Raw genomic sequence first — 121,896 nt, 5'->3', positions numbered from 1 at the left:
AGACATGCCATGGAGACAACAGCTCTTCATCAATACTATAAAAAGTTCCCAACTGCACTGCCAGCACTCAAGGCATGGGCCAAGAAAGACAAGCACAGGTAAAGTGTGTGACAAGAATGCCAATGCACAGGTAATTAATACTCATTTCACTAGGCTGGTGTCAATTTTATTTATGTACCCTCTTAGCAGCTTCTGCAGCAAGGCTAAAAATTAACACTTTGAAATTGCCAGACTCAGCTTAGCTGAGGATTCCAAGAGCAACAGTGGCAAATTCGCAGATGCCTAAAGTGTTCTGAGCCAAATGATCACCATAACTGATGCATCTATCCACCTAGCTCTGGCAGTAAAAACCTCTAATCCAGAGAAGTGCTCCCTGCAGCCCAGGGACAGACAACAATAGATTGAGGGCACAAGACAGTACAGAAGCTGTATTCCAACTCTGTTCTAGCTGTGGGCTCAATGGTCAATCACTCCAGCATAATATCCAACTTCAATATCAAAAATTTGCATCCCATTTCCCTATTCAGGATGTGAAAGTTTCCTTAACTAACTGAAAACAGCAATATTATGCATAAACAGCCCATAGGCAGAAGCCAGCACAAACATACAGAGACTGCTCTTGCCAATGTCATGTACATTAATTCCTTGCTTTTACTTTAATAGGTGGTGTTATAATATACAGTAACATGGTTCATTGTACTACTTTAACACTTTACCATAACCAGTCATTACCTGGGGACGGGTATTATGAAACAGGACATATACTATATGACTAACACAACAGTAAGAAAATATGAAAAAGTTTTAGCTAGTAACTGCCTATGCTTCTGTTAAGAATTGGCATTGGGAACAGTTTTGTTCTGGAACAAAATTGAATGCTTGCAGAACTATGCTTCCATAGACTTCAAATATTTCTCAGAAACGTGTTGTGATTTCCATTTCAGTGCTAATACATACCTAAGCTATTATCCCACTATTGAAGTAAAAGATATGCACTGTTTCCTTTGTAAATTCATCTCATTTTTCTCCAGAGCAAAGACGCTCACCTATGTGCAGGGTCAGAAGTGTCTCAGACAGAAACCCTCACAAAAGCTAATACATGTTTTATTTATTATTGAAATTTAATTTTCTTCTTTACTTGTTGGAGGGAAACGTTAAACAGACATGTATCTCAATTATCTCTGTTCCATTCTGCCCTGTGCTTGATTTGTGAATGGAATCTTTTCTGTTCAGGCTCATTTATTTAGAGTCAAACTGCATTCACCTTACCAAGCCAGCTAGGACTGGGACACTGAAGAGTAAAACACATATTAGGCTCCCATAAGACAGACACCTCCCCACCCCAATAAATGTCTTGAAAATTGACAACTCTTTTTTTTTAAACAGACATTTAAACGTTTCTTATTAAGAATACATGTCCACATGGTTGCCAGCAATAAACAAATAGTAGTATGGAACTATTTTGACCATATTCTTCCTCAACAGCATTTATAATAATGAAAACTGAATAAAGGCATAACTCAACTTTTTTTAAAAATCGCCCTTTAACTACCACAAAGATGAGTATCAGAGGGGTAGCCGTGTTAGTCTGAATCTGTAAAAAGCAACAGAGGGTCCTGTGGCACCTTTAAGACTAACAGAAGTATTGGGAGCATAAGCTTTTGTGGGTAAGAACCTCACTTCTTCAGATGCAAGAAGTGAGGTTCTTACCCACGAAAGCTTATGCTCCCAATACTTCTGTTAGTCTTAAAGGTGCCACAGGACCCTCTGTCACAAAGATGAGGAAAATCCTAGGGAGAGTTACATCTAACAATAGGAAAACAAACCTAATAACTGAACCCATGTTTTATTTCACCACCGTAATGCTCAACCACAGCAATCACTGAGCTGACAGATGTACTAAGAAACTTTTCAAACAAAAAATAAAAATGGAGGCAAATACAGCACCATTTGCAAATCTAACCTACACACAGATAATGTGCAATTAAAAATATGGTTGTTCTGCAGCGCTCCAGAAAAAATGTTACAGCTGATGCCTCTTTACAGACTGACGGAGAGTGAGTGAGTGAGTTAGTGAGGAGAGAGAGAGAGAGAGGAAAAAAGGGTTGCTGGTGCTTTTCTAGGAAAAGACTACAGTGAACATAGCATAAAATTCTTTCCCAAGAAGGAAATAGCTTTAAAGGGAAACTGTCAATCTGTATTTATTTCTGAAACTCCATGTTTCCTGACAAAACATCCCTTACAATTTTTTAAAAGTCAAACCATGTAAACCATGCAGCTGAAGAAAGTGGGTTTTTTACCCACAAAAGCTTATGCCCAAATAAATCTGTTAGTCTTTAAGGTGCACCGGACTCCTTGTTTTTGTGGATACAGACTAATGTGGTTACCCCTCTGATGCTTGCAACCATGTCAAGTTTTTGTAAGTGTTTTCTGCCTCCCCGCTATTTGTTTCTAAGGGTCTTAAGAGAGCACCCAGCATGCTCAGCCCTACCTTTCTTTCCCCTCCCCTATTCTCTGTGCACATGCCTGCTAGGGTGACCAGAGAGCAAGTGTGAAAAATCGGGACGGGGGGTGTGTGTGTGGGGGGAAGGGAATACGAACCTATATAAGAAAAAGACCCAAAAATCGGGACATCTGCTCACCCTACTTCCTGCTGCCATTTTTTTCTGGTAAGCCTCCTCAGGAGCAATGCATGAGAGTTATGTAATCATTCTAATCATGAGCAAGGAAGTGCAACTATATCATAACTGACTATACACAAGAGTGGGGTTTTTTGCTTTTTATTGTAGCCATTTTAAATATTACTTGCTGTATAGTATACCCAAACTTTTTAGAGTTGAATGTGCCCCTTTAAAGAAGTTAATCTGCTGCAAAAACATCTAAATACAAAGTAACAAGGGAGGAGGAAAACAGGGAAAATTGGTTAGATAATTTCACTACTGTTAGGTGTGCAACTGTCTTGAACAACTTACTTCTGATTGGATAACTGCCTAGAGAAATTACTGGCTACATATCAGAACAAGAGTATCACTGTACTGTGCATTTGCAAAACGATGTAGCAGTACAGTGGTCTACATCAACTGTCAAGTTAGCTGTTTACAAACCCTTAATATAAGATAATAAATCCAGTAACATACTCTACATATTAATTATATGAAACAGCAGTAGACAGCAATGTTATTCCATTACACTTGAACAGAAACAGAACAAAATATTGATACAGAAGTGTCATTTCAGAAAACAGAAAAATAAACAGTAGCAAACCCAATATTGTTTTCAGCAGTTTCATTTTACTTCCAGTAAAATCCTAGGTAAGGTTTAATACTCACATTTTTGAGAGAGAGAGATTTGGTATTGATTTTAAACTTTCATTTTATAGCACAAGTACAAAGTGGTGCAAGCGCTGCTGAAGTTTTCCTTCATACTATTGGAGTAATGCAATCCTAGTCATACTAATTTGTTATTCTGGTAGTGGACATCTTACTTTCCCATTTCAGCAGATTACACAATTTATATACAGATTGTAAAAACCAAATGATATTTTTATACAGAGCAGCCTTCCTGCATGTTTACCTGACCTTTAAAAAAAATCCCTATCTTGTTTAAAACTATTCTGAGCAAACATCCAGGAAACAGTATTTTTATTCTATGACCTTGTGTTAATACAATAAATATACAAAACTTGTGAACTACTCAGACATGCAACATCAGAGGGACAGAATGAGTGTGTTTCTACAGAACCATGACATTCACTAGGATGGCAGAGCATTGTTAGTAATTTACAAAATATACAAACATCCCTCGGATAAATAAATCCAAATCCTAAATTACAGATCACTGACTATTGACATTCCAGTGTTTAAACTTCATACTTTCAACCAAATTTGCCACAATACAACAAAATGACAATGTAAGTGGGTGCATATTGTGTTAACTGATAAGAGACCAATACCTCTGTTAGTAAAGTAATAATATTTTAACAAACATCAGCCTTCAGTTCTCAAATCTAAAATGAGAATATTTTTTCTCTGGATCACAAATATTCATATATATTAATTTTGTACCGTCATGTATTTTTGAGTGCAGAGGTAAACATGCAAGAATCATAGAATCATAAAATATCAGGGTTGGAAGGGACCTCAGGAGATCATCTAGTCCAACCCCCTGCTTAAAGCAGGACTGTAAGTAGACATGTGCCTGTCAGTTTCAAGTTGTTTTTTAATAGTATCACATGCTGGTAATCTACTATTCTACAGTATAACAATAAATCTAACTGTGAGGATTGTGTCCCTCATACCCCATGAGAAAAAGAAAAATGCTTGATTCAGGCTTAAGATCCATCCTTAAAGGAAGTCCTCAGTACAATTTTCATACTTGGTTAAGATGACTCTCAAAAGTAGGACTTAGATCTAGAGAGGCCTGAAAGGTGCTAGCAGATGACAACACAAACTGTAAAATAAAAATTCAGATAGAACATTAAAGATTAAACAAATTTGAAAGAGAACTAAAACCTCCTCTACGGACTTTAAAAAAGTACTGGGGAAAAGTTTTAGAGAGAGTCCCGGTTACTGTTATTTCAATTGCATTGTTTAATTCATAGTGAAGAGAATTCTATCCGGAGACAATACAATTATGAACAACAACTTCAGAATAGATCATATTATAATGCTTTCTTACCATATTTATCTTTACTACTAAAACTGGATTTCGAGAAGTTAAATTACGAATTTAAGTTGTACTTGTAATTTATACAGGGATTTATGTATGCAAGTGCTACGCTGCTCCAGGTATTAAGCTGTTGAAGGGTATTTTTAAAAATGGTCTTATTTTACAATATGCATAAAAATTGAAGTGAGAAGATTATTCCTCCAATCCACATTCAGGACATGGGGCCTCTCTGGGCTGGTCTAAAAGCACTTAAAATGCTGCAGCTGCACTGCTTCAGGAGACACACTACCTACCCCAACAGGAGAGGTTCTCCTGTCAGCACAGGCATTCCATCTCTCCAAGCGGCAGTAGTTAGGTTGACAGGAGAATTCGCCCATTGACCTAGCACTGTCTATACTAGGAAATTAGGTCCATTTCACTGCATCACTCAGAGAGGTCCTAGTATACACCAGGCCTTTATAATGTTAAGGTTTAAACTTGCAAACCCTTATTCATATGAGCAGTCATACTGATTTCAGCGAAAGCATTTATGTAATATTTGGGGGTCAAGTCCTTAATGATCTCACTTTCTGAAACTGGCATTTTATGATTTTAAACTTAGTCCAAAGTACTACATATATTATCATCCAATAAACCAACCTACCAGGAATCTCAAATGGCCTTAAATAGACAGTGACATGATTTTGAAGCAAGAGCTGATTAGGATTTGGAAAATTACTTAAGTACCATCACAGCATCAGTTTAATCTATTAGACAGATATCCATTTCAACAATGTGAATGTAATTAATTTTATTCTCTCTTAATGGAGATAAAAAATATTTCACTTTTCCAACTCAAAATAGTTAAGAATCTTCATTATTCAGCTTGAATCAAATCACACATGAAGGCTGAGGTGCGTTAAAAGGAATTCAAGTATGTATTAAATGCCACAGTTTAAAAAGTTTGATTAGAGAAAATATTCCTGTAAAAAAATTAAATACTGTATATTCAGATTTTTGGAAAAGCAGTAAATAAAGTGACTGACCAAGCTATAGATTTAGTACCACTGGTAAACACAAATTGACACTGAAAAAAACACCCCCTCCCTCCCACACACACACACACACCACACAAAAATTTCACTGCATTTAAAAGGGGGCAAACAACTGGTTATGGAAGTGTTCTAAAGGTTGGTAATTTTTCCTCTAATATAATGTGTTTTCCTAAGACATGAAAACAAATTAAAAATAGCAAATATAATCATTTAGCTCTTTGATCAAAACCATCAGTTAACTTCTCTTAACTGTACATCACATTACACATTCTGGCAGCAAGAATGTCTATGCAATAGCCATTTCTGATTTAGAAAAAAGTATGCCATGAAAATGGATACAAACCAACACTATAATCATAAGTGGTACAGATAAATCCTGGACCAAAACACTAATTCAGCATGGCCAAATATCTCAACAATATTCATGCAAACTTGTAGATTTATATTAAAAAACCTACTGCCCCCCCCCAAAATTTACATGATCTACCATACTTGTATCTGTCCATCAGCTGCTGAAACTGCCACAGCAGCAGCCAAATCTAGAGTCTCAAACTGTCAGTCTACTTCTTACAGTAGAAATAGGGAAACAGGCTCTCAGGAACAAAAATAACTGCTCCAAAATGCTTTCCTTAAGTTAAAACAAAAGATTCCAGAGTGAAATACTAAAAAAAACCCCTCTAAATACATTTAACTGATCACAGAAAGTACCATATCAATTTCAGAGCCATTGCTGAAGTTTCCACCAAAATATTGTTCCTCCAGAAAATAGGGAGAATTATATATCTAGAATGTATATAATGTTTTAAAGAGGGCAAAGGAGGTTGGCTGTGGGTTTTTTTGTTTTGATAAATAAATGTATAAAGGAATAAAACAAGAATTTGTTTCCTGTTTTAGCCCATGCACAGCTGAAGGAGAGACATACATGCTGTGTGTATTTTGAACGCAAGTCTTTAGGAATAGAATTAATAAAATGGAAAATAAAGTACAGTCAAAGAACTGTAGTGATTTTCGTATTTCACTAAATTTGGTTACCCTTGAAAGCATTTTGAGCTGCACTAGTTGCTGCTGTAGATGCTGCATTTGCTGCAGCTGTTTGTACAGTTTTGTTGGCCATCACACCAGTTGCAAACTCTTGCTGGGCTTTCTCAAAACTAGCACCGGTTGTGCGGTATAGGCCGTGCACCTAAGACAGAAAGGGAGGGTGAAAGGGGAAGGGAGAGGAGAGAAACAAGAGTTAAAAAGTGTTATGATCATTGCATTATCTATATTTGTAGATGCTACACCAAAAGTCAGACAAATTAAATGAATAGAGTGATGGGGAAATTTGATTCTGTTGCCTGCTTGCAGCTGTATGGAGGATAATCAAACAGGTGAACTTTAGTCCCCAGCATCAACAGCAAATATTTGTTGATGTTTTAGACTTATGTGCCTTTTAATTGGCATTCAAATGGTAAAATCCTAAACAATTAAAAAATGGAAATATAGCAAGTATAGAAAACCACCTAGTGCAACATATTTTACATTAAGTGACACTCAAAATTAAACAGTTCTTAATGCATTAAAACGTTAAAAGAAAAAAGAAGAAACAATGCTCTTTATAGAAAGTATAGTTTAATCTGCTGTGGTAGCACATTTGGCAGGGTGAGGCAAATTGCTTAGGTGGGTTAAGATGACTTCATACTGACTGTTTGAAGGAAAGGAGCTTTTGACAGGTCAGAGGAATGCTTCCCAAGAGATGCAGTAAGAGCAATGGGGAAAAATTTATCCCAAGCTGCCCCAGGTAGTAGTCGCAAAATGCTTTTTCCTACTGCTCAGAAACCAGCTATCTATAAAAAAAGGACCTGGCTCTAGCCCATGTTTCTAGCCTGGAGTTGCTTACGGAATCAGTCTCATCCATGCTCTGACCTTGTCAACACCTTCCCTCCAATCCACATTTGCAGCTGCTCACCCTAAATCAGTTAAAAGAACAGGAGTACTTCTGGCACCTTACAGACTAACAAATTTATTAGAGCATAAGCTTTCGTGGACTACAGCCCACTTCTTTGGATGCATATAGAATGGAACATATATTGAGGAGATATATATATACACACATACAGAGAGCATAAACAGGTCCCTCCAGACCCATGAATATGATACAGTTCTGCGGTGACCTAGAATCCTACTTTCGACGTCTCCGACTCAAAGAATATTTCCAACATACCTCTGAACAGCATACTAACCCACAGAATCCTCCCTACCAGCACTACAAAAAAAAGGATTCTGCGTGGACTCCTCCGGACGGTCGAAACAACAGACTGGATTTCTACATAGATTGCTTCCGTCAACGTGCAAAGGCTGAAATTGTGGAAAAGCAACATCACTTGCCACATAACCTCAGCCATGCTGAGCACAATGCCATCTACAGCCTCAGAAACAACCCTGACATCATAATCAAAAAGGCTGACAAAGGAGGTGCTGTCGTCATCATGAATAAATTGGAATATGACCAAGAGGCTGCTAGACAGCTCTCTAACACCACATTCTACAGGCCATTATCCTCTGATCCCACTGAGGATTACCTAAAGAAACTACACCATCTGCTAAAAATACTCCCTGACAAAGCACAGGAACAAATCTGTACAGACACATGCCTAGAACCCCGACCAGGGGTATTCTATTTGCTACCCAAGATCCATAAACCTGGATATCCTGGACGCCCCATCATCTCAGGCATTGGCACCCTAACATCAGGCTTGTCTGGTTATGTGGACTCTCTCCTCAGACCCTACGCTACCAGCACTCCCAGCTATCTTCGAGACACCACTGACTTCCTGAGGAAACTACAATCCATCGGTGATCTTCCAGAAAACACCATCCTGGCCACTATGGACGTAGAAGCCCTCTACACCAATATTCCACACAAAGATGGACTACAAGCTATCAGGAACAGTATCCCTGATAATGTCACAGCTAACCTGGTGGCTGAACTTTGTGATTTTGTCCTCACCCACAACTATTTCACATTTGGGGACAATATATACCTTCAAGTGAGCGGCACTGCTATGGGTACCCGCATGGCCCCACAATATGCCAACATTTTTATGGCTGACTTAACGCCCCTACTCTACTTGCGCTACATTGATGACATCTTCATCATCTGGACCCATGGAAAAGAAGCCCTTGAGGAATTTCACCATGATTTCAATAATTTCCATCCCACCATCAACCTCAGCCTATATCAATCCACACAAGCGGTCCATTTCCTGGACACTACTGTGCTAATAAGCGATGGTCACATAAATACCACCCTATACCGGAAACCTACTGACCGCTACACTTACCTACATGCCTCCAGCTTCCATCCAGGACACACCACACGATCCATTGTCTACAGCCAAGCTCTAAGATATAACCGCATTTGCTCCAATCCCTCAGATAGAGACAAGCACCTACAAGATCTCTATCAAGCATTCTTAAAACTACAATACCCACCTGCTGAAGTGAAAAAACAGATTGACAGAGCCAGACGAGTACCCAGAAGTCACCTCCTACAAGACAGGCCCAACAAAGAAAATAACAGAACACCACTAGCTGTCACCTTCAGCCCCCAACTAAAACCTCTCCAGCGCATCATCAGAGATCTACAACCTATCCTGAAAGATGATCCTTTACTCTCACAGATCTTGGGAGACAGACCTGTCCTCGCTTACAGACAACCCCCCAACCTAAAGCAAATACTCACCAGCAACCACACATCACTGAACAAAACCACTGACCCAGGAACCTATCCTTGTAACAAACCCCGATGCCAACTCTGTCCACATATCTATTCAAGTGACATCATCATAGGACCTAATCACATCAGCCATACCATCAGGGGCTCGTTCACCTGCACATCTACCAATGTGATATATGCCATCATGTGCCAGCAATGCCCCTCTGCCATGTACATTGGCCAAACCAGTCAGTCTCTACGCAAAAGAATTAATGGACACAAATCTGACATCAGGAATCATAATACTCAAAAACCAGTGGGAGAACACTTTAACCTGTCTGGCCATTCAATGACAGACCTGCGGGTGGCTATATTACAACAGAAAAACTTCAAAAACAGACTCCAACGAGAGACTGCTGAGCTGGAATTGATATGCAAACTAGACACAATCAACTCAAGATTAAATAAGGACTGGGAATGGCTGAGCCATTACAAACATTGAATCTATCTCCCCTTGTAAGTATTCTCACACTTCTTATCAAACTGTCTGTACTGGGCTATCTTGATTATCACTCCAAAAGTTTTTTTTCTCTTACTTAATTGGCCTCTCAGAGTTGGTAAGACAACTCCCACCTGTTTATGCTCTCTGTATGTGTGTATATATATCTCCTCAATATATGTTCCATTCTATATGCATCCGAAGAAGTGGGCTGTAGTCCACGAAAGCTTATGCTCTAATAAATTTGTTAGTCTCCAAGGTGCCACAAGTACTCCTGTTCTTTTTGCGGATACAGACTAACATGGCTGCTACTCTGAAATAAATCAGTTAAGTACTCCTCCAGTAACACCATCCCTCCTCCTGTTGCTTCCCTAAGATAGTTCCTTAGATATGAAGACAGAGGTAACATCATCTTTCCTTCAGTGAAGCTTATGAAGGTTTAAGTTCCATCTTATTTGGCTTCTCTCATAAATGTTATTCCATATCAATAAAGACGTAAATAGCTCATGTCCAGATAATCATGTATTCTTGAGGAACCCAACTGTGTCTGGGAGACAACTGAGTGTGACAGATCAGTGCCATGAGGAACAGCAGGATAGGAGAAAGGGAAACTCATTTTAAAAAGTTATAGCACAGGAACGGGTTATGCTCTTGGAGGGAAAGAAGATAACCATTGGATCTCTCTCTCCGCCATGCCACCTCTGAACCTCTTCCGAAATACCAGCAGGACAGAATCCTTTAGGGATGGTTGAAATCCCCAAAAGATGACAGTCCCTTAAAGATAAGGTAGGAAAACTAGAACAACAACAACAGAGAGGCTACCCCTGTATGCATTTGAACAACACACATCTTATTTGGGTATTTTGTGTCTCTAAGTTTATGCCTTCTGGATAGAAGGCAAACAAGAAGGAACTGAGTTCTACATACTATATCCTGATCTAGGAAATATTTCTACAGTGCTGTCAAGTCCAGGACATCTTTCTTAGGGATTTTTATAGCACTTATCACTAGAGTATCTGAGAATGCAATTTTTCAAATGTGGATGCCTAAAGCTAGGACGCTAAATACAAATGGCCTGGTTTTCAAGGGTGCAGAGCACCAGCAGCTCCTACTGACTTCCAAAGGGAGATGGCTCCAAGAACAGATGAAAATTACTCAACACCTCTGAAAATCAGGCCACTTATTTAATAGCCTGATTAGTCCCCCATGTTGCAAAAATTACAACCAGAGTGCCTGGCACCTCAGTGCAGTGTGTCCTGTCCTTCCACTGGGGCAGGTTTTGTCACATTCTCTCTCTCTCCCCACCACTTACTGTCTTTACTATCCCCACACTCAAATCCTCCACTGACAATTTCAGTTTGCACAGACTAAATAGTATCATTGTTTTACAAAACACACACACAAAATGGCAGTGTCTTCTGTCTCTGTGGAAACACAAGCAAAAAGGTATTACAGAAATGCAGTCAGTACAGGTAAAGCAAAGCAGGAAGAGGACCTATAGGAATATCAATTAACCCTATCAATTGTGAAGATGCAGGAGAGGACTTCCCTAAAGCAGAAAATTAGATCAGGGGACAGTGGAGTAAGTGGTAGTCTGAAATAGTAGAAACAAAGCAACTTACCTTTTTAAACATAACTAGTGAGATGACAGCAGATGCTGTGAAAAGTGCTGTTATGATTATCATCATAATGCCAACAGGAATACTCTCGTTAAGCCCAGTCAGAGATGAAATCCATCCACTAAAGAAAAAAATGACAAACTTTATTACAGTGGTGCACTACATATTTCCTTTTAAAGAAACCTTTGTAACCTTCTGGTTCTGTTCTGACTTGACAAAAGTAATGAAAATTATAAAATGTAAACAGTCAGTTTTATAAAGTACTTCTAGAAGTTCAGTTCCTAAATTATGTAGTCTTAAAGTTAGGGCACATCTACACTACAAACTTTTGCCAATGTAAGTTACATCTGCATAAAGCTGCCACAGTCAGTATATTGCTTGTGTGCATGCATACTTGGCTCCTTGCATCAGCACCGCGCACACTCACCAGGAGTGCTTGTGTCGATACGCAGTGTGGAGCAGCACGGGTAGGTATCCCAGTGTGCAACTCACCACTGTCCAGCACAATGTCTTTTGGGAAGTTTTGGCAATGCATAGGGAGGACAGAAGAGAGTCATGCAGGACTGAATGGGACTGTGGGATCAAGTTCCCATCATGCACGTTTCTCCACCCCATAATACCATTTCTATCACATAATTTTCATGCCTACTTTGAAAATCCCACAAACCCACGTGGAACTTGTCACTGTCTACCACCACCTACAAGAGCATGGAGCCTGCATAGCTCTACACTACTGGCACGAGCACTACAAACTACAGGATGCACGATCCTCTGGTATTTACAGAGCCGCAAGAGGAGCTGTGGGGAACATGACTATTTTCTGGAAGACAGACTGCTGTGGGACATAGAGCAAACCAATTCAATATTGTTAGTGGCATGCACAGAACAGATACAAACGATAAAGCGCCACTTCTGGGCCTGAGAAATGGGCACTCACTGGCAACACTGTAAAAAAAACTTGCAGGTTTCCTGGTTAAGAAAATATATACACCTTTACCCCAATATAACGCTGTCCTCGGGAGCCAAAAAATCTTACCGTGTTATAGCGAACTTGCTTTGATCCACCAGAGTGCGCAGCCCCGCTCCCCCCCGGAGCACTGCTTTACTGCTTTATATTCGAATTCGTGTTATATCGGGTCGCGTTATATCACGGTAGAGGTGTATATGAGATGACCAAATCCATTCTGTCAGAGACACGCTGCTAAAAGAACCTCAATGGCAAACAAAAAAGTAACATACTATGTATACAAGTTGTTATAAATGCTTACACTTCCAAAGGGGGAAAAAACCCAGCCTCAAATATACGAACAGTAGGAAATGGATTAATCTCACACGAACACTGGCAAACAGAGAAGAATTAACCATTGTCACACAAACATCCTTGAGTAGCGCTGATCTGCTAGGAAAACATATGCATTTGAGAGTGTCTGGACATATGTGTATGTAAGGTATGTGTCTTTGCTCTGTCTTTTTTGCAGTACTGAGTTTGGCATTATTGTCTCTTAACTGGTTTTCACAAAGTTGATTTTGATCTATATTAAAAGTGGTGCAGGTACTGACACTATTTTTTGGAAACTTCAGCAAACTATATTCAATCTTAATTTCAGCATTTCCTAACTCTGAAGTGGTCGACTTTGAAACATTAACATTCTTTCAGAGTAGTTTTTAAATTGATACAATGTATATTTACAGTGCCCAGCATGTTTTGGGTGATGTATACAGTCAACGATTTTTTTTTTTTTTTTTTTTTTTAACAAAAATGAAAATTTCCCGCAATAGAGCATGCCAGCTAAATATGGTACTACCCAAACTTTATTTCCCCTTCTCTAACTATCCTATATTTACAGGAATATCACTCTTGGAAAATAAGTGGCTTAGGAATCTCTCATAATAACAATGATTAAACACTGCAACACTGTACAAAAGTAGACCAATGTCCAGAACACAGAAAGGTGAAAGTGGAGGGTTAAATTAAGTGGGGAGGGGTGGAGAAGAGAGGGAAAGGTAAGGGGTATAAAATACATCCACAGAAAAAGATAAGGAAAAAACTACATCAACCAACAGAACCTCAAGAATGTTTCCTCAAAACAAACAAAACTCTCAAGCGATATCTTAAAAGAAAACAAACCTCAGATTCTGTAGCACAAAGAATAAGGATTTCTCCCTATAATCTAAATGTAAGCAAACAGTGTTTTGTCTGCCTTGAGATTTGCACCAGAAACTGCTTTGCTTGAATAAGTAGGAGCAGTGATGTGAACTAACTGAAGATCTGCCAGATCATAGCTATAAGAAATGCAATCAGATAGCCATTTAAATATGGCCCTTTTCATAAATGCAGTGTCAAAAGAATTGAACATTTGTACTTAGTTTACAATTAAATAACCGATTTAATGCCCTTTTAATGTAGAGTTTGTGGAGATATGCAGGAATAGGAAAATTATTAATATGACAGTAAATGCAATTAGGTCAAAATGTTTTAGCATCTGTGCAAAGGAATCAATGCTAATTCCAGAAAACCACCTAACCCTTGTAAAAACTTGTCTAAAGGTAAATCAATTACCAGAACCTTAAGCTCAGAAACAACAAAACCTACACACATTGCAAATGAAGCTTACAGGTGGCTCAAAAGGAGCTTTTATTGGCTTTGTCAGAACCACATAACTATCCCATGGCAGAGGGTGAATTTTTAACTAGAGGTCTCAAAAGTATCATGGCTCCCCATGAACATGACAACAGGTGGCTGCAGAGGTCCCTGGTCTACATTCAGCTAGCTCATTGTGAATTAAAACACATGATAAACATAAATGGACTTGATCTTTGATCCTGATTCAAAAGGTAGAAGGACAGTCAAGTAGTTTAAGGGAGGCATTTAAAGGATCCATGTAGACCTGATTGCACCAAATCACAAATAGACATGGGAATTCTCCAAAAAGGGACATCTTTATGGAGTTTAATGTACCCATCCTACACACACCCACATTATACATCATTGCAAGCTTTTTTTATGTACATTTAGATGAGGTATGATGGGGAGCTGCCAAGTGGTGCCGTAAGCCAGCAGACAAGATGAAACAACGGTACTAAAGAGAGTGTCATTTTTTGCACAGTTCCAGAAACACAACATGATAATGACTAGTTTTTACTGTTAATTTCAACACCTTAATGTGGCATTTATTGATCAAAGCTACCAAATGACAATGTATTTTTATTGGTTTTGCATGGGCAATTATTTTTTCTATAAATGATTAAGCTGTTTAGCATGTGACAAAAATCAACATTTTGCAATACGCTAACATGAAATATTTTCACATCGCATATATAATTGTCAAAGTGTTAATTTTCTATACTTTCAATTGAAATTTGCTGAGCAGATCAATCACATCTCACACTGAAGGTTGTGCAGCAGTAGACTGAGTGCCCATAGGTTGTAATGCATCATGAGTAGATATAAATTCATGTGAATCCCTAACCTAATGCTTCTCCATTTGTAAGCTTTGAACATACAATGCACAGTCTCATATGCTTAGTAGAATGTTTTAATTTGTAATTCTCTATCCATACACTACCCTTTGAAATACTCTCGAAACTAGCTTTTTAATTCAGCGAGACTTATGCATAGGTAGGTATTAACATTAGAGATGACAACATATTATGAACATTACTCCTGGGGGAATTCTGCACCAAAAAACAAAAATTCTGCACACAATATTTTAAAATTCTGCAAATTTTGTCAAAACAACACTACATAATCATGGCAGTTTCAATTATTTTGGTAATTTATATCAAATTACCTGTCAGCAAGTATGTCTGTAACAATACAGACTCACAAAAATTCCCCCAGGAGTAGAGAGTTAAAGAAAACCCTCTTCCTGATTCTCTGCCGCCTCACTTCCCCAGAGCCCAACCGGGAGGGTGGGGACACAGACACCAGCTCCCCTCCCTCCCAGAACCCAGCTGTGCCCCCCCAGCCTCCCTTTGAGAATCCAGCCATGCCCGCCTAGCCCAATCCCCCTCCCTCTCTCCCAGAACCCAGCCACAGGCCCCACCCAGCCCAGCCCCCTCCCTTTCTTCCAGAACCCAGCTGTGCCCCCCCTGCTCCGACATCCTCCCCTCCCTCCCCCCAAAAAATGTAGATGATGAACTGGTTCCGGTACTCCTCAAGGGCCCAATGGCACCTGAGTTTCTACAAGTCCTTATTTGTGCTTGTACCAATAGGAGTTGCTACTCAAATCAACTCTGGTTTTAGTCAGAACAATCTTCCCTGCACAGAACTGCATATATACCAAGGCAATGAACAGTGTGGTAACCCACACACTCTCAGAGATCATAATAACAAACAAGACGATGATGATGACTAGAAACATCACCAGCCCTATTACATTTCAATAATTCCTGAACAAGTTTATAATTAGATTTTGTTTTACCCTTTAGATTGTTGTTGTGAAGTCCAATTTCAGGTCTTGAAATAATACATAAAGTCACTAAACCAACAAATGAATGCAAATATTTCAAAGTGATCATTTGAACATGTTGATGGTGCCATTGCTAATCCCTGTTTCTATGGTGACAGCGCATCATACCTCATCTTAAAGTAAACATAAAAAGCTTTCAAATTACGTGTGCTCTTAGAGAGGGTTCATTAGGTCTACTAAATTGATCATGTCTGCCACTCGCCTAAAATCGTTTCCACTTTTCGATATGTACTTTGGATACTTTTGGGGATCCTACTAATTGGAGCTTGCCTCTGGATTACCTCCAGACTAGCAAAGCTCAATGGTTCTGTTATACTGATGTAAAGTGATGGTTCTTGTGATGTTTGCCTCCACTGGGGATATCAGGGTCCACTGAAGTTGATTTACATGAAGACTTGCCATGGCTATTATGAATACAGCCAAAGCCCTGCCTGCCAGCATTTGTAGCCTGGTCCAGGTTGACACATACTAGTTCCAACATTTGCGGTGTCAGACTTTAACATCCTCAATCCTGCCGAGGCAGGAAGATCTCAAGTTGAGCTCTGTCTAGCAAAGTTCCTATGTATTCCAACTGTTTATGGGAGACAAGCAAGGGGTTGCTTTGTGTAGTTTATCATGACTTCTAATCACTCCAGTGCTTTGGTGGGGACATGTAGTGATTGTTAGCCAACTTCTTTAGTGGTGTCCTTGGTGAGGCAAACATTCCAACAGGAGAAAATATGTAATCCCATTCCTGTACATACAGTCCTTACTATAGTCAAACATTTCATGAAAACATGTGGTGCTGAAGCCAGCCCATAAATCAATACACAAAAATAATCCTATTCCTCTATGAAGATGACCTCAGTCAAATGTCTGGGAGTCTCAGGATGCTACTGTGGGAGCAGAGATTTCAGGTAATTCCCACTAAACCTGATGGTTATCTGGGTGATCCTCTCCAAACAAGCCTTGTAAATCATGCTTGTCATATTTGACTCCAAGATTTAAAATCCATCTACCTTGATCTTCTATGAGAGAAACCTTCCTGGTACAGTCACATTTCTTGAAGCCACTGAGCTGCCTGCCTTCCTCCTTTGCAGGTGAGGAGGACATCATACCAAAATAGATAAAACTAAAACCTGTGCTCAGTGCTCAAAATATGCTGATGCACTCTTAAAAGTGCTGATGGCTCACAAGCCGAGTACTGATTAACCAAAACTCTAAAAAGAATTCATCCAAAAGCTGCTCAATGTAAAACTTTGATTTGGGCCTCAAAGTATCAAGTACTAACAGATGATTCAATGAGCACTTGGTTCTATGGGCAAAGCCTCGACATATCAGAGCCTCAACACAAATGCGCCAAGACAATGATTCTGCATAAATCAAAAACTTTCCAAAGAAAACAAAACCAGTGAGAAAGGGGGTACTGACCCTAAGAGACCAGCAGATTAGACAGTATGATTCAAAGGCTTGACAGCATTCAGTGCTCTGGGGCCATGCAGCCTGAAGCATCAACAAACTGGAAGGAAGTCACATATCAGAAAAGGATACTATCTTGATAAAAGACAGAATATACAATTCCCTTGTCTGCCGGCTTTCCAAAAGGAACCTACTGGAAGTTTTAAACAATGGCAACTGATGGTGCACCACAGACCAATAAAAGGGAAGAATCTTGCATGCTATCATCCAGTACTGCAGATAGCCAAAATGTTTACAATTGGTGAGGTCAACCCTGTCTTGTGTTGCAAACACAAGACCCAAAAGCAAGACCTCACCAGTCTTGTCTGAAAATGGATACTGACCGTCAAAAGGTAAGTCCTCAATAGACTGCTGAATGTCCAGAGCTATCCCAAAATCACATAACCAGGATGCCCTTCTCATAATAACTGCGCAGGCCAGGGGTTGGCAACCTTTCAGAAGTGGTGTGCCAAGTCTTCATTTATTCACTCTAATTTAAGGTTTCACGTGCCAGTCATACATTTTAACCTTTTCAGAAGGTCTCTTTCTATAAGTGTATAATATATAAATTAAACTATTGTTATATGTAAGGTTTTTTAAATGTTTAAGAAGCTTCATTTAAAATTAAATTAAAATGCAGAGCCCCCCAGACTGGTGGCCTGGCCCGGGCAGTGTGAGTGCCACTGAAAATCAGCTCGCATGCCGCCTTCGGCACGTGTGCCATAGGTTGCCTACCCCTGGTGTAGGCCATAGTCCTCGAGAAAGCATATGCAGCTTCTAGAGCAGACGAATTAAGTCTGTGCCACCACCTGTTTCTCAGTTAATAAGGTCCTGAATGACTCCTTTGTATCATCCAGCAATTTGTCTGACAATTTTGACATCACCGCCCCATTAAGAAAATCATATTTTCCAAGAAGGGCTTGCTGTCCTCATCTGGAGCAAAGTAGTAGAATAAATCTCTCTCCTTAATGCATTCAGTCTCCTCACCATTTTTTCTTTTGGGGTAGACTTGAATTTCCCCTGCCACAATCTCTCATTAGCGGCTGTGACAATTAGGGAGTTTGGTGCTTGGTGGAAGTAAAAATAACCACAAACTCCTGAGATGGGACATGGTACTGTTTATTAGTATGTTTGGCTACTGGAGTAGTGTGAGCCAGGTTTTCACCAGTTGCAGAAAGGCATCATTAATCAGGATGGCTACACCCTTCCTGGCATAGATTCTTGGAAGATATTCAGTAACTTGTGGGTATTTTCCTATACCAGTTCAGGTTCAATACCTAGGACGGTAGCCATTTTCCTAAGTCTTGGTAGGATTTAAAATCCTCCAGGACTGGAGAAGACAGTCAGCAGTGTTGAATTGTCTGGAGAGGACGAAGACAGGGCCAATGGTTCTTCGAGGCAAAAGCTGATTGTCTGGCAAGGGCTTCCCCTCAAGAAGAGGGACAGATATTGTGCCTTTTCTTAATGTGCTCCTCACCAAGACCCAATAAGCCGCATGTATGCAGTTCACTATTAGGAGTGGAGACCTCACACCACAGGCAGCGCTTAAAACCCAGAAAACATTACATAACTCACTAAAACTAACACTACACTATTACAAGTACTAACTATTTACATTACAAGGATTCAGCAAGTAGATATGATGCAGAAAATAAACCGTGAGGAGAGAACTGCACAGGGAGCTCTAACATAGGCCAGTGGCAATAAGAAGGAACGGGGAGGTGGAGGGGGGGGGGTCAGGGCAGTGTCTTTATATAGCCTTGTGAGGGACCACGAGGCGGCGCAGGGCACATGAGCTTCCACAACAGGTACTGCTGCAGGGGAAAAGGTTTTGGGCTCTGAGCATCCTCCAGATCATCCGCAAAACTACAGTAACTACTCACTTAAAATTGTCCCAGTTAACGCTGTTTCATTGCTGATCAATTAGAGAACTTAAAGTTGCACCATGCTCCCTTATAACATTGTTTGGGAGCTGCCTGCTTTGTCCACTGCTCGCAGAAAGAGCAGCCCATTGGAGCTAGCTGGTGGGGGCTTGGAACCAGAGTGGACTGGCAGCCCCCCAATCCCCTAAGATCCCTGTGCAGCAGCCACCCAGCAAGCTATCAATTGCCGGGCAGTTCAGCTGTTCCTCCACCCAACGCCCTGTGCTGCTCCTGCCCTCTACCTTGGAGCTGCTCCTGGGAGCCTCCTGCTTGTTGTGTGGTGGGAGGGGAAATGGGGTGCTAATGTCAGGGTGTCCCGCTCCCCACACTCCTTTACCCCATCTTCACAGAAGAAGGGGGGGATGGGACACTACAGGGCTCAGGATGGAGGAGCTTGCTGGCAGCAGCTGCTGCCTCAACTTGCTGATCTACTTAAAAAGGCAGTGTACTTAAGAGTGGGATCAGCGTACTTAAAGGGGCAATGCGCGTCTCTCTCTCTCTCTCTCTCTCTCTCTCTCACATGGTGTGTGTGTCTATCTCTCTCTGCCATGCTGTCTCCCCTCCCTCCATTCCTGCTGCCTTGTAGGTGTGAAGCTACATTAACGTGTTAACCCTTGAGGGCTCAGCTGAGTGCTAGTTAATCATTTAGCAATAAGGCATTCCCTGGGAAATATCCCACCCCTGTCTACCCTCTGACTTCACCACCTCAACCAAGCTTCACAATCATCATTGCTGTCTACAGTATTAAACTGTTTGTTTAAAACTTATATTGTGTCTTTTATAGTCTTTTGTCTGGCAAAAAAAAGTTTCCCTGGAACCTAACCCTCCTCCCCCTTTACATTAATTCTTATGGGGAAACTGGATTTGCTTAACAACATTTTGCTTAAAGTAGCATTTTTCAGGAACATAACTACAGCGTTAAGCGAGGAGTTACTGTACTTCAATTTACTGTCAAATGTGAATCAAGGCTGGAATAAGTACACATACTCTCACCAATTCAGAACACTTAACTTCCTTGTATCATGCCCATTTGCTTCTAAATCCTTTAAAAGTAAGCAGCCAGGATGCACGCCATTGGTTAGCAAGGTATCCCCAACATAATATTTTTGTTTTCACATTCCAATATGTTAATATAAACTGAAGTTGTTACAGAAGTCTGCTTGATTGAAATGTTAGTTATTGCAAGTGAAGCATAACTGAAAATTACATTAGTGATCACATTACATCTCGTTCTGTATGTTATTACCACCCAAGTTATTTTTAAGATTTCTTTTCTTAGTTTTATTCTAAATATAGGGCAAATCACATACATAAACACAGTCAATGTGATGTCTGAGCAGAGTTGATATGAAACTGGGACAGTTAGGGGCTTAAGGTGAAAGATAACATTCTGGTCACCCTAATATCTGGAATACCTGCCTCTCCAGATATCTTTGGGATAGATTTTTCCTACAATAAGAAGCACTCTACAATATCTTGCCCCCTCATCACCAAAACGCCAAATGAAAAATATTACCTACTAAATTATTTCTCTGCATACACCTATTGTCTTTTACACTGAGATTTTTAAAACACCAGTTTTATTGTTTGATATGTAACTCAAAATTGAATAAAGCTAATCACTCACCAGTTACCCCATCCTTGAAATCCCGCAGCCTGGAGTACATGTACAGCAAATTGACAGATATATACAAAGAAGAACACAAAGAATCTGAAAGAACTGTCACTCCTGAAAGAGAAAACAAAGAAGCTGGTCAGGAAGTTAAAATCATATTCAAATACACAACTACATTACCCAAGTAACTTTTTCCAACCATACAAATTACTGGAGAACAGATTTTATAGACTGATTTAGACTATATTTAAATACCAAATGGTAGCTCTTTGTATTTACATGAGCTTCTACTCTGAAAAGTGATGACATTTTTACATAATCTTCTTAATTCTGCTTCTCTATATTTAGAATCATAGAAGTGGTAGGACTGGAAGGGACTTCAAGTCATCCTCAAGTCCAACCCCCTGCATTGAGGCAGGACCAAGCAATTCTAGACCATCCCTGACAGGTGTTTGTCTAATCTGTTCTTAAAAACTTCCAATGATGGTGATTCCACAATCTCCCTTGGAAGCGTATTCCAGTGCTTAACTATCCTTATAGCTAGTTTTCCCTAATATCTATCCTAAATCTCCCTTGCTACAGTTTAAGCTGATTACTTCTAGTCCTATCTTCAGAGGACAAGGAGAACAACTGATCACCATCCTTTTATAACAGTCATTAACATATTTGAAGATTATCAGGCCCCCCACCTCAGTTTTTTTTTCTATAACCAAACATGGCCAGGTTTTTTTAAACCTTTTCTCATAGTTCAGGTTTTCTAAGCCTTTTATCATTTTTGTTGCTCTCCTCCTGACCCTCTCCAGCTTGTCCACATCTTTCCTAAAGTGTGGAGTCCAGAACTGGACACAGTACTCCAGCTAAGACCTCGCCAATGCTAAGTAAAGCGGGACAATGACTGCCTGTGTCTTACATACAACACTCCCGTTAATACATATCAGAATAAGAGTCTTTTCGTAATTGCATCACATTCTTGACTCTCATTCAATATGTGATCCTCTATAACCCCCAGATCCTTTTCAGCAGTATTAACGCCTAGCCAATTATTCTCCATTTGGTAGTTGTGCATTTGATTTTTCCTTCCTAGAAGTAGTACTTTTTGCACTTGTCTTTACTGAATTTCATCTTGTTGATTTCAGACCAATTCTCCAAATAACAAGGTTGTTTTTTATTCTAATCTTATCCTCCAAAGTGCTAGCAACCTCTCCCAGAGTGGTGTCATCAGCCAATTTTACAAGCATACTGTCCACTCCATTATCCAAGTCACTAATGAAAATATTGAATAGCACCAGACCCAGGTCAGAGACTGCTCTGGGACCCCACTAAATACATCCCCCCGGGTTGATAGAGAACCACTGATAACTACTCTTTGTGTAAAATCTTTCAACGAGTTGTGCACCCACCTTATAGTAATTTCATCTAGCTAGACCACATTTCCATAGTTTGCTTAGGAGAATGTCATATTGGGCTGTGTCAAAGACCTTATTAAAATCAAGACATATCACACCTACAGAGTTTCCCGCCAATCCGCTAGGTCAGTATCCCTCTCAAAGAAGAAAATCAGGTTAATTTGGCATGATTTGTTCTTGACAAATCCATGTTGGCTGTTCCTTATAACTCTATCACCATCTGGGTGCTTTCAAATTGATTGTTTAATAATTTGCTCCAGTATCTTTCCAGGTATCAAGTCAGGCTGACTAGTCTACAGTTCTTCTTTGCTCCCCCTTCTAAAGACTAGTATTATGTTTGCCCCTCTCCAGTCCTCTGGGACCTCATGCATCCTCCATGAATGCTCAAAGATAATAGTTAATGGTCCTGGGATTGCTTCAGCTAGTTCCAAAAGTACCCTAGGATGAATTTCATCAGGCCCTGCCAACTTGAATATATCAAATTTAAATGTTCATTAACTGTTCTTTCCCTATTTTGGATTGCATTTCTTCCCCCTTGTTGGTAATACTGTGTTGAGTATCAGGTCACCTAAAATATTTATAGAACCTTTTTTATTACCTTTTATGTCTCTTTCTAGGTATAAGTCATTTTGTGCCTATATGCTTGTGCTACACTTTTGTACTCATCCCTGGTAACTTGTTAACGTTGCCGCTTTTTGTAGGATCCCTTTTTGATTTTTAGGTCATTGAAAAGCTCCTGATGGAGTTATAGTGGCCTCTTACTATTCTTCCTGTCTTTCCTTTGTACTGGGATAATTTGTCATTATGCCTTTAATATTGTCTACTTTAGAAACTGCCAGCTCTCCTAAACTCCTGTATCCCTTAGATCTTCTTCTCATAGGACCATACCTACCAGTTCTCTGCATTCGTTAAAGTCTGTTTTTTTTTTTTAAATCCATTGTCCTTGTTCTGCTGCTCTCGCTCTTTCCTTTCATGATCATTTTCACCCAAAATTGCCTTCAACCTTCAGATTGCCTTCAATCTTTAGGACTTGTATACACTTGTGGCAGCGTGTAGGGTACATATAACTACATGCCACAGTAAAAAGCAGGCTACGTCCAGACTGTGTTGTTTATCTACACATGGCAGTGAAAGGCTCTGGCAGGTTGGAGACAGAGGAGAAAGGTTCCAGCAACAGGGAGGCAGCAGGACACGACACTACTAAAAATAGCAGTGTAGACATAGGAAACTCTGCTTGGCATCTAGTGAGCCATGAATGGTATATACCCTAGGCTTCTGGCATGTCTGTATTCTACTTGCCTAAACCGTGCCTCATCGTCTACACTGCTATATACACACCCATTCTAGCTGGGTGTGCAGTATCTGTACTCTACACACTGCCATAAGTATAAACCTACCCTTAGATTAATTTTGTATCTGCTTACAGTGACAAAGACAAGCCTTTGCTGGTTTTGCCTCCATAGTTATTGAACAGCCAACAAAGCTCAGAGAGGGAACTAGAGTCTATTCCTTCTTGTGCATCTTCAACAGAATTGTACACCAAGTTCCTTTCAATTACACCTGTACAAACTCACAGAATGTAGTGGGGCTGCACAGGTGTCTCTGAGGGAATAATTTTGGGGATAACGCATAAGAAAGAGAACTCTGGTTAACGCTCAGATTGGAGTTCGCAGGCCTGGTAGGGGAAAAAATCCACACCTTTTATTTGCAAGCTGAGAACATCTGATACAGAATATACACAGACATAATATACACAGAACCACAATATGTCATTTCTAGTGTTACATTTTCAACTACACTACTGGAACCATTTAGCAACAAAAAAATTCTCATACACCTCATACTACCAGTTTATATACTCACTAACTAGAAAGGAGGACTAAAAACAGGACCAAAAGAAGCAGATCTGGTTCTGAAAAACTGCATAAGTGATGTTCTTCTGACAGAACTATCAAAAGGCTGTGGAAGTTGGAAGAATTTATATTGCCACACAAGACAGAGATGGGGAAAAACAAAAACAAAAAATTCCCTCTCCGTACCAAAAAAATAATTGATAACCACTACACATTTTCTCCAGTCTAGTTTTAAAAGGTGCAAGCAATGAGTTTTCCACTGCCTCCCTGCAAAAACTATTCCACAGCCAAGTATGTGTGTCTGGGAGTGTTTTCCTTTGTGAAACTTCCTTCCCACTTCTTAGTTATGCCCTTATGTACCATAATAAATAATTCTCCATCCTTGGTGTGTTTACGCCCTTCATTAGGCAAACAATATACATGTTTAGCTCTTTTCATCTTTCCTCATAAGTCAATTTCTTCAGCCTCCTGATCATTTCTATTGCTTCCTTATGAATTCCTTTCGTGCTCTATATGTCAACACCACTCCAATTAATCTTATTTACCTCTTCTTTTCCTACTTCTTTCCTTGTATGTTAAAGAGGAAAAGATGCATGCCCACCCTGGCAACCTCTTCTGACTTCTTCACACTGCATAACACAAAACATTCACTGGCATAGAGTACAAGGCAGAGAAGGAAGGAGACTGAATGCAGAAGAATCAGCAGGGGATGCTCAGCAGCAGAAGTGTAACTTCCTTTCCTCAAAACAGCAGAGGTGAGGCAAACACCAGTGTCTATTCTTGGTCTGCATGCAGCCCTCCTACTTAAGCAGGAAAAAGACAGGCACTAATATCTATACTAGGAACTCTACAATGGCATAGCTGCAGATGAGTTTCTGTAGTGTAGACTCTACAGTGGCGGAAGGGGTTCTTCCATCGCTGCACTAGGCTTAACTACATCGCACAGGCATTACCTTTTTCACAGCCCTGAATAATGTAGTTAAGCCGACCTAACTCTGTAACATAGATTAGCCCTAAGTAATAAAAGGTGCCTAGATACAATCTGCAAAAAAAAAAAAAAAAGGGGGGGGGGGGAAGAACCGTTTTAAAAAAAACAAACATTTCAACTTTTTTTGTGCTGAGGTAGGGGAAAAAGTGGAGAGGAATGTGAAACATATCACTGGGTGCTCACAGTGAGATCTCCTGTCTAGAGCCAAGAATTTTAAAACCTAAAAGAAAGAAGTTTGTTCTTGGCTCTGCTGGGTGGGAAGCAGGTCTGTAGCTATGAAGCCCGGAGTAGTGTACACATTTGGGAGGAAGGTGAGAAGCCTGATACCATCCACCATTCTCTCCATATCCGCCTCCTGTATAGCCCAGATTAACCTCCATAAACCTTATCCTGGACAGCGTGGGCAGGCCGGCTCAGAAGCAGGAATTTCCAGCCCCAGCGCCAAATCATACTGATTTTCCAATCACCAGGTGGTCTCAAGCCCTTGGGAACTTTGACCCTATGTATGTAGGCTTCCCAGCACTCCCTATTCTCTACAGACGACTATATACATATAATGGGTTCACTGTTAATCAATCTAAGTTTCCAGCTAAATTTGCTTTTTAGTTAACCACATCATCCCCTGATCATCATCTATGGAAAGCTATGCTGTTGGTTAAAAGGAAAATATACAGAACACAGCAGCTGCCTAAGTTATTGAAATATAGGACTGAAAGAAATAATTTTAAAGTTTAAGTCAGTAAAAATATAATGCTTCATTATGATATGAATAGGGTAAGCACTAAAGAATTTCAGAATAAGTGCCCACTCGCACAAAACAAACTGTGAATTAAAACCAATGTAGTTATTTCAATGTAAGTTTGTGTGCATACCAGGCCTTAAATCAAGGTGTATTTGCTGAGAACAAGGCTTAAGTTGGTGCTTGTTGGAAAGGGACCACTGAAAAAAATTTAATCGTGAACATTCAGAGTTAGAATGCAACTGTGATAGTAACTGCTCCTTAATTCATGTACGTGGTGGGGGAGGGGGGAACTATGTATGAGCGCTATGAAGGATATTTAAAACTTTATATTTTTCCTTTGGCCACTTCACTGTTTTGTAGAAAAATAAAAATAAAATCCCACAGACCATTTGAGCCTCCAAGATATCAAAACCTTTACCCAATTCACAATTATTTGCTATAGCATTTCTTTTTTGTATTAGGATTTAACACACTATTGATCAAAGTTCAAATTAAATCCATTGATAAGCTCTCAAGAGTAATCAAAACTCAAAAAAATTTATTTCACACACAAACACACAGTTTAGATGTATATAGACAGGGGTGGCTCTCTCCCCACATATATAGACAGGGGTGGCTCTATGTTTTTTGCCGCCTCAAGCACAGCAGTCAGGCGGCCTTCGGTGGCACACCTGTGGGCGATCAGCTGGTCACGCGGATTCGGCAGCATGTCTGCGGGTGATCTGCTGGTCCCACGTCTTCGGCGTGCCCGCCACCGAATAACCGCTGAAGTCGCGGGACTGGCGGCCCTCCCGCAGGCATGCCGCCGAAGGCTGCCCTCACAGTGACGGGCAGACCGCCCCCTCCCCAGCTTGCCGCCCCAGGCACGCGCTTGCTGCGCTGGTGCCGCCCCGTATAGAGAGCTCTAAAATATTTAGCTGTGAAACTACTTTTTGAAAGTCATGACTCAGTTTGATTATTAATTTGCTATATCACATTAGAGTTCTGGATTTCTTAAAATAAAAGAAAATCTTACTCCCCAATTTAATTTGATTAATGTACATCAATCATGTATATGGATTTGCAGACTGAGGTATTCTTTTTGTCAATTAACCACAACAAATAAGAGTTACCAGTGTAATTCTAATATCATCAAGTGATATTCACTGAATGTGCTTACTGAGAAGATAGCTCAACTGCTTTTTACAATCAATATATTAGGATGAAAATAAAAAAAGAAAGTACGTTGTACTTAATATTTTTAGTAACATCTCACGTTGCTGCAGACGTAGAATGGCAGTTCACTTGCCAGGTCTGATTACTTAAATCTATTTTATGAAGCTCATTTAGAAACTTCATATTTAGTCAGCACTTTACATTTTTAAATTTTAAATATTATACTTATTCAGAACTGGTGGTGATTTTAGAGGTGATAAGATAGAAGCTTGGTAAGAATTTTCCTGATATTTGAAGTCCGGCTAACACAATACCATGACATCCATTCCCTACCAATATCAGTTCTATATCAGTAGTTATATACATTTTTTAAAATGCCATTCCTAATTATTAGCTTCCTAAGCTAGCCTTTCATTATCTGTTTATGCTTTGGATGCAGCAAGTGGGTTAATATGACTTGCCTCTTCAAATAATAATTAATAATAATTCAGGTTAATATGGCAAACTAAGTTGAGTAAAGTTCTACTTAAAGATGAATACATTTCAAAATGCATAATGTGCATTAAAAACATTCAAAACCAGATTGGCGTTACCTGAAGGCTCCATAAAGTGGTCTGTACCAGCAGACAAATGAACAAGGAGTAAAAAGCAAGAACCAGAGGATACTCAATCCAAAATCAACCCCTCGTGCAGGTTCAACACAAAACCAGGCCAAACATCCAAAGATATTTAGAAACAGTGTCACTGCATGGACTGTAGAACAAAAAAATAGTTTGTATTAACCTGAGTTTATGCAATAAATATTTCAATTGTTGAAGTATTACCTAAATAAATGTAAAAGCTTAAACAAAATATATCCACATCACTCTTATATCAACATTCTATCTCTGTAATAGACTAGTCTGCTAGTTTCATACACCTGTCTGAAGTAATGATGAAGTTCCCAGTGTAGTTAAGTACTGAGCAAGTAAATTCAAGATTTTTAGAAAAAATAATATGTAGTATAGAGTTGGGGGGAGGGGGAGATAAATCAAGATTTCATGAAAATAAAACATATTAACCTGCGGCACTGTACATCAGGATTTCCAGCAAGTAGTGATTTATAGCATTAAAGAGTTAAATAGATAAATAAAGCTCTCTCAGCTGCAGTTGCTGACACTTCTGCTACAGTAATTACTGGATACAAATCTTTGCAAATACCTTCTTATATACTGTTTAATTATTTTCTCAAAGTCAGACCAGTAAATATGTACAAGAACATGATGCTAGACCATTATTAGATATACAGAAGGCCTGTACTGTTCATGTCTTTTTAAAAAGCTTCTTAAAGTATACAAAGTAGTCTGTATTTAGCAAGTGAAATTCTCATTTGAAAAGAAAAGTATTACAAATCATAAATCCTTCTAACGCAAATGTTATGCTATCTCTCAAATGAAATAGAGCAAAATTAGTATCCTAACACAAAAGTATTTCACACTGAAACAAAACTATGAGAACTAATTCTATAAAAGCATAAATTCATATTGTATGTTCTAATAGTTCTTATAACAACAACAAGAAGAAATATCTGTCACCTTTACTAATACTCAGAACTATAGTTCTCGGCCTCCTATTTTAGTTAATACGTGCCAATGGCCTATCAGGTATGAGATATCAAAACAGCTATTAGAGGTTAGCTTTTTTCTAAGGTTTGTTAAAGAATTTAAACCAACATTATAACCCAAGAATTAATGAAAATGCATTTAGATTCTTCAGGGCAGAGAAGAAACAGCAGAAGCAAGAGACACTGGAACTCTTACTCTCCAGGTTGTCTAAGGATAAGAACATTACAGTCTGTGATATGAGCCTCCAGAGGCTAGATGAAGACATGTCCATGCCTCTCTCTTCAGCACTCCCCGGTGGCCAAATCAGGAACAATTTTGCCAACACAAGGGAGACACTGGCCTTGGGGACACAGGGCAAAGTGCAGTAATTATGACTGCCTGACGTCTCTCCCATCTCACACAATCTATCTCTGGCAGCTAAATTAGGGTAACTGGTAAATTTAAACTCTGGATAACAGTTTTAAGCACCTTTCACCCTATTTACTCCTTCAAATCCAGAGCTGGTAAGCAGCTACCGAAAGATCACCACCACCTTCCAAAGCAACATAATCTAACCCTCCCACCCCCCAAAAGGCACTCTTATTCCCAAGTAAGAGCATCTACAGTGAGAGTTATATCAATACAACTATTGCAGTTAAAACTCAGAGTTTAGTTCACACTGGTATAACTTTTCCATGCAGATATGCTCTTACTGATCCTAGTCTAGTTCTTAGCAGACATGCATACCCTGAGCTCCCTCTCAAACACTGAGGCCCATTGGTAGGAAAACTTGCACTGCTGCTGCCTGTGCTACACCTACTTTGTGGATAAACAGATGGTTTCATTTTGCAAAACTACCCATCTGATATCTTTGATTAAAATAAATTCATCTACAGCAAAAAGAACAGGAGTACTTGTGGCACCTTAGAGACTAACAAATTTATTAGAGCATAAGTATTCTCACACTTCTTATCAAGCTGTCTATACTGAGCTAGCTTGATTATCTGTAGCCCACGAAAGCTTATGCTCTAATAAATCTGTTAGTCTCTAAGGTGCCACAAGTACTCCTGTTCTTTTTGCGGATACAGACTAACACGGCTGCTACTCTGAAACCTGTCATCTACAGCAATTTCTGTAATAACCTCTGCTTGAACAGTCTAAAATTTACCATTATTATTCTAGAGAAAGAAGGGCCATTGCCAGAGTACACTATACAAAAAATAAGATTTTTTCCTTTCTCACTCAGCCCAATAGGACAGTTTACATCTGTTGTTAGTAGTACATAAAGAATAGTGCTCAGTGCCTCTCACTCCTGAAATCACTCTTTAAAATGAGGACTCCTCACTTATACCAAAATCTTAATCTGTTTTGTTTTTTAAATGCATTTAAATTTACCTTGAAAGAGAACCCAAAACCTACCAGTTCAAGGCAGAGGCATAAAATGTCCTTGAAAGTGAAGATGGAATGACTGCCTGCTACCTAATTCAGCAAGTGGCAGGGCCCATGAGGGCTGTCCGAGGAGATGAAAAATGTGGGGAAGAAGTTTTCAGATCTTAGAGAGCAGATTTCTTTCCAGGAATTGTTTGTCTTGGTGTCCTCTTTTCCTATTCTACAACAGTGGATTAAGGAAGAGACACTGAACTCAGCAAACAATATCCCGCATGAGGAGAAGCTATTTTATTGTGCCACTAGCAGGAAATTGGGAAGTAGATAACCCCAGCTGATAGTGATATATAGAAAAAGCAGAGAGCCTACCGGGTTGCCCCCCTGGAAATGAATGCTTAAGTATTCACTGCCCATAGACAAGCTTAGGCCAAAGCTAAGGAAGCCTGTTCACACACTGAGAACACAGCCTTGGACTCACATAGCAGCTTCAGCTGTTGCCCCCAGTTCTTTTGGCCTTCGAAACTCTTCAGAACAAGACTGAGAAACTTAACATCAACAGATGAAGCCTCTTGGCATGGGGCAGAATGGATTCATTCTGAGAAGAATGGATTACTTCAGGTAGAATTCAGTATTCACCTTGTAAATTAATCCTGGAAAATGCTGAAAAACCATCTTTCCACAAAGATGTGCAGGTACGGCAGATTACAAATGTTTACGCTCACCCACTCTCCTGACTGAGCCCACTGCAAGAAGGAAGGCCCTCTTAATAAAGGGAGCAAACCGGAAGGCTGTTCTTAGGGCAGAATCTGAATCTACAGGATGAAGTGCTGGTCGTCTTGAATCCTGTCAGGAAGAAGTTTGAAACATCCTGGAGCCAGCAAGACAGGGCAACACCACCCCTGATGCGACACCAGGCCATGAAAATCATCCAGAACATACAATGCTCTCCAGACACATGTAACCTCAGCAAAGAAACCATGCTTGAAGAAACGGTGCTGTTCAATTCACATGCAGCCAGCCTCAGATTAAAGGTAGTTGGAAGAGCAAAAGCCCTTGAGACAGTAGGTGCTGGGTCTCAACCAGTGTCCACAGAGATGGGGGGAGGGGGGGGAAGGACAGAAGGGTTTATTAGGAAGATCATCAGGTTTAAAAACAGGGGCCATCACGGAGCACGCAAAAATAAGGTTTGTCCTACCTGCCATTCCTCAAACTCCTAGGCAGAAGAGGGAAACAGCATCCCAATTCCCCACTCCAACTTTATATAAAGCATCATAAAAGGAGGATACAGGAGTTGAACATCCAGGAACACAAACATGGAAGCTTGGCAAACACCATCAAGATAATCAACCCAAAGGAGCGTGCCTCAGACTCTGGTAAACAACCTTGAAAACAAAGATCAAGGCTCCCTTCTCCCAACCTAGTTTGTGACTGAGCCAATCTGCAAGGTTGTTATTGTGGCCCATCAAATATGGGCCCTCAGGAAGCCAAGACAGACTTCCACCCAAATTCTCAGGAAGCATGGCCTCTGACAAATGGGGGAGTGCTAAGAAAATTCCCCTGGTGGTTGACAGAAGCCACCACTATTCTATTATTTTAACTTATAAGAACATGGGAGTTCAGGAAAAGAAAAGCCCTCTAGTTTAGCGAGGCACAACCCAACAGATGAACATAACAGAGACCGCTAAATGGAAAGGGAGGATTGCAAAGGCTAGAGATACATTCATGCCCATGGAACTAAATCCACACAGGCTGTTAAGTGTACTAGTATCTTTGGACTGCTCCTTTCAGGGTAGGGGCAGAGGTTCTGTACTAACAGATAGGCACTGAAGCTACAGAAGCATCTGCAAACAGGTATTCAGGACCACACCCAAACAGGGAAGTTTCTTGTAAGGAGTAAAGTAGGACTAGGTCCAGTTTAATCAGGAAACCAAACTGAGACAGATACCAGAGGACCCTGTCCTGCATACTAGCAGTTGGGAGGACTGAGGGTCCCTGAACAAAGATGTCATTGAGTTAGAGATAAAGATGGAGGTTGGTAACCAAGTCAATTAACATCTTCAGAAAACAGCCTGTCACTGAGGAAACAGCAAGGGTCAAGGTGTTAAACTGAAAGCATGTGTTACTCAGTACAACATGCAGACAATGACGTGGAAAGGTGTGTCTCTAAAATCTATCAAACAGAAACAGACACCTAAAAACGGACTGGAGGACTATTCTGGCCTTAAAAGCTGCCATGGAGCTGAACTTATCAGAACTGGGACTGGCTGCCATTATGTCCAGGGGCCCCTGGACCTTGTGGAGGCAGAGAAGTTTCTGAAGAGCTGGGTAAGCTGTGAAAAAGCACTGCAAGCTGAGGAAGGATGATAAATACCAAACAAGCAGGCAGGCAGCTTCCTAAGGCAATGAATATCCCCAGAGGGGGAGCCTCATCACTCTCGTGGAGACCAAACCACCTAGGCATTCTCCTAAGTAGTATGTGTCACAGAGTCTAATCAAATGGCCAGCCTCAGTTGAGACCCACCACATGGGGTGGGGAGCACTGAGAGATCAGGTTTCCACCCATTTTCCCTGTCCTTAAGCAGATTCCTCAGGTTCCCAGCTTTTGGCCTTACTCTTTGCTCTCCTTTCTTTTTCTCATCCCCTCTTTCTTCCATAGTGTGCCTGCAAGACAAAGAAAAGGAATGAGAGGCCAAACTAAGGAAAACACAAGAAAGCCAAGTTAAAGCTTCCATCTTCCAAGGTGAAGAGAGAGGAGGTGTGGTTGAAATTAAAATAATCAGGGGCAGGCCTTCAGAACTCTGTCTCCTTGCTTCCAGTTATTGACATTATAATGCTGTCTGTTCCTTAATCCACTGTTGTAGGATGGGAGGCGAGAGAGAGAAAAATACGTTATTATAATTCCCATTTTGTTTTCCCCACCTTCCCTAAGCTTGATGTTTGACATTTTTAGAAATCAACCTCATAAATGGCTGGAGTTAGAAACTAATGCTGATACCATTTGAAATACTGAATTCCAAGCTTTCAGACTGGATATGGATTTAAAGCTATATCGTATTTATTAGTGAGTGACTAGTTTTGCATTTTACAGTGATTTTTTTTTTTTTTTAAAGAGTGGTGATCCAATAATGAATATAACAAATTGTGGACATCAAACTAGAGTAATTTTCATGGGTAATACTGAAAGTTGACTACTTCTGATTCATACATGGAGTTCAAGTTAAAAAAAGATTACCAAGTAAAGGTGCCCAGATTTGCTCAAACTGTAACCCTATTGGAAAAGTGAGAGGAGCCTGAAACCCACATCTGTGTCCAACAAGGAAAATGCCAATACACGAACACTACAGTTGTGGTGTAAACATACCGTATCCAAGCAGCCACAAGCAACTGGAGAAGATAACATTGATCACAGCACAAAGTACATTAAGATCTTGTATTACATTTTCCCACTGGTTGCCGGCAAGCTGCTATGATCAAGACGGAGCACTGTATTTTGAAATGGTGCAGACTAAGCACAAAGCCTGCAGAGACTATGCCCTGAGTACCTCTGGTGTAGACAGGATAGTTTAATGTGGACTATATTCTTTTGTTTATTTACACTATACTATTTATCTTTTTAAAGAGACTAAATCAACATTTAATTGTAGGCAAATTATTGTACAAGTATAATGTGAACAATCACAAGGCTATAAATTCTAAATGTGGCTGAGTGGCTAGAGCACTAAACTGGGTCTCAGTACGTCTGAGTTCTACTCCTGGCTCTGCTACTGGCCTGCTGGTTGACTGGGGACAAACCACTTCACCACCCTCAGTTTCCCCATCTGTAAAATGGGAATAATGACACTTAGATCCCAATAGATAAAAGGAGGTATTGATAAAAATCACAGCAAAAGAGCTAGGTATTATTACTATATTTAATTTGAAATTTTAGGAAAACCTTTTTTTTTTAGTTAAACTTCCACTTATGTATAAAAACGCAATTAGAATTAAGGCAGTCAACATTTGGAGATTAGTTTGATTAGTCTTAATACTGAAGCCATCCCTAGCCATAAAAATATATTATTTTATTTCAACATCTCACTTTACATTGGCATTAGGTCAAAATAACAAAATGTACAGACTGTTAGGGTTCAGTAATTTTTTACTTACACATCCACAGGTAGTACATAATCTTTACTGTCTTCTGGAATTCTACAGGAATGTCCACAGAAAAATCCTGGTAGAAACAAGGACCCACTGGAAAATTCCCAGGCAGAGGAGGCCAATTATTTTTCCTGCCTGCAAGTAAAAAAAAAAAAAATTAAAAAATATAGTTTAATACAATTTTATTATTTTCTTCTCTGCATATTAGAAAGAGATTTGCCTATTAAATTTGAACTGCTTTGTTCTCAAATTGTCTTATACATAGGATTCCTGCAGACCTATTAATAACTTGAACTAAAAAAACAGTCTAACAATCCACTCTATGAAGATGACAAACAGCAGAGCTAACTGATAATGGAATGCAGCTGGACCAAGGAAAGAACAGGGTCTTCACTGGTCTGTGCAGGTGACAGATGGATCTCATGAAACTACAAGAAAACAGAAAAGTTCCCCAACTACTTCAGGTAAAAGAAGCAGGAGCAAACAGAACAGAAGCCCTCAAAATTCCCTGGAGCTACAACTTAAGTGTACATGCCCCCTCCTGTGGTCCATACTCAGCAGGGTCCTGTAGAAGGTTGGCAAATGAAGAGCATCATAGCATCAGATCGACTGAGATGGCTGATCTGGTAAACAAGTCCCTGTCTCTTTCTCTCAGACTCCCATTAATTCTAGATCTGTGAACGAAAGGCCCAGTACTTCATGTGGATCTAGCACAGTTTGTGGTCTTAACTTTGCTGAATAAAGCAGCGTGGATGAAAATCAATAATTTGCTATTTTTATTTTAAAAGATTTATTAAATTTAAAACATTTTATTTCAATTATATACATTTTTCTTTTTAAAAATAAAATTATTTAAAATTAAATTTGAAATTATGATAGCCTATCCAGTTTACTATAATCTATTAAAACATTTAAATTAAATAAAAAATAATATTCAAGCAATACATGTTTGCTGTCAAGGTTTTAGAGACAGTAAAACCACTGAACTGGTAGAAGTCACTGACTGGCTAAGTACATGAACCAAATTTCTGTTTATGTGCTAAACCAGCTTTTGACAGCAACAATCCCTTCTGTGGGTTCAGAGAGAATATTTTCTTCTTTTCAGCAAACTCAACTAGTTCCATCCAATGACTAGTTCATTAAAACTGGGAGTTGGAAAGCTTGTTTTCCCTTTTCAATCTATGAATAAAAATGAGGTATGAGAGGATGAGACCTACTAGTTTTAAAAACTTGAATTACATGGTGACCAGAAACAATCATGTCAATCCTTCCTTTTTTACTTATGTATACGGAATATTTAAGGTAGTCTTATTTAACCATTAAAAAGTATTTTAAAATACTGTTTTTGTGGATTTTTCATTAAATTCCAATTTCCGTCCAAATGCAGCTTGACAAAAACGTCACACGTAAAACATTAATCATGTAGTAAATAGGAAATGCATCATTCACCATTTTCTAACACAAAAATGTAAAAATTAAGAATCTGAATAAGTATGTTAAGCTACGTAACTGCTTAAATAAATATGTTTAGAATAGATATAGTGTATCTTCCTGGTTAGGAAAAAAGTACCACCAAATTTAGTGTAGAGGCTACAGTTAGTTGTAAATTAACATATTTTAATGATTATACCAACCAATAGCAATCCATCTTTCTTTAGGGAAATAACTAAAAAATGCAAAACAAGATTAAAATCAATGCTTCAGATCAAAGATTCATGTTAGCTGATTTAAATCATGATTCAAATTAATCCACTCGCTAAGTGCGCAAGCCTGAAGAAGAGGGGCTCATCAAGTAAAGTGATCTCTTCTGTGGTGCAGTCAAGAAAGCAATACACATCAAAGGCCTACCACTCTAAGGTTTGGAGAACCTTTGTGAACTTGTGTGACAAAATGAGGATACTGCTCATCTAAGACATGGCACCAGTCATCCTAGATTTCCTGCAAGCTGATCTAGTCATGGGCTAGAGCAGCATTTCTCACATGTGGCCACCAATGGATTTTTTTGTGGCTTTGACAGCCTCCCAAGCATGAGAGGAGATGTGGGGGCAGGGAGGGGAGGAGAAGCTGTAGCCCCTCCCTGTAGCTCCCAGCTGTTGCTCCTGAAGAGCTGTTACCAGGGGCAGTGAAATGCACCACCTTGGTGTTTGTGCTGGCACTGGCAGCAGGGATAGGCACCCTGCATCACACAGCCTCCTCGGGGGCTCCAGGCAGCACCTCTGGAGACATGAGGCCGGTGTGCGCAGTGCCGGAGACAGCTCTGATCACTGGAGGTGGCTGTGGTGTTTGGCTGCTTGGGTGCTCCCCTGGCAGTTCCCTTCCACCCTCCCAGTCAGGGTACAGGGAGCCTGGGACTCTGCAGTTGGCCGCTGAATGCCCGACCCACCTTCTCCCGGGTGGGCTCTTGCTGAAGGGCCATGGGAGGCAGGGACGGAGAAAGGGGTCAGCGCTTCCCCCTCCTGGGGCCGCATTCCCTGTTTACAGTTGCTGTAGCTACTGGAGCAGCTCAATGGCTTCCGGCTGCTGCAGGGCTTGGCAGCTCCACAGCACAGTGAGGGACTCCTGCTCCATGACATGCTCCTAGCGCAAGAATAGGAGCAAAGTCAGGGTAGAATTGTTGTACATACATCCACCTTTTGCCAAAAAACAAAAGAAACAACAACAAAAAAAGATAACATGCAAAGCACCTTATTTGTGTTACTGTTGTGTTTGGGTCCAGTAAAGAATTGAGACAACTGTACATTATTTTTATTATTGAGTCTTGCAAAAAAAACCCTACATAAATAAATTACCACGGCTCTCAATTAATCGCAGTTAACTCACATGATTAACTCAAAAAATGTAACGTGATTAATCGCACTGTTAAACAATAGAATACCAATTGAAATGTATTAAATATTTTTGGATGTTTTCTACATTTTCAAATATATTGATTTCAATTACAACACAGAATACAACGTGTACAGTGCTCACTTTGTATTTATTTTTGATTACAAATATTTGCACTGTAAAAAACAAAAGAAATAGTATTTTTCAATTCACCTAATACAAGTACTGTAGTGCAATCTCTTTATCATGAAAGTTGAACTTAGAAATGTACAATTATGTACAAAAAAATAACTATATTCAAAAATAAAACAAAGTCCACTCAACCCTACTTCAGCCAATCGCTCAGACAAACAAGTTTGGTTAAAATTTGCAGAAGATAATGCTGCTCACATCTTGTTTACAATATCACCTGAAAGTGAGAATAGGTGTTTGCATGGCACCTTTGTAGCCAGCATTGCAAGGTATTTGTGTGTCAGATATGCTAAACATTCTTATGCCCCTTCATTCTTTGGCTACCATTCCAGAGGACATGCTTCCATGCTGATGATGCTCGTTAAAAAAATAATGCATTAATTACATTTGTGACTGAACTCCTTGGGGGAGAACTGTATGTCTCCTGTTCTGTTTTACCTGCATTCTGCAATATATTTCATGACATAGCAGTCTCAGATGATCACCAAGCAAATGTTTGTTTTAAGAATATTTTCACAGCAGATTTGACAAAACGCAAAAAAAGGTACCAATGTGAGATTTCTAAAAATAGCTACAGCACTCGACTTAAGGTTTAAGAATTTGAAGTGCCTTCCAAAATCTGAGAGGGATGAGGTGTGGAGCATGCTTTCAGATGACTTAAAGGAGCAACACTCAAACAGAAACTACAGAACTCAAACCACCAAAAAAGAAAATCAACCTTCTGGCTGGTGGCATCTGACTCAAATGATGAAAATGAACATGTGTCGGTCTGCTCTGCTTTGGATCATTATCGAGCAGAACCCGACATCAGCATGGACGCATGTATTCTGGAATGGTGGTTGAACCATGAAGGGACAAATGAATCTTTAGCGCATCTGGCACATAAATATCTTGCAGCGCCGGCTACAATAGTGCCATGTGAATGCCTGTTCTCACTTTCAGGTAACATGGTAAACAAGAAGTGGGCAGCATTATCTCCTGCAAATTGTAACCAAACTTGTTTGTCTGAGCGATTGGCTGAAGTAGGACTGAGTGGACATACAGGCTCTGAAATTTTACATTGTTTTATTTTCTAATGCAGTTTGTTGTTTTTTTACATTATTCTACATTTCTAAGTTCAACTTTCATGATAAAGAGATTGCACTACAGTACTTGTATTAGGTGAACTGAAAAATACTATTTCTTTTTTTTTTTTTACAATGCAAATACTTGTCATCAAAATAAATATAAAGTGAGCACTGTACACTTTGTATTGTGTTGTAATTGAAATCAATATAATTGAAAAATGTACAAAACATCCAAAAATATTTAAATAAATGGTATTCTATTATTGTTTAATCGCTTGACAGCCCTATAGATTATAATGCTTTGCATGAGTATATGTTCATATTTATATGTTTTTCCTAAAGTAATTAAGTATTTTATGAAAAATTGTCAGAGCAGCAGCGCCAGCAAGAGCTGGTGGCCACACATTGAGGCCACCAAAAAAATTTGTTGAGAACACCCCAGGGCTAGAGTCTCAGTTCTATTAGAGTTCAGGCTGTAGCAGTTCTTGTGCTCAGAGGTTCAACAAACAGTTTCAGTAGCATGTTACCCTAACCAGAGGCGCCAACTTTCTAATGTGCCAGGGGGTGCTTCCCATGGCTTGCCCCCACTCCAGCCCTTCCCCTAAGGCCCCACCCCGCCTCTTCCTGCCCGTGCCCCCTCCCCAGAGCATGCCCTACTCTTGCTCCTCCCCTTCCCCCCCCCCCCCAGGGCGTCCTACACACCGAGAAAAGCTGATCCTGGCAGACAGGAGGCACTGGGGGGTAGGGGCTCATCAGTGAGGCCGCCAGCGGGTGGGAAGTGCTGGGGGGGGATGGGGAGGAGCGAATCGAGCAAGGGCTGCCGACGGGTGCTCAGCACCCACCATTCCTCCCCCACCCCCCCACAATTGCATGCTCCAGCCCCGGAGCACCCGCAGAATCAGAGCCTATGACCCTAGATTCCTGAAGGCTATAGATAAGCGGAGACTGGCAAATAGTTACCCGATTTCCACAGGGACTTGAAACGTTATCATTAGTTATCATTTGTATTACTATGGCATCTAGGAGGCCTAGTCATGGACTAGGACCCAACTGTGCTTGGTGCAGTACGAAACGGGGGGAAAAAAGATAGTCCCTGCCCCAAGGAGCTTTCTTTTGTCGCATACATAAATTGTAAAACAGATTGATACAGACAAATGGATGGAGTACAAGGATACAATGAGACTGTAGTGGTGAGCATAACAGGCAAGCCAACAGCCTAACCATTTTCAAGTTTTTTGTAGGCGTCACAGCAAAAGGAGAGTTTTGCGGAGAGATATGAAGGACGATAATGAGGTAGCTCAGGGACTGCCTCCTAAGTACACGAGGAAGCAAGAGAGCAAACAAAAAGGTGCTTGTTTTAAAATGTAATAAGTGGGCAACGGAGTTTGGCCTCCTGGTATGCATCGACCCCTCAGTACAAATTAGAGATGATAGGCAGAGTGGAGATTGACCGTGTATGCACTCTATACCTCCAAGCAGCACCCTAAAACCCCCATATTCACCACTGTCATACAATTATGGTATGTTTTATACAAAGTATGCCTTGTGAGGTATCATTTTAAAGTCTTGATTTGTTGAACATTAATATCCTGTTGGATTGTCTGTGCTATCATCATATGTGCAGTTATCAAGTTTTGCTATGTGCATATTACTGAAATATGTTGTGAGTTTGGGAACACCCCAAACCAGCAGGGATTAGCCAGACATGCATGGCCCATTAAAGGGGAATCCACTTGCCCAGCAGTCATCCCAGAAGAATTCTCAAAGAGAGAGCACATAGAAAATGGAGACTGCTTGATCAATGGGGTTGGACTCCCATGTCACAAGCAAGACATCTTTCCAGGAAGCTGGAAGAAATTATAAAGAGGGAAAGTGACATCATGACTTGGCCTCACTCCCCCCCACACTCAGCACCAGGAAGAAACGTCTGGAGGACAATGACTTTGAACTGAAGAGAGTGGTCCTGGGTTGGAAGAGAGTCCAAGCTTGTGTATTGCGGAAGTATACCATCTGTCAGGATGAGACAGATTCAAATCCTGCTGGATTCAAATCCTGTTCTGTTTATAGAATTTAGACTGCGAATTTGTTTTATTTCTTAGGTAATCAGCTTTGATCTCTATGCCTGCTACTTATAAATCACTTAAAATTTATTTCTGTAGTTAATAAATGTGTTTTATATTTTACTTAAAACTGTGTGTTTTGGTGGAAGTGCTTGGGAAACCTCAGTTTACAAAGGCTAGTGTGTGACCCCTCTACATCGAGGGAAGCACAGACTGGATAATGAACTTACACTGGTCAGGCTTCTGATCAGGGCAAGACAGTACAGTTCTGGGGTGCAAGGCTGGGTAGCTGGGGGGAATTGGCTGGACCCTCTCTATTGTTGGTCCATGAGTGGCTGGCAAAGCATTCATTTAATCAGTTGGGTGTTACTCCTGAGGGAATTCTGCGCCCTCGGGGGGTGGGGGTGGGGGCACAGAGTTCATACTGTCCACAGATTTCTTGGCTCCCCCACAGAAAAATGGGGGAGCAAAGAAATCTGTGAGGAACATACGCCCCTTCCGCAGCAGCCCGGGCGCATCTGCTGGAAGCCGCTGGCAGTAGAGAGCAGATCACCATGCAGGGGGAGTCTGGGTGTGCATCGATCAGTGGAGAGATGGTATGGGGGTGGTGGGGCTGCGGGCCTGCCTGTGTGAAAATGAGTGAGAGACTCCTTCTGTCCCTCTCCTAGCTGTTGCTGCATCCTGGGTTCAGAGGCGTAGAGCTGTGAAGCAGGCTCTGCCCCTGAGGCAGAGCAGAAATGTAACAACTAAACAGACAAGCTGCTAATGTTCCCATTGTTAGTTAATTGAGGCTCTTTTACCTTGCCAGAATGGTGTAAAGGAGCCTCATTGTAAGTGACAGTAACAGAATCCTCAGATAGGAAGGTCAATGTGGTTTCTCACTTTTTTTTTTCCTGTGTCAGAGAGTCACAATGCGGTTAGATTACAGCTCAGGATCTATTTTTCTTATCCATTTAAAAAAAACAATGCAGGACAATGATTAGCAAAACTGTATGACTTTCATGTGTGAAAGTCTGAGCAATTTAAAGTGACAGTCTACTTTAGAGAACACCAAACACCAAAATAAAAGTAATGTAATTTAAATGAAAATCCAGGATTATGACTGGAATGCAGGGTTTTGGTTACCAAGTATTTGTAACTTAACTTTCATGTATTTAGGAAATGCTGAACAGTTATTGTGGGGTTTTTTTCTGTATGGTAGTTTAAATAAATTACCAAATAAGTGAAACTGGTGTGATTATATTGCATTATTTTGACAAATAAAAATGCAACATTTTGCAGAATTTTGGATTTTTTGGCACAGAATTGCCCCAGAAGTAGGGTGTGGAGATCTGTGTAAGTACAGTATCTGCCAAAGGTTTGTGGCTTAGCAATAGCATCACACTGTAAGAGGCAACCCAGGCTGGTGGGTAAGAAGGGTTCTGCAGTCCCACAATCCAGGCTGCACCCCGGGAACCCATCACACCATGTTGATAGGGCCTTGAAAGTGAATCCAAACAGCTTACGTTTGATACACTAGGAATGGAGAGCTAGTGAGGGATTCAAAGAGAGATGAGATAAGTCAAAGCTACAGGTTAGGAAAATGGATCTTTGCGTCAACATTCTGAACTGATATGAGTGGGGAAAAATGCATTTGTCAAGGCCACAAAGGATTATAGTAACTGAGGTGCAAGACGATGAGAGCTTAGATGATCGTTTTACCTGTGTGCATTCATAAGAAAAGCTGTATCTTAGAGATATTATGCAGAAAGAATCAGCAAGATTTTGATATAGCCTAAATGCGAGGACCGAAAGAGACATCCAAGTCAAAGATGACGCAGAGATTGCAAGCCAGAGTAACAGGTAGAATGGTAGCATCATCCACAGTGATCAAAAAAGGAGATAGTAGTGAGGGCTTGGGGTATGGGAGAAGATTAGGAGCTCTGTTTTAGCCAAGTTTAGCTTGAGCTGTCAACTAGACATCCCCAAGGAGACGTCAGAGAGACAGACCGAGACTTTAATTTGGATAAAAAGAGAGCTAGACTTGAGAGTAGTTAGCACAGAGATCATAGTTAAATTTGTGTTTGTGCACTTTCTGAGGCTGCCCAGAGATCAGGCACAGAGGAAAAAGAGAAGGTGACCAAGGACAGAGTTCTGTGGAAGGAACCCTCACAGAAAGTTGGTGGGCAGATGAGAAGAATCCTCCGAAGGACAATTAGAGAGGTAAGGAAAAGAACCAAGAAAGGAAAGAATCACAGAAACCAAGGTACGACAAGATTTCAAGAAGAAGAGCATGATTGACTGTATTGAAGGCAACTGACAGGTCAAAGAGGATGGAGAGGAGTACTGGTTCTGAACGTTAGCTAAGAGGAGGTCATTAGAGACTTTGGTGAGAGTGGTTTCAGTGCAATGCAAGGGGCAGAGGCTGGATTGGAAAGGGTCTAGAATAGAATTGGAGAAGGCAGTGATTGTAAAGAGTGCATTCAACATGCTTAGGGATGAAAGCAAGCAGGGAGATGGGGGGGTTAGTTGGAAGTGCAAATGGGGTTAAAGAGTTAAATGGCTCCTCCTCCTTTTTAACTGCAAGGCTTTACCTGGGATTTCTATCCTTAAATTCTGTCTTTACTAGCAGTATATTTAGTGCAGGGGCGGGCAAACTTTGGCCCGCGGGCCGGATCCGGCCCCTCAGGGCTTTGGATCCGGCCCGCGGCGCCGCTAGCACCACGTCCCTGCGGCCCCCGGGCGGGGGGGCAGAGGGCTCCATGCGTTGCTCCTGCGTGCAGGCACTGCCCCCCACAGCTCCCACTGTCTGGGAACAGGGAACCGTGGCCAATGGGAGCTTCGGGAGAGACACCTGGAGGCGCAGCACACACAGAGTCCTCCCCCCGCCCCAGGGCCGCAGTGCTTCCTGGAGCGGCGCAGCACAGGGCCGGGGCCGGTGTGCTGGGAGCCCGGCCTGGCCCCAGTACGCGCCGCTGCCACCCCGGAGCCGCTTGAGGTAAGCGGTGCCAGGCTGGAGCCCGAACCCCACCTGCACCCTGCCCCCCAACTCCCTGCCTGCACCTCACACCCCTCCTGCACCCCAACTCCCTGCCATGAGCCCCCTCGTACACCCTGCACCACAACCCCGTCCTGAGTCCCCTCCCACAGTCTGCACCCTTCCTGCATCCCTGCCCTGAGCCCCCTCCTGCACTCCCCACCCCTCCTGCACCCCAACTCCCTGCCCTGAGCCCCCGCATACACCTCACACCCCTCCTGCACCCCAACCCGGTCCTGAGCTCCCTGCTGCACCTTGCACCCCTATGCATCCCAACCCCCTGCCCTGAGCCCCCTCCTGCACCCTACACCCCTCCTGCACCCCAACCCCCTGCCCTGAGCCCCCTCCCACAGTCTGCACCCCTCCCCCACCCAAACCCCCGCCCTAGCCCTGCATACGATTTCCCCACCCAGACGTGGCCCTTGGCCCAAAAGGTTTGCCCACCCCTGATTTATGAGAAGAGGAGAGTTGCAAAGTTTTCCTGGAAGCTCACTACTGTATAATTTTTCACTATTATAAATATCACACTGTAGGCTTGGGCTCTGCCAGAATACTGGCCCAAAACACCGACTGCCTTTCACCTGAACCTAGAAATCATCCTACCCACATTTGGCCCCAACTCCAAGATTCTGACAGAGAAGGCTACATTATCTAGAAGTACACAGAGCCCTATAGAATTGCAGAAGAAGGAAAGCATAGTTTGGGTAGTCTCAGAGACTTCAATCTTGCACCAGAATTTAAAGGTCAAGTTGTCTCTTAATTCACCATCTCTAGATGGATTAGAGAACGGATTAATTTCCTGTTGCAACATAAATCTCTAATCAACAGAATCTTTTAAATCTCACCTTTCCTGTTTTGAACACAGATTTACAAGACTAGCTAATAGGCTTCTGCCGACACTTTTGTCAAGCATTACAGCATAGGATTGCTATTGTGATCTTTTGCAGAAGGTGATGCAAATTATAATCCACCCATAGTAAAAAAAATAAACTGCTTTGAAAAGTGCCAAGTATCGAAACAAAAGACCCAAGAATGGGGGAAATAATATTTTCTAATTAATTTTCTTACTTTGAAATAATCTATACCAGGGGTCTCAAACACGCGGCCCGCATGCGGCCCGTGGGGTGATTTTCTGCGGCCCACGAGCCCCTCGCAGCCTCCCCGCCCTCCCCCAGTGTTTACCAGAGCGGCTCCGGCCGGACGTGCACTGGGAGCAGGGCAGGCTGACTGCCTGGCGCAGCTCTGGGAAGAGGCTGGAACGTGGGGAAAGGGGGGACGGAGGGGCTGTGTGTGGCTGTTTCTTTAGGCAGCGCCCCCAGCAGCTCCAATTGGCTGGGAACAGGGAACCGCGGCCAAAGGGAGCTGCTGGAGGCAGTGCTTCAAGCAAAAGAAACACACAGCCCCTCCGCCCCCCTTTCCCCATGTTCCAGCCTCTTGCGGGGGCAGGGCACGGCAGGGCAGGCAGAGAGCCTGCCCTGCCCCCGGTACGCGCCGGGCCAGATCCTGCCCCCCGAAACCCTCCTGCAGCCGAACCCCCTGCCCTGAGCCCCCTGCCACACCCTGCACCCCGACCCCCTGCCTCAACCCACACCCCTCCTGCATCCCAACCCATTGCCCTGAGCCCCATGCTACACCCCTCCTGCGCCCCAACCCCCTGCTGTACCCTGCATCCCTCCTGCACCCTGACCCCTGCCCTGAGCCCCCTGCCGCACCCTGCACCCCGACCCCCCGCCCTGAACCCCCTGCCTCACCCTGCACTCCTCTTGCACCCCAATCCACTGCCCTGATCCCCCTGCTGCAACCCACACTCCTCTTGCATCCCAACCCCCTGCCCTGAGCCCCCTGCCGCACCCTGTACCCTGACCCCTTGCTGTACCCCTCACCCCTCCTGCACCCCACACTCCAACTCCCTGCCCTGAGCCCCCACCACACCCCACACCCCTCTTGCACCCCCTGGGGGCAGCGAGGGGGCAGAGTTGGGGTGACGATTTTGGGGAAGGGGTTGGAATGAGGGCAGGGAATGGGTGGGAAGAGGCGGGGCAGGGGCGGGGCCTCATGGAAGGGGTGGAGTGGGGGCAGGGCCGAGGGGGGAGAGGTGTCAGTAATGCAGCCCTCGGGCCAATGTACTAGTCCTCATGTGGCCCTCATGGTCATTTGAGTTTGAGACCCTTGATCTATACCAATTTAGACCTTTATTCTGTAAAATTTAGATGCCTGCCTCTCTTATTACTAAGAGTTTTAATGCAGAGTCACTGACATGTTCAGATTTTTCATAATTACTCAAATTGTTAATGACTATTAAATAATAATGTCTGAATTTTGTTTTATTTGGTACAGCTTTCAAAATATTCAGCTGAGGACTGCAAGATGACTAGAGGGCATACAACAGGGTCTGACATCCCACAAGAGGTTTCTGTCTCTAACTACTGGTTGGAAAGACCTACAATCCAAGATCCAGTCTTGACGGAAAGGTTGTATTTTTCAATTAAGTTCTCTTAACTAATACATGTTAGCTTCCCCAAGGCTAAAACAAGGCCAGCTAACAAAGCTTCAAATGTGTCCACCTGCATCTTAATTGCGTTTTTCAATATCGTTAAGCTAAATCCAGTGAGCTTTACACACTGACAAACACACATCCAATATACTCATCAAAATATACTCCAAGCATCTGGACTAGTACAGAAGAGATTAGTAAAGAAAATTAACAAGTAAGGAAATTTTCGCCTTCACTTGTGTCACATAATTCCCAATCTGCCATGCCTCTCATACCCAAATGATAAAACCTAACCTTTCCCCTTTTGATCCTTGGACTAATCTTTTCTCTTTCCAGTGATCCAAAAGAAGCCTTCAGATTCCTCAAATTTCTCAGAACCCTTGGTGCTCACTGCTGCAACATAAGAGAGGCATAATAAGAAACAGGTTCCTTGCATCCTGAAGCATGTCTGGGATCTCAAAATTCCCTGTTCCTTAAGATGCAGTAGAAAGGAATAAGACTGTTCCTAAGGACTAGAAAAGACAAGCTGAGGGAATAAGGCATAGCAGACCATCAGTAAAATTTATCTGTGAAGAGGATGAAGGGCAATAGGTGGAGGGGAAATTTTGAAAAGACTGCATACAAACTAATGAATAAAGAAAACAATCGGGGGGGGGGGGGAGGGGGGGGAATAGACGACAACTACCAGGAGAAAAAAACCTAGGTTTTCAAAAAAGTAAAGGTGATTATAGAAGGAAAATGTATCTGCAATTATTTTTCTTTATTAAAAAAATAGATCCCCAACTCCTGGGTCCTTGATTCCAACAAGTGACTGACAGGAAATTCCCCAAACATTTGAATTCTCAAGTCATTAAGCCGGCTGAGCCAACTGAGTTTTTACAGTGGCCTGTTGTACTTCCAAATGACAGTTTATTTTCTGAGCACTTGGAAAATCCTGCCAGCCAAACGCTAAGGGCCCAGACCAGGTGCAAGAATCCTACCTTATGCAAAAAAAAATAAAGTCACACAAATTCAACATTGTGTATTTGTTGTTTTTTTCTTGTTTCAGTCTGAACTTTTTCTTTTAAAGCAGACCATTCCCACATCCAAACTTTCCAGCACAATGTCCAGGTTACAACTTGCCATTTTTATACCATGCTCCTCAGTAGCAGGTTTCTGCAATTAAAAATTTGCACTAGAAACACACATTTTGCTGCGCATCACACTTACTAAAAAGCAAAAACTAAAGACAAGTGTATGGATAGTGAAATTTAGCAATGAGGTATATAGCAGGACATTGTCACCTTGCAAAAAAAAAAAAAAAAATCAAGCTTTTGTCTGAACTTTTATTAATCCATTATTTTTACAATTAACACAAGATAATTATAAATAAATAAATAAAATATCAGAGAAAAAGTTATTTTCACTTTTTTTTTTCCAGTTTGCATACTCTTCACATTGATAACATATCATCAGTTTTACTGTGTCAGCTCTTCAATGAAGGAAACACAACTACCTCCATATTTGTATAGTGACTAGCATAATGAGATCCTCATCAGGGACTCTGGGCACTACCAGTAATGGATAATTATCAGAACATTTCAATTATTTGTGGGGATCTCCCACCCAGCAAAATAGGACAGGAAAAATATCAAAGATAGGAAAATTATTGTACAATGACAAATACTGGCAGAAAAGGAATCAGGCAGGTGTAGTATATAAAAGACTACTTTTAATTAAATTTTTAAAAATTTGAATGGTTTCAAGTAGTTAATGTTACTTTAATTTAAACCAAGAATAAAAACCAATAGTTAATACAGTTCCTCAGTTGGTTTCATTATAGCTGGTTGTGTACTAGGTGCAGGTGCATTAGGCATATATAACTGATTCAACAAAAGATTATGTTACACATTTGCACTACCGAAGTTCACCTCAAAAACTAAGTGTGTGATTTTTTTATGCAGTCTTCTGAAAGGCAGACTTCTTTCCTGAATGAGATCCTAAAAATAAATACTTCAGACCTTTGTTTTAAACAGGCAAGCAGAAAACAGAACTAGTTTCTCAGAGAAACTCAGAATTTCAGAGTTTTAAAACTTAAATCTCTAATAAAAAGAACTAAGATTGTGATGCATACCACCCTGTCGATTGAGATTCTGCATTTCCCTTTCTCTGCGATCTAGTTCTGCTGCTTTTCTTTCTAATTCTTCTTGGCGCTTAAGCAGCTCAGCCTGGGCCAATGCATGCTCCTGAGGAAAAACAAGCACCGTTAGATATCAACAAATGCACAAACTTGGAATTTTTGTTCTTTCGTATATGTTCTTCAATTATGTTGCATTCTCAGTCATGAATCAAGATAGACTTGCTATTTTAATTAATAAATGCAACAACTTGTACCTAATTACAGCACATGTTTCTGTAAAGCATAGCACTGATTATTGAAAGTAATGCTGCTTTATAAAATTAACATTGGCCTAAAAGAGTACTGTTATATATGCAATTAGAATTTCTTTTGCAATTAGCTCATTCCCAAAATGTTATACACAAACCTTTGCTATGTGTGTGTAAGCAGGAGGTTCCTCTGTTGGTTTCATTATAGCTGGTTGTGTACTCGGTGCAGGTGCATTAGGTATTTTCACATTTCCTGGTGGAGGCTAAGAAAAGAAAGTGAAAATTATAAGGACACACTTTCACAAACAGATAATCTCAGTCTTCCATAGTATAAAGTATCTACTGTATTTTTTTTAAAAGGACATAATAGATGACCAAAAATTCTGTGGTAAGCTGCCTGCAGTAACGCTGATCTTTAGGAAAAAATAATTCCTTCTTCTATGATAAAATATTATTTATACAGTACATTACTTGCCAGAGATGCAACACAGCATTTTATAAATAATTGTACACAACACAGGAGTTTAAATTAATTCAGCTATGAACTGGGATAAGTGTAATTATCAGTTATGGGAAGCCCAGGAATTAGAAGTGACCTATTTATATAATAAATAAATAGGACAAGGACTATTTAACAATGATCTCTAGGACTTTTCCTAGCACAGACTTTTGTCACCTATTGAATAATTAGTTAGGTAATATACCCTCCTATTCAATTTTTCAAATCTGAAGATAATTGTTCAGTGTTCATAGTCTATTGATTAATATCTCCATTAATATTTGCTTTTACAACTTCTGAATTTCAGGCATTATAAGCACTTTTCAATTATTTGCATGAAGGACTGGTTACAGTTTGCTTCTAATGGTTACAAAATAAGCTTTTTTGGTTTTGCTATTCCTATCTCACTAATTTCAATATCCCTCCCTCTTCCTCTTTATCCTCTATGCACCACAGAAAGAATGCCTTCATAGTCTCCCAGATTTCTGACAAAGATGGGACTTGAACTGACACTAGCCGGATAGGTTAAGGTCAAAGGACTACAGTTTATCCTCTGGAGCTATCCAACTGCAGTGAAAATTTTAATGCTGGAAACCTTTTGGCTCCTCTTTCTGCATATGTGCAGTGTAATCCTTTTACAACAGAACCTCTGAGTTGAACACCAGAATTACAAATTGACCAGTCAACCACACACATTATTTGGAACTGGAAGTACATAATCAGGCAGTAGCAGAGACAAAAAGAAAAAGCAAATACAGTACAGTACTGTGTTAAACGTAAACTACTAAAAAAAATTAAGGGAAGGCAGTATTTTTCTTCTACATAATGCTTTGTTCAGAGTTACAAACAACCTCCTTTCCCGAGGTGTTCATAACTCTGAGGTTCTACTGTAGTTCATGAGCCTCAGGAACATTAGGCTTGAGCCTACCTAGAGATACAAATTATCTTGAATACCATTTTCATTTTTGCTCCCCCAAAGAGCTAGTGGGTGCCATGTATTCTCCGGGGGTATCCCTCAAGCAAGTGAGCCTCCTGTCCCAAGATTGGGGATCAAACCATGACTCTGATCTGGGAAAAATAGCGTTAAGAAATATAAGAACATCCATACTGGGTCAGACCAATGGTTCATCCAGTCCAGTATCCTGTCCGACAGTGGCCAACATCAGATTATTCAGAGGGAATGAATAAAACAGGGCAATTATCAAGTGTTCCATCCCCTGTCCTCCAGTCCCAGCATCTGGCAGTCAAAGGCTTAGGGACACCGAAAACATGGGGTTGCATCCCTGACCACCCTGGATAACAGCTATTGATTAACCTATCCTCCATTAATTTATTTAATCCTTTTTTGAACACAGTTTATACTTTTGGCCTTCACAACATCCCCTGGCAATGAGTTTCACAAGTTGACTGACTGTTGTGTGAAGAAGTCCTACTTCTTTATGTTTGTTTTATACCTTCTGCGTATTAATTTCATTGGGTTATCTGTTTTTTGTGTTATCTGAAGGGGTGAATATGGAAGTGTTATTTACTTTCTCCACACCATTCGTGATCTTACAGACCTCTAACATAGCCTCCTCCCCACTTAAGCACCTTTTTCCAAGCTGAACAGTCCCAGTCTTGTTAATCTATTCTCATATGGAAGCTGTTCCATACCCCTAATCATTTTTGCTGACCTTCTCTCTACCTTTTTCAATTTTAATATCTCTTTTTTGAGATGAGGCAACCAGAACTGCATGCAGTATTCAAGATATGGGCATATCATGGTTTTATATAGTGGCATTAGGATATTTTCTGTTTAATCTATCCCTTTCCTAGTGGTTCCTCATATTGTTAGCTTTTTTTGACTGCTGCCACACATTGAGCATATGTTTTCAAAGAACTAGCCACAATGACCCCAACATCTGTTTCTTGAGTGCTAACAGCTAATTTAGACCTCATCATTTGTAGGTATTGTTGGGATTATGGTTTCCAATGTACATTACTTTGCATTTATCAACACTACTAAACTGTCAACCTTCAGAAAAAGCTAATACCCAACTCTTTTCATCAGTATCTCAAAGAACTATAGAAAGGGAGGTCAGGATTATTATCCCCATTTTACACATGGGGAAGCTGAGGCACAAAAAAGTGAAATGACTTGCCAAAGATCACCCTGCGGGCTAATAGAAGAGATGGGATTAGAACCCAGGTCTCCCACATCCCAGTCCATGCTCTAGACCAAACTGCCTTTCCTCAGACTCCACAATAGTGCCCTTTTGAGTCCCAACCATAATTCTGATTCCTAACTCATATCCGTTCTGGTGCCCAAAATTCAAGAAGGTTGTTAATAAATTGGAGAGGGTTCAGAGAAGAACCATGAAAATGATTAAAAGATTAGAAAACATGTCTTCTAGTGATAGACAGAGAGCTCAATCCTTTTAGTTTAACATAGAGAAGGCTACGGGTGACTTGATTACAGTCTGTAAGAATCTACATGGGGAACAAATATTTAATAATGGGCTATTCAATATAGCAGAGAAAGGTATAACGTAATCCAATGCTGGACGTTGAAGCTAGACAAATTCAGAGAGGAAATAAAGTGTACATTTTTGTCAGGGAGCATACTTAACCAGTGGAACAATTTACCAAGGGTCGTGGGGAATTCTTCATCCATGACAATTCCTAAATCAAGATTGACTGTTTTTCTGAAAGATATAGTCTAGGAATTATTTTGGGGAAGTTCTATGGCCTGTGTTATACCAGAGGTCAGACTAGATTAGGGGTAGGCAAGCTATGGCACGTGTGCCAAAGGCGGCACGCGAGCTGATTTTCAGTGGCACTCACACTGCCCAGGTACTGGCCACCGGTCCGGGGGGCTCTGCATTTTAATTTAATTTTAAATGAAGCTTCTTAAACATTTTAAAAACCTTATTTACTTTACATACAACAATAGCTTAGTTCTATATATAGACTTATAGAAAGAGACCTTCTAAAAATGTTAAAATGTATTACTGGCACACGAAACCTTAAATTAGAGTGAATAAATGAAGACTCGGCACACCACTTCTGAAAGGTTGCCGACCCCTGGACTAGATGATCACAATGGCCTTGGTATCTATGAACCTTCTATGGATCATATCTGAGTACAGTAGCCAAGAGAACTAGAAAAAAACCTCAGATATTTCTCTGATCTCTCCCACTGGTGCAAGCCTCACTGAGTTCACTCTTCTACTATATAAAGTTTGAGATTATGTGTAGTAAAATATTACAAATAATAAACTAAACAACAGTCAAATAATGACTTGCCCAATCTGATAACTGAACATTACAAGGAACTCACCTCATGGGATCCATGAGGTATATTAAGTATCAAAGCTTGTTTTCAAGCATTGATTAAAAATAACCTTGTGTAAACACTCCAAGAATAATTGACATTTTTTGCCACTTCCTGTATAAATTAGCATATAAGAAATCAATTCTCCCTCTAGTTTACCAGAACTCCTGCACATATCTCTAAATAGACTTTACATTTACATTCAAATTTAACTATTCTGAACACATTCCTATTCTTTAACTGAAGCAGGTCACTAGTCTAAGAAAGTGGTAAGGGTGTCTATTTTAATTCAGTAATACTCTGTTGATATGACAAGTTATAAAAATGTTATCAAAATATAAAGAGAAACCTCAAGAATATGTGATTGGAAGGTACAATCTGACCAAGATTGTTATTATTTATATTACACTAACACCTAAAAGCCAAACGAAGATCAAAACATCATTGTGTGCACAATACCCATTCATAAAACAGCTCCTGCCACAACGAGTCTATAATTGAAATATTGTCATCTAGACGTGGCTTCTGTTTGCATGGTACTTTATGTACCCTAGCCTACAGCTCTAGTTTAAGGTCACTAATTCTAGTCTTGGCAAGGCTGCAATAACTGCACATTTTACTGTCATGAGGTAGTATGCTAGTACAATATGGCTGACCAGGTATCTTTAAGACTATAGCTTGTGGCTTTTAAATTTGTTCTTCTTATCTTGCATATTTGGTGTTCAAACATCTACTATCTTGATCATTGTTTAGTTTAGGAAGAGGACATCTGCTCTACTGGACATTATTGTCAACATGAGCTATTTAACATTATTTGCAGAAAAAACTGATAATCTTTACTTGTTAGGGAAGGGATGTTCAAGGGAAACAACTTAGAGGGAAAGGATAAGGAAGAGCTAGATCTGTTCCAGAGTCATTGTTGCTGAAGTATGTGTGCACGCCCAAAATATTTGTTTGCAGAACTAAAACAACAAGGAGTCTGGTGGCACCTTAAAGACTAACAGATTTATTTAGTCTTTAAGGTGCCACCAGACTCCTTGTTGTTTTTGTAGATACAGACTAACACGGCTACCCCCTGATACTTGACGTTTGCAGAACTGTGCATTTATTGTCTCTTGGGTTTTCATACCAATTAAGAGAAACAGTTCATAACTAAACAAAATCTAGAAAAATTGGCTTTTCCGCCCCCCCAAGACCATCTGCTCCAACAGCATTTGTCCAAAGACAGTAAGAGATACAACCACTCAATCAAAATATGAAAACCCACAGGAGCAACACACAGGCTCCAGATGGCAAACTCCGGCAACAGCAGAGGCATCAGTTTTGAAAACAAAAAGTGGGCATATGAACACAGAACCATTGAGGTTCACAGACATTGAGTAAGTGGCAGAGTATTCCCTATCTGTCAGGCTGTGTAACCGGACCTCCATCCAAGACATCTATTAGTTTTGTTAAATGAGTTTTCATTTATATTATATTTTCTTTGGATTGGAGTTTTTAAAAAAGAAATTTACTAGCAGCTTCTAGATTCATTGACTACCATGTAACTTCTTATAACCTTGATTAACATCATATGACAGGGCCAAAAACAGGGCCAAGTGTCTTACCAAAACACCCATATATCACATTTTTATCACAGGCATCTATTAAGCATTTTATTTTACAGGTGTTTAGTGGAAGTCCTGAAGCTGGGAAAGATTTAACCTTGCTTGTTAGGCATCACATAGACTGAAAAGAGTGGGGCTGAAAAAATGCCTGCTTTATTCTTTTATGCCAAGTATATCAAAGTAATTTAATAGAGCTAATTGAACTTTTAATTAACAAAAAAGAAGTGGCCCTTTTTTCCTAAATGAAAATTTTCATGAGAAAGTTTTTTGGTTAAGAACTCCCAGCTTATTTTTGTTTGTTTAAAAAAATGCTGAAACTAGAAAGTTTCTGCCAAATATGTACAATTTATTTTTCCAAAAATCTCTACTATCTAAACTGGTTTAATTGACGTAGGGCTTGAGGGAAAACCAGAGCCCAGGACATAGCAAAGAGGCTTCCTGGAAAAGTAGTGGCAGTCTGAGGGACAGAGGAAGAGAAGACTCCCCCTGAATGTAAACTGGCTCTTTTAATCCACCTCTTTTCTTAAATCTAAAGTGAAATCCTGATCTTAATTAAGTCAATCAGCATACCCCAACTGAGAGTGCCACTGTGGCATCTTTCACCACTAACCAGAATTAAGAAATCTTTCTAAATAGAAAAACAGATTTCTAACTGAAATTTCCTGGGACTTGATTTAGTAAGGACATCTGTGGTTATACACTGTCACGATAGCTATTGTAGAAGCAGAGAAAGAACTGACAGGAAGGGGATTGCAATGCATGACAGTTTGTTAGCAAAAGTCAGGCTAACTGTAACCCTAATAATGCGAGATTTGTAGAACCGAGGATTGTGTGAGGCGAGTGGGAAAGAACTGTGTGAGAAGCTGTTGCGACTTTGTGTAGATAATGTGTAGATAATATGGAATGTAGACTAGAATCTTATTTTTCTCACTTATTTAGACATCAGGATGACCTATGTATAAACAAAATGCAGCTGTTGCTTATTATTGTCTGTAACAAACAATTACAGCAAGCATTTATACCTTTTATCTGTAGAGAGACCTGCCGAGGAGGGGGAGACCCTGTGTCCTAGTGCACTCTCTCCCTCTACGCAATTGCAAGAGAAAATAAAGTATCTGACTTTGCTGTACCTAACCAAAAGAGTGAGAACTGTGTTTTTCTCCGACACTGTACAAGATACATTTCTTCATAGCTTCCTACTATAATGAAGCTGAGCATGTTTGTTACTTGCCTTTAGCAAGAAAGCCTGTCAAGGAAAAAGTCCCTCCAAATAAATGCTGCTGCTGTTGCACTTCAGGTATAACACCTGTATAAGAATTAGTTTTAAATAAAGTATTCATAAACATCGACATCTCACAGATCCTAAAATGAACAACTGGGCTAATATCTGTCACTAAACTCAAACTTTCCCTCTCCCTTAGCACCCTCCCCACCACAAAAAAAGGATATTACTCTAATTTTGTTATATGACTGGCATCTAGGATAAGGCCCATCTGGATTCTTTGGATATAAGCGCTCATATGCCCAATTAAGGGCTATTTTAGCTCATCCCTTCAATAGAACAGATTCAGAAATTAAAGTGCATTTTATAATCATACAAGTTTACAACAACAGCATAGCTATAGCTCTGGAATTCTCAAAGAGGAAGAATATGAGAAAACTACAGATAGCTAGATTAATTTTGCATATTTTCCTGTACAGTAACTCCTCAAAGTCGTCCCGCTTAACGTTGTTTTGTTGTTACGTTGCTGATCAATTAGGGAACATACTCTTTTAAAGTTGTGCAATGCTCCACTCTTACGTTGTTTGGCTGCCTGCTTTCTCCACAGCTGGCAGCCTCCCTACGCCCCGCCCTCCACCCCCCAGCACCTCCTGCCCGCCGGCAGACCCCACAGATCAGCGCCTTCCCTCTCTTCCCCCTGCCTCCTGCCTGCGGCAATCAGCTGGCTTGTGGCGTTTTGGAGGCAGGAGGGAAGGGGGAGGAGCGAGGACTTGGCATGCGGGCTCCCCCTCCCTCCCCTGCCTCCTGAACGCCGCAAGCCAGCTGATTGCCCCAGGGAGGAGGCGGGGTGGGGGAGTGAGCAGGAGCCTGCGCCAAGTCCTCGCTCCTCCCCCTTCCCTCCTACCTCCTAAATGCCGCAAGCCAGATGATTGCCCCGGGCAGGAGGGAGGAGCGAGGACTTGGCGCGCCTCCCCCCGCCTCCCGATGCAGCAATTAGCTGGCTTGTGGTGTTTAGAAGGGAGGGGAGGGAGGGGGGAGGAGCCAGGACACAGCATGTGACGTAAAGGGGGGAGGAGGGGGAGAAGAGGCGGGTCAAGGGTGGGGGCAGGGGTGAAGTGGGCGGGCTGATGGTTGAGCCCCCCGCCCTTGGTGCTTGCAGAGTAGGGGAAGCTGCCCTGGAACCTAACACCACCCCCCACCCCCATTTACATTAATTCTTATGGGGAAATTGGATTCGCTTAACATAGTTTCACTTAAAGTTGCATTTTTCAGGAACATAACTACAATGTTAGGTGAGGAGTTACTGTACTAATCTATGTGGACCTGCAGCAAGACTGCTATTCCAATTCTTGGCTTCTCAAACACAGATCACCAAAACTGTCTGACTGTAATACAAGATAGATGAATATGAACCAGAGAATAAGATGTTAAATTAAATTGTAAATAAAAGAAAGTCAGATTTTAACCTAGGACTGAAAGATTAGTGCATAAAGTCATTATACCACAGAATTTCCTTTAAATAGTATTTTAAACTTGCCATTTTTTGTTATGACAAGTTGTATAATATTGCTTTTACATGTCAGCAATATCGAGCACTTTTGTGAAGCCACACCAACATAGGTGCACACATACTGATTCTTTCCAGGTAATTTTTGAATAGCCATGATAAGACAAACTAGCAACAACTCACGTGCTTAAGTCCCACTGAAGTCCACCCACCTGACAAATCCACCACATGTTATTAAGGGCCTACCTTTATTTATATATCTTCTGTTTTCCCTCATTAGTCCTTCACATTCCTAAGAGTGCAACTTCCAAACTTTCTGTAAAATAGTTTTCCAAAGAACGCTCAAAAAAATAATAAGAGCATATTAAAGAAATAAACTAATGTACTTACTGTTCTGGAATCTGAGAAAGGATTGTACTCATCTAATCCCGGTGGAACATTTCTTGTCACTTGTGTAACCGAAGGATCCTAGAAAAGAAAAGTTATGTAAAAGGTGTGCATACATACTAAAACTAGTGACAATGCCTATACAAAGAGTCGAGACATTCATCATGTTAAATTTTGTTAGCGGTATACAACTGCTTTCCCGATCATATACATTTTGAGCCACAACCATGCTCTCACATCAGCTTTCATATAAACTGCTCTGTTATACATTTCATGAGCTGACAATATTAAAGAAATTACTTAGGAAAAAAAAGAAGGAGAGCCTGATTGTGAGTCCGGTTTTACTTAGGATCTTTCCCCAACATATATCTTACAGACCAAGTGTTCCATTCATTTCAGTAGAAAGTTAATTAGACTTACAGAATACCACAAAAAGATACTGATGTATTTCTTCTCTAGATAAATATCCATTTGTATATAGGTAATAAAACCTACACATACCATATCCAGGATAAGACAACAGCATTGGTGCATTATGTAAGGGCTAACGGAATGGACACACACAGTGTAAATTTAGCCTGAAATTTACAATTTTGAAACTATATACTTTATAAATTTTAACTAACAGAGGTGTTTCTACACTTTTTTTAGTTCATTGCTCAATCTGAGAGAAATGAATAAAGTAAACATGAAAAGTGAATTTGTATTTCTAACATGTTCATGTATTAGTAACAGGTAAAAAATTCTTTACTGATTTGATTTAAGTCAATGTCTCTAAAAAAAAGACTCAGGACAGGACAATGATCACTAGTGCACAGAAAGTACCTGAAGCTTCCTTTGCAAAAATATAGTCTCTGATAGTTCCACAGTAAAGCTGGTTTTCATTTTTGTAAAAACCAAGAAAAGCCCTAAATATATCTGCTATTCCTACATCTAAACCACATCATTCCATCCTGATCTTCTTATAACACTCGATTGACGTGAGCTAAAAGCTGCTCTATCAGGTAGCAGATTTATAATAGGAAAGCCCTTTAGAGAAAAGCTGTTGAAAACCTGTGGTGAGAGGGAAAACTGCATCCTATCCACAGAGCCATCTGAACTCCTCAACAAGACATTCAAAAGGAGGTCAGATGGGGAGAAGGGGAAGAGACCTTTCATTTTGCCTCTAGGCTTTTCTCAGCCTAGCTTTCTCCCTGAAGCCTGCTAAGAAAGGAAGCAGAGAGAAGGAGACCTTTTCCCCAAAAGGCAAATGCGGTCCTAGGACATGGCTGGGACTTACATGGATAAATTCTCAGCCTAACTACCCATCAGAAATTTGAAATAAAAGGTTGAAGTTTTCCTCAGCAAAGCTCTACAGCAGGAAGGTCTGGTTCCACCACTGGCTGTGGAGGCTGCTTCAGGGGCAGGGCATTCCCCTGCTGTCAGTGACCAACAGGTTCAGTTCTGCCCCCAAGCTGCAAGCAGGCTGAAGTAACCCTTGTAATGGATCTGTGGACTGCAGCATGATGAAAAATTGCTTATATTCCACCTGAGATCACCGCTTTCTCAAATGCAGTTTTGTTTTGTTTTTTTTTTTAAACAAAAGAAAAAAAATCTAGTTTTTACAAGAATCTAGTTTTTTAAATCTCTCTGTAAAGAGGGTCCTGTAAAGAGGAACCTCTACCATGTTATTGCCATAATATATTTTAATTATGGAACCAGACTTGAATGTAGTGTTCCAAGTGAAACTTCACCAGTCCCTAAATAAATGACTAGAGTAACCTCTTACTCTCCACTTCTCAGGATTGCAGTGATTGCTGCTCAAGTTAAAACATTGTGCTTTAGCACAACAGCAGGAAAAAAAGTTACATTTCTCAAATTTCAACTGGAGATCATACAAAAACTGGATTCATGCTAGCTCTCTGAATGCAGAGAAACACCACAATGAGGAATTAAAAATTCAGTAAATGAAGTAAATATTGATTTATGCACTAGACTTTGAAAAGAGGATACAGAATAATTTTTAACAAAATATGAAACGTTTATAATTCAACAGCATTACAAAATATTGAATATTTCTTAGAAGCCTTTCAGATTGGGAAAATGGTTGTGTAATAAAACCTTATCTAAAATGGAGAAATGTACACCAATCAATTAAAAGAAACTTGCAATACGTAGGTGCATGTACAGATTGCTGGGAAGAGTAGGAAGAGAAACAACTGATACAATTGATCCCTGAAGTTTCAGGGCAGTGGTTCTCAAACTTTTGTACTGGTGACCCCTTTCACATAGCAAGCCTCTGAGTACGATCCCCCCCCCTCCCCCCATAAATATATAAAAAAGTGTTTTTAATTTAACACTATTATAAATGCTGGAGGCAAAACGGGGTTTGGGGTGGAGGCTGACAGCTCGCGAGCCCCCATGTAATAACCTCGTGACCCCCTCAGAAGTCCCAACCCCGTTTGAGAACCCCTGTTTTAGGTAAGCCCCAAATCTCAATTATGTGCTGGTGTAAGTGTCAATTTATGTGCAGTGTCAATTTTAGGTCACTAAAAGTTCCCGCTGTACCCTTCTCATGCACCTGTTTTGTCTGCAAGTTCTGGGTAGTCTTTTGGATTCAAAGAACTGAACTTAATTACGGAATGTCTTAAATTCTGACTGTAATGTTTCATTGCAAGAAAGCTCCAACAAGCACTCTTGTGCCTTTTCGGACAAACCAGAAGGCAGCTCACTGATTTCAATTCCAAAAAAGGATTACATATCCAGTTCTTTGGTTCAGCTTCTACTGAAAAATAATCTTCAAACTGTTGCTTCAAGGCAACAAGTTGTTCTTCAATTTCATTTTTTTTGGTCAAGCACCAGTTCATTTTCAGACAGAAAACCTTCCAATGTTAGAAATGCGTTGAAATCATCCTTTTTTACGTGACTAGCAAATAAGTCAAGTATCTTGATCACTGCATTGATTTAGTCTCGCCTATCCAATATAATCACTGAAACTCCCTGCAACCCAGCGTTCAACTCATTTAGGCATGTAAATACATCGGAGAGGTAAGCCAATCACGAGAGCCAGGATGAATCTTCAAAACAATTTGTGAATTGAAATGGAAGGTCTGTTAGAAATAGCTGTACTTCTGAATGTAGCTCAAACAAACAAGTACTTTGCCTCTTGACAACCACCGTTCTTCTGTATGAAGAAGTTGTACATAAGCACTACCCATTTCATTGCACAGTACACTAAAAATTTGAAATTTATAGATCTAGCTTTTATTAAATTAACAGTTTCCAAAACACCCTTCATTTCCCCTGGCATTTTCTTGGCAACTAGTGCCTCTCAATGAATGCTATAGTGTACCCATGCGGCATTAGGTGCCACTTCGCAGATATGAACCATTATCCCACTGTGTCTTCCCGTCATTGCTCGTGCACTGTTAGTACATACTCCAACCCAACGTTTCCAATCAATACTGCGTTCCTTCACAAACTCATCTAATAACTGGAAAAGTTGTTCGGCGGTTGTTCTTCTTGGTATTGAATGACAAAACAAAACATCTTCCAGTACTTTCCATTCCCACTAATACCTGATGTATGCAAGATTTGCAATGTCAGTGATATCAGTCATCTCATCCAATTGCAATGCAAACTACCTACTGTTGTTCACACGTTTCACAAGAATGTCTTTAACATCAGTGGTTTGAGCATTAGCTTGCTAAATCCAGGGATGTAAGTTCAATTCTTGAGGGGGCCATTTAGGGAACTGGGGTAAAAATCTGTCTGGGTATTGGTCCTGCTTTGAGCAGGGGTTTGGACTAGATGACCTCCTTCGGTCCCATCCAACCCTGATATTCTGTGATGCTATAATCTTGAATTCTGAGTGACACAGTGTCATTTGAAAGAGGCACACAATCTAACTGTTTTGCCGTCTTCTCTCCACACATTACTAATGCAAGTTCTTTAGCTGCGGGCAGAATAAGTTCTTCCCCAATAGTGTGAGGCTTCCCCGCTTTGGGGATTTGAAGGCTTGCATGATATGAAACTTCCAGAGCCTTTAAATTTACTGTTGCGTGAGCAAACATTGTTACTTTCCCTTGTTTCAACTCATTCAGTTAGCGCTGAAAAAATTCATCTTTGAAAGCATGATTTGTAGTCAAATAGCGCAGGAGGTTTGCAGGCTACAGGCTTTCATTAGCCAGCACTCCGTAGCATAACACACATTGTGGCCTTGGTTTATCTTGTTCACCGGTCCCTATAAAGTCTAAATTAATATAGCTTGAGTGGTATTGTCTTACCGTTTATTGGTGTTTCAGTGTATTTTCATTATTGGTACTCATACTGGTTCCTGGTAAACCCGGGTCTGCACTCAAAATTTCCTTTGCAGATGTATGTTCACTTGCTGTACTCTCATGTACGATTTTGAACTTTTCACTGATCTCACCGTCACTGGTTTGATTATTTGTTGTTTTCTTTTGAAAATAACCCATTTTCAACCACAAATCCATTTCTGTGGGTTGACTACTATCCTACTTACTGGACTGACAACTGTTAAATTTTTTGAAAAAGCACTAGGGTCTGGTACAGTCAGTATATCTTGCCACGGGACAATGATGACCAATAAATACACTATTGGTAGGTTAGCTGAATTGCATCCAATGAAAACCACGCATACACATCTGAAAAAAGTGACCAAAACTATGCATGTAGTGTAGTAGGGTACCAATTTAAAGAAACATGTTTCACTTCTGGATTAAATGTGAATAAAAATAAAACACCAAAGGCCCAATTAAATAACCTACTCTTACCATAGACCACTAAATCTTCAGGGAAAGCTGCTCTCAAAAAATGAAACATCTGCCAAAATACTAAGATGCTACAGACTTTTGCAGTTCACAAAACTATCCGTCTTGCATGCATATTATCTGCACACAGCTCAGCTTTAAGATACTATACAAATCTGAGTCAACTAGAAATAGTCATGCTCTCATTGCAATATTAATACAATATTTTCTGATACTGGATAGGAGAGTAAAAAGCCTTCACTCAGGCTTATGCAACTTCACTGAGATGTCCACTCTAAATTTGATTAATATTTCACACACAACAGTAAAAATAAGTAATAAAACCATAAAACCACAAACAAATGACAACACTGAAAATACAAAGGGAAGTAAAACATCAAGTGGTTGGTTATGGGTATTTTAAATTAGTGTTTAGGATCCAGGCTGTGCAAATGCAACAGAGCCCTGCAGAAAGAGGCAAAGTTCTCCTGGTTTCACATTGTGTGGGTCACCAACTCAAAAACTCACAGTGGACTCATTGAGTTTTTATAAGCCTTGGAGCACATTAACACATGGCTTGGAGTTTGTAGACAGATCCCTGCTTCAAAGAGCTTGCAAATAAGGTCTTTATCCTACAAAACACCTAGCAGCACCCACACCAAACCCAGTGCTGCTTGCTACTTAAGAGTCAACGGGAGTACTTTGAAGAGCCAGAACTATAACAGATAAAGAACTGGCCTTAATGGTTTCCATGCCTCTCCCCAAACGTAATAGAAATCACTTGTCTGGATCCATTAAGTTTTAACAGTACAGTAACTCCTCACTTAAAGTCCTCCCAGTTAAGTTGTTTAGTTGCTGATCAATTAGGGAACATGCACATTTAAAGTTGTGCAATGCTCCCTTCTAATGTCGTTTGGCAGCCACCTGCTTTGTCCACTGCTTGCAGGAAGAGAAGCCGGGCCAGCTAGCTGGTAGGGGCTTGTAACCAGGGTGGACTGGCAGCCCCCCGATTAGCTCCCCGTCCCCTAAGTTCCCTGTGCTGCAGCTGCACAGCAAGCTATCAAGGCAGTTCAGCTATCATCGTTCCCCCCCCAACCCCACTGCCATGTGCTGCTCCTGCCCTCTGCCTTGGAGCTGCTCCCAGAGACTCCTGCTTGCTGTGCAGTGGGGGAAGGAGGTGGCTAATGTCAGAGTATCCCCCTACCCCACTCCTGCACCCTGCTTACCCCTTCTCCATATAGAGCAGGGAGGGGACACGGATGGAGAGAGACAGAGAGCTTGGGGCAGCAGCTGCTGTCTCAAATTCTTGATCCACTTAAAAAGACAATGCACTTAAGAGGCAGTGTGCATCTCTCTCTCCCACACACAAGGTGTCTGTCTCTGTCTGCTATGCTGTCTCCCCTCCCTCCTGTTCCTGCTGCCTTCTGTGAGAGGCTACATTAACAACCACCCTTGTTAACCCTTGAGGGCTCAGCTGAGTTCCTCATTTAGCAGCAAGGCATTCCCTGGGAAATATCCCTCCCTCTTCCACCCTCTAACTTCACCACCTCAACCAAGCTTCACAATTATCATAGCTGTGAACTGTATTAAACTGTTTGTTTAAAACGTATACTGTGTGTGTGGGTCTATATAATATATAGTTTTTTGTCTGGTGAAAAAAATTTCCCTGGAACCTAACCCTCCCATTTACATTAATTCTTATGGGGAAATTGGATTCACTTAACATTGTTTCGCTTACAGTTGCATTTTTCAGGAACATAACTACAATGTTAAGCGAGGAGTTACTGTAGTTTTGGGAGAGCAGTCTTGTCCTCTCCTCAGCAGCAGCTACCGAGCTGGGGCTGGGAAAGGGGAGGGGGTCTCTCTCCCTCTCTTACCCGCTGTGTCAGCCCCAGAGTTGGAGCTGGGAAGGGGGGAGGGAGGGAGTCTCTTCCCCGGCCGCTGCAGCCCTGGAGCTGGGGAAAGTTGCCGCTTTCTCTGGCCACCACAGTCCTGCAGGTCCCAAAAATTCCTCCCACCTCCTCTTCTCACCCCACTGCCCCCACCACCTACCACCTACCTCCTATCTCCCCCACCTCTCCCCACTGCTCCTTACCCCCTATTCCCTCCAAGGCCACCAACTCACCTTACATGTGCCTCTTCTCCAGGATCCAGGCACCTAATTAGTGGAGCCACACCTGCACAGCTCCTCTAATTAGGTGGGCAGCCCTTCATTCTCTCGTGCGCAGCCGCTCAGGCGCGCACCTTAGAGGGAACTATCCACGGATCACATGAATGAAGCTCTGTCCATGGACCACAGTTTGAGAACCTCTGGCTCTAGACAGCAGCGCACACCTTCATGACAGTCCTAATTGTTGAACTACCATCTCTGATGGGTTAGCTAATGACCAGTAGCAATGGGGGGGGGGGTGGAGTGAGGAGGGCGAGCTCTCACATAGCTATGGCCACATGCTTCTCAATATTGAGGGCAGCTTTCAGGTAGGTGTTCCACTGAACCAGTCTGAGTTCTGCACAGATTTCTAGGAAAGTGGATTTTCACATCCTGAAGTTCTGCAGCCACTGCTCATCATCCCAGGTTAATAACACTATTTTATTCCACCAGTCAGCACTAGTTAGCAGAGCCCAAAAGCAGGGTTCCATGAAAAAATGTAGGGGAAGTCTCTGCTTAATTTCAAACTTCCTTTTTGCAGGTGGCCTTAGTGCCCTGGTTTTGAAATCATAGCATGAATATAGATGTGCTGTTTACATTCATCACTATGAGGACTGAGAGATCGCAAGCATTCCTCCTCCATGCAGTCTGACATTGGTTTGAACATGGCGCAGTTCAGCCATGTTCAAAGCACTCTCAGAATGGGCAGTTCAGGGGTTTGACTTTTTTGAAAAAATGGCAACCAACAGGTATTGATTAATTTTTTTGTATTTAATTTAAATTTTAATAGATTATAACTGTAGGCCATAACATTGGCTGTAAATTTCAAATTAAATTCTCATGTTTATTGTCAAAAAAGAAAAATTTATTTAATTTAAATAAAATCTGATTAAAAATTGAGGGTTTTTTTCTTAAATAAATAAATAATCAATAATCTTTATCCACCTGCTCAGTAGAAACTCTGCCACAAGACACACCTGACCAAGCAGTCTCCCCTCATTAGTTTGTGGTTACACTTAAAACCCACCAACACCACCTAGATGTGAAAGAGACATACAAAACAGGTGGAAAAGGCTACATTGTTAAATATATTGTATATCAAGTTATAAAATGTACACAATAAAACTGAGGGGGGGAATCATCATCATCACTTTAATCTATAACCTTCAGCATTACTACCAACAACTAGCTCTTATTTTTCATCCATAGATCTCAAAGCACTTTACCAATAGCAGGTAAAATAGTAGATAAAATTGTGTTCAGAACATGAAAATTGTGATTTAAGCTGTCAGTATAATGGGATTGTATGTAACTTTTTACAGGATATGCAAATGCACCTACTTGGGGTATGCAGGAACTTAGCTTTTTGAAGCTTCACTCTGAGAAGGAAATGCATTACCTATTCACAGTCTCTTCAAAGACCAAAGCTGGATAAAGGAGGGACTCACCTATTCATGACTTTATGTACTTGTTCTGAGCTGAAGCTGTGATGAACTTGTGACCACAGGGAAAATTCTTCTGTGGGGTTCAAAGGACTAATCATCAACCAGAGCCCTTGCTGGAGTGAGGGAGTGATCTCTGGTAAGCTTACTAGCATAAGGGTAGGCTCTTTTATTATTTTTAATATCTTTTTCTTGTAATGCTTATACGGTAACTCCTCACTTAACATCCTCCCACTTAACGTTGTTTCGAAGTTACGTTGCTGCTCCATTAGGGAACATGCTCGTTTAAAGTTGTGCAATTCTCCCTTATAACACCTCTGGCTGACTTTACAAGGGAGCATTGCCCAAGTTCCTCTTCTCCACCTCCTCCCTCCCAGCGCTTCACCCACCGCCAAATAGCTGTTTGACGGAGCTTAGGACTTTCTGGGAGGGAGGGAGCGAACAAGCGGGGAAGCTGCTCCCTCCCCGGCAGGTAAGGCCACCCAGAACGGAAAGGCTTTAGGGGCTGCAGGGCCCTGGGCCCTGGCCTGCAGCTCTAAAGCCCCTTTCGAATGCGGCCCTGCGAGCATGGGCCAGAGGACTCAGGAGGAGCAGGGGCAGCCGCGCAGCCAGGGGCTGGAGAGAAGCAGCGCTTTCCCCTTCAAAGTGCTGCTTCTCTCCGGCTGGCTTTGAAGGGTAAAGCGCTGCTTCTCTCCGGCCCCTGGCTGCGCGACTGCCCCTGCTCCTCCTGAGTCCTCTGGCCTGTGCTCGCAGGGTCACATTACGAAAGGGGCTTTAGAGCTGCAGGCCAGAGCCCTGGCCCCCCTTAGCCTAGGGCCCTGCAACCCCTAAAGCCCCTGCATACCAGGTGGCCCGGCCTGCTTGGGGGGGGGGGTGTAGCACCCAGAATTGCGGCTCCCAGAATCACGGCCATGGGGGTGATGCCGCGCTGCACAGAGCCACCTGCACACCCCCTGCACCAAACAGGAGCTGCCCCAGGTAAGTGCTCTGCACCTCCTGCCTGCCCCAGCCCTAAGCGCCCTCCTGCACCCTAACTCCCTCCCAGATCTGCACCCCCTCCCCCGGAGCACCCTCCCACACCCTAACACCCTCCCAGACCCTGCACCCCTAGCCCTGAGCCCCAGGAGGAGAATGGAGAAAAAAGAATGAAAAACAGGGAGAGGGGGGAGATGAGAGAGAATGCTCCCCCCACGGGGGGCCCCAAAAATGAAGCTGAGCACAGGGCCCCACTAACTCTAAATCCACCACTGGTGGGAGGGGGAGGAGCGTCGCGTCTCCACTCCTCCCCCTCCCTCGCAGAAAGCCCTAAGCGCTGCTAAGCAGCTGTTTGGCGGCAGGGAAGCACTGGGAGAAAGGGGGAGGAGCGGGGACACAGTGTGCTCCAGGGAGGAGGTGGAATGGGGGTGGGAAGAGGCAGGCCTGGAGCATCCCCCGACAAAGTCAGCACCTGTTTTTCTGAGGAAGCTGCTGCTGCACAAGGTGCTTCTTAGCGTCCCTGCCTGCCTCATTGTTTGCAGCGGGCTGTGCCTGTGTGGGGTAAGCCAGGGGCACCTCCCCACCACAGCACAGTACAGTACTGTACACTATATAATGCCTTTTGTCTGCCCCCCAAAAATTTCCTTGGAACCTAACCCCCCCATTTACATTGAATCTTATGGGAAAATCAGATTCGTTTAACATCGTTTCACTTAAAGTTGCATTTTTCAGGAATGTAACTACAACATTAAGTGAGGAGTTACTGTACCTTAAGAATAACTGTACTTGATTAAAAAGAGCTGAGGGTAACTTAACTGTGACAATAACATTGTTTACTATCTTTGAGGAGAAAAGCAAAGCAAAGCAGGCTGACTTTGCTGGAGAATTCATAGTATAAGCAGGGAGCTGTGCAGTCTGCAGCCAGGAGGCTAGAATGGGTGCTCTTGCTAGCCCAGAGGAGGAATACAGGTGTAGTTACCCTGTATTGTGACATTGAACACTTGAGCCAAAAAACAGCTAATGAAGAGGAAAGGGAGGAGTAACCAAAAAGGAGATTGAGCAAAGTTTTGAGGGCTGAAGCTGTACTGATAGAGAAGGAGGAATTCTCAACCCTGAATATTACAAACAGCAGCCCAAGAAGTGAAAAACTTCAAAGACCCTTACATTATGTATCTTAATTTCATAAAAAGAGAGCAAAGGTTTGCCTCCTATTGCTACCCAAATACGATAACAACATGTGCTTTCGAAATAGCAAGGTTAGCGAAATTTAAGAGGAGAAATAACACAAGACTTGAATGTTTGGGGAAGGTAGGAAAACTAAAGGAAGGATCTAGTGGCTTGTTTAATTTTTGAACTTTAGCTCCAGTCCAAGATAACCATGATCTGCAGTTATTGCACCAGTTAGAAATCCTTGCATTATAACAAAATACCTAACTGAGACCAGAAAAACGGAATCTTTGCTAACAGAAGGGGGACGACTGAATATGAAAGAACCAACCTTAAACGTTAAAAAAATGTATTTCCTTTGATGTGGAAGTTTTTATGGGTGGTGAAATGTGTTTTTTTAGAAGACTAACACCAGGTCTAGGATTTGTTTTAGATCGTCATGTTGCCTTTGCCTTTTTGTTATTACACATCAGCCCGATCGTCTAGCACTCATTGCTTGGAAGGGGTGCGATCACTTGTACACACAGATCCGCTGCGTAACATCTACTGCCTGGTGCCTATGGGGCAAGCCTGCAGAGTTACTACAGCGATCTCACCCTCTCAGGTGTCCGGGCCCCTACCCAGCCTGGAGAAGGGGAGTGGAAGGGAGGCTGGGCCTGCGGGAGCCTCATAGCGCGGGGATGTCGGGCAGGCCTGGAGGTGCGGACCTGAAGGCGTCTCTGCCCTGTTTTCCTGGGCAGAGAGGCAGACTCCCGGGGCCTGCCGCGGAAGGAAAGGACGGACGTGCAGGCAGCCCCCCGCGGGGTGCGGTCGCCCTCGGCGAATAGAAGACGCACCGGCCCCAAGCTAGAAGGGGAAGGAATGTTCCGCCCCGGGAGTCGCCCGAAGCCCCAGAGAGCCGGCCTCGCCCTCACCTTGAAGGGGTTGTTGAGGTCCGGGTCCGCGAAGGGGTTACTGTCGAAGTCTGACATGGCGGGGGCGGACGGGCGCTGTGATCACCGGGCGGCGGCGGCTCCACTCCAGCGCCCCACAATCTACCCCCAAACCGATGTCACAAGCAGATCCGGCCTAGATCCCGCCCCTTGCCCGAGCAGCCAGCCAGCGAGATCCAAAATGGCTGCTCCGGAAGTGAGGTGTTAGGCGAGGCAATACCATCTTTACGCCTGGAAAGGGGACACCACACTGGGGGAGGAATGGTATCGTCTCATGGAACCACCCAGGATAATCTTGTCCCACCTCAAAGTGCCCGTCTTGAAACCTCGCCGCCACCCTGTTAGAAGGGGACTCTAACCCTGCTGCCTGAACCACGAGGGTCTGGCTTCCGCTTCTCATCCGCTTGGGAGTGGGGGGTTGGCCTGTTCTATTCCCGCCCACCCCCCATTGCCGGCCGAGAAAGGGTGGGGAAGAATAAGGAAAGTAATGAGTCAGACTCCCACTAATTGCGTGGTTTAAGAGTAATGGGATTTCTCTTTCACACATACTCTTCTGTTTGGCTTTAAGGCTGTAGAGTTCACTTAGGTCACGTTTTCAGGCTTTTCTCTGGAAGTGTGAGGGCTAGAACTTTGCTTTGTTACTGAAAGAGAAAGAGGAGCTGCTGTGGTAAGTATATCCCGGGCTGTTTCAGGAGAAACAGCCCAGGGGAAACCTTTCAGAAAAACACCAACCACCACCTGACTGGCCCTGAAATCGCAAAAATTGGCAGCACTGTATAAGGATCTTCCCCTGAATGTTTTCCACTTGTAATCCCCTTCCCCAAAAGTAAAAGTAAGTAATTGCCAATCCTCCAAGATTGTCCTGGAGTCTCTGGGAATGAAAGATTAAGCTTTAATTAAAGATAATGTCATGTGATGAAACCTCCTGGAATTCATCCAATCAAAGTTGGTAACCCTAGAATAGGGTAAAAGTAGCAGGTCTGGTCCAAGGAGTAAAATAAGCTGTTAGTTATCTGTACAGTAACAGGAGTTCTTCAAAATGGGTTGTCCTTATGCACACTCTAATGTTAGCAGGCACATGCCCCAAAACTTTACCTGCACCCTGACACTCCTCATCAACAAGGACATGTGGGTACGGCACACTACTGCCATCAGTTTCTGTAACCGGATGCGGCCCTGTCCATGGCTTGGGCCTCTGCCAGGCAGGAGTAGCTCCTGCTCCATGGGGACAAGGGGCAGCCCATGGGCCCCCTGGCATCTGCTCTTTAGAGTGTGTCTGTCTGTGTAGACTTCCTGTTATGCCAGCTTCACCTTGCTCTTAAAGTGCGATGTGCAGAGGTTCCTGTCTGAACCACAAACAGCAAAGGAAGTCCTCACTGATGTGAGAGGCTAGCTTAAAGCTATATTACCAATTGTATTCATACTTATGAATATGCAATCAATATGTAAGGAATGAGTAAGATAGTATGATTGTAAGAAACCAATTGCAAGGCTTGAACTGAAATATTACCGTGTAAGGATAAGCAAAGTGTGTATGGGACTGTATATAAACTTACGGCAGTAGCGGTTCGATCTCTGGGAAGCTGGAACCTGGCCAGTCTCAGTCACCTAAGATCGAAAGCAACACCCGCATCTGCAGCCAGTATGAATGGAATGTGCGTCTAAGTATAATTGTACAAATAAGGGAAGCAAGCAATAAATCAGCCCTCTTTAGTGCTTTAATTCGACCTTTCTTTGTGGTTAGTTCTTGGCTGGTTCCAAGAACGGGTAACAGTTTCCTCTGAATGTGGAATCCAAGCAAGGAGTCCAAGGTTGAGGGCTGGTAAGGCAAATGGTAGAATATGCATATTGACAACATCTCTCAAAGAATTCCAGTTATTATACATGTAAGTAACATCTGTCCAAGTCTTAGGCTATCATCTAGATTCCTACATCCCACTGACATGCTTACGGTAGGCTCAGCTGTATACCTCTCCCCTCTTTTCCTGAGTTCTACTTTTATGGTGTCCACTCCAGGGGCTTTTCAATGTCTGCAACCCTCCATCAACTTATTTGACCATGCAAGGAGATTCATCAGGATAAGTTGAGCTTCTTGCATAGATGTCCTTTGCCTCTTTCACTTCCAACTCTCAATTTGTTTTGTTCATTTTATACATGCCCTGATTGTTCCTATTTATAAAAAGCGGAACCTAGCTGTTTGTGGAAGTTACCTCACAATTTCACTGTCAGCTCCTAGCAAAATACTACTATGGATCATCCTGAAGAGAATTGAGCCCAAGGTAGAGAACTTTTTGGCTGACAAATAGGCTGGGTTTAGAGGTACAGTGAATGGAGCAAATATTCAGTCTGCATGTGCAATATCAGAAAGTAGAGAATGAAGGGAAGGTGGTCCATCTCTTCAAGGATTTTGCTAAGGTGTGTGCTATATGCTGTCAAACACTACTTTGGGCAATCCTGTGGCTGATTGAAGTTGGTGAAAATGTAATAAGGCAGATACAAAATCTCTACAGAGTCAATGATTGACTGCTTCAGTGTTTGTGAGGTGTAAACAGAGTAATTGATTTGACTTAAGGCTAGATAGTATGCAGCGGTGCATGCTATCACTAACTTCAATTGTTATCTTGAATAAATTTTAAGAAGAGCTACTAATAAAAACCTATAGCAGGATGAAACTAGCAACGGATGAACAATTAGTGATCTGTGCTTTGCTGATGATATTGACTTAATTAGATCATTGTAAGAGGAGATGCAAAAATTGCTAGAAAGAGTAGTGGTTGAAGCAGAGAAGTTAGGTCTAAAGATATCGCATGAGAAGACAATTGTGACATACGAGGCTGGTGATAAAGCAGCCTCGTAAAGATAATCCTACCCAAATCTGGAGGCAGTATGACGAGCTCTCCAAATATTTGGGTAGTAGGACTACAAAGGACAGTAAACATCACTCAGAGATCTGACCTGTACCTCAAAACAGCACCCTAGAACCCCCATATTCACCACTGTCATATAATTCTATGTTTTGTACAAAGCTTGCCTTGTGAGGTATCATTTTAAAAGTCTCTATCTGTTGAACAATAATATCCTATTGGATTGTATGTACTATCATTGTATGTGAAGTTATGAAGTTTTACTATGTGTGTGTCATCGAAATATTTTGGGAGGCTGGAAACACCCACAACCAGCCTTTCAGGTATAACAATGGAGTAGCCAGACAACATTAATGGTTCATCAACACCTATCAAGAAAAGAATCCACCATCCTAGAGATTTCTTGGAGGAGGTATGGGGGCAGATTAACCACCTCACAGCAAATATCTTTCCAGCAAGCTGGAAGAAAGTATAAAAGAGGGGATGTGACATCACTTGGCCTCTCTCCCCCTCCAACTCAACACCTGGGGAACATTGGGAGAACAAATACTTTGAACTGAAGTAGGTGGTCTAAAGCACTGCAGCCTATATATTGAGGATCTATGATCCATTTGTACTGTGTGTCAGGGTAAGACATTGCTTAATTTAAATCCTGTTTACTTTGTAGAACTCAGACTGCAGATTTTTTCTTAGGTAACCAACTTTAATCTTTACACTTGCTGTTTATAATCGCTTACAAAAATCTATAGTTAATATATCTGTTTTATATTTTACCTAAAACAGCAGGTTTTCATTAACATGCTTTGGAAATCTCAGCTCAGTTTACAAAGGCTAGCTTGTGTCCTCTCCATGTCAAGGGAGGGGCATACTGGATAATGAACTTGCACTGGCCAGACTTCTGACCTGTGCAAGATGGTACAGGCTGGGGAGGGATCTGGCTGGAGCCTCTCTACTGCTGGTTCAGGAGTGGCTGGGAGATCATTGATGTAACTCAGTTGGGTATGTCCCTGCCTGTGGATGTCTAAGTGTAGTACCTGTCAGAGGTTTATGGCTTAACACAGCATCACAATGTGAGAGAGAGCTCCAGGGTGATGGAATAGAGGGCTCAGCAATCCTTCAGTTCAGGATGCACCTTGGGGACTCAGTCACAAGATCCAACTTAGAACTGGATTTACAGTTGCTGCTCTACCACCACTCAGACACATTTGGAGCAGCAAAGGTATTACTATTAAGTGTAATATGAAATTGTGTGATCTCATCTGCATCTTGCTATATGAACATAAGATATGGATGCTAAGGAAACAGGACATTAAGAGGCTTTGAATTGAAGTGTGATTGGTGTGTGTTAGCTATACCTTACACACAACTAGTAAAAAGGTCATCACCCCAATTTACTGTATAAGCAGAGTGCTTCCTGTTATCAAAACAATCAGATGTCCTACAAACTTAAGTTTTTTTCTTGAGGGTTGGATAAGCAGAGGAAAATTGCAGATGCAAGTTTTACTGGGACTGATACTGAGATAGAGAGACCTGCATCAAACGTTGTTCAATGATGGAGCTGACTGGACAGGATGTAGTATGGTGCACTTGTCAAGGCTGTGTGAAGACTGAACTGTAGAGGAACACTACTGACTAATCTCTCCCATGTGTTGTGTTTACTGTTCATTGTGATGTGACTTTATGGTTCTTTACATTATGAGAATAATAAAAAGAAACACCACTTCTGCTTATCCAGATGCATATTCACCTACTGGTGACAGGTTTCAGCGGTAGCTGTGTTAGTCTGTATCAGCAAAAATATATATAAGTCCTTAAAGACTAACACATTTATTTGGGCATAAGCTTTCTGGGTTTACATCTGATGAAGTTGGTTCTAGCCCACTCCTGCCCTGGGAGGGGCTGTGAGCTAAAGGCTCGCTGATTGGGGAAGCAGCTGCAGCTGGCCCTATAAAAACCAGTGAAGCCAGGAGCTGAAAGGACCCTCCCTTGCAAACAAGGGCTTACTAAACTGAAGGAAGCCCACCTAGCTCTGTAAAAGAAGGCAAGCCTGATGAGCCCAGTACCAGAAATCACCCTTCCAGAAGAAGCAGCAAGACACCTTCCTCACCCTCCTCTTGCACAAGTTATTGCTTGCTCCTCCCCTGTCCTCCCCCAACACCGAATCCTTGTTTGTCTGAGCTATTGGCTGAACAAGAAGTAGGACTGAGTGGACTTGTAGGCTCTAAAGTTTTATATTGTTTTGTTTTTGAGTGCCACTATGTAACCAAAAATAAAAATCTACATTTGTAAGTTGCACTTTCACAATAAAAGTGATTGCAATAAAGTACTTGTATGAGGTGAAATGAAACAAAAAATAGTATATCATTTTTACAGTGAAAATATTTGTAATAAAAATAGTGAGCACTGTACACTTTGTATTCTGTGTTGTAATTGAAATAAATATATTTGAAAATGTAGAAAACACCCAAAAATGTTTTAACAAATTTCAATTGGTATTCTATTGTTTAACAGTGCGATTAAAACTGATCAATCAGGAATAATTTTGAGATTGTCATGTGAGTTAACTGCAATTAATCAACAGTCCTAATTCTTAGGCTCTAATCCTGCAAACACTTATGCATATGGTTTTAACTTTACTGGGACTACTCACAGTAGTAAAGTTAAGCACATATGTAAGTGTTATCAGGGTGTTAGAAAATACCAAACCACTAGTCTTGGAGTGTAAAGTCAGGTACAGTGGTAGTGTAAAGTTCCCCCCGCCCCCAAATATTGGCCCAACAGTGTGCCTCAGCTGTCACTTGGGAAGGACCATATCTAGATGTAAACAGTTCCTTTTACATGCCCATTGGGCTCCCCAATAAGATGTCCAAAAAGGATGTCAGTTGTGTGTGTGTCATTGTGTTTAGTGACATTAAATGCTGTCTAGTTTGGGGGGAGGAGAGGGAAAGAGAAGGGACCAGCATGGGGCTGGACTAAAATGACTATCTGAAATTTGAGCTCTGAGGTGGACAGCAAAAGCAAGCTGCCTCCATTATGCCCCTCCCAAGGAAAGGGGAGCACAGGCATGCAGAGGATTCATCCTCCCAGACCCCCCCCCCCCCCCACACACACACACACAAAAAAGAAACGCACTAAGAAGAGTTTCAAGCTCACAACAGGGAGAGGCTTCTGACCCCAAGTGAAGACATGGCAGCCCAAATTTGCAAGAATGGCTGGGCTGACCAAAAAAAACCAAAAAACCCTCACCAACTGCTCAACAAGGCAGACATCTGGGAATTGATTGGAGTTTAATGCCACAAGAAGTGATCTGATGTCCAAGATTCTAGCAGTAAAGGATGTAACTTACTTGGAAGATTGAGTCACTGCACTAGAAATTGACCTAGGAGAAACAAATGAAAGAGCTGCAGAGCCACTTAAGACTGCTGCTGAAGCAAAGAGAAAGATGCAGCTTAATTAGATGGTATAGAAAATAAAGGAAAAATAGAAGAATTAAGAATTTGCTGAAAAATGCTAATGGGGGAAGTCTAATGTGGTATATTAAAAAAAACTTTATATGCAGAATTGTTAATCTGAGAAGACAGACAAACCTGAGAGTGGTGTGGAAAGCAGCACTCAGAGCAGCAGAGAACAGATGGGATTCCCATTTAAATTTTCATTCAGGTACCAAAATTATTATACAGTAAGACTTTAAACAGAAAGATACACTCCAGTCGCTTGAAATAGAAATACAAGTTTCAGACATACAAGATGATGCTTCTGGGGTAAAAATAAGTTGATGAGAGTCATGGTGGATAATGAATCAAGTAAAGGATGATATGACAGATATTGCAACTGCATGCAGTATCTTTGAGGACCATATTGTATTAAGTTTATGCATCACTGTGGGCCAGGAATTGTATGCAATTCCAGGGGAAGGGTTCTCACAGCTCCTCCAGGAACCAAGAACAGCAAGGGAATGATTAAAACAAATCACTCAGGTCCTAAACACCTCCAGAGATACCACTTCCTGGGGAGACTTGCATATGCTGGGTTTTCCAGAAACCCAAACAGGGAAAGAAAAGACATTTGATATAAAAAGGCTGGATTTAAACTGATTCAGGGCTTTCTTTATGATCCAGCAAATGGACAGGACCTTCTGTCCATGGGTGGGGAGTGGGGGGCAACCCTTACAGAAGAGTTGGAAAGACTTTGGCCTATTGGGATCTCATAAGACTGATGTGTGTCCTAGTAAGCTTTTAAATTAAAAAATATAAACGTTTCTATATGCCTGCTAATAATGCTTTTACCTTAAGAATAAAGGTGCTTGCTTAGAAAGAGCTGTGTGGTAACTTGTAATTGCTGCCAATACACTATTGAAACCAAAGGACAGGCACTGGCCTTTGGCAGACTGGCGTGATGGGAATATCACAATGCAAGGCAGGGATCTGAGCAGCCTTAAAATCCTCTGGTGAGAAGGGAGTAGGACAAAGGTCACCTGTCTCAGGTCTCCAGTTGTCCCTGCCCAGAGACCTGACTGGGAACTCCTGGAGTGGACCATGGGGGAGGAGGAGGAATACAGGTGCAGTTATCCTGAAACTGTAGGCTAGAGAAGCAACTGGCAGTGGCAGAAGTAAAGCTGAACAACAGGAGTCTGATATCTGAGAAGTAACCTGAAGATTAACCAGACTTCTTGGGAGTCATCAGGAATGATCAGTTGACTAGTCACTAGATTAGTGTTGTAAAGAAAACAGTATGAAGTTTGGTTTAACTGGGATGGGTGTAACTCTGCGATAGCGGTGGTTTTTTTGTTTTTGTTTTTTTGGTTAAAGAAAATTAGAAAAAAGAGGGGCTTTTAGGGATTCTATGTAAATCCCATGTAACTCAAATGATCAGATGGTCATCTATTCCCAAGGGTGAGGTCCTATAGATGGAGACTGTACGTCCCTTGAATAACTGCCTCTCTTGGAATCTAAGTGTTCATAGAAGAATTATAAGGGTTTAAGGTTCAGCAAAGCAGAGTTATTTGGGGGACTGATTTACATGCTATTTAAATGAAGGGATATGCAGGAGACGGGAGGATCTAGGGAATTGATATGGGAAATAACTATGAAAGTTTACAAACAAAATCAGGCCATATTCAGGCACACAAGTGTGGATACAACAGAATTAGAAGTGAGGCATTTGCCACATAAGGGTTCATGCCAAACAGCCAAAGAACCACATTACTTTCAAGTCTTTCAATAGGCTAAAGTAAACAGTTATCAATAGTGCTTCCCTGTAAAGTAACATTTTTGAACCTCAAGGGGTTAAATGTCATTAAAAGAAAAGCCCTGGCAGAACTAGATAACCCATTCCTATTTTACAATCAAGAGGGGCAAATTGTGGGCAAGAATTAGAATTGGTTCCAGCAGTCAATTTGCTTCAGCTAAAGAAGAGTTGGCATACATTTGCTAAACATGTACTTTTCACATTAAAGATCAATTTAAGGATAAAGATACAGTTTAAAGGGAACAGTTGCTAAGTTTAATAATATCAGATTTAGTGTATACTCCCAAAAGCAAAACACAACAATTTTTTTAAATATTGCAACATCATGGGGAAGGGAAAAAATTTATACTTGAAGGCAACTGATTGTACATGCCTCCCTCCCACCCCGGAGAAAGATTTGATAGACAAGATTTATAAGGAAACAGGTGCAGCATTAACCTTTCTATACCAGCAATTCAGTCTAGATTGCTAGAGACAATTGCATCCAGGGGAACAAGTGTATATAGTGTATTCACACTCATTTATATGTTACAAGATATTCAATGTTAGTTTTTAAAGCCTTAACAAAGTGGGGAAGAGCTACAGAAATTGGCCCCATTACATAGGCCTGGCCTACACTGGGTGGGGGGAGGGTGTCGATGTAAGATACGCAACTTCAGCTACGGGAATAGTGTAGCTGAAGTCGATGTATCTTATATCAACTTATCTCCCGTCCTCATGGTGCGGGATCGATGGCCGCGGCTCCCCGGTTGACTCCACTTCCGCCGCTCTCCCTGGAGGAGTTCCGGAGTCGACAGGAGCGTGTTCGGGGATCGATATATTGCATCTCGTCTAGACGCGATATATCGATCCCCGATAGATCGATCGCTACCCGCCGATCCGGCGGGTAGTCTGGATGTACCCATAGTCATATTATGCGCCATTGGAAGTAATATTTGGTACTGAGATGGGTCCTAAAGGTCACTTTTTTGAAACAATTGTTTGCTTTTCCAGGATAATGATCGGGCTAGGTCTACACTGGCATTTCCGTCGCTAAAACTTCTATTGCTCAGGGGTGTGAAAAAACACCCCTTGAATGACAAGTTTTAGCGACAAAAAGTGCTGATGTGAGCTGCGCTCCCAGTGATAAAGTTACTGTCCCTCGGAGGTGGTTTCATTTTGTCACTGGGAAAGAGCGGCCATATCGTTTACTTTACAACAGCATGGCTGTAGCAGCACACCTGTGGTGTGGTAAGGTGTGCAGTGTAGACCTAGTCTGAGTTATAGCAAGTTAACAAGGAATTGTTAAATACTTAAAGACAAAATAAAGATAGCTGCTTCTGATAGAAGACCTAAAGCAGTATTTAGGGGTCAATTAATAAGCAGAAATTTAATTTAAGAATATAAAGAGCTCACATTTAAACTAGAAAAGGAAATAAGTTTAGATTCATACTTTTTTTAACCTGTTTATAACCATCAATATTAGAGGGGAAATGGAATGTTTGACAGATACAACTGAAAAAGCCCTTAAGTATACAAAGCAGATATTTTATGAAAAAGGAAATAAGTGATAAGTTACTGGCTCAAAGGGATTCAAAAGCAGCATATTCCACCAATTAAAAATCAGAAAGATAGCATATAGCATTATGGTGTTTAACTACCAGAACTTATTATAAAAAAGTCTCTATACTTCAGATACTCCAAGCTCTGATGCTATTCAAAAATATCAGAATAGCAGGCTTACTAAAGATACATGAAATCAACTATATTAATAGAAGAAGAAATCTTTGAGACAGTAACAAGTATGAAGAGTGATGACTTTCCAGCTGAACTTTGAGCTATTTAAAGATATATCAGTAGGGCCCTTGAGGGATACCTCTAATCATACACCATTCTGTTAGTTCATGGGAGACCCTCCCCTATGGAAAAAAAGAACTTTTGTGCTCACTAAAGCTGGAAGAGACTGTTCTTACTGGCCCATGTCACTATATAATCATGATATAAAGTTTTTAGCAAGAACACCAGCTAACCAACTGTAGTCCATGCACTCAGTTTATATAAACCCAGATCGAACTGGATTAATTACGGATAGTCATATTTGTAGAGTTCTTGGAGTCATTCATAGTGCTGGAGGAGAGTCTATTTCTTTTGGAATCACTTGATGCAAAGAAAGCTTCTGAAAGAATGGAGTGGAACTTTGTTGAAAGTCCTGTCCTCTATGGATGTTGGTGCTTAAATGGATAACTGATCTTTATACCAGCCCCAAAGCAGCTGCATAAATCAGTGGGGTGGTCTCGCCTGTTCAAATTATGCTGGGAGACTAGGCAGGATTGTCCAGTCTTTTTGTCCACAATGGCCATGGGACCTCTTGCACAGAAAATAAATTTAATTATTCTTTATCACAGGAATAAAACTGCAGGAACATATCAGAATAACTTTATATGCTGATGACATTTTTATCTAATCCAAACGTTTCCCTAGAAATACCACCTAAGGAAATCTAGAACTTCAAAAAGCATCTGACCTTAGTACATTTATTGTTTACTTTAGAGTCTGAGAAGTCATCCCTCCAGAATACATTTGAGTAAAAGTTAGAGTGACCAAACATCTTGATATTATTGGGGACATCCTGATATTAGGGACTTATATGCAACTAACCCCCACCTCACCCCCCTGCCCCACTGCACCCCTGAAAAAAGTGTTATAATTTTTCACACTTGCCATCTGGTCACCCTAGTAAAAGGGAGCAATAAATTCTGTAAAATTCCTAGAAATTCAAATCCCAAAATAAGATAGAAGGACTGTAGATTTAAAATGTCAAACCACTACTTCAGCAAATGAAAAGTGATTTGGAGTGCTGGGGGAAAAACATGCAATTTCTCAGCTGGGAAGAACCACAGTCAAAATGACTATTTTTGCCAGCGAGGCCTTTCTTGTTTGAGTCATCCTGTAATCATCCCAGATTAAATTATTGCAGAAATACAGAGAACGTTAGAGCTTATATGGAAGAAGAAGACCAAGAGTGAGTGCAGATACTTTGTACAGACCCATTTAAAAAGAGGGGACAAGCTGTTCCAAATATTATACAATACTTTGAGCCAGCTGCCTTGATAGCAATAGTGGATTGGGGCTGCTCTAATCCAGCCAGACACTGGGCTATTTTTTTTAATAAACACACAGACTGTAGTGATATAATTATTGCTAGGTTACCATTGATTAATAAAAACCCCAGAAATGTATACACATCCTTTAGCAAAGGCTGCTCCACAGGTTTGGGATAGATAAATTTTGCCTCGCCAGTGACAGCCATTGCAAATAATCCAGGTTTTAACCTAAATCATAAACCAGAAAGTTTTAAAGATTGTGAGAATCCCGGAATACATATGGCTAGCCAGCTGTCCATAGAAAATCCCCACACCAGTAGCTAAATTAGCAATTAAAACTAACCTTAACTGGCCCACTCTCTTTTGGTGCCAGTGCTGTCAAATAGGCATTTTGGCACTTGAGAATTCTCCAAGTGCCTATATCCCTTTTGAAAATGAAATTTAGGCTTCCAAATTAGATATTGCTCTGCTCAACATTGCAATGCCTAATACTTTTAAAAATCTGGGCCTACATTTTATTAGCTTTTCTAAAGAGTTTTTATACAGAAAGCTTACTTTAACAGAAGCAATGGCTTTTGGTTGATTAGGAAACAAAGTTAAACTAGTTTATAATCAATCTTTGCCCTAATAAAGAAATGTCCATATGTGACGAGATGGAAAAGGTTTTGACTAGACAAAGTTAACCCAGAAGAATGGGGTTTGATCTGGAAAAGAAGACTTGCAACCTCATTCTGTTACATGAGATAACAGTATCTTGAAGAAATTTCAATTTTACCTCACCACTCAGATTGTTCTTTTTCTAGAAAACTGAACGAGGATAAATGTTGGAGAAACTATTATGCAAGGAGATTTTATGTATACAGAGTAAACATGTCCAGTCATTAAAATGACTTGGGATGCAATCCATAACCAAATATTACAAGTCAGTGGATATATTATCAAATTATCTTTTGGTAATCCTCCTAAGGATTCCTAGCAGAAACAGTCACACTCAAAGAAGAGAATTAATCTCATCTGCTGGATAGCCTCACATGGAAAAAAAATTGTCCAACACTAGAGGAATGATTAAAAATAGAAATGGAAGGTTATTATGGGGGCAGGGAAACAAATTTTGTAGCAGCAAAACAGACAGGGACAAAAGAGGTACTTCAATATTCAATACTCAGATGAGTTATATTCACCTGTGAAAAGCCGGCACACCTGTCTGATTTTTTTTTTTAATGCCATCATTTGATACACACTAGGTTTGATAAATGAATAGTCAGTTTCACTCAATTTAATAAATTTAAAAAAAAGCCACCAGAAGCAACACATCCTGGATAGTGTAAAGAGGCTCCCTATAATATGTCAACAACCTGTTCAATACATGTTATATCGCTACATAGTTTCTCTAAAGAAAAAAATCACTAACTATTTTCTTTCAGATATTTACATGGGAATGATTTGTAAACTTGTTAAAACTTCCTAAATGACTAGTTGTTTTAAAAAGAAGCCTGTCTCATGAGAACTAGAAGGAATGTGTCAACTAGTTCAATCAAGTTTTACTATGCATTTTAAAAACATGGAAATTCCATGGGGGAAAAACAAATTGCTGTTGGGAATTTAAACTCACAAGAATCCAGAAATTCCAACTTAACCACAGTTTTTCCTGGTTTCCAGCTGAAGTTCTCTGAAACAGTCACATGGTTTCCATTCAAAACCATAGATCAACTTAAGCTTGCGACTTTGTCCCAAGTTTTTAGCAATAAAGCTTGAAAGCAGGCAAGTTTGTCGTTTTGATTTCACATGATTTCAGCAACTGAAACCTCGTGCTTATATGCCAAGCTTCTTTGAAGTCCCCCAACAAGCACATCTGTTCAACAAGACAATCATTGTTCCAGTTTTCATGCCGTGAATAATTACTAACATGCAACAAGAGAACAGATTTAGGCCAGAGTTGGATAAACATATCCATTGCTTCTGTCAGGGAAAGCTATGGGATTAAAAACTAGCTATCCAAACCTCAGATCCTGCTTGGATCCATCAGACATCTGAAAAGTATTCCTAAAAAAATAGGAAGACAAGCATTACTATTTTAGCTTTTTAGGAAAAGCAACTGACTTATTTGCTGAACCTTCATTAAGCGGGATAGATTAGCTTCTTTACCTAATCAGGAGAGGGTTAGCTCCCTCTTCCTGAGAAAGAAAGCCTTTGGTGGGTCAGACAGCTTTTGCATAAGCGGTGTTATTTAAAGAAGGAGCTACTTAATAAGCAGTGTGACACAATTCTGCCACTGCTCAGGAACTTAGTTCAGTTTTTGCCCCAAACATTTACTTCTACACTTCTGCCAAACCAATCTGTACTCTGGGAGTCTGTTCCAACCCATCTTTCACAGACTGCACCCATCTCTTTTCCAAATTCCCCTGCCACACATACCATTAAAAAAAAACAAACAAAAAAACCCATGTATACACATACACTCCTTAGATTTGAAACTCCTCATAGGGGTATTTTAAAGTGTGTGTGTCTCTACTCCAAAAAGTGACTTTGTACGAATAGCATTATGGGATTCCATATTTATTCTGACTTCCAAATTCAGCCTGCTCTGTTCGCAAGGAAAAAGTTAACCTGAAAGTTTTGTTTTTGTGACACACAACAGTAGGTAATTCTGCAGTTCAAAAGTTAGTACACAGCAAATGTATTGAGTCAGAAGGTGCCATTACTACATTGTCTCTTTCCAAAGTATAATTGGATCTTAAAAACTTTTATCCTATCTGCAAACTAAAAAAATAAAAGAATAAAGCAGCCATGCACTTTCTGCAGCTCCCTGAAATTCCACTCCAATGTCCCTGCCTGTGAAGTATACACAGCATTTAAGAAATGTTTAGTAGTTGATCAAGAACTGTTTAGACTTTTTTTTAAAAAGGGACATTTACTAAAGCATTGTAGAAATGCTTGGAAAATGCTTTTATCAAATTCATATTTTTAGACAAAAACTTATGTGGGAAAGACAGCTTGAGAAGTGTTAATAAGCACTTCAACTGCTTAGTAACTACATGAGAAATGTTAAACTGTCTACATTGACATAGGTATTCAATCCCAGGCTAGGATGACTAAGCAGTTCAAGGCAATGCCAACCATTTGAGTTGAACCACAGCTAAAGACAAAACTATTCTCAGTAACGGGTACGACTCACATTAAAATCAATGAGCATTGCACTGCTGCCAGAGAACAGAATGTCCCGAACATTCCAAATCTTTTCCAGAGAGGGTCATTTCCACCATCACCACTTTTGACAAAGGCCTAGTCTACATGAGGAAATTAGGTCAGTATAACTATGTTGCTATGGGGTGTGAAAATCCACACTCAAATGATGAAGTTAAACTGACCTAACCCACGCTACAGACAGCACTAGTGCAGTCCGTGGCCCAGTTGTAATCCCATGTCTAGCTTCCCCCTCCACTCCAACCACAGGGGAGACTGGAGAGGCAGCACCTGACAGTAACACCCGAAAGTCACAATACGGTCTTAAATTATTTAAGCAACAACTGGGGATCTTTTAATCTGCCTTCTAGATTTTGAGCTTTAAAGTTACAATTGCATCGTGTTTTCAAGCTTTTTTTCTGCAACCATGAGAGATAGAAAATTACTTTTTTTGTTTTTTAAAAATGGAAGCTGACAATCTCACTTAATCACAACCCTCCAGGGGCTGAGCTTTAAGAAAAGCCTTAATTATCACAATATCATGATAAAACCTCAGCTGATGCCTATTCTGTTTTGGTCCACATTAAATCCCAAATTCTGATGCTTCAGATTTCATATAGCTACACTCTTAACCATTATGTCACTGATGTAACTAGATTTCTGTTTTAATGTTTTTCAGTATGTTGTTACTTTATATTGTTCATGTCTTTTTAAAAGAGCAACAAAGCACAACTCGCATGCCTCCAAAAATAAAGTGACAAATGAAGCAATGAAAGATATGACATAGTCATAACTACAGTACATGGCTAAATTGAAAATTAAAAAAAAAATAAATACCTCATCACTCACATTCACTTGCCTGTCTTAATTGGCTGGAGATGTCTCATGGCTTTGCCGTAATTTTCCTTCAACAGGTATCTACATAATGTAGATATTGTTAAACACCTAGGCATTATTTAAATAATGACACTTCATCTAGAGAATTAGCTTTCTCCTAAGCAATTAAATAGCTGTCCTTCACATTCTTCAGCTTTCTAAATTGTCTTTCAATTTGATCATCACATATTAGCCACTGACATTAATTGCTCAGGCAAGTTGTACAATGACTCTTTTCTAGGGTTTTAGCTGAGTGCATCATGTAAAGTAGATGATGATTTTGGTCAAGAGGGGGAAAAAAAAATAAGTACTTATTCTCAAAGCAGCGCAGATGGGTTATTGCTGGTGTTATTAGAGAAAGCTACATATCTGATCTTGGAACCAAATAAAAGATATTAAACATGAGTCATTGTAACAGTGTGTGCTACTCACCACTCAGCAGTGCCTCCTTATGGCTCATCTGGGGAATTAGCTCCCCACTGTCCACACCCCCTACTCCAATTGTTCAGTCATTCTCTCTGCAGCCCCCCCTTCTCTTGCTGGTCAAGAGCTGCATTGTCTCTCCTTTGTGGCTTAGCTCTCCAGACAAGTCAGAATCATCCTCCCCTTCCTGAGGGTCTTGTCTTAGAGTCTCTCTCCACAAAGTCTCAGGCAGTTTCTACACCTACTGTGCAGACTGCACCACTCCCACAGTGGCTTGCAGGGGAATCTGGGCCACCCAGGGCCAGTGCAAGGAAGTTTTGTGCCCTAGGCGAAACTTCCACCTTGCGCCCCACCCCCAGCCCTGCGGCAGCTCCCCACCTCCCCTCCCTCCGCCTGAGGCGCCCCCTCCCCACGGCAGCTTCCCCCCCTCTGCCCTGAGGCACCCCCCCCGCAGCAGCTCCCCCCCTGGGGAGCCGTGTGGCAGCTCCCCACCCCAGCTCACCTCTGCTCCGCCTCCTCCCCAAGCACGCCGCCCCCGCTCTAATTCTCCTCCCCTCCCAGGCTTGCGGTGCCAAACAGCTAATTGGCACCGCAAGCCTGGGAGACAGGAGAAGTGGAGCAGTGAGGGCATACTCGGGGAGGGGGCATAGCAGAGGTGAGCTGGGGTGGGGAGCCCTGCAGCACCCTCCCCCCCCACACTGTGGCACCCCCACAGCAGCTCCCCACCCACCCAGGCTTGGCACTGCAAGCCTAGGAGATGGGAGAAGTGGAGCGGCAACTGCATCCTTGGGGAGGGGGCGTAGGAACGCTGTAAAAAAAATTGGGGGCACTGCTTTTTGGTACCCCTAAATCTTGGCACCCTAGGCAATCGCCTAGTTTGCCTTAATGGTAGCACCGGCCCTGGGGCCACCCCCTATAACAGGTTCCAATCCAACCTAAGCCAGCAGTCCAATTCTGCATGCTCCCAGCCTTCACTGCTCTTTTCATAGACTACTTCCCACACTCCAATTTCAGTCTCCTATTCTCCCACCTTGTACCAGAGTATATGACTACAGGCTTTCTTACTGCAGCCTTCTGTTGCCAGCTGCCTGCCTTTATAGAAGCCCTGCCTGTTTCTGCCCAGCTGAGCTTCATCCTCAATTAAGCCTCATTGCATCCTAGCTCCCCTTCAGGAGCAGTCTATGGCTAATTGGCCTCTCTTGCCTAGATTAACCCCTCCAGAGCTTGTGGGGGGTGACTGCCCCATCACAGTTGTATAAAAAGATTTGCTTAACAAAGAAATACCTGTTAAAATGCAGGGGAAGATGAAAAGTTTATAAGATTCTGTAAAATCTCCCTAGTATCCTGAATTAATCACTGGTCTGGAATGTAGACTCCCTGGGTTTCATTCAGATTTCATTAGGAGTGCAGAGCAGATTCATAACATTTTGCAATCTTCATATTGGGAGGGAGGACAGATAATTACATTGGAACCCTAAGCTGATGTGTTTCTTTAAATATTTTGAAGGAGCACTGCCAGGTTTAAAAATGGTGGGTCAAATCTCAGCTGGTGTAAACTGCGTAACTCCATTGACTTCAATATGGCTAAAACAAGGTAGGCCAACGGAAGAGCTGACCCTATATATTGTGTAGGTGTTGTATGCCGTATTTTAAATAAGATTATGTTTTAAAATTTTATCAGTTTTTGTTGCCTTTTTTCATAGATCTAATAAAGAAATAAAGGAAAATAAAATTGACAAATGCATGTAAAAATCATGGAGAAAAAGTATATATGTTTCCCATCTAATGCCATTACTCTGCCATTTACATCAAGTATGGGTTTTCAGAAAAATGAGACATAGTCTTCAAGATCAGAAAGGACCATTAGATCAACTAATCTGATCTCCTGTATTACACAAGTGATAGAATTTCACGCAGTTACCCCTGTATTGAGCCCAATAAAGTTTGTTTAACTAAAGTATATTTTCCAGAAAGGCAACCAGTCTTGATCTGAAAACAATAGGAGATAGAGAATCCACCACCTCTTTTGGAAGTTTGTTTCAAAGGTTAATTACTTGCATTGTTAACAATTTGTGCCTTATTTCTAGTTTCAATTTGTCTGGCTTTAACTTCAAGCCATTAGTCATTGTTAAGCTTTTCTTTGCTAGAATAAAAAGCCCTTTATTACTCCATATATTCTCTCAGTGAAGGAATTTATACACCATAATCAAGTTACCTCTCAGTCTTCTTTTTGATAAACTAAGCGGATTGAACACTTTATGTCCCACACAGTATGTAATTTTCTCCTTGCATAATTTTTGTGGCTCTTTTCTGTACCCTCTCCAATTTTTCAACATACTTGTAGACATCAGAAAGGGACACTGTATTCCAATACTGTGATTGGTATTGGTATTGGAATAACAATCTCAGCAGTGCTATATACAGAGATAAAATCACTTCCCTACTCCTATTCACTACTCCCCTGTTTACATATCCAAGGATCACATTAATCCTTTTTTGCCACAGTATCACATGGGGAGTTCGTGTTCAGTTGCTTGTCCACTATGACTCCTAAAATCCTTTTCAGAGTCAGTACTTTCCAGGACACAGTCCCCCATTCTGTACGTATGGACTGCATTCCTCATTCCTAGATGTATTACTTTTGTATTTGGCTATGTTAAAATGCATTTTGTTTGAACGGGCCCAGGTTACCAAGTGAACGAGATCGCTTTGTATGACTACTTGGTCCTCATTATTATCTACCACTCTGCCAACCTTTGTGTCATCCACAAATTTTTTCAACAATGATTTTATATTCCAGTTTATTGAAGAAAATTTTGAATAGGCCTACAACCTGTGGAACCCTACTAGAAACATCCCTGTTCAGTGATAAATACCCATTCACAACCACTTTCTGAGATGTCAGTTAGCCAGTTCTGAATCCATTTAATGTGTGCTTTGCTGATAATGTATAGTGCTAATTTTTTAATCAGAATGTTATGTAGTATTTAGTCAAATTGCCTACTAAATGGTAAGTGTATTATATCTATGCAGTTACCATTATCAACCAAACTTGTAATCTCATCAAAATATAATCAGGTTTGTTCGACAAGATCTATTTTCCATAAAACCTTCATGACTGTCATTAATTATATTCTCATACTTTAATTCTTTATTGATTGAATCTCATAATAAATGTTTCCATTATTTTGCCTGGGATTGATGTTAGGCTAACTGATTTATAATTTCCCAGGTCATACTGTTTCCCTTATTTGAATATTGGCACAATATTAGCAATCTTCCAGTCTTCTGGAATTTTCCCAGTATTACAAGATTTATTAAACATGAACATCATTGGGCCAGAGATCTCCTCATACAACTCTTTTACAACTCTTGCATGCAAGTTATCTGGACTTACTGATTTAAAAATGTTTAGTCAACCGGTAGCCAGTACAGAAAGCAGAGGTTCATCTTGTTCAAAAGATGGTAGCTCTATTCTGGAATAGTCAAAGCTTCTGAATGGCTTTCATGACTGTCCCAGGTACATACTATTACAGTAGTCCCTCCAAGATTTTCTGCAATTTCATAGTCTTGGATAGCTTGGAGGCTTGATAAAGACTGGAATATGGAACTTTGACTTCCAGGCCATCGGTTCTAATCTGTACCTACTTATCATTGTTTTGATCCTAAGGTGGCTGTTCAGTGGCCTCTATGAAGTAGCCAGTTACCTTCCACAACACAGAAACCACCAATTTAACATCTATTTGACAATCTCAACAGACGAACTATGGATTATAGACCCTATCCTGCTCTTTCTGAAGTCAAGAGGAGTTTTGCAATTGACTCAGATGAGAGCAAGACTGGGTTTATTATTAACATGGAAAATGAGTTACCCTAAAAATGGTCTAATCAGGTCAATGGCACAAATTGGCAGGGTCAAGAAAAGATTGCACTGCATTTCATCTACATACTGTGGGAATTGTCTTTCAATAAATTCACTTGTAGAAGGAAGAATAGACACAGGAAAATAGTTAACCAGGTTGGCTTATCACATGAAAAAAAAACCTATTCAAAGAAAGTGTAAACTAATCAAGCAGGTAGAAGTCTTCCTCAGTCTGCTAATATTTAGAGAGAAAGGAGAAAAATTACCTGTAGGGATTTCAACACTCGTGATATGGACACTGGGTATCAGCTTGGCACTCTCTATTTAGAAAGCTAAGAACATCATTCCATAGTGCTTTGTAATTTTATTTGTAATTAGTTCCATAATGCACTTTAGTCTTGGAAATACAGGTGCACTGTATGGCAGCAGCATGGACATATAGGGTCTGATTCAACAGAGTTACTCCTGATTCTCATTGTTGTAAATGAGAGTACAATCAGGCCAAGATCATTTAATATGGGCATGATTGGTATAGAAATTCAATACCATTCTCCAATGGGATTTATAGAGTTGTGAATGATAGAAATCAATAATTTCTGTGGATACTTGAAAATGGGTCAGTGTGATAGCTTATATAATTAACCTCAAAGCCTTGAGTCTTTTTTTCTTGAGCCTTCTTTTAAGCCCTGGATGGGGGATAGGGGACAGTGTATGAAGGCATCTATTTGATTGCCAGGAACTAAGAGTTATGTGAGCCACTAACATAGTAGAAAAAAAAAATGAATAGACAAGGATCCAGCATAGATTATGCAATACGGAGTGCAAACCAGTAATTTAGAGACAGGGTCATTTGATGTGTGTGTGTTTTTTTTAAACCTAGGATTTAATGGATAAACATTTAATTTTATCACTTATTTTTCTTTAGAAACTTTTATCTAAAATTTGACTGCCAGTTGAAGCCATCACTTATTAGAATAACTTCACACTGGATCAGGATGGGGGTTGAAAGGATAAATTCATTTGAGGTTCAAATTGGGGAAATGAGGAAGCACCAATGCAATTATAGGTAAACCTTTATTCTTACCTGCTTACATTTTAGGGTAAAAACAGACTAGATCAGGGTGCTGTTTGATTAAAGGCCATTCATGCATGTAAAATGTATATTTGGCATAAACATGTGTATTGTTCCCCAAGAGTGTAACAAAAGGACCTCCCATGGCCATGTTTGAACTCAACATTAAAATGCACCATTAACCAAACCTTAGCCAGAGGTCAGTGCAAAGTAATATATTTTGGATGCCCTCTGGATGGAATGCATTTGCCCTGCCAGTTGGTTTGTGTAGAGGGCATATAAGGGGGTATTGGCCAGAACATGCTGTTATCAAGCAATCCCTGGAGGGCATAATAGCTGTTAGAGGATGTAGTGGGATGCTCACCCTGCTCCAGCCCTGAAGGGGTTAAAGCAGCCCTGGGGAGGGCTGTGGCGGAGAATCTAGGCTGACTGGGAAAGCAGCCACAGCTATGCCAGTGCAATCAGGGCCCAGCTGGCCCTTATAAGAGGGTGGTGGGCCAGAAAGAGACTCTCTCTCTAACTTCTGAGAGAGAAGGACCTGACTGCTTGGGATGCTGAGAAAAGTATCTAGGGTGGAGCAGGGCTAGGGAAGGGCAGAGGGAGCTGGGGAGCTCCAGCCTAGCAAAGCCCCAGGCTACAGGCCAAGCTAAGGGTCCACAAAAGGGTAATAGGGCTGCAGAGGGGCAGTCCAGATATAGGCAGAGGCAGCTGGTCCAACTCCCCTTGCTGCTGATGGGTGGTTTATTGACTGCAGTCTGCCCCAGGGAGCCGGGGCTAGATGGAGACTGGAAGTAGCCACTTATGCAAGGTGGGGATTGGGGGTTCCCCTGGGAGGGGAGACCCAGAGTGAGGGAGTACTGCAGTGGGCAGAACCCCTGGGCAAAGGGCACCGGGATCTGGGAGGGACATGGGGGGCAGCGGCAGGTGAGGCATCAGCCGGCAGAGGGTGCTCTGAGCTGGGAAGAGCTAATTCCCTAGATGATCAGCAGGAGGTGCTGTGCTGGTGAGTCGTTGCCCCGCCACAGGGGACCATTACAAACCAGCATAAATTAGTACATTGATAATATACAACAAAATGATATTTTTAATGAAGAGTCTGTATTTTGCTCCATTTAGAGCAGCTTTTTAGCCCATTTGCACTGCCGGAGTATATTCCTTTTATGGCCCAGTATATCTATTTTTAGGAATAAAATACAAAGATTTTTGCAAGTGAAGGAAGTACTAGTTTGTTTAGCAGGTGGTTTTGTCCTTTATGCAACTGTGTAGAATCTAATTTCAGTAATACAAGGAATATCTATAATTGTGCCCTTGTATGCAGCACTATCAAAGCAGGCATGACAAGTAATTGACATGGTAATGGGTAGAACAAACCCTAGATCTGACAGCTTTGTAATGTTACATGATTTTAAAGATATAATGAATCAGTCTCACCCAACCAAGAAATATATTGCTTTAGCAACACAATCCATAAAGAGAAGTTTACTACATCAATGGCAAACTCCACAGAGTCTACAGTTAAGGATATGTTACTGTGTACACAGGAGAGGACATTTTCTTATGAAAATATATTTACTTTTCCAGTCACATACACTAATCGTTCCTTCTTTCCTTACCTCTTGTTTCATCCCATCCCATTCCTTCCCCTTCCTCTCTTTCTGTTTTAGTGCTAGCTTCCTATCTTCACCCAGGTTGTTTTGACTCTGCTTTAAGCCCTTCCCTTTCAGTCTCCTCATATATCCCTTCTTCCTCTCTCTTCCATGCCCGCAATCTTTTCCTCATTCCCTCAATTTAGACCTTGTTTTCTCCATCAAAAAAAATCCATCAGTCACATTCACTTCTTCCCATGCACACACACAAATCACATTATGTCCCTGTCACCCACAAAGACTCAATACCTTAATACTCACATCCTCTTTCTCCTCTGAGCCCTAGAGCTATGACTCATCTCTCCTGCCCATCCCAAACCCAGTGGAGCAGGGACAAGGAAAACAATCTTGGGAATGTTTGGAGGCAGAGACATTTGGAATCTTTTAAATGTCCAAGAGATTATTTTTCTCCTTGGCTCCTACGAGGGATTTTCTCCACACAACCCCTTACCCAGCCCAGGGGGGTAGCTGCTTCTGAAGGGATTATTTTCCCCTCAGATGACAGCATAAATGGCACTGATCTAACAGTTCTCCAGAGTCAGTGATACATGCACTGTCTCAGACCAGGTAGAGTTGAGGTGAGTCCTAAATAGCTGCTCTGTGCTGGCATTAAGCGGGAACTGATACTGGCAGTGGGATTTACAAGGACAGGGGACTCCAATAGGTAGGGAATGGAATTGGACAGTGGTGTCAGGGAAAGGAAGAAGTGAGGGTATGGAGAAATGAGAGAAGGAAACAGCTACATCTAGGAAGGAGCAGAGGATAGGATGGCAGAAGTTGTTGAACGGCAGGGTAGAACAGTGGTTCCCAAACTTTAACAGCCTGTGAACCCCTTTCACTAAATTGTGAAATCTCGTGAACCCCCTCCTAAAAATGAATATTTCTAGGGATTTAAGTTTAAATGTTCTCAGTGTGATGGATGCGCTTGCTTTGCTCTGCATAGCTCTTGGAAGTCCGGAACCATTGCCAGCTCCCCCGCTGACAGGGGCAGGGCTCGGGCTGCCAGCCCCAACTGTCCGGCCCTGTTCTTCCTGGGGCTCGGGCTGCCAGCACTGCAACCGGGTCCCACCTGCTGCCTCCAATGCCCGGGGTCCTCTGGCTGCCATTAGTGAAATTTTTCTGGCGAACCCCCTGTAACGTTCTGCGAACCCCCTTTGGGAACCACTGGGGTAGAGGGATATGTAGGGAGAAGAGGGCAAGAGAACCCAGATGGTTTATTTTACTGGGCTTGTTTGTTCTGCCTCATAGTCATTCAACTCTAGGAAGAGGCATGGACTGCTTGTTCTGGAGACTGGTCCTGTATCGGGGACAACTTGATGGAAATTCAAAAGACAAGGTGGATGAGGTAATATCTTTTATTGGACCTACTTCTGTTAATGAGAGAGACAAGCTCTTGAGCTACACAGAGCTCTTCTTCAGGTCTGGGAAAGGTAATTCCAACATGACAGTAAAATGCAAGGTGGAACAGATTGTTTAGCATAAGTAGTTAGCACATATTATAAGGCACCACTCAAGTGAAAGTCAGCGACCTTGACATTTAAATTTCCACTGAAAATTTCTTGCAACATGCAGTACATAGCTTTTGTATGGTTCTATTTTTAATAAGTTTAATGTCATCTGTGATGTGAAATTATTTTGTTTTTAATGTTCTCAATGAAAATATAAGATACCATTTGTTTATCTTTCAGTTCTCTCAATTATAACAATTACCTGGCAGTCTTGGATATTTCTCAGGGGAGAAAAGAGAGGAATAGGTAAAGAGAATGGAATAAAAATGTGTGACTTTTCATGAAAAAATCAAGAATTACTGGCCTCATATCATGGCAGCCTACAGGGATTGGTTGACCCTGCTGTGGAATGGAATGTCCTCAAAATCAGCAGGCCTGGTCTGGAAGTTGGCAAGGAGGTGGCCAGCCAAAAAAAAAAAAAAGCATAACTTACATTATAACTTGCTATATATTGTTTTGATCAAAGGCACTAATGCCTTACACATTAGAGGTCACTGATGTATAAGCAGTCAGGATGAAAGAAAGAGAAAGAGCTCAAAAGATGCCAGGTAGTAACCCCACCTAAAGAGTTGTTAAGGGCATTGTGTGGGCTTAAAGCACTCATCTGTCTGGCCCTTGAAACTCCTTGGTGTTACAGAGCAGCTATACAAAAGGACAGATGCCCAAGTCACCTATCCAGGCCATATGGGCTTAGTGAACAACCTTGGACCAGAGGTTTGCCAGGTAAAAAGTGAAGGGATTAAGGAAAGAAAAGGACAACAGAAAGAAGTTAGACTTGTGTGAGGCCCTGGAGAGAGATGAGGTGAATGACAACTGCTTCTGGAAACAGGGCAGGGGTGCCCTGCTACAGTTTCTGCAAGGGAAAGCTGGCTGTGTGCTATTTGGTACCACCTCTGTTCCAGGAAACAGGATTTCTGTACGTTTTTTAAATACATTAAAAAATGGATGACTTCAAGTCACTGACTTCTGGTCTAAAATGGAAACTGATCTGCAAGGCCCCCAGTGGCTCAGCAAAAGAACAATAATATTTTCATCTCTGTTCTAGAATTCATATAACTGTACTTGGACTAGGATTCCCTTTTCAAAAGGCGGTTACATTTCTGTTGTTAGTATTAATTATGTGGGTTCATTAATTATTGTCATAAAATGAAGACTGCGTTTGTTGTTCAACTCTCACATATAGGGTATGTCTACACTGAAATCAGGGATGTTACTGCAGCTTGTGTAGGCATACCCACCCTGGCGCAGGCTAATCATGTGCGTATGTACCCAGGATTATGGGTGCGCTTGTATAGCCTGCACTGAAACCTGTATTACTGTGTCTCCAGTGCTATTTGTAGCTGGGCAAGCTAGCTTAAACTGAGGCGACCTGGGTGGGGGTGGGGGGCGTGCCACTAGGACCCAGAATGTAGAAAATTGTGTCTGCTGCTGGTGCAGATGTATTCTCTCTGTTCTAGATGCACAGAGATGGTGGAGTACTGTGCTGGAGGAAGGAGGGCACAAGGGACATAACAGGCAGGCAGGAGAAAAGGTGAGAGGGAATAACAGAAAGCAGCAGAAGCTGCAGGGAGCAAGAGGAGGAGGAGCCTCGTATGTACCTCTCTAGCACCCCCAGGAGCCTGGACTGATTAACACCAGCTTTTCAGGGAGCTTCCTGTTTCCTGTTACTTCCCTGAACCCACTTGAGGAGAACAGGCAGTCAATTGAAGTACTAGGAGCCAGTTAGGCCCTTAAGACACTGATATCTTCCCTCACTCAGGCCCTGCTACCAGTTGTCCCCTTTAATTGAGTGTTGAGAGCCACTATAGCTGGCACAGAACAGCAGTCATGAGTGAAAGAAGAAAACGCCCCCTGGGGCAGCATTCAGAAAAAAAAAAAAAAGGAAGCTTTTCTATCTAAGCAGGAAGGAGCTCTCCTGAGATACATAGACACAAATGTTCACTGTGAGCCTTCCGGCCCCCGTGAGGATGTGAGTGGTGAGGAGAAGCCTGATCTTCCAGTTAGTCAGAGTGCAGGTGACCTGGCAGCTACTGCAGCATCCATATCTCCATCTCAAATGGACATAACCATGCACATTCCTGAAGAAAAGTGTAGATCAGAGAAGAGTGTGATGGAGGCACAAGAAACAGCTGCTGCTGAGTTTAGTTTCTTAAGTCTAGATGATCCAGGACTGTGGACCCACTTGAGCATTAGACTGAGGGACTTCCTTGTACTACATGGGCCACAGCAAGTGAAAAACTTCATGTTCCCCAAAGACAATGAAAATAGAAGTTTCCATCCAACATGTTACCGGTGTGAAATCCCCAATGGTGACAAAGTAGAGAGGCCATGGCTTATGTACTCAAAAACCCAGAATGCTGCATACTGTTTTGTTGCAAACTCTTCCGGTCTAATTTTCCAGCCACATTGGGTTTTACAGAAACAAAGGACTGGAAAAATCTGGCTAGAAGTCTAGCATGCCATGAGAAGGCAGCAAATCACCAGAGAATATTCCATAGGTGGAAAGAGCTTGAGATGAGACTAAGGTTAAAGGCCACCATAGATGATCAGCATCAAGAGAAGATTGTATCAGAGTCTCTTTACTGGCAAAATGTTCTGAAAAGGCTCATTGCCATTGTGAGAATGCTTGCTACCCAAAATCTAGCACTTCAGATCAGCTGTATGTGCCAAACAATGGAAACTTCCTTAAAATTGTGGAGCTGATGGCTGAGTTTGATGCTGTACTCCAGGAGCATCTAAGAAGAGTCGCCCCCCAATAAATGTACACACACCACTATCTTGGAAAAACAATTCAAAATGAGATCATACAGTTACTGACAACAAAAGTCAAACAGAAGATTGTGGCAGATCTGCAGTCAGCAAGATATTACTCTGTTGTTCTGGACTGCACACCTGACATCAGCCATATGGAACAAATTACTTTAATGGTGCCTTTTGTAACAACAGAACCTAGTGAAAATGTCCCTGCAACGGTGACTGTCTAGAGCATTTTCTAGAATTTATTGACATTGATGATACTACAGGAGCTTGTGCTTCTTTAAAAGCTGGAAGATATAGGAATTGCGTCAGCTGACACGAGAGGTCAGGGCTACGAGATATGAGAGGAAAGAACAGAGGAGTGCAGACACAGATCCGAGAATTAAACCCTCAAGCCTTTTTTGTCCCATGCAGTTCTCATTCATTGAACTTGGTGGTCAGTGATGCAGCATCAGGTTCTAGTGAGGCTGCTGAATTTTTTAATGTAATTCAAAGCATCTATGGGTATGTCTACACTATGGGATTATTCCGATTTTACAGAAACCGGTTTTTGGAAACAGATTGTATAAAGTTGAGTGCACGCGGCCACACTAAGCACATTAATTCAGTGGTGTGTCTCCATGTACCAAGGCTAGCGTCAATTTCCGGAGCGTTGCACTGTGGGTAGCTATCCCATAGCTATCCCACGGTTCCCACAGTCTCCCCCGCCCATTGGAATTCTGGGTTGAGATCCCAGTGTCTGATGGGGCAAAAAACATTGTTGCTGGTGGTTCTGGGTACATCCTCCCCATCCTTCCGTGAAAGCAATGGCAGACAACAGTTTCGTGCCTTTTTTTCCTGGGTGAACTGTGCAGACACCATACCAGGGCAAGCATGGAGCCCACTCAGCTCAAGACAGCAGTCATGAACATTGTAAACACCTCACGCATTATCATGCAGTTTATGCTGAACCAGGACCTGGAAAACCAGGCAAGGAGGAGGCGGCTACGGCAGCGCAGCGACGAGAGTGATGAGGACATGGACAAAGAATTCTCTCAAACCACGGGCCCCGGCACTTTGGAGATCATGCTGTTAATGGGGCAGGTTCTAGCCATAGAATGCCGATTTTGGGCCTGGGAAACAAGCACAGACTGGTGGGACCGCATAGTGTTGCAGGTGTGGGATGATTTCCAGCGGTTGTGAAACTTTCGCATGCGTAAGGGCACTTTCATGGAACTTTGTGACTTGCTTTCCCCTGCCCTGATGTGCCAGAATACCAGGATGAGAGCAGCCCTTACAGTTCACAAGCGAGTGGCGATAGCCCTGTGGAAGCTTGCAATGCCGGACAGTTACCGGTCAGTCGGGAATCAATTTGGAGTGGGCAAATCTACTGTGGGGGCTGCTGTCATGCAAGTAGCCAAAGCAATCATTGAGCTGCTGCTACGAAAGATAGTGACTCTGGGAAATGTGGAGGTCATAGTGGATGGCTTTGCTGCAATGGGATTCCCTAACTGTGGTGGGGCGATAGACGGAACCCATATCCCTATCTTGGCACCGGAGCACCAGGGCAGCCAGTATGTAAACCGCAAGGGGTACTTTTCAATGGTGCTGCAAGCAGTGGTGGATCACAAGGGACGTTTCACCAACATCAATGTGGGATGGCCGGGAAGGATTCATGACGCTTGCATCTTCAGGAACACTACTCTGTTTAAACGGCTGCAGCAAGGGATTTATTTCCCAGATCAGAAAATAACAGTTGGGGTTGTTGAAATGCCTATAATTATCCTTGGGGACCCAGCCTACCCCTTAATGCCATGGCTCATGAAGCCATACACAGGCAGCCTGGACAGTAGTCAGGAGCTGTTCAACTACAGGCTGAGCAAGTGCAGAATGGTGGTTGAATGTGCATTTGGATGTTTAAAGGGACGCTGGCGCACGTTACTGACTCACTCAGACCTCAGCCAAACCAATATACCCATTGTTATTGCTGCTTGCTGTGTGCTCCACAAGCTCTGTGAGAGTAAGGGGGAGATCTTTATGGCGGGGTGGGAGGCTGAGGCAAATCGCCTGGCCGCTGATTATGCACAGCCAGACACCAGGGCGATTAGAAGAGCACACCAGGAAGCGCTGCGCATCAGAGAAGCTTTGAAAACCAGTTTCATGACTGGCCAGGCTACAGTGTGGAAGTTCTGTTTGTTTCTCCTTGATGAAAACCCACCCCCTTGATTGACTCATTCCCTGTAAGCAACCCACCCTCCCCCTTCGATCACAGCTTGCTTTCCAAGGAAATAAAGTCACTATAGTTTAAAAATCATTTATTCTTTATTAATTGATTATAAAAAGAGGGAGAGAAGTGACAAGGTAGCCCGGGTGGGGTTTGGGAAGAGGATAGGAGGGAAGGAAAAGGCCACTAAAAAATTTCAAAGTAATGGCAGCCTTTTGCTTGGGCTGTCCACTGGGGTGGAGTGGGAGGGTGCACGGAGCCTCCCCCCCACCCCCATTCTTACACGTCTGGGTGAGGAGGCTATGGAACATGGTGAGGAGGGAGGGTGGTTATACAGGGGCTGTAGCGGCACTCTGTGATCCTGCTGCAGTTCCTGAAGCTCCACCAGATGCCGGAGCATGTCAGTTTGATCATGCAGCAGCCCCAGCGTTGCATCCCACCACCTCTCATCTCGAGCGTCTCTCCTCTCCTCACGTTCGTCCCTCATGGCCTCCCATTCACTGGCAGCTTTCCTGTACTGGGATAGGGTGACCTTCCACTCATTCAGATGAGCTCTTTCATTGCGGGTTGATTCCATGATTTCCGAGAACATTTCGTCTCGCATCCTTTTTTTTCACCGCCTTATCTGAGATAGCCTTCGGGACGGAGGAGGGAGGCTTGAAAAAGCTGCGGGAGGGAGGGAAAAAAGGGAGAGGAGTATTTAAAAAGATACATTTTACAGAACAATGGTTATACTCTTTCACAGTGAACAACACTATTCACATTACATAGCACATGTGATTTCGGTACAAGGTCACATTTTGCATCTTAATATTGAGTGTCTGTGGCTTTGGTGTTAGAGATCACAGACGCAGGTCCAGGCAACAGAATTCGGCTTGCATGCGGCCATGGTAAGCCATTGTCTTTAGGCTTCTGCAGCCTTCATATATACAGTGCCCTCCTTTCCCACATACCAAGCAAAGCCCATTGAGTGCTGTGGTTTTCCTGTTAACGTGCAGCAGCAGAAACCAAACTAACCACCCCCCCTCCAATTTTCTGGGATGATCGCTTTACCCCTCCTCCCACAGTGTAGCTGGTATCAGGGAAGATCCCTGCTAGCCAAATGTGAAAAGCTCAGCGCCAGTGATTCTCCCTCCCCCCCTACCCCGGCTTGGCTAACTGCAGGGAAGGATTTCTTTTCAGCCAAAGGCAAACAGCCCAGTAGGAACGGCCACCTCTGTCCCCTTAATTAAATTCCCGTATTTCAACCAGGTTACCATGAACGATATCACTCTCCTGAGGATAACACGGCGAGATAAAGAAAGGATGTTGCTTGAATGCCAGCAAACACCGGGACCATACGCTGCCAGGCTTTGTCATACAATGATACCAGATTACTTGCTACTAGCATGGCGTGGTCAAGTGTCCTACCATGGAGGATGGAATAAGGCTGCTCTGCCCAGAAACCTTCTGCAAAGGCTTTTGGCATACCTCCAGGAGAGCTTCATGGAGATGTCCCTGGAGGATTTCCGCTCCATCCCCAGACACGTTAACAGACTTTTCCAGTAGCTGTACTGGCCGCGAGTGCATCCCAAGTCCTCAGGGCAAATTAATCATTAAAAAATGCTTGCTTTTAAACCATGTTTTATATTTACAAAGGTACACTCACCAGATTTCCCTTCCATGACTTCATGGTCTGGGATACGGCCTTGGGAGAGTTGGGAGGGTACTTCAGAAAGTCGAGTGGAGGCGATAAAGCCTATCAAACACCAAATTGGGAAGATAGATGATGCCATAGTTGCCATTATGGAGGATAATGCTATGACAGGAACTGTTCATGGGAGAACAGTGGCAGAGGGAAATGGAATCACCAGAAACATACATAACTTCAAATTTGTGTGGCTTAGTGTTGTGGCATGACATACAGTTTGAAATGTTGTAAGCAAGAGACTCCAAGGTGTTGACCTTGATATATCTGGAGCAAGGGAACAACTGGACAAAGCAAAGTCATACCTACAGTCTTACCGGTCAGATGAGGGATTTCAAAATGTTCTGAAGAGTGCACAGAAGCTGGCAGAGGAACTTCACCCTGAAGCTATTTTCCTACCCATTCAAGAATACAAGAGTCACTGAAGAAGACATTTTGATTACGAGGCACAGGATAATCCCATAAGAGACCCCAAACAACAATTCAAAATTGAATTCTTTAACCAGGTGCTAGATTGTGCAATACAGTCAGTTGAAGAACGTTTCATGCAGCTCAAGGAACACAGCAGTATATTTGGGATGTTGTATGATATTCCAAAACTCTTTACTATACCTGAAGAAGATCTACACCAGTAATGCAGAGCTTTGACACACAATGACAATGCAAGTGATTTAGGTGATGAACTGAAAACCCCTTCAAGATACATTTCAGCAGGATCAACTCCAAAGGCTGTACTGGAATATATGTGCACAAATAAGATGACCACCCTCTTTTCAAATGCTTTTGTTGCTCTGCGCATACTTCTAACACTTCCTGTAACAGTTGCCAGTGGAGAACGCAGCTTTTCTAAGCTGAAGTTAAAAACACATCTACGCTCCACAATGACACAGGAGAGGCTGGTCGGCCTTGCAACCATCACAATAGAGCATGAACTGGCCCAGACTGTGGACCTTCAGGAAGCAGTTCAAATCTTTGCAACCAAGAAAGCATGGAAAGCACCACTTTGATTATTCAAACAGATAAAAATGCCAGTGTTTACTATGCAGACAAGAAAGGTTACATTTGCTGTTCCGTGTTTGAAAGTTAAGTGTTACTTAACATTTTTGAACAAGGCATTTTAAGTTGTTAGTTCTCCTTTATTGGAGTAGGTAGCAGAGTAGTACCATGAGAGGACTAGAACAGGAAGACGGCAGAATTGAGACCTTTCAAAGTTCAAAATGCATGGGGGCATCATTAGAGCTCCCCACCTCAGGTGCCAAAATGTTGTGGGCTGGCTCTGGATTAAACCTAAGGTGGGACCGCAGATATTCTTACATGAGCTGCAGCTCCAATTGCTGAGGCAAGAGGCACACTCCCATTCCAACCCTCACCTAGTGTCAGGTTTGATGGATGCTTCTTGTAGAGGGGGGACACTTCCCACCCATGACCTGTCTTCTTCCCTACTTCTGCAGCTCCTAGCCCTCACACTTACCTGTAACCTCCTGCATGATGGTGCAGAAAAGGACAAGGGACAAAGACCCCTTTCTCTCAGCTAAATTAAAAAAAAAATAAAGCTGGAATTAACTCCCATATCAGGGCCATCTAAATACTGCCACCCAGGCCTAATCCAACTTCTGGGGCTTTAGTCACTAGTAACCATTTTCTAGTAGCAACTCAGGCAGTGATTGCAGCAAAGAAGCTTCTGTCATGGTAGTTCTGTTCTTGCAGCAGGGTAAGTGCTTAGTAAGGAACTATTGTGACTGTTGTCCCTTTCTGCAAAGTCATTTTCCTGGACATTACACTGCTGCTTAAACAGGAACGCACCGGAATTTATCTAACAAAATGACTACATAATAGCTTTCCAGATGTAAATTTCTGTATACACCACCTTGTTTTTAGTGCTGGTGTTGGTAAGCAGATAACGCTAATTGCTAGTTAGTTACCTTACTTCAAGGTAGTGAGAGGCAGCTGCTGAATAATCCTATTGGTGATTAATATCTCTAGAGATTTCAGTGCAGTGTAATGGAGAGTGATGATCAAAAAAGAGAATATTTGTTGGCTGTTTTCTGTGAAAACATCTACCTCTGGTGCTCAAAGTTGGAATTACCACTGAAAAAAGATGTTAACTATTTCATTGACCATTCCAGAAAAAAACCTAGGTACATATTCCCCTTCTGATACACACCTTAATGGTAGCTCTGCACATATCAGGAGAACATAAGCCTTGGGGCATCAAGTTTTATCTGTGTATTCATAAATACAAACATAGCATGGTAGGTTGACTGTAGACAATAAATTCTGCTTGCTGACTCCTAGACCAGAACTAGGCACTTTATGAATAGTGCTCATGTTACTCCCGTGTCATTGGATCAGTTTCTTTCTTTGTGATCAGTACCACTTCTCTCTCTGCCTCTAATATGGGGAGTCAAATGCCATTCTGAACGAGTAGAAATGACCTAATGATGTGTAGAAGGAAACTAGTGATGAATGACAGTAGGGGGAAGGGAAATGCAGGTAAACAGTGTAAAGGGTTGTCCTGTAGAATGTTAGATGAAGCTTGAAAGATATGCAGTGTGGTAAATAGGAGAACTTTAGCATGGAATTCATGCCTTGCTTCATGTTTAAAGAACCACTGTTACTTCCCAGAAGACTTTGAGAAAATGTTCTATTTACAGATAAGTTTGTTGCTACACTAGCATATGTTGAGAGTTTTTCTTCCCAAAATTTCCAAACCCGAGTGCCAGAAGTTAGGCACCTAAAGCCATATTTAGGTACTTGAATAAAAGTGGTCTGTTTTTTACAGGTATTAATTTCTGTAATTTAAACAGATATTGTAAGTCCTAAGCTTCTTTGAAAATCAGGTCATAAAGGCACCTAGCATGGAATTTTCAAAGGGGGCGTAAGATAGTTTGACTCCCAACTGAAATGGACACCTAATTCCCTTTATCCCCCTTTGAAAATTCCAGTCCTAATCTTTAGGCGCTCAAGTTTGAAATGTGTTCAAGATCTTTGTTCCCTGAGAATTCAACTGCTTCTGCTGCTATTTCTTGAAGGAAGCATAATTAGGGTGACCAGATGTCCTGATTTTATAGGGACAGTCCCAATATTTGGGGCTTTGTCTTATATAAGCTCCTATTACCCACCCCTCCTTTTCCCAATTTTTCACACTTGCTATCTGGTCACTCTAAGCATAATATTCATTTGTGACATAAAATTATTTGCCCAGAAAGTAATTTGATGTCACAACCAAATGACTGAGATTTCAAGTGAAGAACAGGTTGTAGGAATAGATTAGCTCATGCAACAAAAACATTGAGATTGATTTGCTCATACGCAGCTGGCCCCCAGTAGTGAAAATCTGTCTAGAGAATTGGTCACAGCAGTGCAAAGTAGTGACAAGATCAAGTCCGAAATTCCTGGTGCTGCTCAGAGAAAGGATCTGAGGCCTGGCCAGGGCATCCATGAAATGTATTGACTTAGCTTGTCTCCCAGGAGCTTCTTTAACCCATATTTTACAGCTGTATTGGCTGGAAGCTATTAATGGCTCCCATCAATCACAGACCTGTTTAAAGATGATGGGTGTGCTAGTAACCACCCTTCATTCAGGCTAAACAGTTGGGCCCCTTTTATGTAATGATAGCTGATACAATAGAAGTCACCACCCAAGGCACTGGCCACATGGCAACAGTTTCACAGGGACAGATTGCAAATGCATGGGCCTAGGGATTGTTTGGCAAGCTCTGTGTGTATAGGAAGTACACAGCCCATAGAATAAAACAATGAGTCCAGAGCCCGTAGATAGCGAGAGAAGCAGTTGTCAGTGTGGCCCTGAAAGAAGGCAGAGAGAGAGAGAGAGAGAGAGAGCTCCTTAGGGCACAGGACTCACTAGAAAGGCAGGCTTGGAAATTGTAAGCAAGGAAACTTTCTGCTGTTGTTTGTGTCTAGTGTGTTCAGGATGTCAGGAGGGGATCCCATAGAGGCTGCAGAGGAATATTCCAGGTCCCCAGTGTCTGACTGCACACCAACCTCTCTTTTGGGAAGGCAAGTGTTAACTCTAGGGCCAGACACCACACTTAGCAGTAGGGTAATACTTTATCTGAAGGAAGCAAGCCCCAGTCACTACCAGAGTAATCACCAGAACCACCCCACCTAATGTGAGTTACAGCAAACACCAGTCAATACTAGCGGCAGACCCCAATAATACAATGCACCAAGTATTCCATGTCTAGACAGATAAATGCTCTCTACCCTGAACTAACTTGTCAGCAGTCCACCTTCCACCCCACTCTGTGCCCCAGGCATAGATGCTAATAGATGCAGGGGCTCAAGCATCCAGAGAAAAAAAAATAGGGGGTGTTCAGCACTCACGGACCAGCACCCTGCCCCCACTCAACCTCTTCCCCCATAGCCCTGCCCATGCTGCACCTCTTTCTGCCCCAGCTCTCCTCCAAGGCCCCCAGTGCTTGCTCCTCTCCAGCCCTCCCCCAGTCATTCACTCTTAAGGCAAGAGGGGCAGAAAGGAGCGAGAGGCGGGTGGGAAGCACTCTGGCAGAGGGGCCTCAGGGGAAGAGACTGAGTGGGAGTGGGGCCTCAGGGCAGAGTGGACATGGAGCACCCACCAGCCAAACCAAAAATCAGTGCCTGTGCTCCCTGTGGTGAGTCTGAAGCCAGAGTGTGCTGTGAACTCAGGTGCTGTTCCTAGGTTTTTCTGTATAGATCAGGGCTGATTCAGGTTGCTGTGGTGCTGAGTCCCCATGTCTGTCCTCCCTGTCCTCAGCTGAGCTCCCTCCCTTTCTCTAGCCTGCTGGGGCAAGTACTGGTCCAACTGAAAATCCTCCCACTCACCAGCATCTGCTCCTCTGTTCAGTGTCCACATAGTGGGTCACAACCAATACCTTGTCTTTGTTTTGGAGTGATACTCCCACCTGCCAGGGGGGCTCAGTCCTCCCATGACCAATCATCAGATTCTCTTCTGGAGTGATGCCTATCTGCTCCAATAGGAACCAGGCATTTCATAGTCAATCACTTGCAGCCATCCCAGGTATTTAAAGCAATTCCCACCCCTATAATAGGAGTTGATATTATAGTGAGAAATCCAGGGAGTGTTGCACTCTTCTCCACCCTGCCAATCAGTTGGGGAGGGGGGGTGGAGAGAAAGCTGTGCACCACTCCCACAAGGGAAATAGGACTTTGTGTAATTCTTTGTAAATAAACAGGATTGCACTAAAGAAATACCCGACTTGTACCATCAATTTTGCTTCCTAATGGAAACAATCTTGGAAAGCTGTGAATGCTGGCTAACTGCTTGGGGCAAGAAGGGTGTTCTTCCCTGAGGGTACCTCGGAGAAGAAGATAGTATAAATACAGCCTGTTCGCCCAGCAGGGGTGAATCAAGCTCCCTGATTTTATATAACAGTCATTGCTGATAAAAAGAGAGAAAGAGAAGCATGGACATTATAGATCACATAAGCAAAATTGTTTCTAAAGAGTATGTTTTTCAGAGGTTTTCATGAGTTGTCAGGGAAACATTTTATCAAAGTTTGAAAGGAAATCCATTGCCACTTTCAGCTTGGTTACCAGCTGCTGGATTGATCTCCTCTTTGGAAATAGTTATACCTATAGCAGAAAGCTTTTTCCTAGAGAGCTTCTGTAAGAAAGCTTATCTGATCTGTTGGGCAAGACAGAGTTCAGACTACCACAGGTTATGAAATAGAACTCTATAAAAGTATGAAGTGATATTTTTCTCTCCAGTTTTCTCTTTTCTATATTTCTTTCATATGAGAACAAATCATTGAAATTACCTGGAGTCTAAGAATGAAAAGTTGAATTTTTAGTTAACTGACTCAGGTATAATCTACACTTAAAAATTAGATTGACCTAGCTTCTTTGCTCAAGGCTGTGAAAAATGTCATGCCTTGAGTGATGTGGTTAGGTCGACCTAACCTGCAGTGTAGATGTAGTTAGGTTGACAGAAGAATTCTTCTGTTGACCTAGCTACTGCCTCTCGGAGAGGTGGATTAACTATAACAATGGAAAACCCCCTTTCATCAATGAAGAAAGTGTCTGCTCTGCTGTGCTACTGCAGCACAGCTGCACACTGTAGCTGTGCTGCTGTAGTATATACATACCCTCCGAGAGAAAAGGATTTCTGTATGACTCATAGGAACTGTTTGGACTAAAGTATTGAGTAGTAGAGTTAAACTCCATTGTGGAGCACTGAGATTTCCTTTCATTTCTTTAGAGAGGGAATTGAGAATGGGATCTGATAAGATAAATAAGGCTGAGAATGCTAAGGGTCATTCATTTCTTCTCAGATATTTACAGGAAGCTGTACACACATTCCAACTTGTGGAAAGCACAGCGAGAAGCCCAGGCTCAATAATCATAGTACTTGGCTTTTATACAATATTCTCCCTCTAGAGATCTCAGAACTTTTTCCAGAGACAGATAAATATCATTATTCCCATTTTACAGGTGCAGAAACTGACAAACAGAGGTGGAATGACTTGCTCAGAGCCACACAGCCTGTTGGTAGCACAGCCAAAAATAGGCCCACGTCTTCTGACTTCAAGCCCACTGGACCATATTGCCTTGGTAGAAGTCAGTTCATAACATCTAAGAGTGATTTGTGCAAGTTAAAGTATATGTGCTTTCTCCGTAGCAAAACTTTCCACTAGCAGGGACAAATATTAGATCTGAGGTTCCCAGTTGTGATCTATGGACAACTATTGGTGCGTGGTCTGTGGAGAGCTGGCTTATCACATGGTGCTGACTCCTCCTTTTCAAATGCTAAATTGCATTAAAAGACATCTAAAATTACATTAAATACTTTTCTAATGCTACTTTTTCATGTCCTTGCTATAGTTGCCATAGGGATTGTGAACGGAAGGTGATCCACCAATCTCTGTATTAAAATGTGGTCCACACTATGAAGAAGGTTGGGAATGTCTGTGCAAGATAATTTTTAGTAATGTGATTTCCACATGTTGAATTTTTATTTCAATTTCCTTTGCTGTACAGTCTTGTACACGTTAGTAAATATTAGAATTACAATTTCCTTTGTATCATTTTTAAGAGGCTTGTTAACCAGTATCATGGATAATGTGACATCAGAGTCACTTTCTTCTGATACTGAACAAGGAGCTTAATTAAATAAGGAAAACAGTGTTATTGTTAAAGCTTTTTTCTCTCTCTCTCTTTCACTGTAGAGCTCATGCATAAAACTTTCCCCTGCCTGGTTTCCAGGAGGGCAGGTGGGAGGGGACAGTGGGGTGAGAAGAGGGGGCGGGGGGAGTTTGGGATGTGCAGGACTGTGGTGGCCAGAGAAAGAGGCGACTTTCCCCAGCTTCAGGGCTGCGGCTGCCGGGGAGAGATGGCCCTCCTTCCCCGCCTCAGCTCTGTGGCTGCTGTAGTGGGGGAGAGACCCCCCTTCTTCCCAGCCCCAGCTCAGGGGCTGCTACAGCGGGGGAGAGACGGAGAGACACCCCCCTTCCCAGCCCCAGCTCGAGAGCTGCCGCAGTAAGGGAGAGAGGGCTCATCCATTGCATTAGAAAGGTAAGACTACTGATATTAAAATATAAGTTGTGAGCTTTTATTTGTAGAACAAAAAAAGTTAATTTTTTTTATATAGCGCTTTTAGCCAAAGCGCTTTACAAAGTTAGCTAACGGTACAAACAACATTTGGAAAGATCATTAAGTGGTCCATCGAGACCCTCAGCAATTTTCAAGCAGTCCGTGAAAGAAAAAGTTTGAGAACCATTGCCGTAGAGATAATTGGTGCATTACTAGCAAAATTGTTCTGATCGAATTAACTGGGCAAATGGAACGGCCTTTGAATCACAGCCCCCAAAGCATAGAAAAATCATTGTCTTATTCCAAGACAAACCAGACAGACTGTACCACAATCGCACAATTTTGAATGTTCCTTTCAGTTTCAGGCTACATCACATGCTCGAGTCTTGAACAGACATTGCACTGAGATGGCTGCAAGTGGAGTCTGTAACAAAAAGCTTGATTAAATTTCTGCTAGTCTGAAATTACCATCTGTGTATCCAGTGTTGTTTCCAAGATAAATCTTTCAACTTCCTCATTCTTGATCTGCCAAGAAAATAATTTATTGGCCTTTTCACCCCATTCATATACAAGTGCACTTGAGTGTAGCAACTGCGTACAGACCTGATTCTCAGCCAATTTGTTACATTCCTCCCAGAAACCATTTATAAATTATCAAATATTAGAGAAGATTTTCAGGTAGGGCAAATAACTGAAGTGTTTCACCCTTAGGAAAATGTCAGAAGTAACTGTTCCCTGGCTGTCTGCACTCCTTTTCTCATTCCATTACTCATCCAGCAATAGCCTCCTCGGTGTTTCTCCTCAAAAGCACAATAGAGTTGGTATGGAGTCTTCTCTTCTGCAGCTATTGCTCTCTGAAGGAGCTAGTCTATATTTCTGGGCCTCATTAATTCTCCATCTCTTTTCAAAGCTTTTCTCTAAACATAACTTTCTCCCATGCCTATACCTCTTAATTTTAATCTCCAGCAGCTTTCATGTTCCATTTTAACTTTGTGGGGTAGATCCTCTCCCACAATCTGGACCCTTTGCATCCCTCAAATTGTGCAAAGGGGCTGAAAAGCAGGTGGCTCTCCTCAGCTGGAGATTCTCCTGGCACAAGGGAGTCTCCAGTGAGAATAGCTTTGTGATATGCCACCCACTGGGACTTCATGGAACAAGGAATATGTTGAGTTCAGGGGTGGGAAAGAAGTTGGTGTATCTGGAAGACAATGCGCTCCAGTAATCCACAGAGGTGGAAAGCCCCTTAGCATTATATCCAGTCAGTGTATATAAGAGCAGTCCCTAAGTTGTACTAGTCTGTGCTAGGTCTGGTGTAGAACTGACCCCAAGATAACAAAGGTGAAACTTACTTCCTTGCAGTCCCCTTCCTACAGCTACACCAATTATCCAAAATTATTCAGTGAATAATTTCTCTAATTATTGCTGCTTAAGTTTCTTTACAAGCAGCTGACTCTGAGTTTTCTATATTCAAAATTAAAGTTCTTTTGACTGGACTTACAGGTCACATGGTATGTTTATGTTCCTTTCTTGAATGAGTATAACTCTTAAATGGAGTATTCTTGTGGCTCTGTTGATCCCAGGATATTAGCAAGACAAGGTGGGTGAGGTAATATCTTTTATTGAACCAACTTATGTTGGTGAGAGAGACAAGCTTTCAAACTTACACAGAGCTCTTCTTCAGGTCATTCATATAATAAGGTTTCCAGTGTGAGTAGTTCTCATTATTATAAATTTGAAATTCTTTTTTATGACAATTTTCTAATGAGTCTATGAATATTCCTATCAGACAAATATTTGCAAATATTCATGGAAAGTAAACACAGAGAGGTAGTGCAGATGAAACTTAAGACTGTAATGCAGAGGATTAATTGTTTTAGTGCAGCAGTCTGAAAGTAACACCACTACTGGTGTTTGGCTAAATAAGGAACGCATTGAGAGATGTTTGTACATAAGGTTCAGAGAATGCAAAGGCTGAAGTCATAAGTGGAGAGTGATTTTGTTTCAGAAATTCAAGACTGATGCTTTCCTTCTAATGCTCCTCTAGATGTGTGATGCAGAGGGTGGCCAAATCACTGGACCTTATGGAGCTATGGCTTGGGGAGCAACACAAAGAAGATAGGCAGATAAGCAACCATGCACCTGAAACCCTCATTGGCCATAATGGGTCTTTCTAAATTAGGATAAAAGGTGTTTTTAAAAAATGTTAGCTAACACATTTAAACTAATACATTTTAAAACATTATTGTAAACAGGGCACATTTATATTATAATGTATTAGTTGAGGTGAACTCTAGAGAGGAGCCTTGGGTTCGCCTCAAGCAGATAATCTTGTCCACCTAAACATGTTATAATACAATTTGCCTTGTCTACCCTAGTATTTTAATAAGTGTTCGTTAAAATGCATTAACACATTTTTGGAAAAAACACCTTTATCCGAATCTATACAGATTCTATTAATGGGTTCATAGATTTCAAAGCTAGAATGGACCATTATGATCATTTAGTCTGACCAGTATAACACAGGCCATAGACCTTCCCCAAAATAATACCTAGACCATATCTTTTTTAAAAAAATCCAATCTTGATTTAAAAATTGCCAGTGACGGAAAATCCGCCATGACCCCTGGTAAATTGTTTCAATGTTTAATTGCCCTCACTGTTAAAAATGTAGCCCTTATTTCCAGTCTGAATTTCTCTAGCTTCAACTTCCAGCCATTGAATTGTGTTATATCTTTCTCTGCTAGGTTGAAGAGCCCATTATTAAATATTTGTTCCCCATGTAGATACTTATAGGTTGTAACCAAGTCACTCCTTAACCTTCTCTTTGTTAAGCTAAATAAATTGAGCTCTTTGAGTCTATTACTAGAAGACATTTTTTCTAATCCTTTAATCATTCTTGTGGCTTTCCTCTGAACCATCTCCAATTTATCATCCTTCTTGAATTGTCAACACCAGAATTGGACACAATATTCTAGCAGCAGTTGTACCACTGCCAAATATAGACGTAAAATAACCTCTCTACTCTGATTCGAGATTCCTTTGTTTACAGACCTCAGGATTGCATTAGCTGTTTTGGCCACAGCATCACACTGGGAGCTCATGTTCAGCTCATTATCCACCATGACACCCAAATCTTTTTCAGAGTCACTGCTTCACAGGATAGAGTCCCCTATCCTGTAATTATGGCCTACATTCTTTTTTCCTAGATGTATATGTGTACATTTAGCTGTATTAAAACATACATTGTTTGCTTGCACCAAGCCCAGTTTAACAAACCATTCAGATTGCTCTGAATCAATTTTGCTCTGAATCAGATTGTCCTCTTCATTATTTACCACTCCCCCAATTTTTGTGACATCTACAAACTTTTACTTCAATGTAGCTGGTCGAGGTCAACCTTCAAGGGAAAGCTAAGGATCTTAGGGCTAACTTTACCACTTTTCACCTTGATTGTGCTGGTTTAACCTGCCTCAACAATAGGGAGAAAGTCATGGTTCGTTAATATATGTTAGCCCTAAGCCTCAACTTCTAGACAAAAGCCTTGGACATAACAAGGTTGTTTGCTGTTCTGTCAAAGCATTTCTTTTTTCCTTTTTAATGGTCTTTTTATGTAAATGAATTAGGCTATGCTTTATTGATTCAAGGAAATCTTGTACAACATTTTTATCCCGGGATCAGTTCCACAAGAGACAATTCATATTCCAATGGCACTGCATGATAAACAAAGAAAGCCAGTTATGAATTTGTGTTACTATCTGATGCTTAATATTTATCCCTTTTGTATTTTGTCATTTGCTTGAGGATAAAGTACACTAGACCTCATACAGCAGGTTTGAAAGTTGATTCAAACATTTTAAAATCATTATACAGTACCTGAGCCATTATCTATGACAACTGTTGCTGGGATTATGTTACTAGTGAATATAGATTTCCTATTTGATATGGTGCTTGATAGGATTTTCAATATCTGGAAAGATGAAATAATAATCAATAATGAACACATAGTTCTTTCTATTACAGTGAAATGAATCAGAGCCCAGCAGATTTGCAGGCTTTATTCCAAATACCATTAGCACCCTGCAAGTGCTGCACAGTAAATAATACCATTGGCTCTTTTGGTTTCAATAATATTTAAAACCTGCACTTAGTACTCGTTTAATATTTTAGTATTGAGCCAGTAAATAGTTTTGAGTCTATCCTTTAAATTTCTCAGTTCCTAGACATTTCTATTTAGCATTTTCTAGGTCTCTGTTTCATGTAGACATGGGGGCATTATCATTCTGTTCATTTTCAGTAATACTTGTTTTACATGTTCTAGTTTATCCTTGGACAGAGGCATTACTTCCGTGAACACTAAGCAATGTATAATTTGAAGATCACTTTCTTTAATTATAGGTCTTCATTATTTTCTGTTTCCTGTTTTCCCCCGTCTTTGCTAATTTTTTTCTTTTTGACTTTTTTTGCATTCTATTTTTTTTAAAAACTCCTCTTCCTATTCCCCACTTAGCCAAAGACACCATGCTGCATGAGGTGGAAGTATGGGGGTGGTGCCATAAGATCAGACGTATGCTTTTGTGGCTTAGCTGAGTGCCATGGAAGCAAAGCAGAGAAGCTTTGGCCTGTAGGCTGTAGCACTGTACCGGTGAGCTGCACTTGTGTGTTGCTTCCTATTTAAGCAGAGATGGAAAGCAGGTGGTGTTCAAAGAGCAGTGCACTACTTTACCCACAATCACAAATGTACATTTCATTAGGGAGAAGCTGATTGAGGGTCATGCAACTTTTACCAGTTCACTATTCTCATCTGCCCAGCAATTCCCCTGGACTAATCTGGGGCTCCCACAACTGAGCCCATACTCCAGATTAGGAAACACTGCTTTAGACAAAATCCAGTGTGTAGGACAATAGTTCTCAAATCAGACTTGCACATTAACAGACTGTACATCCTATTTTTAATCATCACAGAATTAAAATCTTTAACACTCAGGCCTTCGTGTCATATAGTTGCTCACTCTTCCTCACTGAAATGTGGATGAAAGAAAAAATTAAAAACACAAAGGATTGGATCCGTAAATACCTGTAAGTGATCTTCAATAGTAGGATGGGTCAATCAGAAATGATCAGCACTGCAGCATTTAATAACTTAAATTTCCTCTGTTAAACAGGGATTGAGTTCCTTTAATTTTTTAAATAATCAATTTATGTTAACACTATCATTATCTATTATTGAAGATAACCGCAGAACATTTTTTCCATAATTTCTCATTACAACAATAATATATTCATAATCTGGTCTACAAGAGGGCACCAGACAAGGATGCTCAGATTAGCTTAGTTAGAAATACAAAATGCACATGAATTAATTTAATGTCAAAACATGAAAAAAATACCCTTCTGCAGATTGCACAAAGTTATTTTAGCTTTATTAGATAACAAGACATTAATTTGTAATAAATAAAATTCAGATGTTATAGCTCTTAAATGCAGTTAACAAGCCCCCATTCCACAGAATCTAGGGAGATACAGTATAATTAAAATTAATTTTAGGGTACAATGTTCATTACATAGTTGTTTACAGCCTATGCATACAAAGGTTAAGAAACTGTGTAAGTTACAATATATCATACAAGTAGCAGTTGTGGAGAAGTAAAATAGAAATGAACTTTCCATGGATAAAATGGCTTATTTCAGGGAAAAACTTGAGTGTGTGGGAAACTCAGAGGCAGCGGATCTGATTCTTTACTGCCTTCAGCCTTGTCTAACCATTCCTTGTCTAGTCACTATGTAGTGAGTGGGAAGTGTGTATAAAATGCCACCAACAATTAATATAAGTAGAGAATTCTGATTGGGTGGTATTTTGTATGTGATAATATAACTAATTATAAATTTTTGCATTCACTTTGCAAAGATGCAAATTACCAAGGTGCATCATCATCAGTGAAGAGAGAGCCAGAAAAATTAAGATACATTGTCTATGGTCAAGCACTAGCACTTCTGTGCCATATCCCAGTCTAAACCTTGATAGAGAGAACTAAATGTAGTAACTCAGTCTCCTAACATGACTGTTTTAAAAGTATTTTTACAGACGTTTCACATAAAGTTTCCTGTATCAGAGGGGTAGTCTGAATCTGTAAAAAGCAACAGCGGGTCCTGTGGCACCTTTGAGACTAACAGAAGTCTTCTGTTAGTCTCAAAGGTGCCACAGGACCCTCTGTTGCTTTATAAAGTTTCCTATCCTCACTTTCAAGGCCCTTCCAAGCTCCGCTTCTCTGAACTTATCTGCTTGTGTGTCTTTTTGCGTCATGCTCATATACTCTGACAATGATGTTAGCCTTGACAACGTCTGCTTTTTCCACATCCATATGTTTTCTTCCACTCTGCCTAATAACATGCAAGACAATTGCCCTCTTCTTCCAATCCTTCCTCAAAACCTCCTTGTTCCATGTCTCCTATAATAAAATGATAGGTAATTTGGTATAGTTGAGATATTTCTTATTAATGACTAAAATAAATGCACACAGTTTAAGTATTTAAAAATATTGGAAGGGATATAAACCCTTAGACATCGGGCATAAGCCAGTCTCTGAAGGAGCTAGAAAAGTCCTTCCCTAAAGGTACAGGATGGGTGAGATTATAGCTTTCATTGGACCAACTTCTGTTTGTGAAAGAAGCTTTTGAGCTACAGAGTTCTTTTTCAGGTAGTTTATTCCATAATTGCCCACAGTACTAGGTTTATAATGGCACCAATGGTGCCATGCCCAGACTCAGATGGGACCCTGCTGTGTGAACTGTGGCTTGGCCCTGTCCCCTGCTCTGCCCCTAGGCCTCACCTGGCCTCTTCCCCCTGAAGTCCCACCTGCTGCTTGCTTCTCTCTGCCTCCATCCCCACTGCTCGCCCCTCTCCACCTCGCCCCTCTCCACCTCCTCCCTCTCCCCCCCATGCAAGTAACGAGTGGGGCCTTGCGGGGAAGAGGCCAAGCAGCGGCGGGGCCTCAGGGTGGATCACAGGGCCCACAAAAGATTAATCCGGTCCTCATTACCCATTTCAGCATTTCTTCCCAGGGTGGCAGGTTTGTATAATTTTTGGTGGTGCCCAGAACAGGTCCAAGTTCCGCCTCCCCCTTCTCCACCTGCCTATGGCTCTGGGAGGGAGTTTGGGTGTGGGAGGGGTGCAGGCTCTGGGAGGGAGTTTGGGTGGGGGGGTGCAGGCTCTGGGCTAGGGCAGCGGGTTGGAGTGCAGGAGAGGGTGCAGGCTCTGGGTTGTGGTAAGGGGTTGGGGTGCAGGAGAGGGGTGCAGCGCTTACCTTGGGTGGCTCCCAAAAGCAACCCGCACACTCCTCTGGCAGCGGCTTTTAGGTGAGGGGGCCAGGGAATCTTCGTGCACTGCTGCCTGCAGCCGCCGCCCCCGCAGCTCCCATTGGCACTGCGGAGTCGGCGCTTGGGGAGGGGACAGTGTGCGGAGACACACTCACCTCCCTTGCTCCCGCTCCCCCGCCCCCCCCGGAGCTGCACCCCGGGGCTGCAGGGACATGCCGGGAGTGGTCCGGAGCGAGGCTGGGCAGGAAGCCGCCTTAGCCCCGTGCACTGCTGGTGGTGGTGGTGGCCTCTGGGGACACTCCGGGGGAGGGAAGTGGGGGCGGCAGATGGGGCCGGGAGAGAGACCTGGCCCTGAACATTGGTGGAGTCAGGCTCCCGGGCTCTGAATATTCCTGGAGCATGGGCACCATGAGCCCATATAGCTTGCCACCCATTTCTTCCTCCTCCCTTTGAAAATATCTATTATTGGTCACTGGCAGAAACAGGATACTGGATTAGAAGAACCACTGGTCTGAGCTGATCTGGGAATTCCTATCCTCCTACATTTGTCATGCCCTTTACACACTAGTCAAAGATAAACATCAGGGTCCCAGAGACTTGTGTGGGAGCACTGGATTAATAGAAGGAGGCAGGTGCACTTGTTTTTTCATGCTAAGATTACTGCATAAGGTAGAAGGCTGAATGCATTAGCTGATAATAGTTTTCTTAGGTCACAATCCTGCAGTGAACTATACACACAGTCCTGGCCTTCACTGGGACTCCACTGAAGCTCAGTCCATGTTTACACTATAAAGTTTGGTCAATGCAAATTACATCAGCATACAGCCACCAAAGTTAGCATATTGTGTGCATGAATACTTGACTGCTTGAGTCAGGGCTGTGTGTACTCACTGGGAGTGCTTGTGTCAATGCAAAGTGCAGTGCACCACAAGTAGGTATCTAGTGTGCCACCCCACACTGTTAGACACAATGCCTTTGGGGAAATTTTTGTAATGTTTTAGGGTAGAAATGAGTTGTACAGCAATCTCTGGGAGCTAGGGATCAAGTTCCCATCATGCAACTTTCTCCATCCCATAATGCCATCCATATTCTATATTGTTCATGCTTTTTAAAATAAATCCCACAAACCCACACACCACTTTTTGCTGTCCACCCTCTCTGACAGAACCGAGCTCTGCACTATTCTCATGAATGTTGCAAATACCTAACACACAATCCTCAGATATTTACAGACAAAGAACTGCAACAATGGGAGACATGATGATTTCTTCAAAGACAGGCTGCTGAGGAAACACCATGAGGAGTACTTGTGGCACCTTAAAGACTAACAAACTTATTTGGGCATAAGCTTTCGTGGGCTAGAACCCACTTCATCAGATGCATGGAGTGGAAAATACAGTAGCAGGTATAAATACACAGCACATGAAAGAGTGGGAGTTGTCTTACCAAGTGAGGGGTCAGTCTAATGAGACAATTCAATTAACAGTAGGATACCAAGGGAGGAAAAATCACTTTTGTAGTGGTAATGAGTGGCCCATTTCAAACAGTTGACAAGAAGGTGTGAGTAACAGTAGGGGGAAATTAGGTTTAGGTTTTGTAATGACCCAACACTCCCAGTCTTTATTCAAGCCTAATTTGATGGTGTCGTTTGCAAATTAATTCCAGTTCTGTAATTTCACGTTGGAGTCTGTTTTTGAATTTTTGTTGTTGAAGAATTGCCACAATTAGGTCTGTTTTTGAGTGACCAGGGAGATTGAAGTGTTCTCCTACTGTTTTTTTAATGTTATAATTCCTGATGTCTGATTTGTGTCCATTTATTCTTTTGTGTAGAGACTGTCTGGTTTGGCCAATGTACATGGCAGGGGGGTATTGCTGGCACATATCACATTGGTAGATGTACAGGTGAAAGAGCCCCGGATGGTGTGGCTGATGTGGTTAGGTCCTATGATGGTGTCCCTTGAATAGATATGTGGACAGAGTTGGCACTGGGGTTTGGTTCCTGGGTTGGTGTTTTTGTTGTGCTGGTGAGTATTTGCTTCAGGTTGGGGGGCTGTCTGTAAGCGAGGACTGGCCTGTCTCCCAAGGTCTGTGAGAGTGAGGGATCATCCATCAGGATAGGTTGTAGATCCTTGATGATGTGCTGGAGAGGTTTTAGTTGGGGGCTGTAGGTGATGGCTAATGGCATTCTGTTATTTTCTTTGTTGGGCCTGTCTTGTAGTAGGTGACTTCTGGGTACCCTTCTGGCTCTGTCCACATATCTATTCAAGGGACACCATCATAGGACCGAACCACAACATTGTATTCACCCACAAAAACTTACGCTCCAATACATCTGTTAGTCTATAAGGTGCCACAGGACTCTTAGTTGCTTTTTACAGAATGAGAGAAGCACTGGAAGAGAAAGCAGCCATCACTGTCTAGAAACCTGCAACGCAGGAATGCACAGCTCACTCATTGCAAGCCTGGGGCTTTGGAAGGCTGGTTCATTTGTAATAGAGGCTTCCAGGATGCAGTGAATGAGATTAAATTGCAAGGCCCGTGGGTTTTTACTACGAAATCGTTGTTCATACGGGGCTCACTGGTGGATCAAGGCCTAACTGAAATACAGAAGGTAACCAAACAGCACACAGTAGGAATGCAGATTCTGGGAACACCCTGGGCTAGTACTGGCACCCACGTGACGATTTCTGCTTTAAATATATTATTTTTGACCTGACTGGGTCCCTTGAAAGCCGCTGCAGGCAGACGGTAAACGGGCGCGGCAGGAGGGGGCGTGCAGATGGGGGCAGTGATCCCCGGCGCCCCAATCCGTACGGTAGCCCGGGGAGGCCATGGGGACGACGGTGCGGCTAGCCAAAAATAATACATTTAAGCATAAATCTTCACTTGGACCAGACTGTTCCCTTCCGCTCGGGGCCGGACCTTGCCGCGGGAAGGAGACTCCTCCCTTGTCCCCCATCACGGAGATTCCGATTCTCCCCTCGGGGGAGAAGGAGGCGGCTGAGGGAGTCACACCACACGCTCACACGCCGCCGGGTCACGCCAACAGCTTGGGCGGAGCCTCACGCGCCGCCTCTCTTTCCTTCCGGGCCGACGGCAAATGGGTTGCCATAGTAACGTTAGAACTCTGAGACTGGGAAAGTTCCGCTTCTGCAGCCCCGCCCCATCATGTGACACCCCACCCCCTTCGGCCCCAGCCGCTGCCGTTAGCTTCCGGGAAGAGTCCGGTCCGGTGTACGTGGGCGCGCGCGCGTAAGTGCCGTTCGGCAAGAGGGCAACCGGCAGGTGAATAGCCGCAGCAGCATGTCCGGGAGCAGCCTTGGCTACAATGAGCAGGGCGGGGAGGCGGCGACGGAACAGGGGCAGGAGGCGACGCCCACCACAGCCCCCTCCGTCCCTGCGGCCTTCGGGCTCTTCAGCAGCGACACCAAGAAGTAAGGGAAGAGGGGAGCGTGGCGGTTGGCGGAGGGCGCTGCAGGAGGGCGTGCGAGAGTCCGGCATTGGGGCGGAGTGGGCAAGGCAGACGGTCCGGGTGGGGGCATACACTGACTGTTACCGCGCTCCTATGCCCAACTGCGTATGTTGAATGAGACTCCGCTGGTTGATCGCCACAGACCCACTTACTTAGTACACAACTTCTAAAACAACTTCCCTGGAGAGCTGTTTGCGTGAACTAACTGCCCCAGGAAAACAAAACGATGCAAAATTAATGTACCCTGGTGGCAGGTACTGTTTTTAGAACCAGTCGCTACCTGATGGTACAGGCGTTTCTGTGCACGTTCTGAGTGTGATAGGTACTATCCAAAAGGGCTCTTGTAGCAAATCGGTGACTACCATTTTTCTGATTGCCGTATAAAACGTTTAGTTACTGTGTCTGTTTAAACAGTTGATGTCTTTTGTTAATAGATAACAGAACAAAAATACACTTTAAAATTGTTTTAGTTTTAAACTGTTTTAGGTTGTAGTTCATCAGCAGTTTTGATGCTTAAAAGCTAGTGAAAGATGAGTTTCTTTTTACAGGTAAATAAGCGCTCCAAAAAGTGCTAGTATTCTTACGGGGACACTTGTAGCTATGAGGTTTAAATTAGACAGCTCTATAGGTTGGTGTTAAACATAATGTGGAAGATGCTGTGTAGTTTTGCACAGCAGTTTCAGGACAAAACTGAGGAAATAGAATATCCTTGGATTTAGCATGGAGACTGTGTGTAAACATACTGGTACAGAGTGTCTGCATCCTCTTAAACAAACAAATCTGAAAGACAAGAAACACATCGCTTCCCGGCTCTTTGATCTCTGGTCAAGTGAAAAATTCTTTAAATAGCAGAGTTCAAGAAAGACAAGGTGGGCCAGGTAATATTGTTTATTGAGTCAACCTCTGTTGTACTCCTGAGGGAGTTCTGTGCACAATGTTATGGAATTGTGCAAAATTTATTTGTTAATAAATAAATGTGGAGGTCCAGCATGACAATGGGTAGCACAAACTACTGGCTGCATGCATAGGCACCAACTTCCCCTCTTTTCCCTGGGTGTGACCCCACCACTCCACCCCTTCCCCCACCCCACTCCACCCCTTCCATGAGGCCCCACCCCATTCCAACCCCTTGCCCAAAGTCTCCACCCCTCCCTGCCCCTATTCCAAATCGTTCCCCAAATCCCCGCCCCGCCGCCTCCCCTGAGTGCACCATGTTCCTGCTCTCTTCCTCCCCTCCCCCGCCCGGAGTGTGCTAACGCTGCCAAACACCTGTTTGGCGGCGGCTGGGCGGAAAGTGCTGGGAGGTAGGCGGAAGAGTGGGGATGCGGCGTGCTGAGGGCGGGAGGAGGAGGTGGGGCGGAGGAGGAGGTGAGCTTGGTTGCCAGTGGGTGCAGAGCACTCACTAATTTTTCCCTGTGGGTTCTCCAGCCCCGGAGCACCCATAGAGTCGGCGCCTATGGCTGAATGGAGGTGGGACATCATCCTGCAACCCACCCCAGGACGCAGGCTTGGTGGTGAGGCTGCACCTGACCCTGACACAACACAAGGGTCAGGCATGCCCCAGAGATCCATGTCCTGGGTGATCTCCCATCTCTGTGCAGCCAGTGCTCCCCACTGCCACCCTGGAGCCGCCACATTTATTTATTCACAAATAAAACTTGCAGAATTTTAAAATATTGTGCATAGAATTTTTAATCTTTTGGTGCTGAATTTCCTCAGGAGTAGTAGGTAAAGCAACTCACCAGGGTTAGCAGCCCTGTACCAGGTGCACCAAGTGTGAGCAGGCAGGCTCAGCCTGGCAAGATTCAAGTGTGAAGGGGGTTAGTGTGGGGATATCTAGGTGTGGGGTGAATGGGTTCTGTGTGGGGCAATCTGGGTGCGGGGCAATCTGGGTGCGGGCAGCTTAGTGGGGGATTTGTAGGCACAGGGGCTAGTTGCAGGAGGATTCTGGGTGCAGGAGCAATGGGACTCTGCAGGAGGGTCTAGGGGAAGGTGGTTGTGGCTCAGTGGAGGAGTCTAGGTGCTGGGAGTGGGGCTTGGAGATGTGGGGATCCAGGTGCAGCTGGTTGGGGCTCAGTGGGGTAGTGGTCCAGATGCGGGGGGCTCATGGATGGTCTAGGCGCATAGGGGGTGGGGCTCATCCGCATGGGGGCTCAAGTGCAGGGGGCTCAGCGGGGGCTGGTCTGGGTGTAGGGGTGGGGGTCTGGATGCAGGGGGGAGATGCTTGGTGGGGGTCCAGATGCAGAGGAGGTGGGGCTTGACAGTCTGGGTCTGGGGGTCCGGATGCAAGGGTGTTGGGCAGATGGGAGATTAGCTCCCCATACAGTGACCCCTCCCCTGTGGCTGAGGAGTGATGGGGGCAGGAAGTGGGGGGCTGCGGAGCTTGAGGAGGTTTCTGGGGTTGCAGCTGACCTGGCCCTGGCTGCTCTGTGTAGGGGAAGTGTACTCCTTGCCCTGCCCAGCCCAGCCGGGACTGATAGCTGAGCCCGGCGCAGGGTAGGAGCCATTAGCTGGGTTGGGGCTGGAGAGGGCTGGGTCCGGGGGGATGGGGCTCGGTGGGGGGGTCTGGATGCAGTGGGCTTTGAATGCAGGGGGGGAGGCTTGGCAGGGTGGGGGTTTGGGTGTGGTGGCCTCAGTGCAGGGGGTTCTGGTTGTAGGAGTGTGAGTCTTGGCGGGGGGTCTGGATGCATGGGGGTTGGGCAAAGGGGGGGGGAATCCCCTCCGATGGTTGCTCTGGGTACCGGAAACGATGCACCCACCCTGCTGGGGAGGGGTCCATGATCGCTCTTGTGGCTTCCCTTTGCTTCCCCATCAGAAAATCAGATTTTTTTTTATTTAATTTGGATTTATTTTATTTAAATCAGATTTTTTTGATAGGTTGTTTCCTCAAAAAGCATTTTATCTAAAGATAGTTTGAATTAAGGTTCATTATAGGTCAAAGATCTCTCACCGTGGAATAGGGATTATAAATTCTAGTTCTATAGTATGAGACAATATATTCATGTAATGTTTAAGAAAAGTTTTGTAAATGAGTTCTAATAGTTCATGGATTAGGGACCCAATCTTATGGGGTTCCAGGAGCTTCTGTATAGATTATTTAGGTTAATCTTTCTATCTACCCAATGGGACTCAGTGCTCAGTCTAGAAGATACCATCAGAGATGCTTAGTTTTGCAGTTCTCAAACTGTGGATTTGTGTCTCCAGAAATAACATGCTTGATAAGAGCAAAAGTGTTTTTAAATAAATAATATATAGAGTTGAGAAACAACAGACCTCAACCCTCTTGTCCGTCTGCAAATTTGTGTACACAGTCCATCCCTTACCTCTCTCTAAAAGTGCAAAGTTTCAAAAAGTTAAATGAATAGAAGATTGTTGTGGGTGAAATAGATCCGGACAAGGAGAAGAAGTCTGGAGTTAAATGTGAGAAGCATATTCCAGAAGTCCTGAGGTCTTTCTGAGTGTAGCCTTCATTGATTTGAGATCCACCATACCATTCTCTCACTAGAAGGGAAAACCTATAATGGCAGCCGGCCGTAAAAGAGACCCAGTTTGGGAATATTTTAATGAAGTTCCTCTACCTGTGGGTAAGACAGGCATGTGTGCAAAATGTAAACAGTGCAACAAAGAAATGCAAGGCCTGGTTGCCTGAATGAAACAACATCATGAGAAGTGTTCCTTCTCAGGAGGAAGCTGCATTGAAGATGATGAAAGGAACATGTCTGAACATGCAGGATCTTCAGGTTGGTAAACTTTTTTTATTTCATACTTCTTTCTTAAGGACTGCCTGTCTTCCTTCTGGACTATTCTTGAATTCTCATGTTTGAGCAGAAAATGTAGTTGTTACTCTATGGCACTATCATTTTAGATGCAGTTGTGATAAAAAATAAATAGCTGAAATAGGCAGATCTTCCTTTTACAATTTCACCTTTAAAGTAGTACTGAGTGTCAGTGAATGCAATGAGTAGTATGAGATACTAAATGAGCAGTATGGTAATAATTAAATAACTGCATTGACTTATTTTGTTTAGGAGAATCCATCTTCAACATACAGGATTCTGAAGATTATCCACCTTCAAGATCACCATCACTTTCTATAGTTTGAGTTATCTGCCATTGCTAGTGTTTCAGTCACATCATGTATGTCACATGGCCACAGTATATCACCTGTAGCAAAAAGAAAAAAATCCCCATCATCCAGAAACAACCATAGATAAGTTTGTGATAAGAACCAGCAGATTACAAAAAGAGGTAATTGATAAAAAAAATTGCCCAGTTTGTTTATGCAACAAACTCTCCTTTCCGCACGATTGAGAACCCACACTTCATTAACATGGTTCAGTCATTAAGACCAGGATACAGTCCACCCACCAGAGCAGATGTCGCAGGCCAAATTGCTGGGTAAAACGTATGAAAGAGAAATTGATCAGTCTGCAAAAGGTCTAGGGTGAAATTGTTAACCTGAGTCTTGATGGGTGGTCAAGATTCTGTTGTATATGCTTGTGTGACAACAGAAGAAGGGAATATCATCCTTACAGAAACACTTGATACATCAGGAAATACACACACGGCAGAATACTTACAAGAAGTAGCAGTAAAAATTTATAACAATCTGTGGAAAAAAAATTCAAATATCTCGTACGCAGCTTGGTCACATACAATGCTGCAAATGTATCCAAGATGAGAAGAAATTATTTAGAAGAGAGTGAAGAGAGTCCCAGGCTAATAACATATGGTTGCAGTGCTCATTTGATACACCTCCTAGCCAAAGACTTCATTGTTCCAGAAATAAAGGCTAATGTTGTCGAAATTACAAAATACTTCCGTAACGACCACTTTGCAGCAGCTGCTCTGAAAAAGTGGGAGGAACCAAGCCAACTATCCTACAAGACGTGCGCTGGAACTCAGTAGTGGATTGTTTTGAGCACTATATCAAGAACTGGCCTAATCTGATGAAGTTTG

At 42.1% G+C, this 121,896-nt stretch overlaps 2 protein-coding genes across 3 annotated transcripts in view; one reads left to right on the top strand and one right to left on the bottom strand.

Moving 5' to 3' along the window:
* Window positions 1-2,764: 2,764 nt before the first annotated feature.
* Window positions 2,765-68,365, bottom strand: SCAMP1 (secretory carrier membrane protein 1). The gene is made up of 9 exons (XM_054031617.1): window positions 68,172-68,365; window positions 56,777-56,854; window positions 48,397-48,501; window positions 47,985-48,096; window positions 34,223-34,351; window positions 27,701-27,860; window positions 20,976-21,077; window positions 11,521-11,638; window positions 2,765-6,885 (listed from the first exon to the last, which is right to left on the bottom strand). Exons 1-9 carry the CDS (start codon window positions 68,226-68,228, stop codon window positions 6,721-6,723), a joined length of 1,026 nt encoding a protein of 341 aa, XP_053887592.1. The 5' UTR covers window positions 68,229-68,365; the 3' UTR covers window positions 2,765-6,720.
* Window positions 68,366-116,657: 48,292 nt separating this feature from the next.
* AP3B1 (adaptor related protein complex 3 subunit beta 1) overlaps window positions 116,658-121,896 on the top strand; it is a 272,041-nt gene continuing 266,802 nt past the window's right edge. For both annotated transcript variants that reach the window (XM_054031900.1, XM_054031899.1), the window contains exon 1: window positions 116,658-116,899. In XM_054031900.1, the coding sequence (XP_053887875.1) occupies window positions 116,769-116,899 (131 nt within the window). In that variant the 5' untranslated portion in view covers window positions 116,658-116,768. The remainder of the gene's footprint in view (window positions 116,900-121,896) is intronic.

The sequence above is a fragment of the Malaclemys terrapin genome, chromosome 6 (genome assembly GCF_027887155.1).
Source record: "Malaclemys terrapin pileata isolate rMalTer1 chromosome 6, rMalTer1.hap1, whole genome shotgun sequence".
Classification (NCBI taxonomy): domain Eukaryota; kingdom Metazoa; phylum Chordata; order Testudines; family Emydidae; genus Malaclemys; species Malaclemys terrapin.
Note: the sequence above shows the minus strand (reverse complement) of the source record. Positions and strands in the feature narration are given on the sequence as shown.

Excerpts from the sequence above, each read along its gene's own strand:
- SCAMP1 (XM_054031617.1), bottom strand. The coding sequence starts at position 68,228 with ATGTCAGACTTCGACAGTAACCCCTTCGCGGACCCGGACCTCAACAAC. Across the intron at positions 56,855-68,171 it reads ACCTCAACAACCCCTTCAAG|GATCCTTCGGTTACACAAGT; the intron begins GTGAGGGCGAGG and ends TTTCTTTTCTAG. Across the intron at positions 11,639-20,975 it reads TTTCAAGGATGGGGTAACTG|TGGATGGATTTCATCTCTGA; the intron begins GTGAGTGATTAG and ends TTTTTTCTTTAG.